Source organism: Falco punctatus (assembly GCF_963210335.1).
Source record: "Falco punctatus genome assembly, chromosome: 3".
In the NCBI taxonomy this organism is placed as follows: domain Eukaryota; kingdom Metazoa; phylum Chordata; class Aves; order Falconiformes; family Falconidae; genus Falco; species Falco punctatus.
This window is the reverse complement of record NC_137582.1, coordinates 7,369,256-7,513,434: the sequence shown is the minus strand read 5'-3', so window position 1 is coordinate 7,513,434 and position 144,179 is coordinate 7,369,256. Positions and strand designations below refer to the sequence as shown.

The 144,179-nt window shown below is 36.1% G+C and overlaps 1 protein-coding gene across 5 annotated transcripts; it reads right to left on the bottom strand.

Moving 5' to 3' along the window:
• Window positions 1–25,679: 25,679 nt before the first annotated feature.
• On the bottom strand, window positions 25,680–134,722 carry LOC308059842 (cadherin-10). Of its 5 annotated transcripts, none has more exons than XM_080377776.1 (13): window positions 128,385–134,722; window positions 117,731–117,802; window positions 90,319–90,697; window positions 65,219–65,513; window positions 54,490–54,609; window positions 53,701–53,868; window positions 49,177–49,364; window positions 46,058–46,311; window positions 42,668–42,804; window positions 40,219–40,340; window positions 29,773–29,881; window positions 27,592–27,843; window positions 25,680–26,751 (listed from the first exon to the last, which is right to left on the bottom strand). In XM_080377776.1, exons 3-13 carry the CDS (start codon window positions 90,547–90,549, stop codon window positions 26,258–26,260), a joined length of 2,370 nt encoding a protein of 789 aa, XP_080233902.1. In that variant the 5' UTR covers window positions 90,550–90,697; window positions 117,731–117,802; window positions 128,385–134,722; the 3' UTR covers window positions 25,680–26,257. The 5 variants fall into 5 exon arrangements, with proteins under 5 accessions (XP_080233902.1, XP_080233901.1, XP_080233900.1 ...); XM_080377775.1 differs by lacking the exon at window positions 117,731–117,802 and adding an exon at window positions 98,695–98,767; XM_080377774.1 differs by lacking the exon at window positions 117,731–117,802 and having other exon boundaries at window positions 127,296–134,722.
• Window positions 134,723–144,179: the final 9,457 nt, after the last annotated feature.

Below are 144,179 nucleotides of genomic sequence, written 5' to 3'. Positions count from 1 at the left end.
CTGTGCCTTACAGTGTGCATTGTAACAGCTTAGTCTATAGTCAGCAAGGTATTTAATACTCTTCCATCTTATAAACTTCTTCTATATATCTTATTGAAATGCAGTAACCTTTACAAAAATGTTGTATATATCCTATTTATACTACAATAAACATTAAAAATATGAACTATATATCTTCTTAATATAGCAATAATCATTAAACTATTTGAATATTAATAAAAAATGCATAAAAATGTCATTTTAATATACAACCCTGGTATCTTACATACACAGTACAATTATTGTAATGTTAGCATAAAAAGAAAATATTGGTCAATAAATACAGCAGACATACATTTTTATGTAATGTGAAGAATAGTTTGGAAGAATTCCTACTATCCAAAAAAAATTAAAACCAGTCTAATGATGCATCCTATGCTAAGGTCAGTGAGAGCAGTTCATAGAATCATAGAATGATAGAATTGTTTAGGTTGGAAAAGACCTTTGAGATCATCAAGTCCCACCATTAATCCAGGACTGCCAAGTCTACCACTAAATCATGTCCTGAAGTGCCACATCTATGCATCTTTTAAATACCTCCAGGGATGATGACCCAACCACTTCCCTGGGCAGCCTGTTCCAGTGCTTGACCACCCTTTCAGTGAAGACGTTTTTGCTAATATCTGATGTAAATCTTCCCTGGTGCGACTTGAGGCCATTTCCCCTTGTCCTATCACTTGTTACTTGTGAGAAGAGATTGACACCCACCTCTCTACAACCTCCTTTCAGGTAGTTGTAGCTGTAGAGAGTTATAAGGTCTCCCCTGAGCCTCCTTTCCTCCAGGCTAAACCACCCCATTTCCTTCAGCTCCTCCTCATAAGACTTCTGCTCTAGACCTTTCACTAGATTCATTGCCCTTCTCTGGACCCGCACCAGCACCTCAATGTCTTTCTTGTAGTGTGGGGCCAAAAACTGGTCACAGTATTCAATGTGTGGTCTCACCAGTGCCAGGTATAGGAGGACAATCACTGCCCTTGTCCTGCTGGCCACACTTTTTTGGATACAAGCTCAGATGCTACTGTCTGCCTTGGCCACCTGGGCACGCTGCTGGCTCTTGTTTAGCCAGCTGTCAACCAGCACCTCAAGGTCCTTTTCTGCCTGGCAGCTTTCCAGCCACTCTTCCCAGAGCCTGTAGAGTTGCGTGCGGTTGTTGTTACCCAAGTGAAGGACTTATCACTTCTTGTTGAACCTCATACAATTGGCCTCAGCCCATTGAACCAGCCTGTCCAGATCCCTCTGTAAAGCCTTCATACCCTCAAGCAGATCTACACTCTGACTTAGTGTCATCTCCAAACTTACTGAAGGTGCACTCGATCCCCTCATCCAAATCATTGATAATGATATTAAACAGAACTGGCCCCAGTACTGAGCCCTGGGGAACACCACTTGTGACTAGCTGCCAGATGGATTTAAGTCCATTCACCATAACTCATTTGCATACCAATTTAATAGACTACAGTTGTTATTGCCAGGCTGTATAATTTTTCCCATTCATTCCTCTTAACTGAAACATATATTAACTCTCAGCATTTTTGAGCAGCTACAAATAAATATCTTTTGAAAATAAAGGGAGTGGGAAGAAAGTCCTATAGGAAAATGTCACCCATTCCCAGCAAATTGTGATTGTCTTTAATAATATTGTGCTAATGAAAATTTTACAATTTTATGTATGCTTTCTACCAAGTGCATAAAAATTTTTTACTTTTTAACTTGGAAAGTAAAACAGGAAGTTTCTGCAAACAGTAGAATTACTTAAACCATTTTTGTGGTGGATTTGAGTGTTCAAAGTATAAAGCTCTCTGGATTCACCGATGTCTTCTTTTTAGATTAGAGAATAAATATATATGTATTTTTCTTTTCTACCTGGGTGTTTATTTTCCTGAAGGTTGTAGAAACAGTATCTTTTTAAACAATTTGCATACTGCAGACTTGGTAGAAATTGGGCAAGTTCATTTGCAAGTCATTAGTGCAGGATTTACATACAACAGCACTGCTTGTGTGTGTGTACATACACAAACACCTTCTTTTCTTAAAAAATCAGGCTATAGGCAGTAATAACAAATGAAATGCTGATTAATGCATTCTTAGGACCTTGCAAACTATATTCTGTTTTTCCCAGTTTCATGTAGTGTCATGCACTTGGACCTAAAATATAAGAAGATCCTTATTATTTGAAGTAGATATATTTAAAAAACAATTATCTGATGTATGAAATCCTGAAAAAATATATTCGTGTTTATGTTCATTGTCACTAAATAGACAATGGACCCAAATCTGATTCTTCAAGCATACAATTTCTGCATACATACACCCTAGCCATACTAACCTAAATAATGTCATTGTTTTCAAGTGACTCTTAGTACCTTCATAGTTAAGCATTTTCCAAAGTTTCTGAAACATGAGAGGTTGCAGCCTACATAAATGTTTCATTGGAATTGTTTGCTTGCCAGTTTTCAGTACACACCGTACCTTATTAATGAGCAGACTGGAACATTTTGTAAACATTAAGCTATAAATTATATGGTAATATTAAAAATTAAAGTTTTTTTGCATATATCAAAAATATTATGGCTTAAAACCTATATTTAAAAGCATTAAGAGAAAATTCTTAGTTCATAAGATGTCTTTTAAATACTTGCAAATGATCTCCAGAAAGGATTTTAGATCTCAAAAAATTCTGCAAGAACAATATTCTTAATTTTTCCTGCTACACTTCTTAATTTCCCTTAACTGGAGTTTTGCATATCCTTGAAATTTAAATTAAAATCTTAAGCAATTATATGCATAGGAATGTTAGCTTGCTGATCATGTTCTTATTTTTTTTATCCTACATTACCCTTTCAATAGCTTTGTCTATTCTGTTCTTTAAAATGAAAAGCAAAAAGCCACTCCCCAAAACAAACTTCTTTTACTATTTCTTGAAACATTCTATTCCTGTTATTTATTTAATTTGGTAACCTATCTTCAGTAATAAGATAATTTTTTGCTCAATGATAATGAAAAAAATCAGAACCGTAATAATTTATATAACTGACCAGGAATAAATAATCCACTTTGAATTCACTTTTTGTGGATTACAGTGCAGAATCATATTTACAAAAAATTGTTTTGTTTGAGTAACATGTATCATATTTCTTTCTAGACAATGAAGGCTATATATTAGTATGAGAACCGTTGAATACTGATCTTTGGCAAAGATACTGCATTTTGTTTCATTGCTGTTCTCTCCAAAATGCTCATTTAATTTATAGATAAATTACAAAGGAAATTATGCATCTGTGATAAAAAGGCAGATAATTTGCAATGAACAGTGAGTCAGTAATTGTATGAAAAATTCCAACAGTGTTCTATGTGGTTTAACAACTTACCATATTATAGATATTAATAGTTGGAAATGAGGTAATTTTCAGTAGGATGAAGCCATCACCAGAGGTAATTACTGCATGATTATAAATAGGTCACTACCAATTTGCTTCATTAAGTACACAAACTCCTGGAGTCTGTGATGAGATGTGCTTACTTATATGGTCCCTCAAAATATCATTTTTGCATGAACTTTTGATAGCACATGGTTATACACCTATAACAATGAAGTAATATTCATTGTGGATGTCAAATATATGCAAGTCTAAGCAGAGAACTATTACAAGTAATATTTCAGTATAAGAAAACTGCATAGCATGTATTCCTCTTTCAAGTATTTAAAACAACTTCATAATGTAATAATCCATTTTAATACTTTTAACTTCTAACTTACGTGCAATGACTTCATAGAATCATAGAATCATAGAATAGTTTGGATTGAAGGGACCTTTTAAGGTCATCTAGTTCAATTCTCCTGCCATGAACAGGGACATTCTGAACTAAAGCTGGTTGCTCAGAGCCCACTTCAACCTGACCTTGACTGTTTCTAGGGATGGGGCATCTACCACCTCTTTGGGCAACTCGTTTCAGTGTTTCACAACCTTCACAATAAAAAATTTCTTCCTTATATCTAGTCTGAATCTACCCTCTTTTTGTTCAAAACCGTTACACCTTGTCATATTGCAATAGGCCTTATGAAAAAACCTGTCCCCATCTTTCTTCTAAGTCCCCTTTAAGTACTGAAAGGCTGAAATAAGGTCTCCCCAGAGCCTTCTTCAGGCTGAACAACCTCCAGTGTGCCTTAGCATAGCTTCTAGAAGGATCTGCTCCATGAAATCTTCCCAGGCACAGAGGCAAGGCTGACAGCCTGGTAGTTCCCAGGGTCCTCTTTTCTACCCTTTTTAAAAATGGGTGCAATGTTTCCCCTTCTCCAGTTAGCAGCAGCTGACTGCCATGACTTTCCAAATATCGTGGAGAGTGACCTGGCAACTACATCAGCCAGTTCCCTCAAGACTCTGGGATGCATCTGAGGCAAAAAAGGTGTTGAGTACCTCAGCCTTCTCTTCATCCATTGTTACCAGTTTGCTGGTCATTTTCATCAGGTGGGTACACTTTTTTTGGCCTTCCTTTTTGGCAGATGTACCTGTAGAAGTCCTTATAATTCCTTGTGTCCCTTGCCAAGCTCAGCTCCAGCCATGCCTTGGCCTTCCTGACTACATCATTACACAACCAGGCAGTGTCCTTATACTCTTCCCAGGATATCTGTCCCTGCCTGTTCTTTGCCTTCTTGCCCTTCAATTTGATCAGCAGGTCTTGACTCATCCATGCTGGTTTCTTGACTTCCTTTCCTGATTCCTTACACTTGGGGATCAAGAGCTCTTGTGCTCTACAGAAAGCATCCTTAAAGATCGGCCAGCTCTGTCCTGCTACCTTGTCCCTGAGGGAAGTTTCCCAGGGAGTCCTGTTGACTAACTCCTTGAACAGCTGGACATTTGATCTCCTAAAATTCAGGGTCCTGACTTTACTCTTTTCCTGACCCATGTGACCCAGGACCATGAACTCCGCCAGGGCATGGTCACTGCAGCCCAGGCTGCCTTGTCTCGATGTCACCAGTTAGCTCACTTGTATTGGTGAACAAGAGGCCCAGTATCACATATCCTCTGGTAGGGCTGTCTGTTATTTCGTGGCTTAAGAAGTTATTAATGCACTCCAGTAGTCTTTGGGATTACCTACAGCTCTCCATGTTACTTTTTCAGCAGATGTCAGGGTAGTTAAAAGCCCCCAGAAGGATAATAGCCTGTGAGCATGATGCCTCCTGTAGCTGAAAGAAGTCTTCATCAGTTGGGTCCCCTTGATCAGATGGCCTCTGGTATCAACCACAAGGTTCCCTTTGTTGCCTCAGTCTTTAACTCTCACCCATAAGCTTTCAACCTGCTCATGGCTATTAGTCAGAGACAGCTCTTCACAATCTATCTTTTTTTTTTTTTTTTTTTTATAGAGAGAGGGCAACCCCTCTTCCCCTCCTCCCCCACCTGGCCCTTCTGAACAGCCTGCAGCCATCGATAGCCACACTGTAGTCAAGAGATTTGTCCCACCAAGTTCCAGCATTGGCAATGGCAAGTAGGCCATAGTTTTCTAGCAGCACGGTGCCTTCCAGTTCTTCCTGTTTGTTGCCGATGCTGCGTGCATTGGTGACAGGGCATTTCAGCTGGGCTGTTGGCCATGCCATCTTTTCAGAAGAGCACACCTTAATTCCTTTGGAGTGTTTCACCAGTATTTAACTGTTGGCTTTTATTACCTCAGGAGCCCGTGACTCATCTCCTTCAGGTATGCTTCACTGTAGCTAACAGATCTCAGAGCAATCAGCTGAGAGCTCTCACTAGCACCCTGTCCCTCTAACCTTGATGTGTTGGCCTGCAGCTTGTCATAGGCAAGCCTGATACCTCTCTCTGTTCAAGTTTAGTTTAAAGCTCTGTCAATGAGCCCTGCTAGCTCATGAGCAAAGATCCTCTTCCCCCTTTGAGAAAGGTGAATCCCATTATTGGACATGCAGTACCTAAAAACGTTGCACAGACAAACTGCCTGAGCAAGATTTAAAGCATGTCATTAAGGGCAGTGTCCAAATGCCTCTTCAACACTGAAAGACTTGGGGCATCAATTACCTCTCCAGAAAGCCTGTTCCAGTGTTTGACCACTGTCTTGGTAAAGAAATGCTTCTTAATGTCCAAATGAAACCTCCCCTGGTGCAGCTTTGAGCCATTACCATGCATCCTATCAGAGAGGAGAGCTCAGCACCTCCCTCTCCCCTTCCCCACCCCAGGAAGCTGTAGAGAGCAATGAGGTTGCCCCTCAGCCTCCCTTTCTCCAAACCAGACAAATCCAAAGTCTCTAATAGGGAGAGGCACTTTCATTGGCCACAAATGTTGTTGATTGGTGGCAATTTTTATGGATAATGTGCCATAATTTACCAGTTTGGGAGGCTTTGGGTAGCCTCCCAGTACTGCTTAGCCCAGAGCCAAGATAAAGGGTAACCTCGTTTAAGCAATAACTTTGGTCTTGGACAGCCTTTCCTCTAGAAAATGGCTGCTGAGAAGTCTTTGGCACTTGTTCAGTTATCACATAATCAGCATCACTTTAGTAGCCACTGTAAATCAAAAACCTGCTGTACAGGCAATGTCAGATAACTTTGCACATAGACATCTAATTCAAAGAATCTTTTCTGTGTAAAATTTTGGAACATATATGTGGAAGAGATAAAAACTGTAGAAGTATATCTCACACAGAGGAAGAAGTAATATTTTGGCCTGACTTCACATTTCATACATCTACAGGTTGACAGAATATAAAATATATTGAAAAGTGCTTACAGGTAATTCAGAGCTACTGAGTAGTACTGGGTTGACCGAGTTAGTGAATGTTTGATTTTTGATCTAAAATATTAATTTTGTAATAATACCAAGGAGACTGTAATCTTCTCACTCATATGTACTAATATTCTGACATTTGCAAACTACATGAAATATATTTTTGGCAGACAAGGGTTACTGGGGATTCTATGAATAGATAGTTGCAGAAACTGCCCTAGAAGATAATAAATGAATCTAATTTTGAAGACATGCTGAGGTGATCCTAAGTAAGGTACAAGCTTAGCCTACTTTTTCTCTCACATTTTACTTAGAATGCTTTGTGCTAGCTAATCAACTGATATTAATCATTCAGGTACCATGAAATACGTACAAGCCCTAGGGGCAGTAGTGTTAAATTTATCGTATTGTGACAGAACTGGTGCAGAACTGCCTTAAGATATGTATATTCCTACAGTGTGTATAATGTCACCTGGAGCTACTCCACAAGCATGAGGCACATAACCAATTCTGCGAGCTTGCTACTTCTCTGTTAGCTGATGTAGGGAGTGTGGAATGGAGGAAGGAGGAGAGGAAAAATTATGACCTTAAGACTAAAGCAAATGCTTCTGGAAGGGTGGGAAAACATGGAGAACTCTTCCATTTGTGTTAAAACTGTCATATTAGACTAAAGCAAATGCTTCTGGAAGGGTGGGAAAACATGGAGAACTCTTCCATTTGTGTTGAAACTGTCATATTTATACCCAATCTCATAAATGAAAAACTAATAGCTTTTCCTTTCCTTTTTTTTTTTTTTTTTTTTTTTTTTTTAATGTGAATTACAGTTATCATCTATCTGTCCTGCAACTGTTACCTTTTACTTTCCCCACTTGATGTCTTTTTGTGAAGAACATGCATTTAAGAGGAATTGTATTTGTTCAGCAGAAGGTTTTCCCTACCTGGATAATCCATTTAGTACTTTAATGTATTTTATTTTGATAGTCTTTTCCTCCCTATATATTACATTTGTCAAAATGTATGGAATCCACTCTCGAACTACAGTGTGTCAAAATGGACAACGTAGCTTGAAATAATGCACATGAAAACTCAATTTTTAGTGGTATTTAGGTATGTGGCTTGCTTGTCTGATTGCTTCATTTAATTATTATTCACAACTACAACATGCAAGTATGTGGCATTTTCTAGGCCTTTGCCAGAGTAAAAACTGCGGCCTTGTTCATATAAATTCTAGGTTAATTTTATTCTGCTTAGACCCTGTCAAAATATTATGTGATGTGATCTTCATGGGGTAGAACAGTGTTCTGACCCCTTGTGAGGGTTGTATGTATGTATTCTATTCTTCTGGTACAATACGTTGTTCCTAAATGTGTTTTTTCATAGACATACATGTATTTGAATGAATTTGCCATCTTTTTTGATTTTCAATACCATTGGTAAATGGAAGAGAGGTTAATCTGGATCTTGGTTTTAACATTATTTGTCCTTCCTTAATGGTGCTGAAAAATCAGATGTCAAGTACTTACTTTAAGTACTTCATTCTGTAACACTCCTTCTTTTATTTATTTGTTTTGTTGGTTAGAATAGTGCACATATATTGCAGTGAATTATGAGTCAACAGAGATCTTCAGACTGCCACTGACTGCTAAGTCAAACCTCTGAGTCTTCTATTTTTTCTGAAGTTTTAGAATGGCTTTGTACAGTGATAGAAAAACTTTGATGAAGTGTCACGACGGAGGGAAGACACAGTCACTCAATATGAGTGATCAGCAGACTTCGTTTATTGTCCCTTTCAGTCACCTTTTATGCCTTCTTATAATTAGCTCATACATATTACAAAAGTTAAGCTCATTATTGGTTAGTTGCCTAAATACCAAGCCCGCCCCTAGTTTCTCTTCTGTAGTTTTCTGTTCCCACCTGCAACATTCTTTTCCCACCAAAATCTTCCTGTTATTGTGTAACAAAAACAGCCAAAGACAGTGTATTTTGCTTTACTTCAGATAAGCTGAGAGCGATGTGCATTTTTGTCCAGCCAGCTGGACTATGTCTATGAACTTTTTCAGCTAGCCAGTTATCCACAATGAAGAAAATTCAGGACCTAGTTCACAAGAAGTAAACTCAAGTAGAAAAAATTCAAAGGAATTGACTTGCCTCACAACAGGTTTATACTACTGTCTTTTATTAGCTTAAGCAGAATTAATCCTAATATACAGTAAGCAAAATCACATCCTAAGTTTTTAGATATCATTTCAAAGAACAGCCTGATAAAGTTATAATTTAGCAGTCTTAGTATGAAGCAATTAAAGTTTTGGAAACTAAAGTCTCAAATTGCTAAAAAGATTGCATGTTTTTAAAAGGGAAATTAAAATTAATACTCGCTCAACTAATGTGTATCAATCAGACAAAAATTCAAAGCTATTTTTACTGTTCTAATTAGATATATTTTTCTGTCACGGTTTAACCCCAGACAGCAACAAAGTACCATGCAGCCTCTTGTTCACTGCACCCCCACACGCCCCTTCCCCGTGCCTCCCCCTCCCCCCCCCGCCCCACAGTGGGATGTGCAGGAGAATCAGAAAGTAGGTAACACTCAAGGGTTGAGAAAAAATCAGCTTAATAAAGTAAAGTAATAATAATAATTACAACAAAGCCAAAACCAGTAACAAACAATTGTAATGAAGAGGAGAAGGAGAGAGAGGAATAAATCATGAGGGAAAACAAAGAAGTGATGCACAATACAACTGCTCACCACCGCTGACCCCCAGCAATGACTGGCAGCTCCCAGGCAACTGCCCCCAGTTTATATACTGAGCGTGACGTCCTGTGGTGTGGAGTATTCCTTTGGCTAGTTTGGGTCAGCTGTTCTGGCTCTGCTCCCTTGTGGCTTCTTGTGCAACTGCTCACTTGCAGACCATGGGAAACTTCAAAAGTCTTTGATTTAGAGTGAGTACTACTTAGCAACAGCTAAAACCATCAGCTTATTATCATCATTACTCTCATACTAAATCCAAAACCAGCTACTAAGAAGAAGACTAACTTTATCCTAGCCAAATCCAGGACACGTTCCTACTAAGATTAATGCTTTAAGGAAATGTTTAGATGCTGCTAATTTTAAACTCCTGTATTTAGGTGAAAAACTGAAGGTTCTTTGCCACGTAATAATCTCATGGCTGTTCTTGGATGTACACTGTACAGAAAGGAGTGCTGTGGCTCAGTGAAGACCTACAGTCAGTGAAGCAGAAAAGGTATTAGACCAGGAAAAGTAGTCTCTCAAAGAATTGTGCCATCAACACAGGAGGCATAAATATTCTGTATAGAAGAGTATTTTAATTTCCCTCATACATGTATATATAGAAACGTCTATAAAAATATATATTATGCATGCATACATATAAGCCCAAAGGTTAAATATAAAGCTGTTCATTATGCAATAATTAAAATAAATTGTGTCCCAAGTTAATGTGCTACTTTTCTACATATCAAAAGGAGAGTTGTCCCTACCAGACTTACAAGGGGTAATCACTGTTTTCTAACGCTTGATGCAGACACATTTATCATTCAAAAACTTCTCCAACCTCTTCTGGTAGGCCTTGGGCTAAGTCAAAGCATCCTGATAATTTCTGCTGCCTTCTTTTCTGTCATTCCCAGTCACTTGGTTTCTTTGTGCTTAAACTTTTTCTGCAAATTTTTGTCATATCTACATTTGGAGAAAAATGAAATAAAATGAGGAAAAACATACATCAGGCTCATAAGTAATGTTAAGACTCTTCTTCCTGAGAAGTCAGCTTCTCCAAGTGAGTCACATTCTATTACGCATATCTCAAACATTTACTAGATATTTGTGCATTTCGTGACATCTTATGCTGAGTTACTAGGTCAGATCCTGAGTTCATCTGAGCAATCTTAATATGACTGTTTTCAGATAAAAGCTTGCTGCTAGCAAAGATTTGTTGTTGGTTTGTTTGGTTTTTTTTCCTTTGCAATTCCTCTATTAATTTTCTGATCTGTTTCTGATCCTACTAAAAAAAAAAAAAACCAACCAAAAAAAACCCAAAAAACCCAAACAAACTGAAAAAACCACCCAAGTTTTCCATGTTTTGCTGAGTTGTTTACTTGCCTTTTGGTCAATTCCTCAACAGCCAGCTTAAGAAGTGCCAAAGTTGGCACCTAGGATGTGGCAGAATGTTTCAGAAATTCAGGTGATGCAGAGGAGAACCTTATGAAGAATAAAATCTCTAGTTTTGGTGTCAGCAAGCTACTAGATTAACTCATCTGTACTGTTTAACTATGTCCCTGTTTGGTAGGCTGCAATTTCAATACCCTTATATAAATAACCATTTGTAGTGTAGTTCAGGCTTCTTGTTTGTCCTACCTGTGACTTTAAAAGGCTATCATAAATACACCTCTGCCTTCATCAGAGGAAAGAAATGCCCCCATCAAATAACTCAGTACTTTGCCTTTCTCTCTTGATAACATATGAAGACATTTAAATTGCCATCTTGCAGAAGTTCATTATCACTGTCATTCTCCTGAAAGGTTAATGTCTCCACAAACTCGTTTGGACTCATTTAGTATAAAAACAGCATTTTCACCTCCAGCTGCGCAATGATATTGCACTTTAATGTACTTCAAATTATGGGGTCTATGTTAAAAAAAGACACAAAACAACCCACCAACAAACCAAAACTCATTTTCATTGTTTTCTAGAGTTCTGATTTCCATTTGTGTCTAGCCATCTTATCCAGTGCACTAAAAGCAGAAGTGCTGAGGGAGATGGCTGCAGCGAAGGAGAAAAAGTAGCAGAAGCTAGTCCTATTCAAAACCCAAAAAAGAGTACACTCACATGGTTCCAGATCTTGGGTAATTTTGGGAAGCAATAGTGTTTAAATAAAAGCTGTGGTAAAGTGTTTAAGAGAATACTTTGATTGCATGTGGGACCTGGAGCTGTGTGCTCTAACCCACTGACTTAAGGAGCAAAGACACTCTTGGTCCAGTTGTTCATTTGTAGCTCCATCTCTCTGCATTCAAACAGATAAGACAAAGAATGTATCAAAACAATTGTGTTCATCACCACTCATGTACAACTGTCTGATGCGGTTGTTTAGTGCAAAAATCAATTATATTTGCTAGCTTCTATTTACCTAATTGTGCTGTTAACAGACAGATAATTAAATCCAAGTTGTGATTTTTTTAGACAGAGGTGACTCTATATGGGGCAAAAATGGAAAAGGTATCTAATTGTAGGGCAATGAAGACAGTGGGTTGATTGACATTGATAATATGCAGCTGTGGCCTTGCTTTGATGATGTGCAGCTGTGATCCTACAGCAAAGTGGTTAAATAGCTCTGAGGAGTGTAGGAGAGGAGGCTCTGGGTGAAGCAGAGGCAGGGAGGAGTGTGATCTGGCCTCTGGAGCATGGAGAAACAGCATGGACAGTAGAGTATGCCTGATGGTAAAACTGTTTGCTGGTTTATTTGTGTTGAATTCTTTTCTGATGGCTGTAACTCAATTGTAACCTCTAATAAAGGTTTAGGCAGTCTCAGAATTCAATCAAACATCATTACTTATCATCCACACAGCTTTGGTTTAGTACTTTATTGCCAAGTTTAAAATGGCTATTATTGCTTTATTTCATACTTTCCAGAGATGTTTTTGAGGTTGTTAAGTTGGCATTTGGTCAATTTTAAAGAGGCTGCTTGCATGCCTGGTCAAATTAAGAGGTAGGCATTTTCCAAAGATAAGCAGGAAAGCTAAAAAAGTTTAAAACCAATCAATGTATTATAAGCTGAGAAAATTCATAGGGCATGACTGGTCAGGATTGTCTCTAGAAGAGTAACATGCTGTTGTCAAATGAAAATAAGCAAAGACAATTTTGAGACCTGATCCTTGAAGAGATACTAAAGAAGGTTGCAAGTTATCATCATACTTTTTTCAATCTATGCAAAATGCATGCATGAACTGGCACATGCACATTAAGTCACTACATCTAAAAGGAACACCATTACCATATGGCAATTATCCATTACTTCTCGCCTTAAACAGGTAAGTATAGTTCTATCCCTCTCCACTGAAAGATTGCTCATACTTGAAAAACTAGAATCATGCAAAAACAAGGGCTGGTGAGATAGGACTCAAAGCTGGAACCTGAACAGTTTGAAGACAATGTTTGGCTTGGTCAGTTTAATTATTGTTGCCTATGTTTCATAGTTGTATAAAGTGTGTTTGTATCAAGAGTGATCAATGACTGTTTATTCAGTAAAAAACCAAGACCAGTGCAGAAAGATGGAACATCTTCAGTTGTGAACAAAACTTAAGTTTTAACTAGAGTACAAAGACTTCCATTTATCTGTTCCAAACATTGGCAACTGACATTGTTGTAACATGTATTTGGTTTGGTTTACATTAAAAAACAAACTTTCTACAGTTTAGTGTCTTAGAGCATATATTTTATGCATAAATAGTAATGACCCAGCTTTTACATTTCTGGCTGGAAATGCTGTTCTGGTCTCCCTGCATCCCCAGTGCACACCCCACCCCCAAAAAATCAGCAACAAAAACCCTTGAACCCCATCCAATGACAGATGTCCATGTGTGGCCACTGGTGATCAATACTGCTGGCCCATCTGTTTAGGTGACATTGTCTTTAATCACAAGTTAAACAAAACCTTCCACAAGAGTATTGTGGTTTTCAAAAATAAGCTTGGGAAAAACATTTCATATTAACATTTTGTATTTTTCTCTATGCTAGTATTCTATGTTAGTAGATTCCTCCTGTATTTGATCACACCTGTTCAGTTCTTAGCCAAAATCTATTAAATGACCAAGAGAAAAGGAAAATGGCTTATAAACAGTCAAGCCTTGTACAACAGCATGCATAGCAGTGGGTGTTTGAGAAAGTAAGACATTGAGTTTTGACTTTAATAGAGAACTCCCCTCTCTCAGGATGATACTATTCACTTTGTACTGCAAACCCTCACAAACTGCCAGAAAAAACAGAACTGCAAAGAATATGTGAGATAACTAACTACCATGAAAGTAAAAGGAGTTCACAGGGTATAACATCTGCAGAAATAAGGTGTGAAACACCTTTTCAAAAGGGTTAAAGGAAATAAGGCTAGGTTATTTTCAAAGAAAACTCCTGGCTATTCTTCCTCTACTGCTTAGAATTTTGCCAGTAAAGGATATTTGAGAAAAAATCTCAAGTGTTTATCTGGAAAAAGGATACCAAGTTGTCGTTCTTTCCTGATAAAACCTAAAATAACTTCATGAAATATACTTACTCTCCTTCAAAATTTGGATGAAGGAAAATGAGAACAGTTTCACTGCCAGAAATGTTATGATGGTAGAAGCTGAATTGGCTAAATCAGGTATTCTATTGCCATGTTTTACAAAGCATTTTATGAAAGATGAGATGCTATATAAAATTACATTTTGTCTCAGCCTGAAAATGTGTTCCATAACCTTCTGCAACAGCTGATCTAGCTGCCTTGGAGAAATTATATGCCCTTCCTTTAAGACTGTGAATGCCATAAAGAAGAATGTCTCACATTTAATGAGAAAAGGGGTAAAGCTTCAGGAAAGCTGAACACCATTGTATTTTCATATCTTGGTATTTGAAAAAACAATACAGATCCTTTATACATGAAGTGAACCTCCCCAACAGATTTCCATGGAAAGAATGAATAGTCATAGCCTCAGGCATCAGACATAGGATTTGACTGGCCAAGAATGACTCTCAAAGTCTTGAGCAGGATGCCATTAGAAGCTGGAGAAAAGCAATTTTGAGACTTTAACCCAGAAGAGATGCTAAAGGGAGTGGCAATCTTTTGCTATATTTATGGTTTATGTAAAATGTATTGAGAAGTTTGTGTAAGAATCTCACTGAGAAATGCAGCATGGGGGTGCGACATGAGACCTTTTGTTATGAGGATCATGTTATTTTAATATGAACTTCAAAAAAATTTTTTTAAAAGAGCATTTTTACAGATGTTACATTTGTACTCAAAATCTCTTAACAAACATCTAAAGTTTGTTCCTTTTTCTAACCCTTCCTAGTATTTTATGAATTGTATTGATAATGTCTAATAAAGAACATAAGGTACTTGAGGATACCTTAAATAAAATACAGTTGAAAGAAAAATTATTCCAGTAATCTAATCTTTCATGTGGAATCAATTAATATCATTATGCGACTGAGCCCAAAACATTAAGGTGAAAGCAGTTTTGAAGCATTTTTGCATAATATATCTCTGCTTAAAATGCCAATCTGATTGCAAAAAAAAAATGTTCAGAGTGGGTAAGGGGGATGAAAGACCCACAAATCAAAATAGAAGGATTTGAGGTCCATTAAAAAAGTCTGTTGATTTCCAAATATAGCATTAGATTATGTTGTGATTTTATTTATTTCTTTGCTTTGTTTCATCAATTCACACATCAATTATACTGAAAAAATCTAGAAATGTTTCACTCTGTCCTGATTCGTTATCCTAAAGCAAAAGCTCACTAAGCTAATAAAAGTATAATAAGGGTACTTGTATAAGCTAATATAAACTTTTTTTTTTCCCCCTTGCTGTAACTCATTCTTTTCCTACTTGAAACAGTGCTGAAGTAAAATGTTATGAATGAGAGGTTGCTTACTTGGGAATAAGAATTAATTTTCAGTGGTTAATTTTGTATTTGTAAAATGGCTTTGTCTAGAGAAGAGATTTCAAGAGTTCTAATTCAAAGTTCCTGAGCCATTTCCTATATGCTTCTTAGTGGTATAATATTATGTATGCCTTGTGTAGTCACAAAACTGTATGACATATTTCTTGAGCTACTCCACCTTTGTGTAATTGATAGCTTTAATGATATACTGAAATGTGAACCAGATATGTTTTAATAGAGGGAGCTGATCAGAGCTCTCCATCAGAGGAAGCTGATATACCCATATTGTGTAAATGTTATGACATATAGTAGTACTACTGAAATAATTTTTTAGATTCCTGTACAATTCTAAAATGTGTTTTGCTAGAATGTCATATGCAGTTAACATAGCAGTCAGGAGTTCAGTTTGATACAAGTTCTTGGCAATATCATAATACCTAACATTTAAGCAACTAAGCAACTCGCTTCCCCCCCCCCTCCCCCCATGTAAAAACATCATTGTTGCTTGCTGAGTATTTGGCTTTCTATTTAAGTATACTCAAGAAAATATAACTGAAATATCTTGATCTTTGCATAATCAGCAAAACATATGATATCTTACACAGCCATTAGAAATATAGAGTTTCTCACTGAAAAGCAGAAATATTTGGGCATACAGAATGTACTGTAGAAAGTTGTATGTTGAATCTCTCCTTAGCAGCCTAGGTGATATTTTTGAAATGTATACATTTTAGGAAGAGCACTAGCAAAGAAGATCACAAAATGGACCATGTTTGTATAATTCTTGCCATCCTTCATAAGTGTTCAGGTTAAGATAACAAGTACCTGTAACCAAATATATTAAAATCAATTAGTAAACGAGTATGTTATTAACATACACATCTGATTCTCAAAGAAATTACGAAATACAGCAACTTTTCCCTGAAATATAGTAGTGCTTGGCAGAAATACAGGTCATCCTCAGTTTTAGTTTTCTGAAAGTCATGAGTAAAACCTTGCTATACTACTTCTAGTTGTTTTTATGAATCAGAGCAGTATCACAGATTTTGGAGTTGTGTTTTCCATAATCTTGTTTTTCTTCTTATCCATGTGGGATAGATGCCATTAAAATAATGGTGCTTCTTTGCAGAATTACACCAGAATATATTACTAGAATCTACTAAAACTTTTGCATGCTCAATCTCCCTCATGTCCGGATGTAGGAGACCAACTGGAAAAACAATCTAACAAAAAAGCTAGGTGGGAATAACAACTTGCTTGTTATTCCTTGGTGGAATAGGGGGTGGAGATCCCCTGAGCCTGTCTGAGGCAGGTTTCAAACACTCCCAAGATCAAACAAAAGGTTCCTTTGTATGAACTAAAGACTGGTAAGAGGGAACAGCCTCCCAAATGGTGAATAACGGCCCCAGAAGCAGCAGAGTCAGCAGGAATCTGCAGCAACTGGGGAAAGGCAAATGTGGCAGGGGAAGATCGTGACCACTGACCCAATTTGAGACCAAAAAGACCTGCCTGCCGCCTGCCCCTGCTCCCCGCCCCTCCCAGCTGTAAGGAGCACGGTTGCTAATTTACATGGCAAGCAAGGCTGATTTTAATAAGAGATGGTCCACACTGAAGGATAAGAATAAAAGAGGAAAGCAAGCACCATTTTAGGAGGCAATAAGAATAGAAGAAGGGACTTCTGGACAAGTGCTCCTACAAGCAACACACCTCATTGGCAAGTCTGATGCTGGATCCAAAACTGGTGATCTCTCTGTCTTTCTCCCTTCCCCCCTCTTCTTTTTCTCATATTCTTTTACCTTTTTTTCTAGTAAGTAATGCAAGACATAAACCTTTATATTCACGGCAAGTGATAAGCATTTCTGCTTCCCGATTATTTATCAGTGAGCCTGACTATGGAATAAAAGTCTTTGTTTACCTACAGACCTCTGTGTATACCCTATTGCAAACAGGGTAATCAGCGAAACAGTCACTCTTCCCTTCTTGGTGGGATGTGACACCAAAACACAGATTAAGTTATGACTCTGCTGAAGAAGAGGAAGAAAAGAGTGAAAAAATCCACAGTATGCCGCTTTGTTTATTATAGCTCTGTGACTGTTCTTCTATAGTGAAGAATAAATGAGGGAACAGTAAACTTTCAGTTTCTCAGAAACAAAATATTTTAATTGAAGGTTTTTGTTATTGTCTCATAATGTATCAAACTATTTTACTAGACTTAGGGCTTTACTTTAGTTAGCATCAGCAGAGGAAGATCAAGGCACCAGGAGGGACAAGGGCCTAAAAATATTAAATTAGACTGTGAATGACTCTTTTGTACTGGACTTCTTAACTGTTTGAGGTACATACACTGTTAACATGGAAGAAATAGGACCAAAACAATGGTAGAAGGAAACATCTCCCATCTCTGCAAGTAATAGAGCATTTTATTGTTACAGTATTTTAATACTTTGTCCTGTAGCAACACTGCACAAAAATCAATGAAACTAATTGTTCAGCTTGCACTGTTTTATAAATAAGAATGAATTTATATTTAAACTCCAGCTGCAGTATGAATTCATGTTCATTCACAGTATTTGGGTGCGAGGCAAAAACTAGTCAAAAAAAAAAAAAAAAAAAAAAAAAGACTGCTCCTCTCTCCTGTTTGACATTTTCCTTTTGAACATGAACTGCTTTTCTCTTAATACCTTATGTAAGGTAATTGTTTGTGCATTTAATGGCTTAGAAATTTATAAATAGTTGACAGTGACCAGGACATTTTCAGTGGGCTTACACAGACTCTATCTGCACATATAAATGTTGATTACTATTGCTTTTACTTATTGTAATTAAATTAATGGATGTAATCATAGAAATGTTTTGTTTTCATCAAAATGGACAGAGACGAAAAATAGCTACAAAGTTGAAACTTAACTATTTAGACAATGTATTTCCTTGTTAGCTCTGTGAGTTGTTCTGGTTTTTCATACAAACAATTTTGAGGAAGGTTTCCTCTGATCTTCCTGTTACAGGTCTTCAAAGTTACTCTCAAATCTGGTTTTAGGCATCTCCAATAAATCTTACTCCCATTCATGTTAATAGTGTTAAAGCATACTTAAGAAATAGATGGGCCTTGCTTCTTTTGTAACACATGCTGTACTTGATGGTGGAAGAACTAGCATCCTTCTGTAATGATGAATAATCAATCAGGTTTGTAGCTCTGGAACTACAGATTTGGAAGAACAGATTTGAACTTTGAAAGCAGATATTTGAGGACTGTTTGCTTGCTGTCTTAGCTAAAACACACAGTTTCAGTTTGCAAGCATGTTTTATATCTGCAAGAATGTTATGCCCTGAACCAAATGAAGAAGGCTGAGCAATGCACATTCAATATTTGATGTTGTTCTGACATTTCTTAAGGGTCAAGAAAAGGCCTACAGTATTAGTCAGGGACATGCCTGTGAGTAAAATGACAACAATAACTTATAGTCTTAATTGGGTGTTTCTTGATGTGCTACCATAAAGGAATAAATTAAAAAAAAAAAAAAATCTACTTTAACAATATTTACAACTCATCATTCAATCATGGTTTTACCCTATGAGCTAGAGTTTTAGGGAAATACAGAATCTGATCTTATGTCTGCTGATATCAAGGCTTTCCTTTTTAATTGTTTTATTATTTGAAGGTTTGGGATATATTTTTTATCCTGCTATATGACATAAAAGCATTCTGAAGTTTTATTGGGCAGTTTAATAGAAGATTCTGGTTTTTTAGTAAACAATCTGGTAGACCCTCATTTAAAGGAAAGAGAGAAACAAATGTATTTTCCTTGCATTTGCAATAAACTCCAATTTTTATGAATGCTAAAGCTACAAAGGAATCTTAGACTAGTTACATTTAAAACCTGTACCTATGAAATCGTTTATCACACATTACAAAACAGGAAAATTTGAACTTCTAAGGAAAATTTGATTACATTTATGGCATAGTAATTAACATCATACTTTAAAATCATATTAGTTGACATTAGTAAGGTTTCAAAGGCAACTCAGGAAATGCCATTATTGTGATTGCCTGTCATTATTTCTTCATTTTATGTGTGTTATGAGCTAGTTTTAATCATGTGGTGTTTTTTCCAGGTTTCTTCTTTACTGAATGAAAACTGGCATCCAGTTTGTAAGTAACTATTGTCCTTGTCCAACATGTGGCCATACATTCCATTTGCACTGCTCTGCTCAGAAGGAGCTATCAAGTAATATGTTTCTTTCTGGAATTCCTATGGTGCTCACCAGTATAGAAGATGAGTTTTCACAATTAATTTAGAAAAATTCTCATGGTGTAAAAGTTTCATTTGTCTGTATTTTACAAATAAGAAGCTGAGGAATAACTACTAAAGAAAGAAAATACTTTCTAGCTGAGATACGTAGCTGTGAATTCTTGGTCTTAAGGTCTGATAGTTTTGCATACCAGGAACATTTTTCATAAGGTTGGAGCTCAGAAATTCAAAACTATATAGGTTATGATTACCAATAATTATTTTAAGACTGTAGTAGAACTAGAAATAGAAAACTGCTTCCCTGGAAAAGCGTAGGTTTTGTTGGAATATTTGTAATGCAAATCCCGATCTCTGTAACTAATCAGGCAAATGTCTAAACAGAATAGTCATACAGTAGCCTTGAACCATTCCCAAAACAAGTTACATAGTGTGTAACTGAGGAAAATAGAGCAATATGAACTAAGAGAGCAGACAATGTAGGAGTTTCTGTAACACTTGGGGTATATGGAAAATTGCAATAAGGAAGAAGGTTTCTTCTCTCTCCCTCAACAGTGCAGTAGTATGGAAGAATGCCAGACTGAGCCCTTAGCTGCAAAGGACTGTTGTGTTGTTTTTTTTTTTTTGTTTGTTTTGTTTTGTTTTGTTTTGTTTTTTAACAAAACGTGTTTTTCAGATGATATAATTAAAGGTCAGAAATAATTTTCATGCTTTTCTTTTTTTCTGTCTTCCAGCCTCATTTATAGCAAGGGTGCTTAGGTCACGGTTTTGAGATGATGATGCAGGAAGGTTTATATATCTTTCGGATAATTGTGCATAGTAGTTGTCTAAGGTTTCTCTGCTGGAAGTGTCACCTGGAAAGGTGACATTTCCAAAATTGTCTCTTGTTAATATGAATGAAACATGACTGTTTTCCATGTCATGCATATATATTGTGTAAATATATATGTATATTTATCTAGAACACACATACATACACATACATGTATATGGAATATTGACATTAGAAATAATATTTTCTCAAACAATAATTTGGAGGAAGGAGAGAATATGGACAACAGTTTCCTTCCAATATTAAAATTTTCATCAGCCTTTGAGTTGCAAACAGGTTTCACCAACTTCTGTTACTAAAGAAAGTGTTGCTTATGACAGCTAAATTAACTATAATATCCTTTACTGTGTCTGATGGACTTTCATACAGAGTGAAATATTTTAAATGTTGATTTAAGTGTAGGTACATTAAACCTAATGATCGTTAGCTATTATGCCAGCAATGTTTTGAAAATGTAGCCCCTAAATTTTCTCTAAATAACTTCATATTTTGGGCCCACTTACATTAAAAGGGCAACTGTCTTGAAGGCAAGGTAAGTTTAGCTGAGTACAGGTAAAATAAAGTTTTTCTATCAATACCATCTATCGTTTTCCTGGTCTACTTTTCTGGATACTGTTAAAGAATTTTCTGTAAAATTATCCCATGATGATTCAGTAGCCGTTGCAGATATAAAGAAAGAATGTCCAGGATTGCTGATTCATTTACATTCAGAATTATAGGTGGGGTTTGGTTTTGGGTGCAGGCGGAATGTCGTAAAAATTAAGACATACAAATCATTATACTAGAAATCCAAAGGTCTTTGATGGTAGCCAACTGTGGATGGTTGGGAAGAATGGAAGTATAAAGTAAACATGTAGTGACACTTCCATGTAGAAGTTACTTCTATGATCACTGACAATCCATTTATAATCCATTTAAGCAATTAGCATCTACAAAACCTTGCAGCAAGTAACTCCACAGCTTTATGTGTGTTTTCTCTCTGAAAAAGAACCTCTTTTTCCTCCTTTTGAACTTGATATTTGTTGTACTTATTAATGATTAGTGTTTATTTTATTAAAAAACAAAGTGAATAGTAGATCCTTTATATCATTTATGTTTTCACAGACATGACATATCTCTTATCAGCTGAAGAATCCTAACCTGCCTCATTGTTCCTCCCAAAGAAACCATTTTCTACCTTTGATCATCCCTTAACCTCTTCTTTATCTTTTCTAGTTTAGAATATTCTGTCTGGGGGAGAATGTGATAAAGACTGTGATAAAACCTTCAATATAAGGACATGACAGATAGCAGCAAAACAATTTTTTTGTTCTTTTCCTCATTTCCTTTATTTATTTAATGCTGAGCTAAAGTTTTCCCATAATTAGATAATAGAACTACAAGATTTCATTTGTGAATAACCATGCCCATCACTGCATCACTTCACATTAATCTATAGTGATTTTATCTGCTAGATTATTGTCCAGTCACTTACAGTTGCAATGTGTCCATTTCTTATGACAGGCCATTTTATTTACTCATCTTAAACTTAGTAACAAACACAAATAAGCTTTCTAACTCCATTATTCATGTCCTTTTCCACATCAAAAGATCAGCTCCTGAAGGATTCCACTTCTGGCCTTCCTCTACTAAGATTATTGAATATTTACTATCATTGATTTTCTGTCTTTTGCCCACATAAGGACTTTCCATGTTATTATATGGAAGCTTAATTTCTTATGAGTTTTGATGAGAGACCTTGTCAAATGCCTTTTGGGTATCTAAGCAGACTATGAAATCTGGAGTTCCCTCCTCTACATGTAAAGATTGTGACTGTTGATTCATAGCAAGTAAATGAAGTTCCTGAAGGTGACTAAAACTTCTGACATGAACATGTCCTCATGAAGAAGCAGATTACCAAACTATGTGGAAACCCATGAAAATTACAAATGTTCATTATTTCTGTAATTCTTTATAATGATGAAATTCATGAGGGTACACGCATACTAGAGATGTGCATTATGATGAAGACACTTTTTAAGCATCATTGTTAAATATATCAAAGTTTCTCTGTAAAATAAAGTTTGTCAATACTGTCATGACTTCCTAAGATTTTCAGGAGTTAACAATTATTTTTTTGGATTTGCTGTACTTCTAATTGTACAGCTGCAAGTCACTACTTTGTCATCCTATAGCCTGTTTGGAACACAAAAGATAGTTTCTAGATTAAACTGTTGGCTTTCCTCTTGCATTTTAATGAATATTATACAATTAGAATTTGTTGTTTCCCTCTAAAGGACGGATATAAGAGAAGCTTGCTAAAAGTTTCCACACACAGTACCTAAACATGGGTGCAAGTATATTTAGAAAATGTTTTCCTTCTTATGCTTAATCAATAATCAAAATATTGTTTTTCAAATGTTAGTGGAAATGTTCAGTAGTATTTTGCCAAGTATATGTTAAAAATATATCTGATCTCTGGTTTGTAGCCAAAAATTAAAGAAAGAGTATTTTTCATATTTCTTTTCAAAGAGTTTTTTTATTTTTCATCGTTTACTGAGGCTGACATCAACATAAAGACAATGAAGCTTTGAGAAATGTTAAATGTTTGGTTTGAAAAATTATTTTTTGAAAAAAGAGCAACTTGCATTCAGAAAAAAGTTAGTTTAAAAACTGACACTTTGATTTCACAGTTGACTATATTACTTTAAAATGAAAACAAAAATAGATATAAAGAAGAGAACATAAAATAAAAAAAAATAAATATTTCTATATCTGGCTTATACATTTATCAGTTCCCATGTTCTTATTACTATATTTTAGATCTTCAGTTATGTGGAAAGTGACTTTTCAGCCAGTTCAACCATATTAGAATAGAGTTTGAATAAGCCTCTGAAAATTTGGAGAGACAATAGAGAAGCCATAACATTTCTTGAAAAAAAAAAAAAAATTGTATTCACATGTCTCCTTATATTTGCTATTATCTCCTTATGGTTGCTATTTACTTAATGATTTTGGACATAATAAATAACACTGTTATGAATAAGTGAAATTGTTTTAGCTTGAACATCTATCTGCTCATCTTGCTATGAACAGATTACTGTTGAGTGATTTCTGTGCTGTTCATGTGCATCTGATAACGATAATACAGGGCTTGAAGGCTTCTGGGAACTTTTACAGTCAGATCTCTAGTTCACTCACTTGACAAAAATGGAAGCCTAAACTCTTTTGTTGATATGCTTATATCAGATATATGTTTTCTTTGGAGTAGTTAGTGGTGGGCCAAAAGGAAGCATTTACTTTTTCCCAAATGTTGGAAAAACCTAAAGAGACATTGTAAAACAATTGTCTTCTGTTAGAATAAAGGCAAACCAGACTAAAACAACCTGGAGAAATATTTATCTCCATCATTCATGATTAGCATAGTTAGCAGCTCTGCAGCCCTTAATAGGTATTTTTGTAGTTACTCCAGCAGAAGGAAATTGTAAAAACAGGTTTAAATGAGTATAACGTAGCAAATTTCGTTCTTTTTCTTCCACTTTCTGTGGTAGGTAGCACAAGCAGAATTGGAAAAAAACCCCACTATGAGAACATCTGATTCAAGGGCAATAGAGTCACACTGGACAATGAATGAGACAAATGAAGGTTAGCTTCTTGACAGACAGTAATACAATTGATAAATACTTTGTGCTTGGAATAGTATTAAATGGAGCTAAAGGACAAATGGAAATGTGACACCTTGTAACAGTGAACAAGTGAAAAAACTTCTACATATACAGTGCTGGCAGCTGATGGATATTGACCTGATCACGTGCAATGTGAGGATTTTGTTGATGTAGGTGCTTGTTTTATTCCCTGGGTTTTTTTTTTTCAGTCTGCTTAGACAGTTCTTACCACCACCTCTTCCCTGAAGGCCTCATGAAATATTACTATTTATGCTGTTGTTAATGTAAGATCTTGTACACGCCTTCTTTCACATAATTTCTTTACAAAACCCCAAATACCAGTTTTTTGCAACAGACTCTAAGAACTCACTGTCTCCTGCAGGTCCAGTGACTGCAATAGTTATGATATATTTCTGAATATTGAAACATCTATAAGGTCACTCTTGCAAGTCATTTGTAAGTTCCACCCGAAATGCAATATTAACATATTTTGTCTTTGTTTTGTGTGGTCCTCGGCATTTTTTTTGTAAGAATGTACAGAAAATTCATTCAGACTGAACAATACCAGGGTCTTGTTTACCACATAATGTTACATTTTGTTACGTTTCATACAAATTCATGTGACTAGGCTTAGCAGGTACTACTGGGGAAACAGGTATCCTATTTTACACCTTTTCTACCTTGAATTGTCTGGGAGTTTCATTTTCCAGTTCCTCACTATTATATAAGAGTGTAAGAAAGATGCTGCGATAGTCCCATGAGTCCTGTCTTCTCCCTTTCCATGACACCTGATACTCATAGCTTTAACCTTTTACTATATGGCTTTGCATTTGACTAAGATGTTATGACTTTATCTGTGGCATATAAGAGCATGGAGAACATAGTATACTATTCTGTGACCGGGTGTAATATTAAAGACTGGACTCAGTTGCTTAAATGATCCAGTTCCTAAAATAAATTAGATAAGGTAATGAATTATGACTTCCTGAATGCTTTTTTATGATTTGTCTGCAAGGTGGCTGTATGTGCCTATGCCCACTTTCATTAGGCTGAGGTATTTTTACAGTAAAATGGTATATATTTATACAGAAAATGCTATTTGCACAGTAACGTCTATAGTGCTGAAATGGATTTTATTTTTGCTTTTCCTAAATTTTACTGGGAAATAAAACTCCAAGGGTATGGCAAGGGGTAAAATTAATTGTCATTTATACTATTTACACTTTACCTAGTTTTTAGGTTAAGGTAATTCAAGTTGAGACAAAATAGCAGTTCATCTTTCTAGAATACATCCTCATTAGTTCAGCTCAAAAATGAAATTCTTTTTAAACACGACAAATGTAGGAAGTAGCACTTTTGAGCAAGCAAATAGGTCTATAAATTTATCCTCGCCATGTGAACAGAAGTACTTCAGATTGTGTTAAATGTATGGACAACACTGCAGCATAGAAGTACTAGCAGTTGGTGGTGCTGTCAACATAGAAATTTCATGTTCTCTTCAGTCCTGGAATTCATGGCCAGAACAGGGAGGCAAGCATCAACGTAGTTGTAAAAACTGGTTTATTTCTTAAAAATAAATACAAAAATATAAATATAAAACATTGGCAGATAGAATTTGATGAAATGAAGTTGCACAAACTTTTTTTTTAAACCAGCTGCATATTACACTTATTAACACCACGTGTACATTTTGTTTTAATTTTAATGTACAGAACAGGACATATTGGATTTTTTCTTCTTTGCCATCTTAAAAGCTGTACTTGCAAGGATAGGACATGTACCTAACAGAAGCGGCTTGTACATGAGGTTGCTTAAGGGATTATCACCCTGTTCAAATTTTTGAAGGTAAGATATTGTTTATTTTACTTACTAAAATGGACAACACTGAATTTCCATAGCTTTGGCTCTTGGAAGGTGATTAAATAAAATGCTGTATATATTCCAAGTGACATCCTACTAGAAAGAATGATTGACATTAATGGACAAATTTTAAACAAATTTTAAAAAGAAACAATTGTGTTGAGTGGCAGGAAAATTTTCCTGAATGTTAAATACTGTTGAGTGCAGAAGGTGTCTGTAAAATTACTTCCAGTCAAAGGAAACAAAAATGTAGCCTACTGTAGGTTAAGAAGTGTCTTTGTCACTTTCTCCTCCACCATACATTTCAGCTAGCTTATTAAACCGAGGGCCCCATTCTCGGAGGTAATCATAGTTTTGATCTCCTTCAGTAGTACCCGACTCTAAGGAGCTCAAGGATTCAGCTATTGAATCATTTCCTTCATAGGCGTAGGTTGCAAGCGAGTCATACGGTGGTGCAGAAGGATCAGTATCATGCTCTTTTAGCCTTTGGTTAATGAAATCTCGGACATCTGTGTTATCTGGTGCTGAAGGAGTCCTCCGTGGTACAAATAAAGTTTCAGGCATAATGTCCCGTCGAAGCTTCTTATCTTCGATAGCTGCAGGATTCCTCAGTGTGCCAATATCAAAGGCTTGGGTGTCTTCCTCTCCACCGCCTTCATCATTATAACTCACAATGTTGTCTCTGATGTCCTCTTTAGAGAGGATCAAAGGCTCCTTCTTTCGTTGCCTCTTCAGAGCAGCAAACAGCACCACTATAACTTAAAGTGAGAAACAAAGAATGGCTACAGATCTCTATTTAGCAATTGCTTAGTAGCAAATCCACCAGGTACAAGAGCGACATTTCAACAATTCATGTATGTCTGATAAATGGATAAATACCTGTATCTGTATTATGGTACCACAGTAAGGTCTATATCAAAATGTGCTGCTTTGAATACACATTGTGTGCTCTGCTGCCATGAGCCTGACTATGCGCTCCTTCTGTAACTTTAATGAGTTTCAAAATAGCCAGGTCTATTCTGAAGATATTTTTCCTTTTTTAAGCTCAAAGTATGCTGTTAAAAACTAGTTTTGAGGTGAATTGTAGGTCATTAAGTGATATTCTGAAAACCACAAAATGGCAGTTTTACAAAATTTACATATATTTTTTTATGACAGCACAGAAACCTCTGGTTAGACAGTGCTTCAATATAGTAAAAGTACTATTTACTAGCATATTCTGTGTCAAATATACTGCATGTTGACTTCAGATAGTTATTTAAATAAAAAACCAACCAAAAAATTAAAATGAAAGACATTAAAGTGATTTTTGATTATGCTATTCCTCTTTGATCTTTTTTGGACAACTTGATGAAAGAACAAAAATGAGCTTCTGGTTGCACATTGATAGTTTTAACAGTCTCTGACTTGGAATTCTTATTTATAATGGCCAATTCCCAGAGAAACAGGTTTTGCCTTTTTTGTATTGTTTTAAATTGCAGTGAACTACTTCTTGCAAAATCCATTATCATTAATTTTACCAACTTGCATAGTTTTGTAAAAAGATTCAGGCCCAAAGCATTCGTTTATGGGAAGGAATATGATTTTTTTTTTCTTACCTAGCAGGATAATGATGCAGAGGAGAATGGCAACCAGTGCCCCCGTGCTGAGGCCAGCCGGGAGGAGCAAGGCCTCAGCGCTGCAGGACTGCATGTTCCCCCGGCTGTCGCAGGCGCACACCCGGATGGTCAGCGTGCCCGTGCTGCTCTGGATCGGGTAGTCATTATCCGATATCACCACTGGTAGAAGGTAGGTACTTATTTCATGTCGACTAAAGCCATTCCTTCTTGTCAAAATTCTGGCAGTGTTATCTGAATTGATTAAAATACAGTGTTGTAGAGTATATGGATATGAAGTGTATAATTTATAGTACATGTAAACCATCATATTTTACATCACTGGTAGCATTTTGAAACTGTTCCTGATATCACAGTGACATGTCTCTCTTTCTATTGACATTCCCATTTGATCAGAAAGCTAGTTATAATTTTTTCTGTACATCTGGTCTGCTCCTCTGTGCTCCTGCACCACCTCTGAGTGTGATTTGAAAAGAGGATTTCTCAAAGCTTAAAATGTTTTATAGATTAATGCATGCAGTGCATGACACAGTTCCAGTTCAGGGCTGAAGCCCTGAAATGAAGTGGCCAACTGAGAAAAAATAACCTTCCACTTATCTGTTCAACAAAGATTATGTTCTGAAAGATTCTCCCTATGGATCTTCTGTGACAACACCCATGGGAATGCTATCTGTAAACTCAGTATGAGATTTTCCACATCAAAACACTTCCAACATCCTGTAGAACAATGAGTTCTGTACCTTAGCACACGGAGTAGATTTTTTTGAGGTAAAAATTGTCTTAGGAATTCAGAAGATGTGAAAGACAGGAGGTATTACCGCACATTTTGAGAAGTGAACTTACTAAACTGTATTTGCAGCAGACAGATATTAGTTGTATGCAGTATACTTCAGCATCAAAAGCTGCTCACTGAGCAGCCAGAAGGAAGGAAAGAAAGAGAAGACATGAGTAACAGCGAGAGACTATTTCTTCTGTTGTTAGTGCCACAACACTACAAGTGTGAGCCAACACCAGAGCTGCTAACTTTTTGGTTCAAAAGGGAAAAAATACAGTTTTAGTTTCCTTTAGAAGGAAAAAAGTTCATCATACTTGTGGATCTCTTAAGGTAAGTAGTTAGCTATCTTGCCAGCCAACTTCAGGCGAAATTAAAATAACCCATGTTGAAAAAGAAAGAAAGTAATTACAGATACAAAAGAAATAGCAAGATCTCTACCTCTATACACTCAGGACCTCCTCACCAGAATATAATCTTTATTTACAATATTAAATTACATATTTTTTCATAGCCTCCATGATGTGAAATGCAGTTTTCCTTTATTACATTTCTTTATTGCTTTTGGGTATTTGTATGCTATTTGTTTTCACTCGACATCAGAAACTGTGTCTGATGGATCTTTAAATACCGCTGCTGCTGGGGATTTTATGAATTACGCAAACTATTTGATTTCAGTTCATAACTTTACCTACTGTTATAATTTTTTTCTGCAGTTTTCAGCCTATTACTTTCTGAAATCTTCATCAGGAAACGAGGGTTATGCCCATTGCTTGTATGCCTTTAATGCATTTGAAGGCTGCTACCATTGTCCCTCCTCATTTATTTCTTCTGTAATCTAGAGCTCTCTCAGTTAGTCAATACTGATGATGAAGGCTACAATGGGTGCATAGTCCCCCTTCCCCAATAGAATCTTCTGATAATTTTCTCTCATAAAAAGACTGACAAAGGATGAAAAGTTAAAGCCGCTACACGCTCAGAACCATTATTTTCATTAATGGTCAGAAAGAAGCAAAAGAGAACAGAGGAATCAGAACTATGTGATGAAAGGCTAAAAAAATCTGAACTTGTCAGTTTAAGTCATGTTTGAAACCTTTTTTTCTCCTTCAGTCAAGCATTTAATCTGGCTATTTACCCCAAACCAACACTTCTACTGATTTGCTTTATAATTTGTTTTATCACATTTTTAACATGTAAATTTGTACCTCTCTTACACAGATAAAATGTAGATGTCCTAAACCACAAACATGGAGGTAAAATTATTACTCTTGCTAGCATCAGCCTTAAAAATTTCTCTACATATTGATAGACATCAAAAGCAAACACATTTCATGAATGTATGCCAGACAGCAAAGATAAAACACTTTCCCTGGAACAGGCATGGATTTTACCTTCATTATCCTGAACAGTGAAGTTAGGGTTAACAGCAGCTAAACTGAAGAAAAATTTTTGTCCACCAAGAGGGTCGTCTTTGTCTACTGCACTTATGGTTTGAATAAGCTGCAGGAAAAAAAGAAAGCAAACAACAAATACACCAAATACACCTAGGTTTTTGATATAGCCGTCTGACTACTTTAAGAAGACTAGAAGTGTTAAGACGACATCATATTCAAACTATACACATATTGACTTAATCTGTAGAACATATTAACTGAAAAAATGTTAAACAAGTGTATCATAGAAGTTTTTCTAACAAGAGCATCCATATCTTTTGTGTGGTAGTACATGTACATGTATAAAATGGCCAACTTCTGCCTTAGTCCTCCTTGATATCCTTTTCCAATATGTATTTATGTAACTTTGTAATAACATAGCGGACAAAACTTGCCGGAAATGTTTTAATCTGTACCCTAGTTTGTTTTTATTCTTCATCACTGATTCATCATTCTAAATTCAAGTCAACACCTAAGACAGGAATTCAGAGGATATTTTATATTTTTGTGATTAAAATGGTATTTTGTGAAATAGATGTTTAGCATAGGGAAGGTACAGTTTCAAATTAAATTTCAAAATAAAAATATTTATTTCTAAAACTGTATTTTTTCTATTTATTAGTATAGCACAATACACCAATAAGATTCCTGAGATTAAAAATGTCAGTTAGATGATATATTTTTAGATTATATAATTTAAAATTATTTTTTTAGATTATGTAATTTTTTTATTATATATTTTTTTAGATGGTATATTTCAACTCTTGTAAAACATTGTAGCATATTCTACAGATGCACCACCTCAGAGTGGGATGAGAATGTGGTGTCACAATGCTCAGAGTAAACTGCATCAGGTTAGTTTAACACTCAGCTTGAGTGCTTTCTGCAATGCTTACAAAAAAGTCTGGGTATTTTTGGGACAATTAATGGCAAACCTTTATCAGTATTTGTTTATGTCAGGTAAATGAATGCGTGGCTTTTTTTCATTGAACTTTCTATACCTAAGGGTGGCAAAATGTCATTTACCAAACAAAATATATTTTTGACATATTTATTGCTTTATGTAAGAGTGCTTTTTTTTTTTATACCACAGCAATAAAAACTGTACCTACGGCTGAAGTTTTGTGCATGTATGCATAAATGTTCTGTTCAGTTACGTTCTTAAGTTTAACTTCCAAAAATAGGTTAATCTTCAGCCTACGTAATTTTTATTCTTAATTTCTAATCCATCGTTTTAAATTGCAGTGTTTTTTCAAGCATGGAATTGCATCTAATTTTTGACACTACTCGTTCCCTGTGGCATACTTGTTAAACCTTGTTTGTTTTTCCTCTTCCAGTTCTTTCAGATACAGCCATTTCTCTTCATATCACAGCTTTTGTCAGGATTGAACATCTTTAGCATCAACAATTGCAACGTGCTCCCGTCTGCCTTCACAAATGCCTGATTAACTCCCAGCTTCTATCTTATCCATCCAGAAAACAGCAACAAATTTCTTCAGGAGGGAAGGATTAGATTTCTTTTAATACAGTAGCTTGCTTGCTTTCTCAACCGGAGTTTTGTCTTTCTCTAAATTTGTTTTCTCAATTTCTCAAACCTCCAATAATTTGCTAGATGAACAAAACAGATAATACAAGCACGTACTATTTGGTTTTGAAGAACCTTTTAATTATTTAGTGAATAACTAGCAGATAAATCTTTATAGAGATTTTTGCAAAATTAAGTCAAGAAAATAGCAGTCCATTTTACTTCAAAACTGGAGACCATGAATGCAGTCCAGTTGTTGCTGTTAAGCTGATGAAAATCAACTCCTATACTTTTGAGTGTCTGTAGTTCAAAAGGAGTATGTAGAATTTTTTTATAGCCTAAAATCTTTTATGGTTTACCAGGATTATTGAGCTACTGCCAACCAGTGTCTCTTAGCAGAACAACAGACAGCAAGAAAAGATCTCCTGTTAATTCTCCCATCCATCATTTCTTGTAACAACTGAAGTTCTCTAGGAACTTCCCTGTTCAAATACTGATCATGTTTAACCTTATGAACATTTTGCAAGCAAATTCAGCTAATTGGCTTACATTAGGGATTAAAAAATTGCCTGTGTTTTTTTGTTGCAAGTATCATTTAGATATTAAAATGTAAGGATCATTCAAAAAAGACAGTAAACATTTGGCTGGCTAAATATTATGCAGTTTCAAGTTACTTGATGATACGTTTCTTTAAAAGGCAAAGTTTTAAGGATGATCTTAGTGAAATTGTGTTTAGATACATTATCACATTTACAGTACCTCTAAATTAAATTGTAAAATACATTACAAAGAAAAGCGTTATTTGCTTTGCTATTCTTAGTTAGAGCCTAAACTTTTTTTTTTTTTTTTCAAATGAGGTTATTACTGGAAATTAACATTGGAAGTGCATTACTATCTCCTTTTCAAATGAGGCCATCTACACATTCCAACAGAGCAAGTACTCATCATCTCCTGTGTGAGCCTCAAAAATTCCTCTCACACTGGTGTTCTGAAGTTCTTCCTGTATGTCACCACAACGAATATGCTATTCACCAGACTGGGAACTCAGTGTGGGTGAAGTTTATTTGGCCTTTGATCTTTGGAGGGACCAGCATCTTCCCGTTAACCTGGTGCTCTTTCAAGGCCTGTACATGAAGCAAGCTTCATACAACACATGGAAATTACATACAATCAAGCAAGAGAGAAAGCAGATTCTTCCTGCATTGCTGGAAAGCAACAAAAGTACAGATGTAGTCCATAGCCAATGATATAGGTTGTTTTGGTTATTTCTTTGCTTGCCTATTCCATTTATCTTGCAGGCAATTGTAGCAACATCACAGGCTTGGATGTCATAAATAGGACATATTTGACTTCCTGACTGTTGAGCAAAATGTTATCACAACTTCTGTTTGAGAATGGTTTGAGGTCTGGAATCCCTCTCTGCTGCATTCCTCCCCACACCCCCGCTCCCCCAAAAAACCCCAAAACAAAACAAAAAACTAAGCTCTGTTTTACTTATTTCTTCCACTCTCCTCTATTTCACTGGTTGTGATCAAAATGAAGGTGAGGAGACACTGAAAATCCAAGTGTGTCATAGAGGATTTTGCTTTCACATGTTTTTCAGACTATCCATTCAGACTCTTAACAGTTCTGCCTCTTCTCCAAGACTTGTCTAAGCAAGAACTGGGTTGCAGTCAGACCTTTTCATCACATAGTATTAGTATTTGTCCTGGTTTCAGCTGGGATAGAGTTAATTTTCTTCTTAGTAGCTGGTGTAGTGCTGTGTTTTGGATTTGGTGTGAAAATAATGTTGATAGTACACTGATGGTTTTAGTTGTTGCTGGGTGATGCTTATACTAAATCAAGGACTTTCAGTTTGTCAGGCCCTGATAGCAAGAAGGCTGGAGGGGCACAAGAAATTGGAAGGGGATACAGCCAGGACAGGTGACCCAAACTAGCCAAAGGGATATTCCATATCACTGAATACCATGTTGAGTTTATAAGCTGGAGGAATAAGAAGGAAGTGGGGGACGTTTGGCATTATGGTGTTTGTCTTTCCGAGTAACTGTTATATGTGATGACTGCTTTCCTGGGCATGGCTGATACTTGCCTGCTGATGGGAAGCAGTGAATAAATTTTTTGTTTTGCTTGCTTGCGTGCACAGCTTTTGCTTTCCCTATTCAACTGTCTTTATCTCAACCCAGGAGTTTTCTTACTTTTCCTCTTCTGATCCTCTCCCCTATCCTGCTGGGGGCGGGGGGGCAGGGGGCGAATGAACAGCTGTGTGGTGCTTAGTGGCCAGTTGTCATTAAAACACAACAGTATCGGACAGTTCTTTGTGTTTGACTCTTCCTTTTGTTCCCCTGTGCAACCAATTGCAAGATGTGACAATAAGTGTTTCCTATGACTGACGCACTATATTATCTTCCAGACTTTCGGTGTATTGTGTATGCTGCTTCATCTCTTGTTCCTCTAGTGCCTTGGGGTAAACTTATGGATATCATGAAAGTGAGTCTTTGCTCAAGTTTTTAATTATTTTCAGAAATCAAACGACTTTAAGCAGAGTGTATTGCTGTTTGATAAGCAAATCCAATGACTCTACAATTTTTATCCAGTTACTGTCCAGTTGTTTGTGGGCACAGAACTGATAGGAATAATTCAGATTGTAATTAACCACAGGAGCTGTGGTGCATGAGCTTTCCCTTTTGTGCAGTTGCTAGGCAGCCACTCGCAATACTATCTGTAGTTTCTAGCCATTGCTTACTTGACTCTGAACCTCTAGGAAGTAATCCATGGCAGGGTAACTACTATAAAGTCTCTGAAATATATGCAAATCTAACCAAAGAAAAAAGATTTCGTAGTGAGTACACCTCTTTATTTGTCATCATATATATCAACATATACGTTAGTAGCCTTTTTCCTATCTTAGTGGAATATACACCTATAATTGTGAGGAATTGAAATGGCAGAGAGTAAACTCTGCCTTATAGGTCATCTAGTAACCAGTTTTACATAGTAAATATACACAATGAGTATAGCAGAATAACTGTTGATTTTAATGTACATTTTTGTTATTTCTTAGTAAAACTGATTAATACTAAATCTTTAAAAGTTTTAGTCCCAAATTTCTTAACTTGTCTATACCGGTTTGTACTATGTTTTTTAAAAAATGTAATTAAACAGCAGTAACTATCCCTGAAAGAAGTACTTAAGTCTTATTAGAAAATCCTATTTAGTTATAAGGGACCCTTTGAAGGAGGAAATAGATGCGTTTAACTTCTGCTATCCCCCTGCCTTTACATAAGAAACTGATTTAACAAACTAGACTTTTAAAAAGTGACAGGCTACCAGGAAACAGCTATTTGTCTGAAACATTTGTCTGAAGTTTACAAGTTATCAGTACTATTCCAAAAACGAAAATCTGGGAAGTCTTTTGTTTCCTTGGAATTGTCATAAAATTATTCCCCACAGCCTTTGTAGCTAGAGTAGCTATACTGGTAATCGTACTAACACAAAAGTAATTATAATTAATGGGGTCTTACATGACATAACATATACCAGTATGCACATGATACTTGCACAACCTTATTTGATGTTGGGAGTTTTGATGAGAGGCAAGCCTAGTTAGTATTCCCTTGTTCCAGGCAATGTGTTCAAATACAGAAGTTAGTGTAAGTCCTACATTAATTCTGTTTGACTCCCATGGAACAGGGCAGGGGGAATGATTTTGGTTTACATTAAAAAAACAAACCCCCCAAAAAACCCCAGTAGTTGAAAGCATTATGTTACATTGTTTGCAAACAAATTCCTGATGCTATTGCTAACTATATTAATGTGATATATCCTGGTTTACACATGGTTTCATAGACTGGTGTTTTCCCCTTAGACCAATCAACCATGGGATACCCCCATTACACTCACAGTAAGTTGCTTCTCCTTGCTAGCCACAAATCAGTAACTTCAGGGAAGCCAAGGATGTTCCTCTGTCTGAAAACAGCCAGGAAATTAAGGGCCCAAAAACAGTCAAAGAGGGTTGTTAGCCACTAAAAGCTGATAAAACAATGGAAATAAGTTTGCTGTGTAGGCTGTTTATTCCAACACAATTCACCTTTGTGCTTGGTAGGTCCTCTGAGCATCAGTTCTATCCACTGTTCAAATAAATGGTTATTTTTTCTAAAACCACTATATATTTGCTTTCAAATTCTGTACAAAGAACAGAAAATATAATGTACTATTAAGAAAAAAACCCACAACTATTTAGAAACCCTACACTGATTTGCATTACAAAAACTTTCTCCTGCCAGAGTAAAACAAAACTTTGAGAGTTTTTAAAATAAGTAAGGCAAGAAGAAAATTCTGACACTACTAAAACCACTGGAACACGTAAGATCTACGGAAATACACTGAAGGAACTAAAATAAGAATAAATCAGAAAAGATGGAAAAGGAACAGAAAAAAATAAGTAAGTTGACCACAAATTTTAGTATGACAAAAGAAATGAGGGAGAAGCAATAAATAAAGATAAAATAACATGGCAGGATCAAGTTATAAAAAATCTAAAAAGAGGAAAGGAAAATTGAATGCTAGAAAATGAAACTTCAAGGTATTCAGTTTTTCAATAGACAAAATTTTGGTTATTTTTTTCAATAAAAGGAGTAATGATTAGAAAGACACCTGGTGACTAAAATAATGCAATTGCTGGAAACATAAAGATATCAAAAGCCATGTTTAAGCCAGGTTATGGTGAGAAAAGTATCCCTGCTAAGTTTTGTGTATGGGTCAAATGACATGGTAAGAAAAGGAGCAACATAAAAAGAATTGGTTCAAGAAACTTAGTGTGTTTATATAACCTATGCTGAATTAAGGTACAGGAAAAAGAAAATAAAACAAAAAAGTCATAATATTTTAAAATGTCATTGAAAGAGATGAGCTAGACTGATTTCTATAACACTGGGACAAGAGAAGAAGTGCATAGACCTAGTAAAATGAAGGCTAACAGCAAGACTGCAGCAAGCACGCTTGGAGATCCAGACGGAAATACAACTTTTCTTGTTGCTTTTGGGGCTTTGAAAGCTGCAGAGAACCGCGCTGTTTGCCTGCTTCCTGCACCTGGTTCAGGCAGGTAGCTCTTCAGGGAAAGGACACGATCTTTGAAACGACCAAAATGCCACTGGGCACCCGTAACAGTACAGGTCGGTTAATGCAAGGCCTTTGTGATTTGGCATATGTTTGTTATTCAATATTTTTTAATTTTATGTATATAGCCTCCCAGACACAGGTGTGTATATATATGTATTACAATGACCAGAGTAGAAGATGATGAACGGCCAAAGTGAAATAAAAGAAAAATAAGCAGATTCTCATTTAAACATCACAATATACTTGTGTCAGGTGCAGGGTGCCCAGTGCTGACAGCTGCAGTGGGGAGCTGCAGGGGTGGGGGCTGCCCTGTGCCAGTTCCAGGCAGTTCCAGGCGGCTCCACCAGCCCCAGCGCAGGGCACAGCTGAGCCCCGCAGCCACGGGCGGGCGCCTCGGGGAAAGCCGGGCTGAGAAAGGGCAAAACGGTGCCCGGCAGCCAGGGCTGAGGGCAACGGGGTGAGAAACAGCCCGGCCAGCCCCGAGGGGGGAGCGGGAGGGGGCAGGGGGCTCCGGGCGCCCCCGCACAGACGCCCCCGCGGGCCCGGGGCAGACCCCGGCGGGCGGGTGGTTCCCTGCGGCCCCTGGGAAGGGCCCGGCCGGAGCTGGGCACAGCTGAGGAGGGAGAAGAGGCAGAGAGGAGGAGGTAGACAGGCCAAGAATGAAGGGTTGAAGGTGAACCTGAGAAGAAAAAGGGATGGAGGGAAGGTGTTTTAGTTCTCTTGTCTTTGTTTCTCACCATCCTACCCTATTTTTAACTGGCAGTAAATTAAATTAATTTTCCCCAAGTCAAGACTGTTTTGCCAGTGATGTTAACTGGGAAGTGATCTCCCTGTCTTTATCTCAACCCATTCTCTTTTTCATCTTATTTTCTGTACTCTTGAGGACAGAGGGCGTGGCTGGGTGGGCACCTGGCTGCTGTCCAAGGTCTGCTCACTCTGCCTTTTCTTTTGTCAGGTCACTTAGAAAGGGAGAAGGGCTGCTCTTCTGATCATTACTATAGGGAAAATGAATATGTAAAAAAAATATACTCAGCTCCCATGTAAAATCTCTCCAAATTAGGAGTGACTTCTGCTTTGTACATTGATTCCTGTCTCCTACATTAGAGGATCTTTGGAGGCTGGTTTCTGAGCTGCCAGATGTGTGGCAGCTGGGAGCTGATAAAACCAGTGGGAATGCATCTGCACAGATGTCCATCTCCTGGCTCTTCTCACCTGGGGGTGGAGGACAGCTGAACTTTGTGTACAGGGCTGCAGCAGTCCAAGCATTTTGTTCCTTTCTTCCCCTCAACTCAGGCTGAGTCAGCCTTGTATAGCTCATATGAATGCCTGTGCCCCCTTTATGCCATCAACACCCAGTTCGTCCTCATTTTTGGGGGGCTGAAAGAACAACCATCAAAATGGCATTCTGCCACAGGTGCTGCTTTTTTGTAGCTTTTGGAACAGGACATTGCCATCATTTGGAAGGTCATGGTATGATCTGACATCAACAATAATAACATGCAGGAAAACAATCACAGACCTGAGAATTACTCAGACTCCAAAAATCACATTTCTTTAAAAGTATTCTCCCTCTCTCTTTTGCTATACATATGCATATATGTGTATCTGTGGATATATGTATATACACACTTCCATATATATTATATACAGTGTGTGTGCCTATATATGTAAGCGTATATATATGTTTATATATATTTTATATGTGCTTCAATATAAATTAAGTAAATGGAAATTTTAAGGAAAAATAAATGGGAAAACAATATTCATTAAAATGTTTGTCAAAAGGAGATAGGAAATATTGAAACGTATACCACAAAATTTGTGATTGATGACGTATCATAATAGTTTAAGGGATCTAATAGAAGGTTTATATTTGATCATGGATCACATGTAATTATGAAAACCTGAAAGGAAAGAAAAGTAGCATAAATGTGAGAGGAATAAAACTAAGGGAACCATGTTCTGTATGGATTTATTACATTCAATCTCTCAGGACAGACTGAATTCCAAAATAACAAGTCTTATTTACTATCTACCCATAAGAAGGATATAATTACATTCAATTAGATTACTCATGTTATCCTGCATTGCATTTCCAGCAAATTATTTAAACAATCATTTGCAACTCAGATTTTTTTTAAATAATATATTGATAGCCCTTCTTAGTAAACTTGGCACTTTTTTTCTGATAAAAGAGACAATATTGAGCTCTATAACAATTTAAATAAATATTCATGGATACGAACACTTATTTATCTTCTCATTTATTAGTCATAAACAATTCAAGTGTTTTTTTCAACTTTTAACTGATGGCATTTTCTGAATGTGAACAGAAAACCAGTGCAATGCAGAAATGACTTATGTTTAGTTTTAAATTATACTGACATCAATACTGTAGATACCTCAAAAAAATATAGTTCCTCAAAATATGTTTATATGAAAACATAACTGTTCTATTAAGAAATTCTTCATCCTCTATAGTAGTAACTTGGACAGAACAGATTCTAAGACCTCAAATGAGTAAACTTTGTGAATTAGTGCATATAGACTTTTTTAACCCAGGGGGGGTTTTTGGTTGTGGTTTTTGTTTTTTTTTTTTTTTTTTTTTTTTTTGTTTTGTTTGTTTGTTTGTTTTTTGTTTTTTTAACTGGAAGAGGAAAATTCAGTGCTCTACTTTTCCAATTCCTAATCCATATCCCATACTGAAAATGCTTAAATTATTATTTTTAGCATTTATGGAAGACACTACAACTGTCAAAAATTCTAGATGTTTAGCCAGTGATTTCTATCTATTTAACAGTTCGAATTCTTTTATAAACCTTGAGGCAGATAAATGCCCTTGCTCAGTAACTTTAGATATTTTATGCATTATAAATTTGCTCCTTAAATCCTCTGTTCTAATTTCCAGCTGATGTTACTTCTAGAAAGAAGGATGGCAATCTGAATGTGAAATTTGTAATACAACCCAAATGCCATACCTGTAGGACTGAAAGAGTTAAGATAAACTGATACTTCTCCCATGTTCATTTCAAAGGTGCTAAAATGATTGCACTGAGATACTACTGCTACCATTTTAAAGGATTTATTATTGGCTGACTGTGCCCTGGGACATGCTGTGCTGTAATAGGAAACCAGTTTTTTAACAGTTCTAATAAGCAGCTGACTGTTAGGAACTAGATATTAAGGAGTGCAGTCCTTTCACTTAAATTGAAGTAGACATTATGTAGCCTCTAGGAGGCAAAACAAAATATTATGTCACCAGTTAAAAAAATGTATGTTTTGTATGTTCTTTTCCAAAGTTTTTGGTGTGATAATAAAGATAAGGCTAACAATGGGGAAAAAACAAAAGTATGAGAGATGTAGCTGTCTGTAACCACCATCAGCGTGGGTTGAAATATATCTGTATTTTGCTATTTGAGAGTTATTGAAAATATAGATTGAAATTCTTAGTAGTTACATATAACGTTTTACTTTGTGAAGATAATAGCAAAACTAATTATGACCATGTGTCTTGGACATATCTACTCAGGATTTAACAGTGTTACAGGGTTAGGTAAAGAAAAGTGGTAATTCACACACTAATGCTGTTGTAATGTATTGATATTTCACTCCACGCCTCAACTGCAGAGTTACTTTGTTTTCATTTTCAACATTTCAGAAGCTGTTTCGGACATGATTTCTCCCAAGAAAGAGGCAAGAATAATCTACAGTTGAATGCCATAGCAAAACTGGATACTAGGAAGTGTTTATCAAAGGCATACCTGTCCAGCTCTTGCATTTTCACAGACAAAAGTATCGTAGAATACAGCAAACTGTGGGGCATTGTCATTAACATCCAAAATTCTTACGTAGACTGGAACACGAGTAGTATCTTTGGGGTTGTCTGACAGGAGAAGAGAGAAGAATAATGAATTTATTTTCCTACTAAAAGTTTTCTGTTTTCTTTCAAATTTCATGAGCAATAAACAAAAAAGGTTAGGTATGAAACTGGTCAAAATGTAACATACAAACTTACATCAGGTAAGAATCAGGCCCCCTGAAAAATAAGATGTTTTGCTTTAAGTAAAAATTAAATTATTGTTATCTAGTGAGTAATGAAGATTTCACATGTAAATAGGGTCTGCAACTGTTAATTATCTATGCAATATAGTATATAAAAAGTATGCCCAGTACTATAATGACAAATTTGATTATTTTGTGGGAAGAAGAGTATTATTCTGCTGTAAGGTTTTGATTTTTAATTTTAAAAGTACTCATAATTTGTTTTGTTTTACACAGAAAATACATTATTGACTTTGTGAATTATGCTGGTTTTGGCTGGGATAGAGTTAATTTCAATCACAACATGCATGCATATTTGGAAAATTTTTCAAGCCTGACTTTCCTCTTGTGCCTTAATAAGTAGGGAGAAAATCCACAAAAACAGTGAAAGTATCCCCCGCCAAATCTGGTAAAGAATTTATTAGATTCAGAGATTTTATGTTTAAATTGCCTTAAAAAATATGAACGTAGATTTTTAGACCTTAGGTTAAGAACAAGAATAGTAACCTCCCCTTTGCCAAATGACAAAACCCTAGTATTATTTAGAGTGTCCTTTCATAAGTATCAGCTAATTCAGGAATACAAGTGTCCCTGTTCTCACTTGCTGATCTATTTGCCATACCAAGAATCTGAAATAATACCTGGGAGTAAAGAAGTGCAGCCATTTTTTGGAATTCTGCATATGATTTTGCAATTTTAATTTGTTTATTGTTAATTAATGGGATAAGTAACACTAGAGATGATTCAAAATTACTGTGGTTTTGTTTTTTTTTTTCCTTTTTCTTTTTCTTTTAAGCAGCTTCAAATAAAAGAGTAAACATTTAGGATTAGCTGTCATTAAATTCATTTGTTATTAATAACATCTTTGCTAAAGAGTGAGATGTAGATGTTTTTGACTATTGGAATTGTTTAAAATGGCAGGTTTTTCACAGTCTGGCAGTTTTTCATAGTCTTTTGCATTTTTATACTGACTTTCCAAATAAATCTTAACACTGCTTTCCCATTGTGTCATGCTTCACAGGTAATATTTTTAAAGATTTAAATACCTAAATCTCCCCCTTTACTTCTTCCTCCAAAACTATCATACCTCTGGAGAATGCTAGCTACTCCAACTAGGTCCAGAATGTAAATTTGCTCAAAGTATCCTGACCAGGAAATAAGTTTAGCATTGTGATATAATCATTCAAAAATACTAAGTTTTTTCATTATATAAATACTTCTGAAAACTATTCTTGCAACACTGGACCACACTATGAAGGATTGTAAGCTCAGGACAATGCATTACAAGAGAAAATGAAAGGTTTTTGAAAAAAAGTACAGCTACCAGGTGTGCTCAATACAACCAGTTTATTAATCTGGACTACAAAAATGGGGATAGGCAGACTAGGAGTGGTTAATAGGCTCTGCAGTGTTGTTCTGGCCAGCCATGTTTCACTGCTGATAAGCTTTTTCTAATTTTCCTTTTCTTTTTTTATTGATGTAAAATTACACACACACACCCCCCCCCCCCCCCCAAAACCAGTAACTTTGAAATCAAGTGATCCTCACTAGCTTATTTCAAAGATCAGATGTATGTCTCTTTAGAAAATTTTCTGTTGGGTGGTTAGAGTTAATCTCAATAATGTAACAGGTTTAGAAAGATCTCTGCTTTCTTTGTACTTTTAACGTGAAAATATCTACTGAAAGCTGATTTAAATGCTCCCAAGAAACGCTACAGCTTAGGAATCAAATTGAACCTAACTTGTACGATGTATTGATTCCAAGAGCTGTAGATGTAGATACCATAGGAAGAGATAATGAAATTGTTTCTAAGGAAATGAGGAAAATTATAAGAGACGAAACCATAGATTTTTATCCAGAGCTCTTCTACTTTAAATGTAAAATCATGTCATTATCATCAAAGAAAAAGAAAAAAACAGAGTTACTGCAGTGTTATTATTTAATTGGCTAACAGTTCAGAAGTAACTTGAACACTAAAGGTCAGTGGTGGAAGTAGTTAAGAAAAAAAAGCAATGAGGAGACTGTTGTTAGATACCCCCAGTTTATTTTCCCAGAATATCTAATAGAAAGGGGCAGGGGGAGAAGGCAGGGAGGTTTTTTTGCCTCAAAGTCAAGCTGTAATTTTGCAGACTAAGGAAAAACGGAAAGAGTGAGTCTAAATTGGCTTACTGATCTCAGCTGCTATAACACTAAGATTGTGCCACTGTGATATCTCACGGTCAAGTGTCTTTGAAGTATAGATGGACCCATTTCCAGAATGAATATTGAATATCCTGTCAAGGTCGGTGTGACGATCCAGAGAAAACCTAAATATAATAAAAAAAGGAAAAGTATTATAAAAATAATAGAAAATGGAAGAAAACATACATTTCACAAGTTAATATAGCTTTTAATGTTACATTACAAAGGTTAGTTTTGAGAAGACATGCATTTAGTTTCTGTAAACACTTAGGAAAATTCTGTTAGCTCCATAGAATGAAGAATAAAAATTGCAAGAATTTCATAAATATGATACAATAGTAGTATTTGTGATGTAATATTTGATCATCTGAACTTTTATAGACATAGATGAGAATCATAGAAAATAAGTCAGAATTTCAATCTAATAATTAAATAATTGTTTTAATCCTGAAAGGAAAATTTTCTTTGATGTACTGTTCCTTCAGACTATGACTGACAGCTCATTTACGAGCTTTTCAGAAGTATCGTTACAAGCTCAGCTTCTACACTTCAGGATATATTGATTTACTAGTGATTGAGTTAAAAAAACCTCAGTAAAAGTAAGTTCATATGCAGAAATTTCACGTTCATGACTACTGATGTTAAAGGACCTCATATGCTACTATAGTTGCCATACTTCTACAGGCAAAACTAAGACAATATGGCAGAATGTCAAACTAGAATCATAAAAATTTCTCTTTCCTCGATTTTTTCTAATGTTTAACACTGCCTTCAAAGTTAGGATTGAACCTTTGATGTTGAATTAAATGTAGGATTTTGTGAAGTACAGAACATTTATGTAACTAATTGGCAGAAGTGAGCCAAATTAAAAAAAAAAAAAAAGTCTGCTAGTACACTTGTACAGTGCAATAGAAAGAATTGTTCATTTTTTTATTAACGTTTATGAGTGATCTAAACAGTTCATCATGTGTATCTGTTTTTATATACAGTACTTAATTAAATTGAGCAAAATGAAAAAATATGGTCATATGAAAATACAGTCTATAATGTTTTGGTGTGTTATGTTTGGTCACTCCACTTTACATGGTAGCACAAATATGTAAAACAAACAAAGCCCCAACAAAAAAGCCAACAACAAAATGAATACAGAAACAAAACAGAAGGAAATTAGAACAGCCCAAAAGACTTCTAAAGTGCAGGAAAGATTTGCTTAAATTATTATTTTTTTTTATTACTAGCTGACTATAATAACTGTTAGGATTAAACAAAAACCTGATATTTTTCAGAGGAATTATATTATATATTAAGACTATTTGGCTTATGTGATAAGCATTTGATTTTACTTCATCCATGGAAGTAGTTTTAATGAGGAAAAGAACTTATTTTGACAGCACTCTAGCTAACGTTTTTTCAATAGGCAATAACAATTTCTCTAGCTAATGAGATGTATTCCACATTGTTCGATTAAAAATTCAATACCATTTGATCATAGCCATGAGATAAGCACATATTTTTACCCCATCATATTGCCTCTAATAACCTGCAAATGCACAAGAATTATTATCTTTTGGAAATAGCTCCTTATTCATTGAACAAAATGGAAATTAGTAAAACAGGAAGCTATTGGCACTGAATTTATAGGAAGCCTAACTTATATGGAGTCTTAATAAACAGAAACTAATAAATAAAATAAACAGGCAAACAAAAAAAAACCAACCAAAAACCTGAATCAATTCTACAGTCTGAAGCTTGTAATATTTTTTAACTAACTATTTGAGTACTGTACAAACTTCCCTAATTCCGAAATATACCAACTTCAAAATACTTTAGTTAAAGTGTTAGTTGTTCACTTCTGGGGCAAATACATAGCGCTTTGTATTTAGTGTAGATAATTTAAGAAGTGAAAGCATGTAAAAACTTATCCTAGCTAATTCTTGTTTGAATGTATATTCAAGGTTGCTTTGGAAGTTGAAGAACAGAGCAAATACTAAAGATAATTTGATCTACGCTATGGAAGTTGTGTTAATGTTCTTGTCTTCAACTAAATAACATTAAATGAAAGCTGAAAGAAATGACTGTACTATGAAGAGCATTATCACATATATCTTCAATTTTGTTCTCCAAGTGAACTAAATCTGGGTTCAATCGTCCCTTGTAAAAAATTTTGAAATTTCTTTGCTCTTATTAATACTGGTCTGCTCCACCTGCCTCTTCAAAATAATTTTCTACGGGAGAATGAGCAAAACATCAATAGGACATAGAAATGTTATATAAAATAATATTTAAGTCGCTACTCTGCAAATAATAGTGATGAGGAAAATACATGCTACAGTTGTTCAATTGATTAAGTTGCATCAGAAACAAAATGAGTGAAAGCTCAAAGTTTGTTCTTTTTACAGTCATGATTAAGAAAATATAAATACTGAAATTGTCGGTGGTCTCATGCAATTAGAGTGGATAAAGATGCAATGCTAAGTTATTTATATATTCTTAAATTTTAGAGGCTTGGTGTTATATCCTATCTTTTCCATACACACGAATTACTGTAGGAGAAAATTAGATTCAGTTTCATTTCCTAATTCAGTTTTACCACCTGGGCCTCATTAAGAAATATGCAGAAATTGACTTTGAAGTCATTAAACAAGGTTCTTTTGCCAGAATATAGTTTTTGTGCTTTGTTCGGTATTTCAGACAACAGACGTTCAACTTGGACTGAATTGCCTTATCTGTTTCTTAAATCTTATGCATTATAGAAAAACAAACAAAAAAACCCATACCAAAATATAGTTTACTACACTCAGCTAGATGCGACGTAGCATGTAGTATCTAGTGGTATATGTAGAAAAGATTTTTAGAGTTATTAATTTTTCAAGGTCTAATTCCTTGGCGTATTTCAGCACACACAGATAATTTTATCTTGTATAGCAATTACTCTGGCAAGCCTGCAGAACAGGAGGCACCAACCAGAGCAGGTGAGATCAGCATTGCATACTTTCCAGGACCAACCTGAGGAAGCATTAAAGCTCTGTCCCCTTCCTGGGCCATAAAATGGTTTGGCACTTTTTCAGTGTGAAGCAAGAAATTGTCCTGAAAGGCCTATTTGAAATCAATATGTAATTGTATACATTTTCTGAGATCTGAAGTACTAGAAAACATTTCCTGAGTCTCCTGTATGTCAAGTGAATGGCTGTTCCCCAAGGTGTTTGGACGCTTATAGATAACATCATTCTCAATTGTGTCTATCTCTGGGACACTAGTAAATAACACAAAAAAATTAACATCTTCCTGTGCACAATGTGTACATGAATATTCATGTTGTATTACTATTTCTGTTAATTTTGTTAGCAAACGCTGTGTTTACAGAGACTGGAGTATTACCTTATTGGACTAGAGGCCGAATCAGGATCCCGTGCCATTACTGTTCCTATTATTGTCCCCAACTCAATATCTTCATGCACCTCAAAAAGGTATGAAGATCTGCTGAAGACAGGAGGTTCATCTACATCTTCTACAGAGATTTTCACAATAGTTGTATCTTTAAAAGGCCCAAGATAATAGAAGCGTGGATCCACATGTGTATTCTCAGCCTCTACTTTCAAGGTATAAAGTCGTCTTGTCTCGTAGTCCAGTGGCTAAAAATGAAGATGATGATAAAGTTTATTATATTACATTATATATTGAAAGATATTGCCCTACATACATAATGGAAACTGAAGAGGACTCAAGCCTTCTCAGATCTTGCTCTCAGTCGGGGGAACCCAAATACAGTTCAGATTTTCCACAGCATTGTGATCACTTTCTTTAGTGATAAATTCCCATTGTTTTTAGAGGAAGTTTCTCTTCCTAAATATTATTTGTATTATTATAGCAACAATGACAAAAATTTTCAGTGCAAATTTACCAATTATTTTTATGAATTTTGCAGCTGTTTCACAGCTGAACATGGATATGAAGAAATCATACAGGCATTTAAAATACTTCAAAATACAGACTTGAAATAATGACATTTCAGAACAAGGTACTTAATACTAATATTTCTCAGGAAATGCTATAAACTCTTGGATACTCAAAATAGTCTGAGTATCCTTATTGTCAAAAACATGTATCTGGCCTTAAGCATTAGGAATGGTTTAGGTTTCTTTTAAGGAAGGAGGGATGTGTCAAAGTACTCTGTATCTAGAGAAACAGTAAGAGCTTAATCTTGTTAGTTTTCATTTAACTTAATTAATCCAGCATCAGAGATTTTGTTGGGTTTGTTTGAGTTTGTTTGTTTGTTTTTTTCAAAATAGAACTGACGTCAGAAGTTCATTTTTAAAATGGAAGGAGGAAAGGTTCAGGTTTGTAATTAGAAACTATTTTGGATAGAGAAGAACCTTTATTCATTCAAATTTTTCTAACTGTCATAGATTAAAAGTGTTAGACAGTTAATGATACAGAGGAAATGAGCAAGTTCAGAATTTACCCTACTGACACAGAGAAGACACTATTAACTCCCCCAAAATCTCAGGGAGGTATCAAGCTGGTGGTTTTCATTCATCAAAGTGAGTGGTAGAAGACTTGTTTTTTTCTGCCTAACTGCTTTTAAATACAAATTAATGTTCATGAAAGATGCTAGAGGGACACCCTAGAAATTTAAATATTCTATTTAAAAGCAGAAAGATGAAGTCTAGTGAAAGAATGATTTTCCCCACTGCCCGATACTTGATTTAAAAAGGTAGTTAGAACAGAAGGGAGAATATCTATGAATAGAATTGAGAAACGCAACAAAGAGCTGCTATGTAACCTAGATATGAGACCATTGGTGTGTCTACAAAGTGCAATATGCTGCTATTAAGGGGTGCTGGCTTCAAGCCTAGAAGCAAAGAAGCCATGTTGATCCTGCTTTATTCTAATTAGCTGGCTTAATTGGCCAGAAGTTGTGCCGTGAAGATGTAGTTAACATGCTACTAGTACATTCACATCCAGTTTGGACATCTCTTCAGGCTATTCTACAAAACATGGATATGAAACGCATGGATTACAGAGGTATTCCAATGTATCACCAGTAATGAAGAAAACTGTTGCCCAAATGTATGACATTGTGGCAAGGCAATTATTTAATCTGTGAGAATTTGTCTAGAAAAAGTTCTTTTGTGGCAGGTATTAAATTCAGACTTACTAGTTTAGGGGATCAGTAAAGGAACTCCAGCTATTCATAGTTACTCATCATTGAAAACAGAAACAACAATCAACATGGCTAAATAAAAAACAAATTAAAAAAAGAATATTTTTATAAATTAACAAACTAAGCATATCTTCTTCCTTGCTAGTTACTGCTGTTGTCTGTGCTATCCGAATAAACAACTTATTTATCGGTATGGAAAAGCATCCTGGAAATTGCAAAATGTGCCAGATTGCTAATGACAGAATGAGATCTTGTTCGTTAGTATTTATTGGTGACATTTTCAGAGCTTCTGTGTTATAAATTATGAGAGTTTTATGCTTGGTGGAGTTATTAGACTGTTTTCTTCAAGACTCTATTGATTTAATATAATAGCACTTTGTGCCAAAAATATGAAGCAAGCAAGAAGAACACCTCAAGAGAAGCCTTTGCAAAGTTCTAGGAAAAGGAAAAATAATGATGACTATGCTTATAGAATAACATAGAGGTTAAAAAGGAACATACTCTGATCTTTGCAGAACTTATCTTTTCCTTGGTTGCCATTATCAAGAAATATGGAGATATATTTCATAGTAGTGTTTAATTTGTTACTTTATGCTTAAGGAGATTTGTTTTAAAAGCTAATATAAACAGTGTTTTATATTAGAAATGCTGCCTGAACTATTTAGAAACACATCTCAAAATCCCAAAGAAAAGGACTGAGGGACTTCTGGAAGGGAAATTTTTGAGGAACAGGAGGATGGCATTTCTAAGTGTGAGATCTTACACCTCTGAAAGTGCTCTGACACACAAGACAGCTAGCTCTGAAACAGGGACACCATCATTATTTACTGCTCATGTGTTAACCAGCTTTACATGTTGGAAACAGAAATAAAACAACATAGCTTGTGACTCAGTTCCCATGCGTATGATTGTATTCTGCCATACACCGGTCACCTAAGTTGATGAGAATCTCCTAGGATAAGGAAAACCTACCTCTCTCAGTAGTGAATGAACTACTGCTTGCTGAAGAAAATAGGTTACAGGAATACTAAATAAATCTGTATTTGGAACCGCAGAGATAATTAGTACAAACGCATCGGGGGTGGTCCATTTCTTAACATACTTTGCTGGCAATAATGCTTTAAACCCATGCTGCACCTCAGATATTGGAACCACCTGTTATTTCCATTTCATCTTAAAAAGAAATCGTACCTTTCAGACACTGATGGGGGATGCTTGCAAATGTTAAGCAGTTAGAACATGCGTTCATATGAGCCAAGCACTTTTTTTGCAATGAACATTTGTGGCATGAAATTGACACCAAAATCATTTAGTGAATGTTTTTAATAATCACCTTTCGCACAGTTATGATGCCTTCTTGTGTGTCCTTCTGTGTTGCAATATCAAACATATCTGTCCCATCACCATCTATAATTCTGTATTCTACTTCAGCATTTTTTCCAGTGTCTGCATCTGTGGCTTTGATGCTACCGATGGCTGTCCCAACTGGGGAGGACTCAGGAATGCGGAGGTGGATGGTACCTGTCAAAGTGACAAAGAGCCGCTCAGGAGCCCCACAAGCCACTACACAGGCATTAAGTAACACAGTGTCACACAATAGCTAATTACATATTTTTGTGTATGTTTTATCCTAGAAAAGGTGTCCTTTAATACCAAGAGGATGGGCAAAATGTGAGGCAGAGAACTAAGAAGAGGAAAACTTTTAGGTGGTAGGCTGAAAACAAAATTGTAGAAAAACAAATTCACAGAAAAGTAGTGTTGAAAAGGACCTCTATTCCCCTGTCTCAAAGAAGAATCAATCCATACTTTTCTTGTCTATGTCATTTATGAAACATCATCTAGAAAGACTGCTCTGTGTTCTTTTCAGGCTTCACTCTGCTTTTTCCCCCTTAATATCTAAGGCGAATCTTTGGGATACGTTTTACACCTATTCTGTCATGGAAGCCATACAAAGAACTGAATCCCCTCACTTCTGAGCAGCAGCCTGACATTTCAGCTTTCAAAATTAGATAGTCAGATACAATATTAAATAAATTTGAATTACATCCTAATGCAGGGATAGGGTTTTGAAAATCCACAAGCAGAAGGTGTGCCTATATTTGTTAAAGCAATTAATTCATACTTTAATAAGGCTTATGAACACTGCAATACAGGAAGGCCACTGGCAACATGATCTTATCATATCTTCAGGAAAGCACAGGTGAGTCATGAGGATTATCAGTGTCTCAAACTATATTACAAGCCAGCTAGAGTGACAAAGGAACTGTTTTTGTTTCCAGCAACATTCACTGAAAAAAACCCCACTACTATTCATTAGGATGTTTGAGACTTTCTCTCATTCCACACAACTAGTTTGTTCTGTTCTGTTCTGTTATACTTTGCCAAATCTAAAAAGTGATTAAAAAAAAAGCAAAATTTCAAAAAAATTAACACAATCACATATAGTTTGTAAGTAAATATTGACTGACAAATAATAAAATTAAATATCTTCATGTAATTTTATTTAGGCAGCTTTAGATATGAAACATATAGAGCATCAGAATCAATACTTTATAGCCGTACTTCACATTCTTTTTATATGAATTTATTTTTATTCAGTTACAGTTTAGTGTCTCAGTCATGCATTTTATCTTGCATTTGCTCTGACATTTTCATTACCTTTCTCTAATACCTAAATCTGTGTACTTTGCTATGTTAGTATATAATCTCTCTGTAATCGGGTAATGATTAAAAAAAAACAGAAGAAAAAATAGCCTCTCCTCCCATTTAGTATTTATTTGGTACTATGTGAGACTATGGTGGAAAAAACACTTTCCACTTTTTTTCCAAATTAGTTTTTATATGTTATAATTAGTTTTATGTTGTTACAACTATTCTCCACCACATTTTTGGGGGGAGTGCTTAAAACTACATCCCCAAGCCATGCCTTGTGGACACAACTTTTGACTCCCACCACAATCCCAAACTCATTAATTTAGTTCACCAAGTGGTTAGAATATATATCTTGAATTGCTAAGGTAGCAGAAACAGAGAGTGAAAATAACTAGAAACCTATCATCTGAAAGATAATATTATGTCTAACCTATCCATTTATAGAAATCTCCACCACAGTATGAGACATTTTATTATTTTTGTCACTGAAGAAATTTAGTGCATTGCTTAAGTATGGGATGAAGTGCAGCTTTAGACACTGTATCAGAACACAAACTACACTGAACTAGAATTATTCTTGCAAAACTCTGCTGTCAGTCCTTTTTCTCTTATTTCTCTTCTTCCTCAGGGAAAATAATTTACTGTTTGCATTTACTCCAGTGAGTGATAGTCTTTCATTTGTCCGTCAGGAATGAAAACGGGACGATCGAGGCAAGGAGAAGCTTTTCCATATACTAAGGAGAGTGGAAATCAGCTTGAATATTAAAGTCTATTGGTGTCTGGAAATACTTCAGACAGCCATAAAAAATGAAAAAGCACTCTTATTCATGTTTACCTTTCTTCCAATTTACTCTTGAATAGGCATATAATGTAAAGGTAAATATTCTTACAGAATAATAGAGGCTATAGTCTCACAGGAGACATAGGCTGCCATAACTCAAATGCACTGAGTTTCAGTCAAACTCAGGCTCCTAAGTCCATAAACCACTTTTTTCCAATTTACCATTGGTCAGCACAATCTCCTTCCTTCTAAAAACACTTGGAAAGGTTACAGTCAAAACAGATACAATATCTGAGGTATTTAAGTCTTTCTGTGTAGAATCTTGATACATTTTAAATGTTATCATGTTGCCTCAGAAGAGCAGCCGCTGCTACTGATATGCTTTTCAGGAGTTCTTTAAGAGGAGAAAAATGTTCTGAAGAGTCCTTGCTCTGTGATCTAAACAACAGATGAATTAATTGCTCTTCTGTCTTTTTTTGAGGAAGTATGATAAAACATAATATGTAGAATTTTCCACAATTCTAATATGAGTTTGAGTTTCTTGTGGAAGAAGTTTAACAAGTTATGAAATATTTTATTGAAACGTGTAGCTGTAATTTGCTGGGTCCTGTGAAAACATAATAGATATTTTAGTATTTTTCCTGGTAACTTATAAATCTGATATGAATATGATTGTCTCATGAACCTAATACACAACTGTTTTTTATTAATGGAACGGAATAAGAATAATTTAACTTAATCAGTTTCAATTCCAGTAGTCTAATTGAACTCTATTAAAATTGGAAATCATTATAAGGTCTATTTGCATTTTGAGATTAAATATAAAGATATTCTAAAAAGTCAATAGCTATTTTTACTTTCATATATCTAGTAAAATGAATCATCTTTCTAAATGTTTTAGTTTTCATTTCCAGTGAAACATACATTTATATCTAGCAGAGCTATTGTCAGAGAGAAAGTAGAGAGAAAAACAAAACCACAATAAAAACCAAACATCAGAGTGTTACTAGAAGTTTCTTTAAAGCAAAGGTCACATCTGATTTAAACTGACATTAACAGAAAATGCAGAGATATTTCTAGGATAATACATGAGATTCTCATCTGACTCAAATACGATATTGGACTGCCAGAGAAGTCATGTAAAAGTGGTCTATAAAGTTGATTCTATCATTCTATGTATTAAACTAACAGGGTATTTAAGAAAGAAAGAAACAAAAGAATAGCATAACTGTGCATGTCTGATGCTTATATGCTCTCTTAAATTTAACTCCTGAAATTAACTTTCTGTATAGTTTTGAACATGACCTCTTTTTAAATAGTCTTCCTCAATGAGACCAGAAAGGAATATAGCATTCCTCACCTACACAGCACTGGAATTACCATAATCCTCTATATACAAATGAAAACAAGAAAAATAATAAATAAAAAAAGTGTAGAAATACAAAGAACATAAAATGTCATTAACAATAAATTCTGTCCAGAATAGGACCTGTGTGGAAATGCACAAACTGTAAGTACTCAGTTGTTTGTGATCTTTCTATTTTGAGTGTGTATATGAAATCACACATTGACAAACATCTTAAAAGACACGTATCTATTATCTGCAATACTAAATTGAACAAAATTAGGTACTCCATTTGTGCTATAAAGAACATGTTAAAATCAGAAAAAAATTGAAGCTGATTCTGCCAGATTCAGTAGTTATACAGCAGAAAAAATGAGCAGTGAGGATACTCTAAATCTTTTAGCTATTAAATATGTCCAAACCATTTTCCAAATATTACAGATTCAGTATATGCAAAAGGCTTCAAATATATTTTAAATGTATAAACTTTAACGTTTGATGTTACTTAATTTAATATTTTTATGTTACAAAACCAAACCAAAACAAAAAAGTAAGTTAAATTGCATTTTGTTCATTTACTGTATCTTGGGAAATTTTCTTTTAGGTTTTGTAGCATTGTAACTGAAAAAGTACAAATCTGCTTGATTCAAGTGGGTTATTTTTCCATATTCTTCATGACTAAATTGTAAGCAGATACTACAGTTCAAATATTTCTGCATATCTAGAATTACTACATGTTTTATTTTCAAATAAGGAGTATGTAGAACTTAAGCAATACGTAGGGGAAAATAAAAACATTGCTGTAATGTTCTTAAGAGTCCACCTACCACCCCCTCCCATAGTACTGGAAAGTATTCCAGGTGTGCTGCAGTTATATTTGACTGTGCAACTGTTTTCTAACAAACAAATGCTGTAACATTTCATATACTGCTTTAATAACAGTGAATAAATCAGTACATAAGCCTTTTGTTCATGTGTGCACATAATCTAGACTTACTCTAAATTAAACCAAATGGCGATTGCTTAACTCTTTAGTTTGAAGCTCTTACAGTTCAAGGCAACTATTAAATGCAGCTTACTCTGGGGGAATCGAGGCGGATTGTCGTTGACATCAGTCAAAGTGATGTTCACGGTGGTGGTCCCTGATAATCCACCCATCTGGCCTCCCATGTCCTTTGCCTGGATAACTACTTGGTACTGCTCCCTGTTCTCTCTGTTCATGTTTGGCAAAGCAGTCCTGATGATGCCTAATATAAATAATAATTGTAAAAAAATTGTTAATAAACACTTTATTTTTTATGTGCAGCAATCTCCTGCATCTTTTTTGTATTAGTCTGTAAAATATATTTCTTAAATATTCATTTCATGGTTTAAAGTACGAATTTCTGTTCATAAGCTTTACAAATAGTCTTCAGTAGAAGCTACTTTGTTGAACAAACCTTCGTTCTACTTCACAGCTCCCTTTCCAGTTTACATTACATACTAAAATTGATTCAAGCTATTTATACATAAGGTTTATGAGTAGAAAGAAGAACATCTTTATTAGTCCAAGTTAGAACCATTAAGGAAAAAGAACAACATTTTCTAGGACACAAACCTTCTTTCCTGCCTTTACTAGAAATGTTTACTAGATACTTAAGCTATCAATAGTACAACTGTAAAATTACTTATACTTCATAATGCCAGCTGTAATAACCCTGAAGTTTTTATATTTCTTAAAATAATTATAAATTAGGAGGAAAAAAGCAAAAAATATTATTTCATTTCAGTAAGTTTTTAGAATTAATTTTGTAGGTGATCTAGATTTTTTAAAATTAAAGAAAAGTCTACAGCTTATGGGAAATGGAAATAATGACAATTTTCCTGACCTGTTTCTGGTTCCACGGAGAAATAGGGCTGTCCCTGAAGTATGCTGTAAATTACTCGGGCACTGTTTCCATATGAAGGGTCATCGGCATCAGTAGCTGTAACTTGCACCACAGAAGTACCTGAAATGTCCAAAGTCAACTTAGTTTCACATGGTATGAGGTGAAGTTCCAAGAACATCAATTTCCGTTTGAGCAGACCCCAAAGAAAATTTCACCTGATGTCCATTGGACTTTTCAAATATATGATCTTAGAGTCAATGTCAGGTACATGCTTACCCATTTCAGGATCTCATTCTACATAAATTGAATCTAAACTTTCCTAATACCACAAGCGTAATTAAGATCTAATCTTAATTAATTAATTAATTAATTAATTAATGTCAAATTATAATATTCTCATAAAAATAGCTATGGTTGAGCTGAATTTTTATCCTCACCCAATTACAATTGTTCATACTTACGTACTCACTTCCTGTTTTCAGAAGACTTACTTGTTTTTATTACAATAAATATCTGTTTTCCATTACCTACAACAGATATTTTGGGTTTTTTTGTCCAACACTGTCAACATAATATGAAATTACACAAGTAGAAACATGACAAAAAAAGATTATTTAATAGGTCTTTGGAATTTGGGAAAAATTAGTTATCTGTTCTCCCTGCTTTCTAAATTTTAATATAGATAGCTACTACCAGAAGAAATATTGCCATACGGACTTTGAAATCTGCTAGTTATTTAGACTCTATAAAATCTTCTAATCTTAAAGACCATCTCTAAATTTTAGTGGAATATACCAGTCCTTCAAAACAAGAAATGCTTGCCATTGCCTCTGTCATTTCTTGCTGAATCAAAATAGTTTCTATATCCTGTTAAACTTTTCCCCCAGAGAAAGAAAGTATCAATCTCTCCTACTGTACTTCCATAAAGTGCAGATATGATTTTAAGCATATAGGAAAGAAGTGAAAAAAACATGCAAAAGAAAATAAATCATCATATGCATGTGATTGTTTAGATATGGGCTATTCCTGAGGATCAGAGGACTTTCAGATTTTATCCCAATTATTTTCCTCCATCAAATACTACCAGGTATTGTGCAATAAAGAACCTGTAAATATAAGGCACTCTGCACAATTATTTATTCCCTTTCATAGTTTGACTACATTACACATTTATTCTTACATAAAAAGGCAAATAAGAGTAAATGTTAAGCTTCCTCGGGTTTTGTTGTTTGGGGTTTTTTTATTTCAAAAGATGATACTTTTGACAAGTCAGTTGTTAATCACATGAACAATAATGCCAATATCAATGGGATAAGCATGTGCATAACTGTTGAATCAGAGATGAGTTCTCAGAAGTGTTCAGTTTTCAACTTTTTAGAACAGAAACACTTATTTCAGTGAGTCCCTAAAAGTACTTGTGTCTCATAAAGAAGGCACAATAGACAGATTCATGGTTTATATCACTACAGTTATTAAAATGGAATGAATCACTGATTTAACAGAACAAAGTCTCAAACATGAAATTAAATTTAGGAAAGATAAAACATTACTATACAAATACAATGGAAAAACAAGATGAAAATTATAAATACTTTACACTGTACTAATGATTGCTTTAGTGATCATCTAGACTAGGGCTGAAAGTGAAAATCTGAACATCTTTAAAATATAAGAATGTAGGGGTGATAGAGCTGTCCTAAAAACTCCATCGGTTTCCAATTCACAAATGTCTCGTAACTCCAGCCAGACTGAACTCCATTTGTAGATGTAGGTCTGTGTAAATTCTGCTAGAAGATACAGAGGCTTTTTTGTTGAATATATCTAAGTTCTGAGCAGTGTTGCCTTGACTGGGAAATACACTTTTTGAATCATCTTAGTATGTAGCAAATTGCAGTTCTAGAATGTATAATTGCTCCTAAAGCACGTTTGCTCTGAAATAGCAATGAGGTATGTAAAAGAAAGATACAGAATAAACCATGTCCAGTAACTTCAGTGCTACAAGTCAAAAAAAAAAAAAAAGAAAAAAAAAAAAAAGGCAATAGGGAAAAAATCAAACCACCAAGTATAGCAATCAACATGGCATTGTCCAAATAAAGCTTACAAATCTGCCATGTTATATCTGTAAAAACAGAGGACAGTCATCATAGAGGCACCTATCACAACAACACAATATATTAATGAGAAACTGGTCTACTTTACAAACAAATGAAAGGTGGTAATTTTTCTCTATTACATGTAACTGAATTATTTCTTGTTTCTGATTTTCACATTTCCTTTGTAAGTTCAAACTAGCAGTATTTATTACTAGGTCAATTGTATAAGGTTTTTATTATTTTATTTTTTAAAAAAAGCATGTAGAATCAGCTTTGAAGGATAATTAGAAGAAAACCGAAGAATGTGTTCAATACCTTTAAAATTAACTAAAAAAAAATATCAATTTGCAGCGTAGTAATATGTGTCTAATAGTTACTGCTTCCTTAGTTATGAATGTCATAATGTACATGTAATATATTAATTAATGCTATTTTAATACACATACACAGGAAATAGAGTAAATCATATCAGCTATCCTTCCCTTCAGCTGCAGTGAGTATGGCTGCTTATAGACCCAATAAAATCCATCAGGCACTTCTGAAAAATGTAGATTTGATCTTCCCTTCAAAGTCTGTGGGAAGAGACTTGGTCTCCTTAATTTCATCACTATCACAAAGTGAGGTTTACTCAGTGGGTTTTGCTCAGGATGATGTACACCCCATTACCCAAAACCAGTAAGGATAACCTATAATTTTTAATGTTACCTTAGCTCTTCAGCTTTTGCTGGCCAGTCACCGGTGAGGTACCTGGCAGGAAAAGCACAAGGGCATTGCTACTGCGTGCCATTCAGGATGCAGAAGTCACCACATTGATCCCTTGCTCATGAGGAAGAGAGACATGCTTTCTAGACTTCTGCTGATTCCTATGAAAAACCTGACAGAAACCATTGAAAGAAGTGAGCAGGAGGAGTACACCAGTATATCAGTTACGCTGTGCATATCAACTGTCAAACCATCAGCTTGTTTTGCTTTGCTTCAGTTCTCTGAAATCACTGAAGACCACTGATGCTCAATATTACAATTATATTGCTTGCTCTGATCTGAAATCTGGACCAGAAATCCAAAGGCATTGAAGATTATCAGTCATGTCAGGGTTTAAAAAACATTCAGTGTGGGTGTGACTTAGTACTACTTGCTCTGAGTCTTGCTTTGTCCTTTACATAGGTGCAGATTGCTTCTGATGAATTTGGTAGGAGTCTTTGACTTTCAGGATCTAAAGCCTAATCTGAACTCTATAGAAGTGCATAAAGGAGACAGTGATAATATACTGGAGAATATGGCACCAGCTGTATTATTAATAAGACCTGTGAATTCTGTAATTTTCTCCTTGTTTACTTGCAAATTTTATTATACGTTAAACTAGAATTATAAAGTAGTGAGCTAGGCCCAGAAATAAACAGTCATTTGTCAGATTACTGTAGTTCTCAGAAGATGTATTTTAACATAATTTTAATATTCTAATCCCCCCAGGCTCTGGTACTATAATAGTAATTAATATATTTGTCCCTTTTTAATGTGTTCCTTGCAAGCATCTTCAAACACCATACAAGTACTAATGACTTTGACCTCACAACGCATTTATGATGTAGTTGTATTATATAAGAATCACTGAAGGTAATTAACTAGGAAAAAGAATCCACAGAATATTCATTATAGAGGTGATTTTGAAACTTGCATTTCCTTTTCCTTCCTCCCAATTGAATTATGTGATATTTAAGTACAACAAGTACCCTCCAAGGTAAATTATCCATACAAATAACAATTCAAATTAATATAATTTTTCTGCTCTTTCTAGCAGAAAAGAGAGGAAATGATGACACGTTTGCCCTTGAAATAAACCATTTAATTCAGTAGAATAACAGAGAAGAAGTGGAAAGGGCTGCATATTCACAGAAACTCATGTCAGAAAGGTCTTTGGCTACATTGTACTCCTGTAACTTGGAAAACAGTAAGCTGGAAACAAACACGTCAGTAGATATTTCCAATTTTTTAAGATGCCCTTTATAAAGAAAAATAATGTTTAATCTTGGTGTGTGTGTGTGTTTTAGTTTTCATTTTCTTTCATTTTTTGTCCCCTCTCTTTATGACAGGATTTGTGCGCAAAGTGAAATCAGGGTTTGTAAAAAATATAAAAAAATTAATATAATAATTCAGGCTTTCAAAATCTGTCTTTACTGATGTTATGAAATTGTCAGTCAGAAGATGCAAAAGGGTTTGGTGAGAGAGATATAAAAAAAGATTTTTAAAAACCTTTGTTAATAAGAAACAAGAAGGAAGTGTTACAAGTGCTATGGCAGAGAGGACTGAGCATTGGGAATTGATGGAACAGCACTAATAAGGAAGTGTACAAAAAGCCTAGGGAGAAAGCCAAGCAACAGTAGCTCTAAAAGCTGTCCGAAGAGAAAGAGAAAAAGATAATCACAGGCAGAGATGACAGGCTAACTGTGGGATGGGACACCCAACCTGTAGTTCACAGGTAAATGTGAAACATACGAAGAATGTATTGATATCCTTAATTCAGAAGTATAAAAGACCAGCTAAAGAGCATACCAGATAGCAGAAAAAGCACTGAAGATGGAATAAGGTTAAGTAATGATTAGAAAGTATGCAAACTACAACAGATGAATAGAGAAACATCAAGAAATAAAAGAAAGGATGTGATAATAATAATAAAAAAAAAAAGTCTAAAGAGCAGGAAGTTCCGAAAGCTTCTTAAAAATATACCAATAGGCAAAATCCAAAGGAAAAGCTGTATAGAGGAAAATAAGACTCATCTGCAGTTCTGAAAAGAAACCTTCAAATGAGGAGAAAGAGATAGATAGGTGAAGAATATGGTGGACAGAACAGAAGATTGTCATCAAACCCATAAGAATATTCTGACTCACGAACTCTGAAAGTAAGGAAAGGAAAAAAGTAAAAGAAAAGAAAACATCCAGTCAGTGCAAAGACTTCAGGAAAAGAAGACATCTGTCAGGATATTGACCCAACTGCAAGAACCTGAAGCTGGCCAATTTATCTCTGCCTTTACTATGATTAATGAGCAGCAGAAGAAAGATGAAAAAGAAAACAAAATTTATGGACCTTTGTCAAGTCACTCTATTTGATAATAGAAATAGCTAATATCTCAGGTATCCATCTGGCTAATACCACAGCCTGAGGAAGAAATCATAACTGCTGTTTCTGGTCTAAAAGAGGCTGGTATATGGATACATAATGATTTCATACCTTAGAGGTGGTGGCAGATAGAGTAGATAAAGACTTAAGAGACAATTTTTTTTTTTTTCTTTTTTTTTAACCTCCTGGCCCAGTTTGCAATACCTTATAGTACAGGGCATTTTAGGATGGAGGAAATCTTTCATTCCAAGGGGTGTAAAGATTTAAATTATTTCAAGATGATGCTTCTTGCATGTTTTTGGTACTTCTGCACTTCTTTTCATGGTTTTGGTGAAGAAAGCAGGACATTAGGTTATAACAGCCTTCATTTATGAATCGATAAAGAAATACTGGTGATTTTAAAATTACCAGTTTACTTACTTATTAAGTAACAGAGATACGGTGGTATACTGATGAAATGAATGATACATGTAATCTTACTGAAAACTTAAACTATATATGAGGAGAAACCCAACAGCTCTGAACTCTAGCTGCTATCTACATTATACAGTGTAGCTCTAAAAGCAATGAGTAAATTTACATAGTAATATATGCTACCATGTCTGTCTTCTTTCTGGTATTCAGATGAATGCATATATAGAGTTAATATGAACATCTCATTACTGTGGTTGCAGTACAGATGTGTATAAATAGACATCACAGTTGCAAAACTGCAGAATAGTTGACTATTTTTTTGACACTTCTTAAAATAGAGATAAGATTAGGCCCATCCATTTGAAACAGTGATATTCAATACTGAGATTGAGAGTGTAGGCACCAGATGATAGCAGATGTCTTGAGAATACAGTCCTAGAATAACATACCAGAGACCCCAAAGGCATAAATAAAAATCGCAAGTTACCAGGCATATTACAGACTGACCGGAATTTAAATTATAAAAAGGAAAAAAAAAAAAAAAGAACAAATATCTAGCATCTGTAAAACATCAGTTGCATGGTGAAAATACAGAGAAGATAACTAGAGGATATAACAGATGATGACAATCTCTACAAGAACTGGAACAAATACACAAAAAGGATTGTTCCAGTGTTATCTCCCTCAATAAAAGGTGTGACATCTGATCAATACTACCATCTATCTGTAGCAGATCCTTTTTCATATTTGGTAGTGAGAGAGTCATGCCTTTTAATTTGCTATTCACCCCATTTTGCTATTATCACTCACCAATCATACTTATATATAAAAAAACCTTCATATCTCTGTAAATAAATTGTAATTTTAAAAAGCAGTGTTTATATATGTGTATGTGCGTGTCTAGTGGTCCAGCCTTCCCACATGATAAAATGATTTATAGTGAACTATCAAACTTGGATGTACAGAAAGTAGCAGGAGTGCAAGGTATTCTATAAATGTACAGATACATTTTTAGTGAATAATTCTATCATAGCATCATAGCATCATAGAATATCTCAATTAGAAAGAACCCATAAGGATTATCAAGTCTAACCCCCTGCCTCTTCCAAGACTACCTAAAACTAAACCATAGGGCTAATAGCATCATCCAGATGCTCCTTAAACTCTGACAGGCTTGGTGCCATGACTCACCATCCTTTCAGTGAAGAACCTTTTCCTATGTCCAGTCTGAACTTCCCCTGATGCAGCTTCATTACATTTCCTCTCATCCTATCACTGGTCACCAGAGAGAGGAGATCAGCACCACCTCCTCTGCCGCTTCCCTTCAGAAAGTTGTAGACTGAGATAAGGTCACCCCTCAGCCTTCTATTCTCCAAGCCAAACAAGCCAAGTGATGCCAGCCACTCCTTGTAAGTCTTGCCCTTGAGACCTTTCACCATCTTGCTTGCTCTCCTCTGAACACACTCATAGTTTGATGCCTTTTTTGTATTGAGGTGCTGAAAACTGCACACAGTACTTGAGGTGGGACTGCAGCACCTAGCTATGCTGTGCTTGATGCACCCCAGGACACAGTTGGCCATTTTGGCTGTCAGGGCAAATTGTTGACTTGTATTCAACTTGCCATCAACCTAAACCCCCAGAGCTCTTTCTGCAGGGCAGCTCTCCAGCATCTTGTCCCACATTTTGTACTTACAACTAGGCTTACCCTGTCCCAGGTGAAGAATCTGACACTTGCTCTTCTTAGATTTCAAATAGTTAGTGACTGCCCAGCTCTCTAGTCTAACCAGATCTCCCTGTAAGGCCTCTTTATCCTCGAGGGAGTCCACAGCTCCTCCTAGTTCAGTGTCATTGGCAAACGTAACGTACATTTGATTCCTGCATCCAGATACGTTATAAAAAATATTAAAGAGGACTGGCCATAAAATTGAGCCCTGGGGAACCCGACTGGTGATTGGCCACCAGCCTGATGTAACCCCATTTACTATAATTCTTTGGACCCGACCCATCAGCCACTTGCTCACCCACTTACTATGGGCTTGCCTAGCTGTGTGCTGGGCAGTTTATCCAGGACACTGAGACACAGCATCAAACGCTTGGCTAAAGTCCAAAACCACCACATCTACTGGCTTCCCTTGGTCAGCTACATGGGTGACCTTGTCATAAAAGAAAATTAAGTTGGTTAAGCAGTTGGTTGGAAGTCATTAAACATCTCTGCTTTACCTACATCCCTACTTTTGAGGTGACTGACCTCATCAAGTAATAGACCAGTGTTATCTCTGATCCCCCTTTTGCTGTTACCATATTTTTAAAAGTCCTTTTAGTTGTCCTTCATAGTGCTGGCCAGCTTGAACTCCAATCAAACTTTGGCTGCACAAATTTTCTCCCTACAGTAATGAACATAGTCTTGTAGTTCTTCTGTCTCACCTGTCATTGCTTCCAATGTCCATACACTTTCCTTTTCTGCCTAAGTCCTAGAAGACCCCTGCTGATCCAAGACAGCCTTCTGCCGTGTTTGCTTAACTTCTGACACTTTGGAATTGCCTGCTCTTTCAATCTTAAGAGATGGCTCTTAAATAGTGACCAGTGTTCATGGACCCCAATACTGTCAAAAAGCAGATTCCCAAGGGACCTTACTGACTCGGTCCTTCAGCAGCCTGAAGTCCACTCTCCCCATATTGAGGGCTGAAGATTTGCTGGCAGTTTTTCTCCTGTCTCCAATGATCTGAAACTCAACTACCTCATGGTCACTGTGACCAAGACAGCCAACAATCACCACGTGGTGCATAAGTGCCTGTTTACAAACAACAAATCTAGGAGGGCACTTTTCCAAGTCAGCTCCCTTAGTACCTGCACCAAGAAGTTATCTTCAACATGCTTCAGAAATTTCCTGCAGCTGTTTGTGTCTGCTGCATGCTATTCCCAGTCAATGCCTGGGAAGTTAAAATCACCCATAAAGACAAGGGCAGCGGATCTAGAGATAGCTCTTAATTCCTTGTAGAATAATTCATTTGGGTCATTGTCCTGGCTGGGCAGTTGGTAGTAGAGTCCCACAACAACATCCACTTTATTTGCCCTCCCCTTCACCCTTACCCAGAGGCCCTCAACAGTGTCATCACCAGCTGTAAGCACCATATGATCCAACCCCTCACAAACAGCACCACCTCCCCTCCTCACCTGCCTTGTCTATACCTCCTGGAGAGCCTGTAACTGTCCATCATGCCATTCCAGCCACAGGACTGATCCCACCAGGTTTTGCTTATCCCACTGATGTATCTTCGACTGGGACAAAGGTTCTAGCTCCTCTTATTTCTTATCTGCATGCCTTAGTATAAAGACATTTCAAATGTGCTCCAGTGTACTTAGCACATCGTGGAGCGGACTGAAGAACCTTGCCAGCACACCATTCCTCAAACACTGGTGTGACATCCCCCAGGTTTATCTCTAGTGAGCCTGGTTTTATCCCTCTCCCTCTTCAAATCTAGTTTAAAGCTGGTTCAATGAGCCCTGCTAACTCCTGTGATGAGATCCTTTTCCTCTTTTGAGACAGGTGTATCCCATCTGTTGCCAGTAGGCCTGGTGTCAAGGAGACAGTCCCAAAAAACCCGAAAGTCTGCTGGTAACACCAGGCTTGGAGCAAGGTATTGATCTGCTGGCTCTTCCTGTTTCTTGCCTCATCATTCCCTGCAACTGGAAGGACAGAGGAGAGCACCACTTGTGCTCCTGATCCCTTAACCAGTTGTCCCAAGGCCACGAAGTCTCTCTTGATTGCCCTTGGACTTCTTAATGTGACTTCATTGCTGCCTACATGAAAATTCAGTAGTGGATGATAACCCAAGGGCCGTCCGTACTAGAGCAGGAGATTTTCTTGTCACATCTCTAACCCAGGCCCCAGGGAGGCAGCAGACTTCCCTAAGTAGTGGGTCAGGTTGGCATATTGGGCCTTCTGTTTCCCTCAGGAGAGTCTTTTATGACAGCGACTCATGTTTTTTTTTTTTTTTTTTTTTTTCTATATGGAAGCAGTTTTCATGCAGGGCATAGTTTGATTTAACTTCAGCAACACCTCCAAGCCAGATGAACCATCATCCTCATCATTGTTGGGTCCCACTTGCAGACCCTCATACGTATTATGGAAGACACCTGGGAAAGTGGGGTAGTCGCAAAGAAGATGCACCTTCTCTGCCAGGTAGCAACTTGTCACCATTGCCCCCTATCCCTTAAATTACTACATTCATCAAGTTGGAGATAGTATAGGGAATCCACCATATCATGCATCCTGTTTGCTTGAGTCTGTCCCAGGGAAGGTAGCATGTGGTTCCAATGATCTCACCCTGTCAGAATCACAATATAGTGCAATGCCATACTGTGTTGGCTATGCTTGACCGCACAGTGAAAATATAACAGTCATAGTAGCTCATATTCCAAAATGTCGTTTAGGAATCTGACCAGCTGGCATGATCCAGGCCACAACTTTGTTGTTAAGATAGGAAATGAAAACACACTGCAAACCGAAGAAAGATTAACCCAAACAGCCGCTTAAGATTCTTGAAGCTGCCATCCATGAGAATTAAAGGAAGAACAGAAAGCACAAGAGGATTTGTCCACACAGCAAAAATCTGAAGGCAAAGAGAATGAAGAGGGTGTCTACCTTCTGTCAGTGCATCAACAGCACATGAGTAAACATAACTCTCCTCAGCCACAGAAACAGCGAAAGTGGAGACAGCTCTCCATTCAGTGCTTATCACCACTGGGGACCTCCAGTGAAAATGAAAGAAAAAGTCATTGAACTTTCAACAGGCTAACACAGTGATCTTATTTTAACAGTTCTTAACGAGGAGGGTGATACACCATTAACTACTATTAACTACTATTTATGTTTACATTCTAAATCTCTCTAAACTATTCATTTGAATATTCCAAGTAGAAATAGATAAAAAAATCACAAAAATCAGTTTCTGGATGCAATTCCAATATTTGTACAAAACAAGCAAAATGAAAAATACTTAATCCATCAGGTAGAATTCCAAACATGACTGACTTTTCAGAGGATGGGAAAATTATTCATCAAGTAACGTATAACAGGCATTTGTGTCTCAGTTTAAAGCACTCACCCACTACTGACATTTCAGGAACACTAGCAGTATAAATTTCTTCTGGAAATGTTGGTTCATTGTCATTGATGTCATGGATTTTGATGACAAACTCAGATTCAGGTTCCACTGGTCTCAGAGTTCTTCTATTAATAGCTTGGGCACGCAGGGTGTAAAAGGCTTTCTCTTCCCTGTCAATTCTGCGAGTAGCATGAATGTCACCTGTTTTCTCATCAATTATAAAAAGAGTACCAGCCCCATCTCCTGACAAAATGTATTTGAGGGATCCATCTCCCTTGTCCTGATCAGAATGAAGCTGAAAAGGAAGGAAAAGGAAAAAAAAAATGAGTATTTTAATTTTTATTTTTAAACTAATTATTATATATTAAATCATTCTATGTGCAACAAACATGTTTAGTACCAAGAAAAAAAGTAATAATTTTCAGTTGCTGTTAACTGGCAATCATGGTGTTATACTGAGGCATTTGTTTCCTAACTTATCTCCAAGAATTTTTTAACATGACTGCTATGACAGATTTTAGTTTTGAAATGACACCTGTTCTCTGCTGAGAAACCTTTGCACCACAATTCTTAAAGAAGATTTTTATGTTAATACTGACCTTTTCCTTCCTTGAAAAGATTCTATTAAAAATTCACAACCTGCTGTGCTAGTTGTAAATTCACTAAGCAGATGAAGAACATGGCAGAATACATGACAATTAAGGAAAATAGAACAACTGGTTCCATGCCATACTAATTTATTTTTTTTTAGATTTTATTTCATATTATTTATATTTCTCCCAAATTGGAGAACATTTCATTTAAAGTCATTATCATTATCATTCCATAAATTAATGTAAATAGCCTGAAGGAAAGAAATGTACTTATTAAGTATTAGGTATTGATTTAATAAATATTATTTAAGTAATATAAAGCTTAACTTCATCTATTAATGACCTGTAGTACTGACTGGCTGTAGTACATCGATTAAAAAACCCAAACTATTAAATTATGTTGCTTTGTTCAATACAGTACTGTGGTTGGCTCATTTCACCTTTTCAGTATATTTGCCATAATTTTTCTCATCACTTTGTTGGAAAGCTCCTTCCATCTTATTGATTTCATAATTAACTGAAAGAATCTGGCATTCAGATTTATTTCTACCATGAAATGTATACTTTTTTTTTTATTTTTATGTTGAGCAGAACAATAAAATCTAAAAAAAGTCTGAAAAACTAAAAACTATAAGCTCTGATTAAAAAATGAAGTGCAAATATAAAGATTTTTTTAAAAACACATTAAAAAAATGTTAGAAAATTCCAAAAAGTTTAAGACAGACCTAGTGCATTTTTTCCTTAGCTAAAAAAAGTTGTTTAAGGACCCATTAACAACAGCAATTAGAACTGCAGTAAGATCACATTCAGTCATGTGAAGGCTTTTTGTTAATTTAAGCTCACATTCCAGACCATGAAAACATTATACACATAGCTTAGTATAAATATCCCCCTTGGCATGCAGCCATGGAAATATTTTTCTTTTTTTCTGTGCTGCCCTTATATTGTGTTTCATAGCATCCATTTTAAGTCAGTATCAGAGGTAGAATATTCAGCTCTTAGGGTTTTGAATGTGGCTTTCCTTGCCTTTTGTGCTGAAACCAAACATACACGGTGGAGTGGCAGGATATTTGAAGTCACACAGTAAACTTCACTGCTGTGAAACATTTTCAAAGACTGCATGTTTCCCACACACTTGCAATATGTGGAACAGAAGGAGTTCATGCAGAATCATGGATCAAAGCCTTTGTGATAGAAATTTAGAAAAATATTTCTATATAAATATTTTCCTATTTTATTTCAGTTCAGAAATAAGCCTTGAGAAACACTGTAAATATTTATCAAAGAATAACAAATTAAATTTTGCTTATGCTACATATGTTTATGTTTACTTTAGTAAATACAGATTTACTAAATACAAACCTCATAAATATGAGATTTGGAGCCATCAATATAAAGGCTTTTAGGGCACTGATAGTTGCACTTCAGATTAACATATATGTAAGGAATACCAATATAAATAGCTTAGAAGAACACTAAGATGTAACAATTTTCATTTTCTACAAAAATTATTAATAATTTCACTTTGGATTGGTAATCCAATTTATATCTTATGTATACACATGACAGTCTACAGTTATTGTAGAAGAACTTCAAATTCAGAATGACATTTCAGAAGGTCTTGGGTGATCAGGAAACACAAAGCTATAGATATAATGAACAAAGCTTCCAGACGTAAAGGAGTGAAAATGTGTATTATATGTAAGACAGGAAAGAAAGTATTTCTCGTTTCATTTTCTTAGCTCTTATTTCTATCCAGATGTTATTAGAGGAATCAAGATGGCTAAAGACCACCTTATGTACTTGACAGGCTTGAACACTGAATCATTACTTATCTCTGAAATGCATGAGGAGTGTGTCAATCAGAATTGCAAAGTTGAGCATTAAAAAAAGTTCTGCAAAATATTTCCCTTCTACTTTTAGTATAAAGTGTTTCCTATAGTTATTTTGGCTAATGGGCATCTGTGATTCATGTCAGCCAAGCTAAGAAATGGAGAGACATCTGTTTCATTTAGCAATTTTATTGCACAAAACGATCAGCTGTGAAGATGTGGTCTTGTTTTCATATCTGTCACTGATATTTTGTAAACTCTTGTTTCAGTGAATTTCTTGCTGTTCTTCCAAAAAAAATACTTCCCTTTTCAGCTGTCAGTGTTATACTTCATATATAATTTTTCTCACTGTATAGAAAATCAGAATGTCTGTTAGTTTATTTTATATAGGCCTGGTTCATCATACAGTAACTGCAATTACTGTAAAAAACAATTTTGCATGCTTGGACATCTACCTAAACTGGTTGAACAAAATTTTAAACTGAGGAGTATTTCACATAAGTGAAAAAGGAAGGTATTGCTAAACTGAAAACAATAGTTAGAAAGGGTAACAGAGAGAGAAAACCAGATTATAAAAGATGGATTTCTTTTTTCTTCAATTACAACAAAACCAGAGTTCATTAATATATATTACCTTGTTCTTCCAGATAAATGAAAACATACATAAAATGTGCTAATGAAAAGATGCCACAGTCTAATTCAGCTCAATATCTTTTTAGATCTGAAAATGGGCTTTGTAAAATATCTTTCAGAAAATTTTACATGAACAACATAATAATTCTGCTTTAAAAATTACTTGAAAATTACAGCACGAGAATTCTATGCTAAATGACTTCCAATGATCCAAATCAAACCCACCAATTACAGGAGTGTGAGTTTTCTCCCCCTCACTCTGCCATGAATTTCACCAGGTATGAAATCTCCTAATTGAATATAAAGGTCATGGACTGTTTTCTGATAGCATAGAAAGTGTTAATCCTATTTTCACCAAAATGCCACAATATGCTACTGTGAAAAACAGAGAGCAGATTAGGTTAGCCAGACCCATTTTATCATACAAACTACTTCTGGAATTGGAAACGATTTATAGCAATGCCAGGTAAAGACTTTAAAAGTTGTCACATCTATTTCTATTTGAATTCCAAATTCAGAACTCCCCCTGAATTTTCCGTGATTGGTATTCAAGCTAGAGACCAGAATATGACTGTATTAACAAACCAGCCTATAGTTTGAATTCTTACATACAGAAGGCTTTCCAATACAGTTTAGTTTTTTGTGGTCTTTACCAAATGACAGGCTATCCCAATATTATCTCACCAAACACATTTTTACTCTCCTACTTTATAACAGTACTTTTTATATGTGTAATCTAGAAAATATCTTTTCTCCTTTCTTCTGCAATATATTTGTCAACAGTTCAGTTTAATCCAAGTATCACAGTTGCAATGAGACCTCAGTACCTTCCCAAATTACTCTGCGTTTTAGATTTTGTTCAAATAAGTCCTGAATTTCTCTTAATTCTGGGGACAAATTTCAGGGAAATTTGTAATTACTGTTCTAAGTAATCATATTAGCCATGTTGTGCCAAAATACACCTGTGGAATCATTCACAATTTCTCTGTTTTCTAGAGCACATATAGTATTAGCACCTTTACTAGATACTTTGTAGATGAATGATAGTCTCTGCAACCATAATCACAACAGTGGGAAGACTTGGCCTGAAATCAGCAGAGAATAATTCATATAGAATTCCCATAATGGAGATATTTATTTTAAGCATCATGAACTGAAGTATTAAATGATGCTCGTTTAACATTAGCTGCACTTATTTTAAAAGATTTTCAAACTAGCTCCTATCCTGTGCAGTATTCTCTTGGTTGCCAGATTTAACTGGCATGACTTTAAGCCAGATTTTACTCACCAAAGAGATTCACTTATTTCAATTTATCCTTAAGGTAACATTTAAAGCAACTCTGTTCTTCAGTGATGCAAGAATCTGCACTAAGTTTCAATGAGACATGTCACACATTTAATTTTCTCACTCAGTTATATTGTCAGTTTTCCAGGTTTGTGCTATTGTGTGTTATTAAAGAGGACACAGTTGGAAAGGAGAAAGGCACATTTCAAAAAGAAAATTTTGTGCAACTGGGAAAGATAAAGGGAGAACAAACTAAAATGGAAGCATAACAAGTAATGCCAGATGAGGAGTGCTCTGAAATTCTTTTGCTTGCTGAGAAGCAACAAACAGAAATGAAAAACTCCAGTCTGCAGTGCATTTTCATATTGTATTAGTTTACTAACTTGATTCACTAACCAAAGAAAAGATAAAAATAATTGACACCATTTCTATTGAGAAAGATTACAGTCATTCCTTTCTGTTCAAAATTTTTGTTTGTTCCTACCAATGTTTTAAAATTATAAGAGATAAATCAAAATTAATAATATTTTTAGGATACTTCTCCACATACCTGATGAAGCAATGTCTATCATAGGTTTAGAAATATTATTGTCCCAGTTCCTTACAATCTTCACTACCAAGTGATAATCTCGAAGATTCTTAGTTTCCACAAACTAATCATACAGCAAAGGTATTTTTTCATCATTAGACTTGCATCTTTTCCCCAATATTGTATCTTATTATAAAGGGATCATTCACAGTCTGGAGAAGGTAGATGGTCCTGTCACTGACAAAATCTTCTAGGATTCCTGCTGCGAAAAGCAGTTTCTTTTTTTTGTAACACACCTATGAGCAGCAAAGAGTCTTATATAGATGCACTGAATCAACATGCCAATAACCAAACTCCCTCCTCAAGCTGATGTTCAGAGAGCTAGAACAAGAAAGTTTCACCTTCACTAGACTGTTGTAACTTACACGCCAGAAGACACAAGCATTGAGCTAAGATGAACTGGAGACTAATTGGATTTCATATACCAAAGAGCTCTTGCATGAGCCAATATGCATGTTCCTGTCCAATTTTAATGTAATAAATACAGTCCATACATCAGGTGAAGAGAGAAAATAAAGAACTGTCAGGTGCCCTTACTTTCTGACAGCTTGGCCTAATACCTCCTGTAGGTGACCGGGTATGAATAAGCAGAAAAGAATTCTTAAAGGGGGGAAAAAAATCCTGACCTATGTTTGCTGTTCAGGTTCCCATTCATTAAAAATGTAGACTAAATGAAGAAACATTGTTTGGTCCTCCTCCTATTCAGCTTGATGTGGTACAAGCCTATATTGCTACTTCCATGAGTAATCTCTGTCCACTAACCTATGGTCTCAGGATTGAAACACATCCGATAAGATTTTCATGATGACTTTTTAAAACATGTATCTTTTATGTTTTATGTTGTTTTGCTGATTCTGGACTGAAATAAAAATCTGTACTAAATATTGTATAAAGGATTAAGTAGTTTCCAGAACAATCTGTCTATTCCATCATGGAGCGGCCTAAGAAATCTAATATGCTAAAACAGCATGTCTTTTGTTTACTGAATTCAGAACAGCTTTTATGTATTTGAAAGCTTTGTGGTTTTTTTCTGTTCAGTTTTGGGGTGTTTTTTAAAGTAAAAATCAGTGCTAATCCTCATGCTCTGCATTAATGACAACAAAGAGGTAATTAAGAAGCTATTTCAGGTTTGTTTTTTTTTTTGTTAACAAGAAATTTTTATTATAGCTTATATATGTTTTCCTCAAGTAGCCTAGTTATAACAAAATAACCATTAAAACAGCATTAGTTTTTACATATCCTAATGTACAATTTGCATTATACATAAAAAGCATTGCGGTTTTTTTAAACAAATGCAGAACCCCATTAAGAATAGTGATGCTAGCTCACTTCACCTACTGCTGGAGGCCATTTAAAAATACATTAAAGATTGTCTTTGTTACCATCTGAAATCACTGCAACATGTAAATTGGTAAGAGCGGTGAAATTTTTTTACATTTATTACGTGTGTATTTTCTTCTCATGAATATTCTGAAGTATATATGTCTTTGGAAGAGGTATACTTAGAGGTAACAACAAATACACCACAGAGAACTGAATGACAATGTCAACCCAGGAGGTGGAAAATGCCAGCTAAGGTGGAGGGTATATATCAGAATTAAGAAATAAAAAAACATTAATGAGCTATTTCAATAATATCCAGAAGACTGATATCCATAATAATACAGTATAATTGTTAATTTTAATCCCAAGGAAGGGAAGAAAGGGAAAAAGAGAGAGTAGATATATTTTTCATATATGTCAGGAAACTACTGATGAATCTGAACTAATGCTATATCTAATAAGATTTCAAATAATGAGGGACGAAGATGTCTTGGGTCACTCCTGGTTTCATTTATATTACAGTGAGATCAGTGGTGTTACTCATGTAATAGATGCATAGTCCAGGAGAGATGTATTGGTATCTTATAACCAAGAAAACCCCACAGGGGTAGTCAAATTAGTAAAGGTAGGTCTGCGAGAGAAGAGAGGTGGAATATGTATAAAATCTTAAATGCGACTCACATTTTTATTTACTCATCAAATTTATTTTCCTATCAGTTCAATATGAAATCCATTATGGTAGAGAATAGTATTCTCAAGACAAATCCTATATATATATTAATTACCAATTAAAGAAGTTATAGTTTATAGTTTATATAATTGTATACAACTACATTGCAGAATACTTAAAGTTGGAAGAGACCTCTGGAGGTCATCTTGTCCAAACCACCCCTGCTCAAGCAGGGCCACCTACACCAGTTGTCCAGGACTGTGTCTAGACAGCTTTTGTATATCTTGAAGGATGGAGACTCCACAAGGTGTCTGTGCAACCTGTGCCAACGCTCAGTCACCCTCACAGGGCAAAAGTGTTTCGTGATGTTCAAAGGAACCTCCTGCATTTCAGTTTGTTCCTGTTGCCTCTTGTCCTGTCACTGGGCACCACTGAAAAGAGCCTGGCTTTGTCCTCTTTGCACCCTGCCTTCACGTATTTGTACACGTTGGTAAGATCCCCCTGAGACTGCTTTCCTCTAAGGTAAAGAGTTCCAGCTCTCTCAGCCTTTCCCCAAATGTGAGGTGCTCCAGTCCCTTAAGCATCCTTATGGCCCTTTGTGGGACTCTCTCCAGTATGTCTATGTGCCCCTTGTACTGGGGGTGCCCAGAGCAGGACACGGCACTCCAGCTGTGGCCTCACCGGTTTTGAGCAGAGGGAAGGATCTCCTCCCTTGACCCACTGCCAATACTTTGCCTAATGCAGCCGTTAGCCTCCTTTGCGACAAAGGCACATTGCTGGCTCATGTTCAGCTGGTGTCCAGCAGAACCACCAGGTCCTTTTCCGCTAAGCTGCTTTCCAGCTGGTCAGCCCCCAGCATATACTGGTGCCTGGCACTGTTCTTCCCCAGGTGCAGGTTTTTATACTTCACCTCGCTGAACTTCATGAGGTTCCCGTCAGCCCATTTCACCAGCCTGTCAAGGTCCCTTTGGATGGCAGTACAACCCTCTGGCATGCCAGCCACTCCCAGCTTTGCGTCACCTGCTGTCTTGCTGAGGGTACGCTCTGCCCCATCACGCAGATCATTAATGAAGATGTTAAACAGGAACGCACCTGCTATCGATGCCTGGGATATACCACTAGCTAGAGGTTTCCAACTAGGCTTTGCACCACTGAACAGTACCCGCCAGTAAACCAGTTTTCAGTCCACCTCACAGTCTATTCATCCACTCTGTATATCAACAGCTTCTTTATGAGAAGCTTATGGGAGGCAGTTTCAAAGACCTTACTGAAGTCCAGATAGGTGATATTTACTGCTCTCCCTTCACCTTCCCAGCCAGTTGCTTCATCACAGAAAGTTATCAATTTGGTCAAGCATGACCTGTCCTTGGTGAAGCCATGCTGACTACTCGTGATACTTTTCTCATTCCTAATGTGACTGGAAATAGTTCCAGGATTAGTTGCTCCATCACCTTCCCAGGGATCGAAGTGAGTCTGACTGGCCTGTAGTTCCTTAGGTTCTCCTTTTTGTCCTTTTTAAAGATGGGGGTGACATTTGCTTTCATTCAGTCTTTGGATATTGCTTCCAGTCACCGTGATCAGTCAAAGATTATCAATCAAGGCCTTGCAATGAATCTATCAGCTCCCTCAGCACTCATGGGTGCATCCCATCAGGGCCCATGGACTTACCGAGGTCCAGTTTGCTCAAGTATTCCCTGGGCTGATCCTCTTCCACCAAGGATACATATTATTTGCTCCAACATTTCCCCCTGGTCTCCGGAACCTGGGATTCCTGAAGGCTGGTCTTGTCAGTAAAGACTGAGGCAAAGAAGGCATTCAAGTACTTCCATCTTTTCCCTGTCCTGTGTAGCTGGGTCCTCTGTCTCATTAAGCAATGGGCTCACATTTCCCCTAGTTTCTCTCTTGCCTCTGATGTACCTATAAAAGCCCTTAAAGTCTTTGATGTCCCTGGATGGATTCAGTTCCACTGGGGCTTTAGCTTTCCTAACTTGATCCCTGGATGCTTGGACAGTGTTTCTGTGTTCCTCCCTGGCTGCCTGTCCTTGCTTCCGGCTTCTGTATGTTTCCTTTTTGTGTCTGAGTTTGGCCAAGAGCTCCTTGTTCATCTACACAGGCCTCCTGGCATTTTTGCCTGATTTCTTTGGGATGGAACTCTCCTGAGCTTGGAAAAGGTGATTCTTGAATATTAACTAGCTTTTGTGGTCTTCTTTCCCTCTAGGGCCTTATCCCATGGGACTCTTTCGAGTAGATCTTTGAAGAGGCCAAAGTCTGCTCTCCTGAAGTCCAGGGTTGTGAACTTGCTTTTCACCCAGCTCCCTCCCCTCTGGATCCTGAACTCCACCACCTCATGGTCACTGCATCTAAGGCTACCTTTGACTTTCATAGCCTTAGTAAGACCCTCCTTTTTGGTGAGTATGAGGTACAGCAGAGCACTTCTCCTTGCTGGCTCATCAGTCACTTTGAGGAAGAAGTTATTGTCAATTCACTCCAGGAACCTCCTGGATTGCTTGTGCTCTGCTGTGTATTTTCTCCAACAGATGTCAGGGTGTTTAAAATACTCCATGAGGACCAGTGACTCTGAATGTGAGGCTGTTCCTATCTGTCTTTAGAGGGCATCATCCACTTGTTCTTCCTGGTCAGACACCCACTATAATGTCACCTTTGCCTGCTCTTTCTTTAATCCTAATCCATAAACTCTCTATTGGTTCCTCTTCCATCCACAAGCAAAGCTCCATGCACTCCAGCTGCTCTCTCACATGAAGGGCAACTCCCTCTCTTTGTCTTCCCTTCCTGTTCTTCCTAAAAGAGCTTGTATCCCTCCATTGCAACACTCCAACCATGGGAGCTATCTCACCATATCTCTATAATCCCCAAAAGATCACAGCCCTGCAACTGCATGCAGATTTCTAATTCATTGCATTTATTCCCCATATCTACAGGAGCTTAAGAGGGGAATCCCAGCACGTTGATTTCCCACAGAGAGTTTGGGGGATTTATCCACAATGGTGCCTTGTAGACAACTTGTGGGCACCTCAATGACATAGAGAATTACAATTACATACCGAAATTTAACTGAATTTCATTGTGTTTGTATTAAGACTGGTTAGGTAGCTATAATTAAAATTTAGATTAAAACTTCTCCTACCAAAGCAGCATATTTATTCCTCTATTAGACTTTAAAATACCAAAAAAACCCAGCTCTGGATGTAAATATTGACACAAATCATACAGAGCATTACACATTATATTTGTATACATTCAAGACAGTGTCATCAGTGTAGTGAACTGTATTCCTCAACTTTTACTGGAGATAGAATACCCATCCTGATCTTTGCTACTACAGATTAAGAACTGTACTCCATACTAATTTCTTTCCCTTGCAGTGTTCATTGCTGTTTTCCAAAATTTGGTCTGTGTACTACATCACTGATGAAAATTATTTCAAACTTTTGTAAACTCTGGTAATCAGCTGATGGGCCCAGTCAATACATCCATAAAAGCTTCTATGACATTCGCTGGCATTTGTAAGACATCAGAAGCAGTCTTTACTTAATCTCTCTTTTCCTAATTTTCAATAAAATATACTATATTGGTTATGCTGGTGGTGTTTGGGTTTGTCTTAGGGTTTGGTTTGTGGGTATTTTTAAATCTCCTTGGTTTGTCCTAAATTGCTGCTTTATCATTTATACCAAAGCCCTCTATTCATTTTGGTTTGTTCAGAGAACTACAGAGAGGTTTTGCATTCTCTTTTTCCCAGAATTAGTCTGGTTTCATGAAGCTTTAGTTCTTGTTTTGTGCACTATTAGCTCCTACTTTCTCCATTTGGCAGTAAGAATTCTACACTACTCTTAGAAAACTTCCTAACTGTCTTTTATGGTACATAGTCTTACATGGCACTTTAAACAGCTCCTTCAATTACTCTGTTTTCTCTAGCACATCATTACCCTTTCCTAGCAAATGTATCAGTATTACTGAAATCTCTACCATTATTCTTAAATGATAAGCCTTGATTTATCCCATGGAACTCTTTTCAGTGTCGCACTGCTCAGTAGTCCTCTAGTTATTACATTTATTTTACCTGGCTTTTAATAGACAAATGCCACCCTTAACACAGAGAATAGCGTCACATAACCTCACCTAACTAAAAAGATAATTGAGGAATTAGTTTCCTTATCTTCCAGCTGTATTATCTATATAGTGGACTTACCCTTTTTGATTGACCTAAGACAGCCTGCTGATTGCTAAAGGTATTTCTAAGTCCTGTGAGGAATCCTCTGTGGAGCTGGCATCCTCAGTAGTGACACTGTAAAAAGTGGCCATAATCCTGTACAGTATTTTTTATAAGTGACTGATATTTTTGAAGTACAAAAGGACAGGAGAGTTTTTGTGAAGTTTGGCAAGTAAAAAATGAAATTAATATCCATTTACAAAAGTCTTGTATCTTTCCTAGCTATGTCCCCTCACAGAGTATTTATCTGTTATTTGGCTGTACTCGCTTAGCTTCACCTGAAACTCATATAGTCTATCTGTAGCATTAATTTAGCATTTCACAAATACCTCCACTTCTTTAGTTTTCCCAAATTTTAGTCACATGTCCTGGAACACTGCATTACCCTTACCTATATTTTCTGTTTCATTCCTCAAAATTGGTTGTTTCATGATATTTCTTTAAATTACTACTCTTTAAAACATAAAATTTGTCTAGAAATCTCATTTTTTTTCTCCATTTACTTCACCACTTCCTCAACTGCATTAGTCAAGTTTTCTCACTGTCAAAATTTAAAAACTCAATATCATTTTTATCATTCAGTACTGAGCTAGATAATTTATAACCAAGCTTTCCTAGACAGTAATAGCTGTTAATTATTATATTAACTCCAAAATAGTATTTCTTAAATATTTTTACTTCCTAAAGATCCCATTTGTAGTGGAATTAGCAATCATAAACATGGAGACTCAGAAATTTTAATTTATGCATATTTTACATCAAACGCCATACCTCCAAAAAGGATATGCAAAAGTTCTCTTTGGAAGACGGGATTCTTAATACAGAAGGAAGAAATCCTTATTATGCTTCATGTCTCTCCATATCAAGCATAATTTATTCTGCTAGTCACTATATTGTAGTCTTTGTACTTCTAAATGATATATAATTGTGAAAACTATTAAAGCTTTTTAGGAAAAAAAAAACTAGAAAATATTTCTGTAACATCAAAGTTTCTAAACTAAATGGAGGAAAGAGCAGTTGCCTCTTTACTCACCTGTTTTTTGATGAAGTATTCTGCATGATCATCTCTATTATGCAGTCACTTTACAAATATACAGAATGGAAATCTTCCAAGTTCTTCTACAAAGTGGGGAGGGGGGTTGGTTTGTGGTTGTTTTTTTTTTTTTTTTTTTTTTTTCCGTTGTTTGTTTGTTTGTCGCTTATTTTTGCATCACAGTTTCACCCTAAAATATTTCAAATCATCAAGTCCAGCCTCTATTTCTTGTTTTAATACTTGAGAATTCTTAAGAATGGACAATAAAAATATTTCAGAGGTAACCAAAATTTTGGCAGTGAAGGACATTATGATTACTCCAAACTTTACATGAAGAGGAAATTTAATATGTTCATATCTTCCCACCACTGTAGGCAAGTTGAAAGGAAAGGCAGGCTTCAAGGAATAAAAGTTCAGAAGCAGACAGAGCACCTACACTATTGCGAAAATAAAAATTACCCAAGAACCATTAATTCGGTGTGACTCTGCATTGTGTATAAGAAATAATGCTAAATCCAGGTAGCATAACTGGACTGAAGATGACAGATGTAGGAAACAGAAGAAAAGCACAGAGTATCAGAGTAAGCCAGTATGAAGGAGCAAGGTTTTTCTACAACTAGGAAAAGGGGAACAGAAGAGATGAACAAAATTGCTATTGACCACTAAAGTTTTCTTCACATTTCAAACATTCTTGGGAGTATCCATAACTTTTTCCCACAGAAATTTTATGTGACCAGCCATCCGAGTCTTACAGTACAGGCAGTATCCTTTCCAACCAAGATCCTGAGTATCCCAGAACATAATATGTTCCTTCTTCCAGCATGTATTTTCCATCTAGATGCTTGCATACAATCTGTTTGGACATGCCTTTTAGCATGCCAAGCCACATAATTGTTCATAAAGGATTTTCTAAGTTTCTAGGTGTGTTCAGACATGTAAGATACCTTGCACCTGTGTTTCACGCAACTGGCTGGTCTGTCAATTGGATCTTTGAAATGAAAATAAGACAACTTGGAGTGTATGAACTCATCTATGGTACACATATAAAATTGCTACAGACCAAAATATTGTCAAATTAGAGAGCATTTTCCTCTCTCAGTTGTCCACTTCTCCTTTAACAGCCTCAATTAAACAGCTATGAAAAGACTCAGGACACAGACGTAGTTAAGTTTAAAGAGTTAACACTGGTGAGTGGGACAATGTTGTTTGTTTACTCCTGCAAACAAAGCCTACTTTGTCTGCCAAGGACTTTAGATACATTGACTGTATAGCTATTCACTGCCTCAAAACAGAAGGCATTAGAGGGTTTGAAAAAATTTGCTATTGCAGCTTTTTTGGGTTAGCTTGCATTTAACTATCGTCAAAGACTAAAACACTGTTATAAATATAAAGAAAATCTTCCAGCAGAAAAACATTTTAAAAGGGTAAACACCAACTTTTAACTTTGAACTTTCTCTCATATGGGTACTTCATTGCAAGTCACCAGTTTTCCCTCAGTATTACCCCCGGCTCTTCCTTGCTATCTATGTATATACGATATTTAAAAGGTCATCTGCATCTGATCTAAAAAAAAAGAGAGAAAAAATAAAGGAAACCCCTAAAGCATCAGTCTTTTAATTGCTGTTGAAACTATTGGCTATTTATAGATGTATAATTTCAAACAAGGTGTAGGTCAAACATTTATAAGGCTCCGTTTTCTATTATGTTTTTTAATTCCTTGACTGAATGAATGTACTGTGATGAAGTGGACTCTACTTTTTCCAAGCTATGACATTGAATATAAATAATTTCAGTTTTATCAGTTCTTCCCTTTTTGGAATATCTTTTTGTGACAAGCAGGTACAAAATTGAAAAAGAAATTGAACTGAAAGGAACTGGAGAGTTCAGGCTGAACTACTTCCCTGTTTCTTATACCATTTTGAAGCGTGATGCTATTTTAAGTGCAATGTATAATCAGGTACAATGTGTTTGGAAACCATCCAAGAGAGCTGTAACTCTTCTCCATGAAGGCAGCAAAAGCAGCGAAATGCATCTTATTATAGTGATTTTACACCTATGCCCATAACATATGGGAAGGATGCCCATAACATAGACTAGCTTCCATCTAAATCTTCCTGACAAATGATTGGCATTATTGCACTTTGTGCTTGCAAAGAACAGAACTATCGCTTTCAGAAATTAGTTTCAAAATGGCCGATCACTGCTATTGGAATTATTAGGGGGGAAAAAAAAGTCAAATAGTTTAAAATAGATTTCTCAGAAACTGAGAAAGGCAGTGGCAGGAAACCTACCCCAGTGACTAGTACTGACCACTTAGACTCATTATCACTTACTTTCTCATCAAATTGATAAATGGCTTTCATTCAAGTATCAATGTGTAAGAAAGGTAAAACGGACAAGTAAACCAATCTTCACTCTTGTACCAAAACTAGCAAGTTTTCATTAAATCCTTCATACTTTCCCAGTGGCTTTCATTTACTGTACTACCTTGTAGCACTGAACACCATTAAATACAGCTTCCAGTTACTTGACAGAAAAAGAGGAAACAAATTTCAGCTAGTGGTCCCTACTCATGTTTGCATTATTTTCTAAGTAGACTTGAAAAGTATTTGCATAAGGGGTAAGCACACAAAAACAATTACATGTATGTAGAAAATCATGAAGTGAACCCCTCCCACTGTTTTGAACGTGTTATTTGTGGAGCGCTCACAACAGATTAAAATTAAATATGAGCATAGTGTATGATTCTACAATACCAAGATCTATAGACACATGGAAAAGGAAATAATAAAAAACCTGCTTTAATATGCATGAGCTAAGTATGTCATCATATAGGATGCCAGTGCACAGATGCTGGCTGGGGGAGCTGCAGCAGCAGCCCCTGTGAGGTGGTGGCGGGGCTGCCCCGTGCCGGGCACAGCCGGTTCCAGCTGGTTCCAGCCGGCTCCACCGGCCCCAGCACAGGGCACAGCTGAGCCCCGCAGCCACGGGCGGGCGCCTCGGGGAAAGCCAGGCTGAGAAAGGGCAAAATGCTCTCATGACATATGATAACAAATAGGAAATACATTTTAGTCCTTTACATCAGAAGCTAAACATACCAGTAGTAGCATGTAAAAGCTGTGCTTAAAACAGAAAGCTTTTAAATGCTGGTGAAGGGTCATTTTGGTCAGGGAGAACTAGAAAGTTCATTTAATTTTCAACTGATTACTAACTCTGTTCAGCAGAATTTACTATTTCAAGACCTACTTCGATGAGCAGCTTCCTTTACTTTGCAAGTCCTACAAATACCTACAAATGGTACACACTTTTAGTTTGTTTTCCTTCAGGAGAAAGAAAAAATAATGATTAAATAATGATCAGGCTCCATTGCAGTTTACATGCTTTGAATTTCAATTAAAGACCATTAACAGTACTAAACTTATGTTAAACAGTGTTAAACTTATTAAATATAACACTTACGGTCCTATAGAGGCCAGGTAGAAATAAGGATAGGCTATTTAGTATTTGCTTGAAAGCTGAACAAATGTGACTTTCAGAGATGATATCCCACTTCATTCGTTAGAACTCTTCTAGTTATTATGCCTTTTAAAATTACACAATGTATGTATAAAACTGTATCCATAGAAGTGGAAAAGGTCCTGGACTAAGCTTAGTATCTAACTTCAAGCTGTTGTCTACAGGCATATTTACATGTGTCTACCTAAGATATGTCTACCTAGAGCAATTTAGTATCTTACAGTTCTTCATGTGGTTTGCCTTGCTTCTCTGTTTGGAGTCTGGTAGTTCCAAACAGTGGTTTCTGTCTCTTGGGGCCACGGTTCACTTTGTTCACCAGGGCAGCACTTGCCACATCGTTCAAGGTCCTGTGGCAGTATGGATACATAGCATATGTATGGATATGTTATGGGAGCCTGCAACTGGCACAGACTTCATTGCCACTGAAGATGTGATGCAGATACAAACCTGGAACCACAGTGCTTCCCCTTTTCTCACCATACCAGTTGGTAAAGAAGATGTATCCATTTGATTACACTTGATTAGCCCTGTTAGCTAGATAACTTCTTTTCCCCAGAAGCACCCATGCAGGCATTGGCATGCTCTGAGCTCTTTCCCTTGTGTCCAGCTCATACAGTAATAATATAGGACATACTGCCTTTCAGTTCTGTCAAACCAGATCTTCTCTGCTATGCTAAATGACACTTGTTAGCCTACTCCTTCATCTTTTTAGTTTTCTGGTTTCATTCTGCTATCTTTGTCTATATCCTTCCTTCCTTCCTTCCACCCTTCCTTCTTTTCTTCCTTCTTCCCCCTTTCCTTCCTTCCTCCCTTTCCAATGTGTGCTGTATCTCCTCTAATACCTCATAATCTTTTGAGCTATGAGTAACTCATGAGGCCTCACTGGTTTTATGAGACAGGTTTCTTGCAGTGCTAGGTGGTTCTGGTGGGATGAACAGTCCTGTCGACTTTACCATTTCAGAGAAAAAGTACAATCCCAAACCAGTCTGACTGTTTGGTCTTTAAGGGAAGATTTAAAGCAGAGAGGCATTCAACACATCCAGCGTTTCTCCTTAACAGAACAAATACTGACACTGAACTCTCTGAGAAGGGCAACACTGGCTTGGAACATCTACACTCAGCTCTGGTATATGTGGCTTACACCCCTAAGTAAAAGTGAAACAGAGCAAGGTCTTAAAGGATTAGTTAGGATGAGTTTGGTACCATGCTCTGGGTGTTCCTCTGTTTACGGTGAGATACAACAGAAGCAGCAGGGCCTGTTCTGTTCCGCTGGCGGTACTAAAGTAAGAGATAGGTGGAATGTACTCTGAGCAACCTAGCAGTCATAAATAAAGATAAGGTGGGCATTTGGAGGAGATAAGAAGGACATGAGTCAGGAGGTTTTGCAAGCTCCAGAAACTAGGCTGTTGAACAAAGAAAGTTGAAAAGTTCAAGCGAGGAAGAAGATTGAGCAACCCCCAAAAGTGAGGCCGAAGAATGGAACGACCACCCAAAAGTCTCCCCAAAAGTCAATTCTAGCGGACTCCGCCTCAAGCTCTGCCTAAACCCTGCCTGTTATGAATATGATGATTAGATGTCGAAATTAAATGAGTATGTATGTAAAGATGTAACCTCACATGAAAACTGTATAAATTACCTGACTTTCACTGAAGACTTTGGAGCTAGTTTGTCCAGCGTGAACTGGCTAGATCCCCAACATTGCACAAAATAAATACGTTTGCTGCTTAAAGACAAAAATTCATCTCTGAGCAGTTACTCTGTGGCGTTTTGGCATCAGAAGTCTAAAAGGACAGTAATCCATTCCAATTCCAGTACTATTTCACTGTGAAGCACTGGAGTTTCACTGTTGGTCTCTGTTCTTCTCCCTCTGCAAGATTTGCCAGACTAAAGCAGCAAATGGGAATGCTCACTTTTGGTCTTTCATTTCCAGTGCCTGGCACATCTGAGCAAAATTACCGTCAGATAATTTGAGCACTGGGAATCACCTCCTTAAGCAATTGGGTATGCCCTCAGTATGCCCTACTCATATGATTTAACCCCTCTTCCCTTGTACCAGACAACACTCTGAAGAAACTCATATGCACAGACATCTGTCTAGGTCTGGGAATCCACAGTTTTTGAGCAAATTTATCTGGCTTTGGATTCAGGCACACAACAACTGTGACTTCTTTGGTCTTCACTAAAATAATGGCGGATATTACAAAGCCTTCCTATTCCTCAACAACCACCTGTTAATTCTGTACTGTGTCACCCAGCAAAATTCAGTGTCTTGTAGAGATACGTCCAGTACAGCAGCTAACAAATAATTCATTCTTTATGGGAATAAAAACTTACTATTCAGCTAGGTCAGCTCTTTGCCGCCAGTACCTTCTGCTGCTGTTTAATGAAGCAAGAAGTCAGAGACTCCAACATTCACTGAGGTTTCATAAGGAACAGTCCTTTTTGCAAACAGAAAATATAAACCCTTTGCACACTTCAATTTAGAGTAAATTATGAATCTAACCAGTCATAGTCATAAACTCCATACTAAGATGGATCCCAGCAGAATCTGAGAAAGAATTTAATCTCAGCACTCACTGAGATGAGTTAGCCTCCAGGACATTCTTACAGGAAGATTTTGATGCCTCTGTTATGGAAAAACAATGGCTGTACCATGTGTTTTGAGAAGGCATCATAGCTCCTGTGTTCTGGACTACAAGAAGAGGTAGAAAAAACCCCAAAACCAACAGTCCTTCAAAAAGAGAAGAAATTGATACATATTTCACTCTGACACTCTTGACCTGCCCTGAAATATCTAGGGCCCCACACATGTACCCTCAAAAGCAAGCTTTCATATTCTTGCCATAAATTGGTGCCTTATGTAATGTTCTTCACAGCTTACGTGTTAAGTTTGTCTGAGAAAGAAATAAACTGCTAAATGTTGTTGTCCCTCAAGTGTCCATTCCACCACACTACATTATCTTCAATGAGGTAAGATTTTTGAAGATACACAACTGTGAAAAACTTGCTTTTTGCATCCAGTAGTTACACCAAAACATTATCAAGTGGAAACTGTTAAAGGACAAGCTGCCCTCTCTCACTCTGGAACCTGAGTCCCAGACACAGCAAATCACAATTAATTTATTCAGTTTTCAGGATATCTTTCCTCCCTTTCTATTCTTTTTTATTGATCCCTGTCACAAGAATCTGCTCTAGCTGAAAATTCAACCCCTACAGAACTTCAGTGCCACAGAGCTGATTCCTTTCACCTGGAAGAGAAGGCATTTTTTGCTCAACCACATCTTCACACCAAATATTAAGCCTCCATATGAGTGCTTTCGATTCAAAATCCTACTCTTCAGTCGGTTGTAGCACCAAAGGTCTTTACCAAAAAACCCAACTATGATAGAAACACTCTTCAGGAATCAAAATACAGAAGTTTTTGAAAGGGTTTGATAAGTCTTCATCTTACCACTACAACAGCAAAACTTCACTGGGACCTTTTTTTTTTTTTTTTTTTTGACAGCAAACCCCTTCAAATCAAGGCAACACATTTTTTTGTATTACTCTCTCCAAAATCAGTACATTTAGTAGCCACTTTATCAAAAAGAAAAGTAAATTCAAGATTCCTGCCCAGGATGGTTTCCGGCTTTCACTTCTCTCAGGAAATTACTTTGTTTACTCTTTCCTTAAATCTGACTGTTTCTCCAACAGCAACAATTCTATGCACATTTGATCTTGGCATTCTTTATCCTTTTTATGTTGACAGAATCTGGACTTTAGGAAAATACATCTTTTTATCTCCGGTGTTACCGAATTTTATGTATAATATTTCTCATTGGATTATGGACTATACTAAGCAATATTAACAATACTAAGCAGTATGAAGGAATGCTAGCAGTACTAACTTAAACCAGTATATTTAATTCTAATACATATACATTTAACTAGAGTACAAGCAACACCTGAGGCTTCCCTACTTTTACATCTTTATGACTGGGTGGTAAGCTGTCCTGGGCTCCGTTGACACTTCTGTTACACATTTCACTCTTGCTGAGGTGTCTAAAATCAATGCCACTTTTGGGATTTCTGTCTTTCGGGCTTTATCAAGTTAAGGATGTGGGACCCTCCTTCAGGTACCAGTTCCGTGGTATATCATCTACAGTGTCAACAGACACAGATAAATGCTAAAAGGAAAAGACAGGCGATGAACTAGCAATTGTCGTTCTTGAAACTGTGTGATGTGTGCACATGTTGCTAATACTCCAGGTCCTTTCCTCAGAATCCTGTCTATGTTGGGGCTCTTGAACTGAGAGGAACTAAGTGAGGTTGACATGTCCTGCTCTTTACACCATCAAAGATAATGAGTGCACTAAGAAGCATGCAATTATGAATACTGCCAGGACAATCCTTTCTGGTAACAGTTCTAATATGGCAAACACAAAATTATAGATAAATTTTGTGCAAGTATACAGGGTAAACTACCTCTGAGATACTAAAAATCACTGCAGTATAACTAAGAACTTCAGTCTCTCTGTCATGATTTAATCCCAGCAACTAAGCACCACAGTCACTCGCTTACTTCTTTGCAGTGGAAGAGCAGGGAAAATCCAGAGAGTAAAAGAGAAAACTCGTGGGTTGAGATAAAGAAAATTAATAAGCTACACAAAAGCCACACGCGCAATTAAAGCAAAACAAGGAATTAATTCACCACTTCCCATGGGCAGGCAGATGTTCAGCCATCCCCAGGAAAGCAGGGCTCCATCACACGTGGTGGTTACTTGGGAAGACAAATGCCATAACTCTGAATGTTCCCCCTCCTTATTGTTCCCCCAGCTTTGTATACTGAGCATGATGTTATATGGTATGGAATATCCCTCTGGGGTCAGTTGGAGTCAGTTCTCCCAGCTGTGTCCCCTTCCGACTTCTTGTGCCCACCCCCAGCCTACTTGTTGGTGAGGTGGGGTGAGAAGCAGAAAAGGCCTTGACTCTGTGTAAGCCCTGCTCAGCAATAATTGAAATATACCTTTATTATCAACACTGTTTCCAGCAGAAAACCAGAACATAGCCCAATACTAGCTACTCTGAAGAAAATTAACTCTATCTAGTCAAAACCAGCACACTCAAAGCACTGGAAAATTCATGTCAGTTGATCCTTTATGCTATAAAACTACTGTGATGAAAATTGCTGGAAAAAGCCAGTACCTATCTTAGAAAGTAAAGTGGTAAAAATATCTGCAAGAATGAAGCAAATGGCAAGATCTGGCAAAATAGTAAGTAAGGAAAAAAAACCAAAACCAACCAACTTTAATGTGGATGAAGAATGTATTTGTAAATTTATTTTTGGATAACTATGGATTAAGACACTGTTGGTACACAGCAGTGCTTCTTTTAGGTGACAACTATTAGAGTATGATTTTGGGATTGAAAAGAAAAATGTTTCTTCTGGATAGGCTCAAAATAAATTAAAGATTGTAAGAGTAAGTTTGAAAATGCATAATACTTTATAATTGCACCACTTTGTCTGGAGAAAAAAAAGGGCCTTAAAATTACATAGTAACAAAAAGAAATCAAAGTTATGTATCAACTTTCCATATGTTAAGAAAGAATAACAGCACATACATAGACTTTCTGCACAGAGAAAGACATAAAGGACGTATTCACCAGAACTCTAACCCCAAATACAAATAAAATGGCTGTTTTGGTATGAGGTTTAAGCTTCCTTGAGAATATCCTTGCAGTGTTTCTCTGAGACTAGGAAAAGCACTTTATCTCAGAATTACTTTCTTATAGCATATTTTGCAAAGATAGGCCAAAGATAAGTTGTGTAATGCATACATAGGCTTCTCATATGCTCTTTTCTTCTGGCTTCAGCCTTCACTAGAAAATATAGCTGTACTTATTATTTGAGATTCTGCACATACAAAATTCACTTAGATCATTTTGATTTCTAGCCTCAGGATACTGTGTATTACATGAAGGAAAGGGTGACCAACCTCCCTTCTTATAATAATAATAAATACCACCCTGAAGACACCAGTGAATGTCCATAATCAGTCAACACGTACTTTGTCACCATTTCACAAGCATGGTTGACTTAAACAAGGAACTCTTCAGCTGTTACTGGATTACACATCCCATTCGTCTATTGAACCTAATTTCCATCATGTTACTCTAGTAGAACATTCTAAAGCTGACTTAAATAGTGAATAAATAAATGCATAAATTGCATTTTGAATTGTAGACACTGGTTTCAAGAGTAATGTGATATTCAACAGTTTTCAAGCTCCCTTGACAGATATATAGATGCAGGATTAGAAGCAAGAAAAAATGCATCAATCATGAGTGCAGAAAGCAAGCAGATGTAAATCACAAATCCAGGTGAATTTGGTAGCCTCAGTTTTAGAATTTATGTTGATTATTTTACTGGCATGTTTGTCATCTACTATGGTCAGTTTTAAAAATCACACTTAGTACTTATTTTTGACCGAAACGCCTCCAAGACAAACATTCTCTTTAGTCATTGACCATGATTCATTGAGTTCTAACTTGTGCTCTTACTGTCTATCGTAATTTCCAAACACCATCTCCAAACATGTTTCAATGAAATTAACAGGTAGATGGCCTTTTATGTCACCCACCTATACCAGTAACTTTGGCTTTGTATAAAATCAGATAAAAGGAAACATCCAAAAAATTTTTGACTATACAATTCAGACATCCTTTGGAGAGTGCGACACCAGGGAAAATATATAGTTATTATAAAGTTTATGTACTAAGACTTGAATCATTAATTATCTTGTTCCCTAATAATTTATGAATTTAGACTATCAGACATTTAAAACATTATTTAGTGTAACAGTTTATTGTTAGTTCCACATATAATCTCTGTCCTTTTGCTTCCTTTGTGTAAAACTCTCCCCTGTGCAAATACAATGCTATGATACTCTTCGTTTTAGATGTGTTTTCTACACTTTTCCCCAAACTTGTCAGAAAATGACTATAGGGCAATTTCATATGCTTATATGCTTGCTCACATTAACAACTTTTTTGCTCTAAGCAGAGCAAAAAGGGTGAAAGCCCAGTCTTAACTGATCTTCAAGATTCTTCTTAGTTCTGTACTCTTTTGTCTGCCATTTTACTTATCTTTACTTATTACTTCCATTTGCAAACACTTACTTCCTCTCAGTCAAAGTAGTTCTGTGTTTATCAACACCTCTCTTTTTAAAATGCAGGTGATTTAGCCTATAAAAATGTTAACCTTTTTCCCTCTAAAGACCCTTCCTTCACTCATCATGACTGAAAGAAAGTAAGTAACACCACTCACACTTTATGATTTGGGATCATAAATATTCAAAAATGATGCAATAAAGAAAAGTTATCACTAGGTTTCTGAAGGAGACTAAATAATTTTAAATTCAGGCTGCCCTGCAAAGCTATTTATTTCCTGCAGCTTCTGGGAGCAAGACACTTCCAAATACAATAGCATAGTGTTTCCATACAGTGACAGCTTATTTTGTGGGCAAAGTCAATTTTCATAAGCTGTCAGTCTGGCCTGGACTGAGGAACGGGCCTAGATACTTTGGAACACTTGGGAGGCATGATTTTACACTTGATAAATGTATGAAATAAACATAGGGACTATTTACAGGGCTTTTAACATGCTTTGGAAATGGCTGTTATCATTCAAATGCTAGTGATAAAATTACAAAAGATTCAAACCAACATGTAAGAAGTAGAAACAAAAAGGCAGTTTACTCATTCATAAGCTTGCACTCTTAAATTCTTACTTAGTATTTAAATTTTGTTAAATTTTAATAGGCATTTCCTTTCTCACCCGCGCCCCCCCCCCCCCCAAGCATTCTTAATCCTTTCAAGAAACATTTTATAATGTAATAGTCCCATGCACAGCATATGCTTTGGACAAAATGGCTGGTTAAAGCAGTTTAGCAGAGGGACTTTGGGGCTCTCATGGACAGCAAGCTTACCGTGAGCCAGCAATGTGCTTTTGCAACAAAAAAGGTCAACAGCACCCTCGGCTCCATTAGGAAAAGCATCAGGAGGAGATCAAGAGAGGCAACCGTTCCTTTCTGGTCTGCCCTAGTGAGACACATGTGGAGTGCTGTGTCCAGGTCTGGGCTCCCCAGAAGAAGAGAGATGGGGAGCTACTGGAGAGTATCCATCAAAAGGCTGGTAAGTTGATTAAGGGACTGGAGCATTTTTCATATGAAGGGAAGCTGAGAGAGCTGAGACTGTTCAGCATGGAGGAGGCTCAGCAGGCACCTTATTAATGTGTATAAATACCTGATGGGAAAGACTGAGGGAGGCAGATCCAGTCTCTTTTCAGTGGTGCCCAGTGACAGGACAAGAGGCAATTAGGTACAAACTGCAACAGAGGAAATTCCCTTTAAATATAGGAACCAACTCTTTACTGAGTGGGTGGCCAAACAGTTGAACAGGCTGCCCAAGAAATTTTGAAGTCTCCACCTTTGAGATATTTAAAATCTAGCTGACTTTGCTTTGAGCAGGGGGGTTAGACTAGATAATCTCCAGAGGTACCTTACAGTGTCATCTATTCTGTGATTCTTTGATTTTCAACAAGTCAGTATCTCTCTGTAGTATTTTACACATTCAAAATCATGTAAAAAATTAAAATCTGGATTATAGAAAATTAGATTTCTATGTTTATCAGCAACCACTGGTGCTATCTGGTACCCATTACTGTTGACACCGACTTCCATTTTCATGCAAATTACCATTTTTAATTAATTCCTTGAAGCTCATATTTTTCAATCAATCACATGGCCAAACCTAAGTGTCAACTGAAAATACTTTAAAGGACACTTCCAGTGTCCTTTATGTATGCATCTAGTATGCTGTGCAGTTGTATGTGCAGTTCTGCTGACTCGTATTGTAGCTCAATTCCTAACCATCTCATTTCTATCACACAGTAGTTAATGAATCTTACTCACTCCAGTTCATTGAAATTCAGGGAGAGTTAAAAGAGGAAGAATATTTTTTCTTCAACATAGGTTGCATTCTTCAAACATAAGCAGAGAAAAGGAATGCATTATTTTGTATGAAACACAAAATATTCAAAGAGAATGAGTTGAAAAATAGTTTTATAATGAATTATAAAATATTATATTTTGATACAGATGAGATACTAAATGGACTGATGGTAAGAACAATGTCCTAAAGCAAACAAATCTGTCAAAGATTTCTTCATTTGTTTCATTCAAATATTTCTGAATACCTTCAACTAGCAAAATTAAATTTAGCAATTCTAGCAGGACAAACAATGTATATATATTGCCTGGAAATCTGCTTCTTATGCATTAGAATAAACCACAGAAACTAGGGCTCTACAAAGATAAGTAAACTTGACAATTACATAGAGATCTTAATAAGAAACCTACCTTGCCTACATACTGATAATCAGATCCTGTGTATTCCTCTAAAAGAAAAAACTGGTTCCACATCCAGCCTCGCTTCTGGCGGTGAATTGCTTTTCCATCATTCCCTGATGTACGTCCCCCAAAGGTTTTGGGTCTGAGATCAGGAGTCCTTCTGAAAAGCATTTCTGTATGGCAGGGATGCGGCAGCCACATCCAGAGCAGCAGAAGTAACAGGACTTGCTGTGTTTTCATAGCTCTCCACTGCTGATGCTCTTCAAGCTGGTCAGCAATGGAATCTACAGTTTTGTTTTTTCTTGACTTGATTTTTATGTCTCTAGTTACTGATGCAGCCAAGCAGCTTCCAGCAGCTCATCTCTGAACTGTACATAGTAACCAAATCCTGAAAATAAACAGAGGAGAGACAACGTAAGTTGAAATGCATTCACTCCCTAGTGTCCAACATCCCTGCTACTGTATCCTGCAAATCCAAAACATTATGACATATAAAGCAACCTGGTTAGGAATATAGAGGTTATCCAGATAGGGAGAACACTGTGAATATGTTAGGCAGCTGCTTTCAAAACACTTCCTAAGTAAGAGTGCTCTGAGATGGACAACTATTTTGCCATTAAAAAATTTCAATTTAGAAACTTCTAAGTGTTCTTTATATAGAATAGGGGATTAATATTGCTGAAACTTATACATTAAACACTGTTGCCTTTGCTTCTAACGTTTTCCACCTGATTTGATTTACAAGAATTTCAGGGTTTCATTAATCTTACTATCAGGAGAACTGAAAAGCCAAAACAAAGTAGGTTTAGAAATAAGGAAATCATAAAACACCAGTTCTCCAGGGTATTTTAAATGGCAAAAGAGAACATCATATGCATCAGAAGAAATATAACATGACAAGAAGAAAACTTTCAAATAGAAAAAGTTCTTGAGATGATCTTGCACTATGGAGTGGTGCAAATTTAGCCTTACATGTAGGAGGTATGTGAAAAATGTTTTGTCTGTTTTGCAAGTATCCTGAATATATAATTTTGGAAAGTACTAAAATTAATTTTATTGTGGGAAGTGATATTGCAGAGAGAAGACAAGCCCCTCTGTTTAACTCATCCTTGTCTTGCCTCTACTTCTTTGCTTTGTTTTGTTTTCTTTTGCTTTGTTTTGTTTTGTTTTCTTTTGCTTTGTTTTCGTTTAGTTTTTCCTTCTTCTGACAGAACCATGAGATGTTATTTCAGAAGGAAAAAATTAGCTATGTTTTCTTCACTTTACCTCCATCCTAGCATTTAGAGTAATGCTTTTTGCTAGTGAGATCATTCGGTAAGGTCTTCCTTCAGTAAATCGTGAAAACCTATGACTTGTCATCTTAATAAGGTGTGGTTTCTGCAAATTTTAATCAAGGTGATTTGAGCTATGGTTTGTGGTTGTGTTTTTTTTTTTTTTAAACATGCCCACAGGAAACAGAATGCATGCATGCTGGTTGCAATTCCTTGTATATTCTTCCACATGCAGCAGAAAACCCAAGCAGTAAAAATCTTGATAGTTTTTTTTGTCCTTTTTTCTGATTTTCATAAATAAGTAATGTTGCACACAGCAATACCACGTGTCTTCTGGTTTCAATAAAACTACACTATAGCTCATTATCATCTCAAATATTTTTTATTTTTCAAAGCAGAGCTATGTAAAAATCCTTTCTGTGTTTCAGTTTGGTAGTGATATGCTACTTAAGATATTTTCAGTAAGCTTGTGTTGATTAAAAGAGTTTGCAATAAAACATCAGGGGTTAGAGTAGCAAGCCTATGAAATGTAGTGATTTCTTGCAGCTAAAAGACTCTATGTGCATGCGTGCATGTGTGTGTGTGTCAATAACTGAACAGATTCAGTCCAAGAGCCAGCTTTTGTTTTTAGAGCTAAATTATCTCAGCAGAATGTTTTCCATTCTCTAACATCTGAAAGACTAAAGAACTTCTCAAAGCCACTGTTTTCAAGGACTTCAACTCCATGATTGTTCACAGTAGCTCACAGGCATTCATTTCCATTTGTTTAAATAAATACTAGATTATGTATTGTTTCATTTACCTCTTCTTCCTTTCTCCTAAAACCTTGACATTTACCTGAACTATGAATACTACCCAGATCAATCTGTTCTAATATAAACCACTAATCACATACGCTTAATTATATCATCACGTAAAAACTGGAGATGAGATCCTCCACCTTGGAAATTATTTGTCACAACCCATATTCATGTTCTTTTGAAACAAAGGTACACTGAGTGAGAGAGGAGGGCTGCAATTTATTCTTAGATACTTAGAAATGTTTATTCTCAAAGACTATAGGAATTTCAAACTTGAAATTAGCTCTCCATAAAAACTGCAAAGCTAATGGGTTTTTTTTTTGAAAAGGTGATACAAAATTTTCTTCTGTGTGTGTCTCTGGTGGGGGATGTTTCTTTTTTCACTTTCTTGTTGCCAGCCGTACGTATATTCCATTATTCACACATTATTATTTGATGTGGAAGTGTTGTTAAACTCCTCTTGGGAAATAATGCTTCAATATTAGGGGTTGTTACTGAATTTCCTCCTTGTTAAATTAGGTCAGCAGAATGAAAGCTCAGATGAAATTTGGTGAAGTTATAAAAGTGGCTAATGCAGATGGACTTGGCAAGCATGGCTGCTTAATGGATGTACTATCAATAAGGCCTTTTCCTTCCTTTGAGACTCCTGTTGTTCAGCTTCCTGCTTTAAATTTAATGAGTTTGATAGTAATCTACACTAAACCAATAACATTTACCTTTAAACATAAGCTAACAAACAAGAAAAAAATCAGACTGTACTAATAACAATTAAATAAAAAGCACCGGAATAAAGGAACTGCTTGAAGACAATTAGATGAAGGAAACGTTTTAATATATAACTACAGAAAACAGTCAGAAGTCCTAGTTCTGTAACAGAGTGCGTATTTAGGTTCTGTGTTACCCTACCAGTGCTGGAGTAATCAATGGAGGAAGATAAATTTATCATCTATTTTTTTAATTCTTTGGAAACCTAATTGGAAAAATGTCCAAATTTTGATAAAAATCTTATCTTAGAAGAGGATCTGAGAACTCAGCAGAATTGTAATAGTTTTGCCGGCTTCAAAGAAGTATTTTTTTTAAAAGAACTGAAATAATTTTAAATAGCATTAAATAGTTTTAAATGAAACTATTTTACCAGTCTTTCTTCTCAAATCTCTACCTCTTTTTCCAGAAGATCTCTTCTCAACATTTTCCCACAACAGAAAAGAAACAATGAAAAAAAAATATTAGTCTTCTAAAAACTATCAAATATGTGCAAGGTTCCATATTTCTGTGTAATATTATTCTAAATTACATTAAACTCACTACAGAGGAACATTTTGCCTAACTCTACTCTTGTTTATTATACAGGTTTCTGTTTTGGAATTATTTTTAGCAGGTTTTCTTGGAACAATTTCTAGTATTGAGGAGATGGATCAATCATCACTGAAGCTATTAAAAATTTCACCATTAGCTTTCAGCTAACAATTTAAAAACAATTAGGCAGTTATCTCTTGCCACAGGTTAATCACATCTAAATCTCTGAGAAGAAAATATTTTACTGCAACTACAACTGTATTCATGTGTTTTCAAATGCAGGTTTTGCAAAATTTGGAAAATATTATATTTTGTTTGCTCAGACAGACAACCCTCCCTAATAATACTACAACATACCTCATACAATTTGAAACTCATGAGATTTAACGGACATATAAGATGAGCCATGGATACCTTTCACTGACACACTTCTCAGACTTCCATTTACTGGTTGCTCCAGGAGGCTAATCTTTCACAGTTGAGATGTTATTCCTTTAATAAATTACTTCCTCTTTTTGTCTACATTAATGTATAGGTGCTTTTAGAAGGCAGAATAATTAAATTTAAAGTAAGAACTGTAATAGAGGTAAAAACCTTGTATGGTTTTCTTTAATTAAGAAGTTTTAGTAAACCTTTCTTCCTTGTGAAGAACAAATTCAAACAGCAAACAATTTTACTAGGGATAGCTGCCATTTATGATTTTTGTTCCATATTTAACCTTGGTCAAACTTGAACTGAATTTTAATTGTGTAACATTTCAAAAAGCTCATCTAAAGAAAGAAATTTATGCAATGACATTTCTGTTTTCTCCCTTTCTGTTTCAGTGGGGAGCCACTATCTAGTCACATCTCTAATCTTCCCTTCCAGTCCTTTTTAGCTGTGTTTGTACAAAAGAAAGATATTTTGGGGACCAAAGATGCTTCACGATAAATTAGGTTAAACTGCGTTGGAATTTTAACGAGAACAATATTTTATTTTATTACAATAGAAGACACTGGAGCATATTTTGTTGAGATACAATTGCTACCGTTTGGATTCCTCCTTGAAGTGGTAACTTGGTAAGGTGCCTCTCTATTTCATTAAAACTCTGCCTTGTGGCTTATGATATCATAAATGAAATTCAAAACTCTGGCTAGGTTTTGAAATAATAGGGACTATTTAACAAGCTAGTAAAAATGCAATTAGGAAGGCAGCTAAGTGCAGGGAAAGCAGCATTGTCAAGGAACCTTAGAAAGGCCCGCAGCTCAGCCAATTTAGTTGTTTTAACTTATTTGCAATCTCTTTATCAAAGCCAGGAATAACGTTCTAATGCTTTAATGCACAGTATTATGATGAAAGTACTTTAGACAGACACCTTTGTAAGAGACTTACTCAAAACGCAGTATTTCCCTCTGTAAGTGTAACTTAGAGGTGTAAGTTATCACTTCAGGGAAAACGGCAACAATACTTTTTATAAAGGTTTTTAAAAGTACTTGAAGAAAAAAACCCAGCTCTTTCAAATGATCAATTCTTAATGGATTCTAATCTCATCACCCCTTATATTATAGATTTATGGTCCTTGCTTTATCTATTATATCCCAATGAAGCTGTCTAATTCTTCTCAGAATTTAATTGCCTAGTTCTGAACTAAGGAGATAATTGGTAAACTGTCAAAAAGCTGCTTATTTCATTTTGCTCCAGTGGAATGCTTCCACACTGCAGTGACCACAATTCAAGTTATTAAATTAGAACATGAATTTGCAAAAATAGTCAGCTATACCTTTGAACTTTAGAACTCAGTCATCTTTATGAAGTCCTTAGAAATTTAAATTGAGTATGCGTAGTTTGATGCTAAACTAAAAAATTAAACCAACATTTCAGGAATACTGTATTTTAATTAGTGATACTAATCGTATTTCCCAATCATGAAAACTAGTTCACTCAGATCAGAGTTTTTCACGTTATTTTCATAGTTAATGGGGAGAAAAACGGCAAACCAAACCGTGAAAAAAAAAAAAAAAAAAAGGAAAAGAAAATACTAAGCATTTTAACTTTTGTTACAAGAGTTAATATTTTCGGCAACAGAGAGGTCACATAGGAACATACCTCGTGTCTTATTTTTAAGCGTATTTATATGGTACAAATCCTAATTGTTATTAAAAATACAAGTTAACAGGCATTATACTGATTTCAGAGTAGAAGGTTAAAGATTCAGTCTGCCTTCCACTGGTAGTTCAGTAAATCTGATATCAAAAAAATGTATAAAATAACCCCAAGCAGACATTAAACTGAGGAGGAAGAAACCATTAATACCTTACTCCTCCCAGTTCCCCTGCTGTGGGCAACACGGTCCTCTGTGTAAGGATCTCTGGTGACTCACCACAACCCTTCTCTGTTCATCTTAGGGAAGACTGAAACCCTCAGCCTTAAGACATAGCAGGACATGGAAAGGGTGAGCAGACCGCCAGAGAAAAGGCAGAATGTATTAGCACGTTATCTTGCATAACAGTTTTGACTGTTTAGTAATGAGGCTTTTCTGTATTAATTAGACTACTTGGATACCTAACAGTAGTTCTTAACTGTCTATATGGTGAATTCACATTTCCTCACAGCAAGCCATTAAGAGTAGCACACCATTATGGTAATTCTCTCCTTAGACACTTAAATTTACCTTTGTACCTAACGTTTTGAGGGAGAAGTTAAGCATGCAGCATTGACAAAGTGGTAGGTGACTTGCGGACATTCAAAAATTGCTTGCATCTTTTTCATTCCTGTACCCTTTGAAGTCCCCATAGCATTTCATTCCTCGCTGGATCCTGTTCTCCCTTCCAGATGTTTCTTTTCTATCTGGTTATATATACTGAGTTAACTTTCAAAGGTCTTGGTAGCTACCCAGTATTTTTCTGCGCAACTTGAATGAACAGAGTTAATTTATTAAATTTATGGAATGCATTAACACACACCCTTAACTAACAAAACTCAAACACCAGAATAAAAATTCAAAGTACTAAAATAAAATTAAAGAAATTATCTAAAAGTGCAGGATATGATTTAAAAAAAGGAAGTGGCAAGATCGTAATAGGCTGTACAATACAGGAATAAACTACCTAGGCACAGTTCTGGAGAAAATCATCAAGGAATTGAAGTATAATAGTTTTGAACAATCTCAATATAGTTGACTTTCCTATCACCCATCTTTAAAAAAAAGAAAGAAAAAAAAAGAAAAAAAAAAGGGAAGGAAGGGGAAGGAGATACGTGAACAAGAGTATTATTCTTAAGAAATACGAAATAATCCTTCCTCTCCAGTCAACCTCATTTCAAATGCTGTGTCTGGATTTGAACATGACAGTACCAACATGTAAATAATCAGAAATCAGGCTAGCCTCAAAATGTTTTAGAAAAAAAACTTATTTTTGAGGAAAGAACAACTACACCTCTCTGCCTAGTCTACAGGAAGGAAAAAAGATAAAAAAGGTCGTAAGACTGTAGTTTTCAGAAACACTATTGAAAATAAGAAATTATTCTCAATGCATGGCACAGATAGTATAAGCAATTTACTTGAATCACAACAATGATTAGGTTAAGCATTAAGAAAAACCTCTCTGTATTTGCAGGGTTAGTCAGTAGCAGATATGAGATGTGACTGAAGGTTTGGAAGAACAGTCTGAGTGAACTGCTTTCAGAAATGGACTGCCTGCAGCTGGTGCAACCAGAGAATTTCTCAAGATCTTTTCAAGCTCCATCCTATAGAAGTCTACCTCATCTTTTTCCATGCCATTGTCCTATGCCTTCCTATGTCTGGTGCCACTGTTACCAGTGGCCACCGTATTCTCTTATATATGAACAGGTATTATTTGTTCCAGCTCACCCCCATCCTTTCCCATTCATCTGGTTTAATCTCAAAAGCAGCTGCAAATTTACTCTTGTGGGTTGAAAATAACTTAAATTCTCTTGCTTGCCAGCCAGCATAGCATGCTTTTCCACATCAAAAGGTACAGTCCTAGCCACATGGCTCCCCTGCATTTAGGTAAGATCTGTGCCAGTTCTGAGTCTCCCTCCATAAGACTTTGGAGCTGCATTTATCCCTTCAGTTGTCTGCTATGTTCTCCCAGATAAGAGAGTGAATTTAGCTTTCTTTCCTACTCCACCCAGAATTCACCTGATGTACTCCTTCCTAAGTTGTTATCCCCTTTGTGTTTAACTCATGGCCATGCTACCTTCTAAAACTTTCAGATTTCATTATTGGCAGATTTTTTTCTGTTATAAAGGCGGCAGTCCTGTCTTTCATCCATTAAACCAAACCAACCCCCAAACCAGTTAATAGCTTTTAGGATTTGATTATTTTTATTTTTTATTTTTTTTAATTTAAATGGGGAGAGGGGGGCAGGACACAGATGACCCAAAAAAACCCCCACCCCTCACAATTTAAAAAGCCCACAAACCTGTTCTGATATTTAGCATGCATGCTACAGGAAGGAGAGAAGAGAGTCAGAGTGGAGAGGAGGAAAATGACCCCTTCTGGTGGGAAGGAGCAAACAAGTTCCAGAATGTCGTTTTCTTCTCTTAAGAAGCATGGAGTGGGAGGAAAGTAGTGATTTATCAGAGAAAGTAAATCTATTTGTGTCACTGTAACACTGAAGTGTAGACACAAGAGAATACGCTAAAGCGATTTGTTAACACCCCATTGTCTTTTCATTATTCATTACATTCTGTCTTTGACAGACCATGATTTTTCTGGAAATGAAAAGATCAGAAAATTCAGTCTGGATTTTGCCAAGAACCAAAACTGAGAGATCACTGAATATCTAGACCTAGGGACTGAATATTCTTTCTCCCTGTGTTGAAAGGTTTTCTTGAATAGGGTGAATTGTAATGAATAACGCTGAACAGTTACAAAATGACATTCTTGTCCTTCAGGGCAGGTGGAACTTTAAATCTCCTAGGTTTTGCTATCCAATGCTTTCACCTGCCAGCTAACTCTAAGCATTATTAGAGAAACAGAATAAGCACAGAAGCGTGCCAAATATCTAAAAACTCACCATAATCTCATCAGGAGTTTATATCTTCAGTTGAGGCTGAAATCTTACAGCTTCAGAGAGCAGAGGCAGTTCACTAAAGCGTAAAGAATTGGAGCATTGAGAGACTGTGCCTGCTTAGAAAACTGTGTAATTTAATAAAGTGTTCATTGATGTCTACACAGTGGCTCCTCAAGCTTGTGTTAGTGTCTGTGCCTGCAGCATGGACAGTCCCATTCCTGCTAATTAGGTGATAGCAGAAGGATTACATTCCTAGCAAACAAGAATAAATGGAAACAAGCATTTCTCATGGAAGCTCAGAGTTGAAATGTAAGAGAGGATCACATTTTAAGAAAGGTTGGTAAAGAATATGATTTTATCTCTCACATTTATTAGGATAAAAGTATTGAAGTGCACTTTATTATTCACAGAGCCCATCAATGTCATATTTGGCATTAAAAAAATATCTTGAATGACCAGAAGGTATATTTGCAATGCATTTGAAAAATTTTACTACACATATTTATTAACGTACTTAATGTTTCACCTTGTGTTCAATTCCTTTATAATTATTTCAGCACATTTAAAAGTCCTGCTATGGCTTTTTTTATTGTTCTCAGCTTATACAGCAAAGTAAAAGTCCCTTCATGTGGTGACTGCAGTTTCTTGGGCCAGGATAAAATTACTAAAAAAATGTATACACTTGTAATTACCCCCCTCAATAATGTGAGGCAGAACTCTTTCCAACAAGAACACTCCTCTGAAGAAACAGATCACTAAATTCTACATGTGTTTTTTCCCGTAATGTATCACATTTTACACACTGTACTCTATGCTTTTCTGATAAATAAATGGATGCAAATCTGCAACTGTAATGAGCTTGCACAGGTAATTGGTGAAGGGCTACACCCAGCTGCCACGGGAAACACATTTTTTTCAAAACAATCATTCCATCTCTGATCTTTCACTCTCAATTTTCAGGGGAAACCAAAAAATACCTTTCAAAGATAAATGGAGAGCACAACTTCAAAACTCAGCTAGAAGCCAAAAACAATGGACTCAAATGATTTTCTGGTTTTACTGAACTTCATAGTCTTTCTCCCTTCCCTTCTAACCTCCATATGTCTGCAGGTTATAAACTACCCAAATCTCTCTTTCCTTTGAGAGCTAAATATCTCTTCTTTAAAATCCTCTTCAGCACCCTTCTCATGCTAGTCTATTTCATTGCTGGTAACTATATAAATGTATATATACTTTTCTTTACAGAGTTCATGTAATTTATAACTATCTAATTAAAATTAGAGAAATTATCCTCATCTTTAGTTTAGTCTTTAAGTCTACTTTTTGTATGTCAGATCTAAGAAAGGGTCTGTATGCTTGAAAGAATGTATTTTTTTTTCCCCAAATACACCCAGACAGGCTAGTAAAATATTTTAACTTTATTAAAAAAATCTGTACCTCATCTGTAAGTCCTTGGATCATTACAGTTACAGCAACACTAGCAGTCTTTAAGGCATTCATTACTGCTTCATCCAAGATGCAGAAAAGGAATACACAGAACACAATAAGAAAATATTAGTCTATTATTCTAGTCTGTTATTCTAGGCTGTACGAATAAGAAGCTCAGGCAAAGACAAAGTGATCACCTGAGATTGCGGAACAAGTATGTGACAGGCAAGGAGGCAAACTACATCTTTTGAAGTCTCAAGGTACAATACTGTATGGTCTTTCATTCCTCTTCTAACACGCTACTGTTCTGTATCCTGTACTTACATACCCTGTTTCAAGCCTGTTTGATGAGGTCATCAAATTTATTAATATTAATAGATTTACTATTAGTCAAGTGAAAACATTCAGCTGCTCAGTGTGGGGTGGGGTGTGGGGGTGTAGTAGACAAAAAGAAATAATAAGCTTCTAAATGTAGGTTAAAGCTATGCTCTGAAGAGCTATAAATACACTGAAATTATTATAGCTGTGTAACTCAAGTAACAGAGCATTGATATAATTGAGTGTGGACTGATGAGCAACTAGAAAATGGAGTAACAAGCAGAATCTCCTTAGCATGTAGGAAGGCTAACTATTTTACAGCAGTTATTAGGCTATTATAGGAGAAATGGTGTGCAGTCAAGAAGTGTGCGTATGTAATTTTCAAACATGAATAAAATTAGTTTAAAACTCGGTGCTGGCTGTCATTAAAGTTTGTAAGACTACATATGAAAAGACTAAGCTGGTAACCTATTAAAACATAAATGTCAAGGACTGTTAAATAGTAGAAGAATAAATCATACAATGTCTAAGGAGCTGTTGAAAAGATACACAGGAGAGACATTGTTCTCCAGAAAGAAGTTGCTGAAAAATAAAACTACTGAAATACTAAATACTTCCTATATACAGGTCACCAAAACCAATCTCCTTTGCTGCCCCAAATGAAGAAAACTGTGTGTCAGATGAAATACTCGGTGAAATGGTGTGGGTAAGCATGAGCAGGCCTTGTTTTCAAAAGATGTGATATATGAGGCAAATTCAGGAAGCCATTTGTAATTAGTGCATGAGCGGTTGTATCCTGAAGGTCTAAGCGTCGTTCACTGTGTCTGCAGAATGAATAGTTCAGCAATGCACATCTTGGCAAACAGGACAAAGAGGAGAGTAAGAGGAAAAAAAGACTGTAGGGGATCAGCACTCTCCATTTCTTAATCTCCTCTCCCACCCCCAGACCTTGCTTAGCAGCAAGTAATGAAGTAGCAACATCTGTGGCGTACAGCATGAAGATATGCCAGAGTAATGACATTTGCCAGGAGAGCGATCAGGTAGCAAGCAAGAAAGCAGCTCTGACTCATAGTACAATTTAAAAGGAATTACTACCCGATATTGGTATGTGTACATATATATTTATTTCAGCTTGGAAAGTAAAGATCTTCCAGTAAAAGTGAAAGTCAACTGGCACAATGATTTGGCTTAAATACCATGTAAACATAGTTAAGCTTGTTCTTAAAAAGCTGTGAAAGAAAGAAAACAACAGAACATCTGGGAAATTCCCCAGACCTTGCCATTCATCTGAGATGTTTTCTGTTTGGTACAGGCTGCTTGAAGGAAGAAAGATGACAGACAGGTCTCTAAAAAAATTCTACTGGATCTGAGGTTTTCAATTTAAGTTTTGAATTTATTGGTGTAGCAAAGAGTGCATTAAAAAAAAAAAAAAAAAGCTTCACCCACAGTTACAGTATTAAATTTTATTTTCCCTCAGATTGACCTGTATCATGGCATTAAGCTTATTAGGCGCTATGTGTAGGTTCAACATTGTAAAGTACAAACTTTAAAAATTGTTAAAAAAAGAAAGGATGATTTGTTTAAAAGGTAGGGTGTGTTGTTTTTTTCTTTTCTTTATCTGGTGTCCTGTCCCCACCCAGCCAGCATATTTTCTCTCCAAAGTGTAACTTCATTAACTCCAAAATCATTCACAAATTCAGTACAGATGGGAGCTAATCAGGCAGGGATGTTAACCGAGGCCATTCCTCTTCTGAAGACTGTTCTGATCACCAGGTCTTAGGATCTCTCAACAGCCTCTCTCACGGAAATTATTCAACACTTTAGACTTTTTCATAGTTGATGAAAGAGAAAAAAAGGTAAGAGAGAATGACAGCTGCCCAGTAGTCATACCTTTCAAGAAGGCCTCAGAGGAGGAAAAATCAAAGCTAGGCAGCATATTATAGCTGTTGCTAATCTGCATTCTGGCAATTTCTCACTGCTCTTACCTTCTGCTTGCAACATCAATTAGTATCTCTAGGAGCCACACAAAAATCCTGGATAAAACAGCACTTTCGTCAATCATTTCCAAGGTGCTAACCCAATTTGAAAACATATTTTAAGACTTACAAGACCTAATTTTTCATTTAACAATCACAAAAAGCTCTAATTACACATGAATTTTAGGTTAATCTTGTTCTATTTAGAGACTTTGAAAACTGAAGTGCTCTAAACTTGTGGACACCTGAACAGGTTGGTTGTGATCCTTCTCACAGAAAAGATTGTCCTTCTTTCCCCCCTCCCCAATGACCACTAGCATTGCTCTGAAGCAATTATCCAACAGACCGTATTAAACCATTAGACAGTACCTAACAGAATAAAGATAGCATTGAGTACCAGATTTAAGGGTTTTTTTGTTGGTGGTTTTTTTGTTGGTTTGGGTTTGGTTGGTTGGTTTTGGTTTTTGTTGTGGCAGAATGGCATAGAGTAACATCTGCACAGTAAATTAACTTTATTTTGTAATAATCTTCAGTAAAAAGAATGAGGTCACAATATAATTTGCAAATAACTCAGATTTCCTATACAATATCTTTACTAGAAACAATTCAGACAATAAAAGGAATGTTCCACTTTTGTGGGTTTTCAGAATTTATAAAATAATGATTGGAAGGTGAGAACTTCATTAAGGATTGCTTTGGGGACAGATGTTACTTTTCTACACTTACAACCACTTTTGGCGAACCAGACTTCTAAGTTGGAACACCGGAATATGGTGAATTGGCAACTGGCAGGTAATATATATAGCAGCTACAGTGCCTACCAGTGCATTGTTTAAAACTAGCATCTGCTGAGAGTTTTCATCTTTTTCACTCAAAAGGAGACATCCTCCTTTTGGACAAAAACTAAGAATGAAAGAAAGGAAGAAAATAGTCATATAAGCAAAGCAATGATCTGTAAATTTTTTGGTAAAATTGTCAGGAACTAGGAATAATGTAAAATGTCAAGATGAAAAAAAGCGGGAGGAGTACAGATACAATTAGTTTTTTGGATAGATTTTAGTGTTACAGTGGTTTCTTTCCCAGCTTAATTCTGTGAGATGATTTTGTGAAGAGCTTTGAACCCAGGATTACAAAACTGGAGCTCTTCAGACAGTAATGGTTTTATTGCAAGTGCTATCTGAGAGGTGGCTGGGCAGCTGACACAGTTTTAAGTTATCTAGCTCTGAGTACAGTTACTTGTTTGCTTTGTTTCTATATATATGTGTGTGTATATATAAACTCTGCAGACATGGGGATACTTACTCACCAAAATTATTTAGTAGTAAGGATATTATATGAAGATGGAAAAATATCTGTTCTGAAGGGAAAGTAAGAGAAAACTAAAAACATTCAAGTCTTTTCTTTCTTTTTTCTTTTTAATTTGTATTTTATTATTAATTCTGTTCCATATTCTCTTTCAAGTAAATGCACTTCTGTTTCTCTGAGAAGTCCCCTCTGATCAATCGTGCTTCATTTGTTCTTCTGGTTGCTTTTTTATTTTTATTATTTTATTCTGTATTACTATAGTCACAGATGCCTTTTACATGGCTACTGGACATTCATAAAGTAGCAACCAATATTAACTATTCAACCAATAATGACCAGCCCTCCATGATGTCGTGTCACACCCAGTGGGGTTATTTTTTGCCTAACAGCTCTCTTTAGTCAAATTGAAAATGCAAATCTGCATGGGCCTCTACTAGGTAGAGTATTTGACTATCCACACCATATCCAAAGTGACAATGAGTCTTGATGTTTTGCTCAAATGATTCTCCAACTGCACCCACAACAGCCAGAAAGCATAATGCAAACAATGTATATGGTGTAACATTTAGCTAGCAAGCAAACTAAAACCAGCTACAAGACAACTGAAGAATACCATATTTACAATAGCAAGGTAATTGTCATGGTTAAGTGAAAATGGATTAGTATGTTGCAGGTTTATCCGATTCCTTCTTTTGTTAAACAATGAATAGTAATTAACATGATATATTTCCACAAATAGAGTTAGTTAGAATACCAGTAATTTTCCTGACAGATCCAGTGTAGGATTACATTTATCCCAGTAAAACTAAATTATTTATATCAATATACCTGGTCTACTGTGTTTTCTGTGGTTTTACGTAAGTCAAAAAAATATTTTATGTGTTCAGTATTTATAAACTTTTCCAATTACCTGCCTCCTTTTTTATGTCTGTATTTTGAATCTAGGGTGAATAAATTACTATTACAATTGGAAACCAAATGTTTATAGTTTAGTTTTTACTGGAAGTCAATTAGGAGTCAAAAACACACTTCTGTATGAAAACTGCTGTTTATTTGTATTTAATGTGAATGAATAATAATTGTGCAAGAGAAATACAGTCATTTAGATTATCGGAATTCTTTATGTCTGTCAATTATTAGCTAGTCTCTGGGTTTTGTTTCTTTTTAGAATTAGGGACTGTTTCATCACAATATGCACAGCTAATAATTTAACTTAAGGGTTTTTTTAAACAACAGTCTTTTTTCAAACTGAAAACAAATTATCGGTGATTAATGGTGTATTGATCTTTGAAGCTTACAGACTACACAGCAATTTTTTCACACCAAAAGTTTTAAATTGAATTTACAGCAGCTTATTCCCTACCTTGTGCTGTATTATATGCAACATCTTAATATTAATTCTGAACGACTGATGCTGTCTTAGGTTATATGTACACATTTTTCTCTACAGAATATTCTTCTGTAAATTTATCAAAAGTCTAGAACAGCAAGTAAAAGAACTCTTGCTTGTAAAGTTCACAAATAAGTATGAAGAGACTGCAGAAAAATAATTCTTTAATTCCAAGAGTCAACAGTGTATTCAAACAGTGTCTGCTCAGTGATAAAGACTTCCATCTCATCTTATCCTCGTAAGTGAAAAAATAATGATGTAAATACCACCTAGTTCCCTGAGAAAACTGCCTTGAACAAAATTCTTAGGACAACTGGAATGTGATAGCTCTCCCATATTTAAAGGCAAACCCCTTCAAATCTGCATATGTGAAATTATATAGAGAAATACGTGGCATATAACTGAGATATTTTACATAGTTTATAGTGTCGAGCAATTCTAATAGCTTGGACAGACACAACATATTTCTGTAAAACAATTAATAATTTAAAAGACTGAAAAGATTTACTCAGCTATGGCAGAAAACAACGAGATGCATTAACCCCACTAGATGCATAAAACCCTATAATGCCTCAATTCATTTCCCCATTGTGCTGATTTGGGCTGGGATTGAGTTAACTTTTTTTTCATAGTAGCTTGTATGGTGCTGCGTTGGATTTATGACGGAAACAGTGTTGATAACACAGGGATGTTTTAGTCATTGCAGAGCAGAGCTTACACAGAGTCAAGATCTTTTCTGCTTGTCATGCTGCCCCACCAGCAAGTAAGCTGGGGGTGCACAAGAAGCTAGGAGGGGACACAGCTGGGACAGCTGACCAAAGGGATACTCCAGACTGTATGACATCATGCTAAGCCTATAAAGCTGGGGGGAGAAGAACAAAGGTGGGGATGTTCAGAGTGATGTCATTTCGTCTTCCCAAACTGTTAATGTGTGATGGAGCCCTGCATCCCTGGGGATGGCTGAACACCTGCTTGCCGATAGGAAGTAGTGAATGAATTCCTTGTTTTGCTTTGCTTGTGAGGACAGCTTTTGCTTTCCCTATTAAACTGTCTTTATGAGTTTTCTCACTTTCATCCTAACCTTTCTCTCCCCAGTCCCACTGCAGAGGGAGGGAGTGAGAGGATGTGTTTTGCTTAGCTGCCTACCAGGGTTAACTCACAACATACATCCATTTTTTTTCTCACAGAAAGCTACCTTAAATAAATGTAATCTTTCAAGTTAACAAGAACCAGATGACCTGTATGTTTTTACCAACAAATTCCTTCAAGTCACTCAAACAGAGGAAATCACTATAGAACACCACAGAACGATTTGTAATAGACTCTTCTTAACATTCTTGGGTTGCAAAATCATCAGGAAAACCAGAATCTTGTTTCTTCTACTAACCCTATCATCTAAAAGCTGGCTAGGAAATAAATTCACAAAGATACAGATACAAGAGTACAAATACAGCTACAATATACTCAGACACTTTCTGCACAAAAAGGTTCTGGGAAATGTCAATGAAGGAGATGTTGACCATCTGTGATCAAAATCGCTCCTGGGGAAGCAAATCCATTGCCATCTAAAGCGTACCACGACTTAACTAGTAGCTAAAGAATTACTCTTTTCTCCAATCTGCCTTGATATTTTTACAGAATGGCATCCAGCCTCTCACTTCTGGAAGGCTTATATCAAGCTGAATCTCCGTCATACTACTACAAACACTGTTTGTTGCACCTGCCAAGAAAAATGCATGGACAGAATGCCAGTGTCAGCAATGCTAAACATTTAAAGCTTTCTGTTCTTATTTATAGCTTGCTTTATGTTAAAGCAAGCAATTACAATAAGTTAGGACGGTAGACAAACATAGGAGGAAGGTTATTTGAGGTCCTAGAGAACAATAGTTCCAAACTGGAAGTAAAAGTGATTCTCAACAGGCTTTAAAGGTCACACAAAATAAATGGTAAGACATCCCATTGACTGTTTTTTTTTTTACGATTCCTTCTGTTAATTTTTGCAGTTTCCATGCAGTGCCATTCATTACTTACTTGCTCTAGCCTACATGTTTAACATGGATCTTCACTGGTATGTTGACAGCTTTCCCTTCTTTTCCTAACATTTTCATTTTATCCCCAGTGTTTCCTTCAGTCCTCTTCCAAACACTTGTCTGAGAAAGGCAGGCTAGCTTAAGAGTCTAATGTCAATGAAAGTGTTATATTTCTGCTACTAGAAGAATGTCAAGGATCTGTTCTCAGTTTCAGCAACAAAAAGACAGCTACTTTAGTGACTGAAGTGTACTTGCTGAAGATGTTCACTGGTGTCACTCAGAGCTCAATGTGATGTATATTTAAAGTGTATATTACCATATTTAAAGAAATGCTAGGGATTTCTTCCCAAGTGAAGAGAAGCACAGAACTACAATGCTACATTATATACATACACATCAGCAAAACAGAAAATGTCAACCAATGATTTTCTACCTCTGCTTTAAGCACTATTATAAAGTAAAATAGATATTTCTCTAATAACTCTTACATAAGTGAAGATCAAAAGAACTTGAGTGTATTTTTTCCTGTACCTATAAACAAATAAATTTGTCCAATTTGCAATGTCTTCAACACATTACTCAGTGCAACTCTTTTAAGACAGCTGTACGATACAGAAGAAAAAAACCCTCCAAAACCACAATTAATACACCAGCTCTAGGAGACGGACAGATGTTTAAAAATGCCATACACTGAATATGATATGTCACTTTCATACGGTTGAAAGTTTTGCACCTTCCTGGCAACTTGTGAGGTAAGATGTCAAACACCACCTGACAAACAACGAGGTCAGCAAGAAGTCATGTCGCAGAGTAACTAGATCACAGCTGCAGCACTGCTGCTGTCATTTCTACTCTCAGTCCTGACAGATGCTGCATGTGTGTCCTTTCTTCCGGTCTGCAGCAGGATGGCAGCCTCTCCAAAGCATCTGTGCCTCAGTGTTTTTCCAAATCCTGTTCACAACCTTTTTGATTAATTTGGAAAAATTGTCCCCCCAAAGCTCTGTTTATGCAAGCTGCTGAGGTCTGCTACAAATGCTCATTGACGCCAAGGTATGCAAGTTTTGTCCACAGTATCAACTTCTGCAGCCACGTCTTACTCTTTTCATTAGCAGGCTCCTTTTATTCATTACCTTTTAGAGAACCTTCCTATTAGGAAGGAAACATCTATAAAATAATATTCTGGAAATAAATTCATAACTGATGGTGTCATCTGGACTGCTTTGGCTTCCTCACTTAGGGCACATTTTTCATTGAGCTATTAGATAAAGATGAATTCTTTGTTACGGGACACGTGGAGGGAAATAGAGAAGGAATATTCAGTTACTAACAGTAAAAATGATTTTGAAGTAAGATGAAACATGGGTATGCTAACATAAACATGTAATTTAGGTATAAACAGGAAATACCTGGAAACCAGTCTAAGGGCAAGGAGGATAAAAAGAACAGGTGACAGCAAGTCAGAAAGGATGAAGAAAGTACTGCATTAGTCATCTATCAAATGTCTTTGACATCTGTACGTTAATACAAAAAGCATAATGAGCAAACCTAGTAAATCTTGAAGTCTTGATTTAAAAGTTGAAAATCATATCATAAGCATAATAGAGAGCTGGTGAAGCATCCCATAGGACTGGAAGTTTATCATAATATTATGTGCAGGAAAGACAGGAAGACCAGAGGAGGAGGTAGTTTTTGAAAGAAGCTATATGGCACAAACAAAAGCTTTCCTAATACAAAAGTGGGATAGGAAATGTACTAAAGAACAGACTTTGGCTAAGCCACTGTCATTTCATCCAAAACACAGGGGAACGAGCATGTAAAAAATATAAAATACATTGTATTGCTGAATATTGAGTATAAAGGAATAGCAGGAAAAGAAAGAGGTAAAATGGATGAAGCCAAGGCATAAAATGAGAAGTCAGAGGTATCTAGGATGAAATAATTCTGTAACAGCATTAGCAACAGGGCAAGATTAAAAACTTTGGTTCAAAAATCAGTGGAGAAATAGTGATTTTATGGATAGAATGAAGGAAATTGGAGAATGCAATGTCTTTTTCTTAGCAGTATTGTCTCTAAATGTAAATTAAAAATTAAAAATGTACTTTCCACTCCAATTCCACTCCAAATTCTTTCTGTGATTGAATAATTATCATGCCTTGCGGACAAAGAAATATCAGTAAATGTCAACCATCTTATAATGCTACTGAGGCAAACAGATCACTGAAGATGATTTAACAGTAACATCTGGATCCAAAAAAGAAACTGATCTATAAGGAGGATTACTACCTATAAGGAAAATAAATTACAACTTCTTTACTCAGGCAACACTTGGAAAGGGCTCAAAGCTTTGAAACAATAAATCCATTTTTGAACACACACCTTAAGTGAGGTGTGCAGAAGTCAGGTTAGACTACTTGTCGTCATGACTATCCTGGCAGAAGGGAACAAACCGGTGCTACTAGGTTGTAACAGAAAAGCGTGTGAGAGGGGAGAACAAGTTACAACTTTTAAATATATGACTTATGTAAAAGAGACAGGGGATAATCTGTTATCCTTATCTGCTGAACATGACATGAAGTAATGGCTGAGATGATTTGTAGCTGGGGAAAACCCATGAAACTCAGCCCAGCAAATGATTTTTTTTTTTTTTTTTTTTTTTTTTTGGGGGGGGGGGGGTAACTTTAATGATAATCACTTCTACAGACAGAACTAGCACACATTTACATAGTACAATTCGTCTCTTAAGACTGTCTTAGAGATTAACTTCCCTTTCCACCTCTATCCATCCTTAATCTTGTAAATGCCATACTCAGAAGACCAACCATGAACTTTATCTTATTTACATGGAAAAAAGTAACAAAAGGCTATCATATAATATATGTTTTCAGATATCTTTCAATTCTACACAGTAACTGAACAAAGTAGGAGAAACATATTTTTTGAGCCAATCTTAATCACATAGACCCTGTTTTGTGAAATAAAAAAATAATAAAAGTGTTTGCTAACCTAGATTCAACATAAAATAAGTAATATCTGCAGGCTGGCTTCCACAGTCCTCTAGGGTTTAAACATAATTTGATAAACTAAATGCCTACTCATATTTTGTGTAGTAGTAGCTCACCCTACATTTGCTTTTCTAGTGCTGTCACTTTAGACTACTGGATTTTCAGAAGTACCTTTTAACATGACTGCAAACAGGAAACATAGCCCAAGGGCCTGAACACACAATGGTTATAGCTTATATACCCGCTGCATCTTCAAGGAAAGGAAGATGGAATGCTTCCAAGTATGCAGAAAAAATGCTGTCAAGAGGAAAAAGAGTATGAAAACTGTAATCACATTTCTCTGAAGGATGACCTGTCTCCAATGTAATGTCTGATTCTTCTAGATATTTCAGTCATTTCAAATCACACTTAGATCTAATGTGATTCATCTAATCTTATTTATCATCAAACACAAACCATTATGTTTCTAAAGAGATTGTGGTGGGAAGAAGCAGAAGAAACATATCAATATTTTTTTAATCTAGAAAAAAACTTAAAGCAAAACCCCAAAAACCATGTTCTTAAATTGGTAAACTACTTCTTCATAAGCCTCAAAAGGTCCCAGGAAATTATCTTCCTTTTCCCACATTTATTTTATTATATATTTTCATGGGGTTTTTACTTAAGCATACTAATAAAATACATAGCCACTGGACAGGGATGAACCTCAGAGAAAGAGTTTCTATTCAAAAATCTTAAAGTGATGCAAAGTGTGAGTTAGGGCAAGTTATTTCAAACCTCTGCGAACTATTCCCTGCCTCCTAGCTTTTTCCAATCTTGTTTACTTAGTTTGTAAGTATCTCATATTTGTGACAGTCTCTTAACAGGCCACATTTCCATACAATGTCCCATAGAAATACTTCCAAAAGAGCAAGAAAATTCAAGCAGCTAGATCAAACAGTTTACACGGTCTTACTAAATGCTGGAAGCCCCAACATGCTACAGTAAGATGCTTTTGTTTGCTTTTCATTCATGCATAGTGTTAAATGTCTAAAGCTGCACATCTTTAGGGAACCATATGTCCCTGTACACATAATGTGTACCCTCAGTTACATGTTTCATCTCCTAGTAAGTAGCTCAGACTTCCTGGTTGTTCTCTCCCCCATAAACACTATTTTCTCTATCCTTCCACAAACAAGTATCATGCAACAGGACTCCAAGGCAGATGGAAGGCTTTTGAACAGTCCCAATTCCCACCAGGGTGTCTTTACAAAGAAAAGACCCCTGTGATTATATGTAAAGCAGCCCAATGAGTGGGACAAATTACCAAGATGAGACTGAGATAGAATGCCATTCTCAACATCTATACACTCATAACTGTATTAGATATTATTTGATAATCCCAAATAATCAGGCAGACTGGATTTTAAGTTTGTTTTGTATACAGTGGTAACTGATTGTTAGTTCAGTTTGGATTAAAAGCAAATAAGATCAGTTACGGAATTATGAATGATTTTATATTTCACTAAATAATATTTGTATGTTGTCCCTCCAACTGTCCAATTGTCTGTACAATAAAAAAAAATTCTAGGAGTTAATAGGACTACAGACTAAGTAAAGTAGATGGGGGGGGAGGGGGGCGCAGTGATTAGGTTCGTTAATTATAATGTATTATAATAGGTATAAATATAAGTATTATACGGAGAAAAAGAAGGCTTGAAGCTCTTCAGTGACACTGAATGCCTTGCTATTCTGCAAACCACCACAGTGACCAAATAGACAATAGGACAGTGCCTAAGCACAAACACTGTTGCAACTCAAAAAAACCCCAGTACTTCACATACCTACTAATAGGTAACAAATGATGAAAACTGCCTTTTCTTGATAATTAATTAAATCTTCATAAGTAATATCCATTATATACTAAAAATTATCCAGGAACTACAGCTGTACAGCATGAACACTGTTGATAGCATTAAATATTCTTAAAAGCTCCAAAGCATACAATAAAATTCATGTTTAAAAATGAGTAAAAGACTGCAAAACCACAAGAAAAAACCCCAACAATTATTTGTAAGGATATGCAACACACCATAGAGTATCAAAGTAGTATCTGGATGTGTGGACTAATACCTAGAGACAGTCTATTTTTTATGAACAGATGTAAAGGGACTTATGAGAGTTTATGTGTGAATGATTTTTTAATGTTTCTTGTTCCTAGCTTGACACATTGTCTCTTACATGGCATGCTTCTTCAGGGCATTGTTACTCAATTTACGTCTATCGGAAGTTTAACCAGTTTTTGATGGTCCTGGTGATACAGCCCAGGACGGGCATACCGGGAAGAGGCATGAGAGTATTTGGCAACCCACTGGAGCAGAAATTTTATATGCCTAGCCAGAATTAATCTATTTTGTTTCCTTTTTATTTTATTTATTTTTTTTTTTTTTTTTAAAGAGTTCTATTTTCTATGCTATATAATAAAAATTTCTCACAGGCTCCTTTTAGCGTGTCACAGTGAACGCCAGTCTTATTCACAAGAACTGGGATTTGCAAGTATTCAACATTTATTTTGCTATATTACATCATACAGACAAAAGTCAAACATTTGTGGTTGGCACGAAACATGAAGTGAGAAGCGAATGAACGTAAGAAGCATGTCCTAAGCAAAGAACTTATCACATAAAAACACCAAAATACCAGCACCTGTACAATGCAGAAAGAAAGCAGGTCATCAAGCTCTGAGTAAAGCTGGGCAACATTAGGATGTAAGAAACATTACAAAAACATCACCTATAATCTTGGAAAGTATAGGAACAGAAACATACAAAGGATAACACAAAAAATCATTAAAATCTTAGAAGTAAATTATGTGTATAAAAAAAACCAGAAGTGAAACCTTGTAATTTGATTTCCCTTATATTTTTATGTCATAGTCTTATGCTGAAGATTTAACAATTCTATAGTATTTGGCAGTGTTTGACTTTAGCTTTTATAAGGAGATAGCATGTTGGTATTTTATTAAACATATAATTCTGTATATTGCTTTGGATGTGAAAACTTCTGCTTAATGCACCCTGAAGCAAAAGTGCAGTTAAGTGCTTCCTAGCTCAGTTATCATTTTGCACTTCTCTTCCAGGATGAACTCTGATCACATGTATTCTATCTATAATTCATTCATTCCAACTGTCCTCTGCATTTCATTACTAAAGCAGAATGCTCATCTTGGTCTTTAAATCAATTAAATCAACTACCTGACAAATGCTTATTGGATATCATTAAAAGGTTATGGAAAAAAAAAATACTGTGTTTTTAGAATTACATAAGGGGTGAGAATTACTGTTTTATAAAAATCTAGGTGGAAACCGATTAAATGTCTGAAAAACTTAGAAGTCCTGAACACAGTACTAAGCGCAAACTGAGACAAACACAGATGAGGTTGATGGTCAGCATCCAACTAACCTCAGAAATACAGGGCCATTTTAGTCTTACTTTCTGCTAGGAAATTAAAGTCTCAGAACATGGCACAGCTTTAAGGACTACGTTGGCTGAAGCGTGTGAGTGTGTATGTATCTGCACAGCATTAAAAAAATAAAAATAAGAAGTGCTAAAATTTATATATATGATCAAATTTTGTCAACGGTATTGGAAACTAAACCCAGGCTTAAGTCATTTGCAAAATGCTGTGGTCTCCCATGCACAAAAGCCCATTAGTTTAACAACAAACCGTGACCCTCAAACTTCTGCAGTTTAGTGCATCCTCCAAGACTGCAATACATAGTAGGAGGTGGCTTTCAGTGCTCCCTGCTGGCAAACCTTTTCCCCTTAATTAGGAAGAAGGCACCAGAAATTCACTGACAATGAGGAGCTTCTGCAGTGCTGTCCAGCCCTGCATCTTCAGGTTCTTGAATGCATGGCTCTTACATGTGAACAAGTGCACAGCATTTCAAGCGTAACATAATTGACAAAAGCATCTGACTGCTGCTGTTAACCAAAATGCCTTACAAAGAAAGTACGAAAACACACAGAAAGAGGCACTGTAAAACTTTTATTTACTCTCCTTCATATTTATTTTTTTCTTTAAATGAGGAGCAAGAAAAACCCTAATATAGTCAAAGTGCAAAAAAATATAGAATTCTTGTGGATAGCAATGTGGACTAACAAAGAGAAAACAGGAGAGCTGATCCTTGTTACCATTCCTTTCTCATGTAAATCAGTTGTGACAAACTGGAGCAGCTAGAAAAGAGTTGTAGCCTGGTCTAAGACTACCATAAAACTACTGGAGTATCTGGATTATATTTTTTTTGTTTGTTTGTTTGTTTGCTTTGGCTGAGGAGAACTTGATTGAAGGCTGCTGGAGAGAGATCGTTCTAGAAACACAAGGGTTTAGTTTATCTGATTTTTTTTTTTTCCCTGCACAAGACATTGCAAAGCTATTGCCAAATTATAGTTAAATTGGGGTGTGTGTGTGTCTGTTGTTTTAAAATCTGTTAAGGCAGGATTTTTTGCTTACATTTTAAAGGATTTACAATTTATTTTGTCATTCATTTCCTGAATTCTCTTTATAATACTCAAAAGTGACAGCTTTCTCCATGTCAGGATGTCACAATATGCTCTGCATCAAGAGAGACAAATATAAATCCATTGCTGGAAATTACAGTTTTATTACTGAAGCACACCGACTTCATTACATTAGTCCACTAAAATATAATTTTAATTGTTGTCTTATTTGTACATTCATACTTTAAAGACAGTTTAAAATATTTATACACTGGAAAAGGTAGGAATAGTGCTTCATTTGCAGCTAATGTACATGTAAGCTTCTCCATTCATCTTCAGAAGAAAACAATCAAGTTCGCTTCGGCAAAGGAAAGATCTTTCAATCTAATGCCAAAAACCACATAACCTGAAATGTCCGTGTCGCTACTCTTACTTTAGCAGTTCTCTTTTAAACTTAAATAGCACTTCCTGGGTTGCCCTAAATACTGCAATCTCTGAAGGACAAAGTTATAGCAACAAACTAATTCAGACTGTTGCTGCAAGTGTCTGAAAAGATGGTACACCTATGTTTTTCATGTAAGAACAGCACCCATGGTTGCTGGGATCCTGTGCTTTTGTGACCTTTATATCTTGTTTAGAATTTCTCTAGACATTCAGGCCCTGAACATGTCAGTTATACATTACTGCAGTTGTACAGCAGGATGAATTTTCTTCTTTCACTGCCACAGCCTAGGTGCATGTTGCTTAGACTAGCTGGTAGTCACACTAGACATAAATAATTTTGACAGTAAGAACACACTAAATATACAAGTTCCACAGATCAGCAGTCAACCTTATCTGATGGATTAACCCCAGAAACAGTTTTAAAAAACATTTTTTCCTTTTGATCATTTAGACAAGTTCTGTGACAGAAACTTTTCACTCTCCCTTTTATATACAGGATCTAACAGTTCCCAGCATAAATAATGTATTTACTTACCTACCTAAAATTCTAACTAAATTATGCACACTGGGGTTGAAAGAGAAAAATCTACTATTCAACAGGTGCAGTTTGCAGAGGGGGTATACAAGGGATTTGGAACCTGAGATGAAGAAATTCTAGCAATTCCACTTCTTTCAAAAACATATTCTGAAATGGTACTACACAGATTTCCCAATGTTCCTGACTATAATCACAAAATCATTGCCTTATTCTGCTTTCTTTTCCCCTCTGGAACTCCATAAATAGGACTAATCACTTTACTTGATCATGTTTTCTCTTCCCTCTCTAACTTCACGGAGACATTGATACTTTGCATTATTTATCTTTCCAGGGCACTTTCCTAACTATCTACATTTTCTTGTTATTCCTTAAATTTATTTTACATCCCTCTTCACATAACAGTGTCTCTAAATTCTCTTAATCTCATGTCAACGCTATTTCTGCTCAAATCCTTGGCTACATCATTATTTCTTCTATCACTGAATATCATGCTTCTTTTGCAAATGGGCTCCTCCTCCATTTTTTGACAGCCAGTGCAGCGCATTCTCATGTGAATTAAGAGATGCAACCTTTTCAACACTCTCTCTCCAAATTTCAAAACTCTTCTGTTCATATAAGCATTCACTTCATCTCTTGAAGTGCTACAGGTATGTATATCAATCAAAGAAACTCTCTGTATGTTCCTCTACAACATCCATTGACTTACCACAGTTACCTTTCTGCTTTTTACACTGCATAAACACAACCACGTCTTATTGAAGACTTTCCCTTTGGTAACTTACGATGTGCTACATCATATTTCTGTATCTCTGCTTGATCTGTTGCCTGTCCCGTTCCATGTTTCAGGTAAAGCATGCTGACTGCCTTACATGCATCTTTTATAACTTAATATATTTTAAATCCCCATAAAAAAATTAAACTACCACTTTCATATTATAAAACAAAATTCTACTTTCCCCCTCTTGAATATTCTTTAAAATATTCTGTACTCAATTTGATTTAAATGTAACCACATTATTATTACAGTGCCATGCATATTCAGACTAAGATAAGATGCAGTTTTGCTAAATAACTTTCTATAAAGCTTTATACAATTCCAGACTATAAAAAGACAGACCATTCACAGATTACCCTGAAATGACAGAATTTAATGTTTAATGACTAAATACTGACTATTTTTTAATGTAAGAAATTATAAACTCTAACAGGCCCAGAAACTGTAGTTCTATAAAATGTCTCTATTGGGCCTAGAAAACAAATCATAGAAGGATATAGAAACTGGTTTTATATGGATCGCAAAGGTGTAAATTAGATTTTGGATTTCAGTGTAATTATTATTAACATATTATATATGTCATCATATAACTTTATTTATACAAATACTGTTTAGAGTCCCATCTTAAGCTTCACACCTTTCCATAAAGAGACTGACACATAGTTAGGTTTGTCTTCCTTGTAAGAGAATTGACACCATGTGAATTCACAGGAATGAGCAATTGCAATTCTTTTAGTTAATTCACCTACCACTTCAAACTTGTAGGCAAAGTACGCTATAGAAGGCACCAAAAGATACAGAAAAAAAGAGAATGTGTTAGTTGTCAAGAGTATTTTACTCTTGATCAGAAGGAAAAATTCTAACAAATACACCATCATATATATGTACAAAGCTGTTGAAATTCTGTATGTTATTACATTAACGTTGTGATTCTTCTCCCTATTCCTGCTGATAGGCAATGGATTTTTATCACTGGCTAACTCAGCTAACCCTAACCAGAGAAATCACACAATCTCTTAACCATTCAAAAAAAACCACTTCAGGTGTTGACTGATTGATCACAGTCATGAGCTGGTACAGCATACAACTGTACCTCAGCCAGTGATTGCCTATTAAAAAACACATTCTAGTGACTATCATTTTAATATATACCATCTAATTGCTAGAAAACACGTCTTGTATTATCTTGTCCTTATCATGTGTTTATTTTCTTGTATTATCTTGTCCTTATATGTTTATTTTCTGTGTAAGTTTAGAAAGCATACAATACATAACAAGGCAGTATTGGTCATCCTTACAGAAGGTGATGGAAGTATTTGACATTGCAAGAATAGCCAATTGGAATACTACTTACATTTCAGAGGTGAGATCTTAAACAGTGTTTTCATTTGGTGTTCATTTTGATTGATAGTAGTTCTTTCTTCAGCTGGGAGAATATACTGTTACTTTTTTTTTTTTTTTTTTTTTTCTTTTCTGGCTATAGTACTGGACTGAAGTTCAAAATTTGTCTGCTTTCTAGCCCTGAGGTACAAGAGCTTAATCTTTATGTGCTTTCATACTCCTTGTCTGTAAAAAGGTATTATAACAACACACAAAGTCCTAATTCGCTGTCAATCTTCAATGATTACAAGATATTAGGATGTTATTTGGACCAGACTATAACAAATGTCTTTAAAAAAAAACACGAAAAAAAAAACCCACCAAAAAACCACAACAAACCCCCCCTCATCCTTACTTTTGGAAGAATGACAACCACTGGCTTAAGTAAAAGCAGGACTGACGTCTTGATTTCTCTTTTCCAGCTATTGACAGAGAGTAATATTTTTGCATCTAAAAACTCACAGCATGACTGGAAGTCTGAGATAAATAAGAAAGCAAATATGGACTATCACATAGAAAACTCCTTAGGAAATTGAACAAGAATGTGATGTGTACTGAATGCAGACATCTACAAGCATTATGTCCAAAAAAGCAGGTATTAAACTAGTATTTATTTAGCACAGAACCAAACCACTCATCTTGCTGAATCCCAATGAAAGTATCAGGAAAATCAACAGCATTCCTGCTGTTATTGCATTTTTGGATGCAAGCTGGTATGAATTTTCCCAAGCCAAAACCAGAAAATGAAAAACAAGAATGATAGCATAGACCTTGGCTTTCTGTTACACATTACAGGATGCTGAAGTGAATATATTGCCTTGAGCTAGCTGAGAATTAATGTGTTCTACAGAGATCTAGCACAGTAACACAGAAAAAAATCTATTGACAATTGCCTTAAACTAGTTAAGTATCTAAGTATTCTACAGAGATCTAATGCATTACAGATTAAAAATCTGGGTCTATGTGTTAATTACAGTAAATTTTTTGCGAGATTTCTCTAATCCAATATTTATAGCAATGCACTTGAAAAGATTTTTTAAAAAAGAAGTGACCAAAGAGAACTTTTTCCTGTGCCTAACTTGGTTAGCTATTTTCAGTAGCTATAAAAAAATCATACATATATATCTATCACCAAAGCAGGATATTTTGCTTGTAGGCATAGAAACTGTGGGCTAGAAGAGTACCCTCTTGCCACAAGATGGCACCAAAAGATTAAAAATACCTGCATTCTAAGGTTCCCATCTGAAAAAACGAACCAACTTCAGGGAATTGCACAAGAAATTCCATCAACATTTGACTTTTTATTTGGTTAGCAAGTTGCAAACACTCTTCTTATTTTGACAAACTGCTGAAATTCAAAGACTTACTATAGAGTTAATGAATATGGAGAAAAAAATATTTACTGAAGCTAAAGTTTCCTACAAACTGCGATGAACAAGCAGTGAACATTTGGAATGATATATTTCCTTTTGATGACAGCAAAGTGAGAACATATGTAAATGTATGAATAAAAACTAAACAGATGGAAGAAAAAATAACTCCAAACTCATCAACGCTTTATAGTCTTTCCCAAAGGAAAATTTATCAAAATAAAAAGTTGATCCCAAATTTAGTGAACTCTTAAAAGTAGTGTAAGAAATATTGAAGAAACTGTATTTCTAGCTTATAGGATACCTCACTGTCAAATAAATGCTTTTCTATTCCCACAGCAAAACCTCATCCTTCACAAAGAAACAGTATTACGATAGGAACAGGTCAGACTGAACTAACGGCACAAAACCAAACCAAACCAAAACCTTAAAGCCTTGTGGGGGATGGAAAGTTTCAAATCGTAATTGCTACACATAATTATTTCATGTAACACATTTCATTTATTTATTAAAAAAAAAAAAATCCAACAAAGCAACTATTAAAAAACTGTTCATAGCCTTCAGGCAGAAAGCAACCGAACATTTCAGAACATAAAGCTAGTAATTCACTAGAAAATTTCTTTATGTCAGTATAATTGTTTCCTTTAAAGGGAAAAGACCCTGAACGATGTCAAGACTATTAAAGAATTATATTTGTGTCAGTATTATCCTGATTTTCGTTGCCAGTATTTCTGATTGTACAGAATCGTATTAAACTACCTTCAAATATTTTTTTCTGTACATCATTTTAGCTCATGTATTTTAAAGCACTAATGGATCACCCTTAAGAAGTCAGCTTGGTTACACATTAGGATCATTGAGATGTATTCTGTTTACTTAAATAAAATGGAATGCTTTAAAGTATTTTTCTTTGCAGTCACGATGCCATTATGACACCACATTTTTTCATGCTATTGTCCCAGTAACCAATAATCCAGTTTTAATCCACGATAACGATAACAAAATAACTTCCAGACTAGTCTAGAAATCATTTTTTTTAGTGCTGAGGTGTCATGGTTTTACCTGTGTGGCCTTTTTTAGTGAAAAGGATTTTAATATGCTAAAGCTAGGAATGGACTCTAACCAGCATACCCAGAGCAACAAGAAACAAGTCACATCACTAAAGCGACCCCACAGTCATGTATATCTGTAAGGAAGACTGCAGGTACTTTTCCAGAGATTGAGCTGGACCCACTTAACTAGCAGCTGGGGGACTGATCCACCTAGGTTGCTTTTATCCCATTGGACCTGACTTTCATATCAGTCCAAACAGCAATACACTTCCAGCCCTACATCATAAGAACTTATTCCTTGGGTCTTGATGGCTGAAGCCATGGAAGAAGGAAAATGTGGTTATTTCCTTTCCTGATTGTACATAACCCAAAATTCAGGAAGAAGTTACTGTCGTGTTAACACAAGTTTTCTTGGTCCTGCAGTTTACAAGGCTGAACTACTTTGAGCTTTACCATTTGTGTTTAACTACAGCTAAGCGGGTGGTGTTAGAAATGAAAACCCAAAAACCTCATTTGTAGATGGCTATTTGTAAGTTCTGTTCTAAAACACTAGCATAACAAGTAGAATTTAAACCCCGAATGTAATGAATTGTAATTATACTGTTGTTTTTTTTTTTTTAAAAAAAAAACAACTTTGCATTTCAGATCTTAAACAACTGATTTTTCCAGTTGGTCACAATACTTTTAGATATTCAGTTTAGAATAGCTCGGGCCCAGTGAACTTACTTATTCACATCATAGATTCCTAAATTCTCTTGAAGATTTTCGCTCATCAGAACTTTAATGGGATTATTACTATAACACGTTATGTCTCAGTTAATCTTTTTTTTTTTTTTTTTCTGATTCTCATTATTCTGACCTCAAATAAAAAGCTAGAGGAAACAAAGTCACAATTAGGACGTAGTCCAAAAAGCCTGTGTTTCAGAGTAGCTTCAGATGCTTTGCTAGTCAAGGATAGAAAGAAGAAATGTATGATTTTATCTTAATGTTCCATTCTGTATATATATTCCACAGACATACTTCGATTTTAGAAAAGAGATCAGCTTCTTTGATTATCAGAATGATTAAAGACTGTCTAAATAATATAAATTAATTTAAAAGTAATACATTTCTAAAGGTGAAAAGATTTTCTCCAATTAGTCAAAGCAGGGTACTACTTCATTGGAAATCACTCAAAAAAAGAAATTTGAAGGCATTGTATAAGCAAGGGAAAAAAGTATGTATTTTATAAAAGAAAAAAGTTACAGAGGAAAATACATCTGTCTGCCGTTCAGATGTAACAACCAGAAAAAAAGTAGATCCAGTAACACATAACACATATGCTTTTAAGTTCTTAATCGCAAACTGCAACAAAATGCCCCTAAGTTTTAAGTCATGGAAATAACGAAATGTACGTACTATGCCTGGAGCTTGATTCACTCATTTTAATCAACATGTTGGCTTCAGTGATATCCTGACCATGACCACCATACTTCTACTCAAAAAACTTTGTCCAACAGAGAAGAAAAGAAAAACCAAAAAAATCACACTTCACTAAAACGGTATTCTTGACAGTGTTCTGTGTCCTGCTCTTTTATGGACACTACAGATTTCTGCCAAAAGCCTGTGGAAACTATCCCAAGGGGTAAACAGAAGTAGGAGACAAAAATGCTCTTTAAAACTTGGCCTTGGGAAGTGGGAGGCAGTAGCATATTTAGGAAACCTGGGTGTAATATGCTTAAGCAGGTCTTAAACTGTCTTTCATGTCAGAATAAAATGTCTTGGTTTCCTACTCTTAGAAGTGAGCAATTTTTTTTCATATAGCTGTAAAATGACGGGCTGCACCCCAGTAACTCATTCATAAACTGAGGCCTGCACTATTACTTACAATTTAATGCAGGACATTCTCCTGCTTCAGTTCATCATGTTTGGGGATTTTTTTTTTTTTATTATTTTAAACACATTCTACTTTTTTTTTCTTCTAAACACATTCTACTTTTTTTTTTCTTCTTCTTTGTATTATTTTTATGTTTCTGGGGGTTCACATTGCAATTACTTCTAACAACTGACAGTCTGCTACTGAGAATCCAGGTCATCTGAGTAGCCTCAACAGTGAAAAAAAGCACCCCACATTGTTTTAAGAATTAAATCTTATTTATCTAATTACTACATGTATACTTCCAGTGAACGTATTACTTAGAATTTTCCCGATGTAGAGAAATCGATGATATTTAAGTCTGCTTTTCACTAATTTGTTGGCAATATGCAGATAAAAAGGATCCATAGGTCTTCAAGGAATCTCATTATGTACCAGAAAACAGAGAGGGACCCAAATAGGAAGAGTCAAGTCTTGTCTAATGTTTAAGATCAGAATGAACATGAAATTATAAGTGCATATATTTAAAAAAATAGAGAAAACAACCTGACAGTTGAAAGAATTCAATATAGTAGTCTTGACTGAAAACTGTGAATAGTATTACAAGACCATCAGGTACGTGTTTCTCCCCTTTTTCCTCTCTACTGGTGGCACAGAAAGATACACACAGAAAAGATGGCAGTCTTTCCCTCAAAAACCAGGAACTTGTAGATAAAAGACACTACAATCCCAGTTCATAATTAAAGCCCATATGCCTGTCAAGACCATATCTGATAGCATTTTAAGGTCTAGTGAGGGGCAGTAATGTTAAGATAACGTTATGTGAATGATAACCATATCAGGAAAAAAAAATAATTATGTTTATTAAACCATGTGGACCGAGTCATGAAAATCTCAGTGTCCTGAGTGAGGAACAGATGTCTTTTTTCCTCATCTTTCATCACCTATTTTCAAAATGGTGCCCAGATTCCTTTTTAGGGGTCTACGTCTGTGGTAACAGCACCGGCACAAAGACCTTTGCAGGGTTACAGAAGCCTTGGCCCTGGACATTTCACGGCCCAGGACAGGGGACAGAGGCAAGGATGTTAACACTGTACACACAGCAACATTACTGATTGAATCTTGTGTCTGAGATGTGATGTGCATTTATGGTCCCAGTTCCACTCACCACAGAAAAGGCATCAGGAAAGGGCAGGTGACTATTTGTAAGAGGAAGGAATTCATACTTTTACGGAATATTTCTTCTTAGAAATCTTAGAAGCAGGATAAACTCGACCATCCTCCTTCTGTCCTGAATATTACCACTAAATAATTACAAATACTTTGGATTCCTATCTCTTTTCTCACCTTTATTTAAAAACTCAAAAGATTTTTCCATGTAGTTTGTCTTATATGTAAAATGTGAAACATATTCAAGAAAGTCTACATACAAAATTCTCTTAATTCCATCTGTTAAACAGCTGTACATTTGTGATACCTAGAGGAACCGATTACAGAATGCACAAGCACCTAAATTTCCTAGACACGGGTATATCTCAGTTTTAATTGTGCTTACTATTAGGATAGCATAACATTTAACAAGATAATCTTTTCATCAAACAGGTGTAAGTACCACGTGAACTACTGAAGTGCAGTAGACACAAGCACACAATAGCAGTTCAGTTATATTTTAATTTGACGTTAAGTTTTTGGGAAAAAAATTAACAGTCCTGCTGGACACTGCATTTTGAGCCTTGCTTATAAGTCCTGTAAATTAAACTGGTATCTATTCTTTATGTCTTAAAAATCTGGATATTATAGCACTGCAGAGTTCATAAAGATTGCATTCATTTTTAAGGATCATGATCTGATCAGGCTAAGGGATGGTATGTCATGTTTTTTATGCTGTAATGGAAAGCACTGAAATAGGATAATGCAATAAATCCAATCCGTAATGTGGCAGGTGATGGAATAGTAACAGTAAAATCATAAAACAAACATATAGCACATGATAAACAGTTTTTTAATGAGAAAATATTTTGAAATTATTTTTATTTTTGTAAAATACAGAAGAACACAGTTCTAGCTCTTGGGCAACATAATTCTGGAAACATGTCTTCTCAATCCATTCTTTGAGTCATTACCTTCACATAAACACCATCTTCTTTACATAATTTCCTACTTGTGTGATTCAAAGTTCACTTGGAGTTGCATTTAAGAGATGCTGTAATAAAGTTACAAATAAAACCCCCAAAAAGATGTGAAGAATGATGTGCACACGGGAACAATGTTTAAAAGGACATCTGCCATGTTACTTTTCGTTATATCCCATTAATTTCCTAAGTCTTCATATTCCCCTGATGTGGCCTTTTGGTACATACACACTTCCAACTATCAGAGCTGAATTTGTATCCCAGATCAGGTGCCCTGTGACAGTACAAGTTGGGGAGTACCTCTGAGATACTGCTAGAACTTTATGCCTCCTGCTGGACACACTTAATGAAAAAGTGATAAATATTATCTATGTTGTTTAGGTTAGTAGAAGCAAGAAACCGTAGTGGGACCTTACAGAAAAAGTGAACAAATAAAAAGCCAATATAAATTAAGAGAGAATTTGTACAGTATTCTGCTTGCTGGTTTGCCTCTACTGTACATACACACACTTGAGGTAACTGATGTTTAATAATCAGGAAGACTGCATGTATGAAGAAACACGTATAAAGCTTCAACTGGCAGATTTTTGACAAATCCTCCCTGTATTAAAAATTAGACTAATAAGCCAGTAAACAGAATATATAAGCTTGTATAACCAACTTCATTTGGGTGGTGTTCTGGCTTCCCACCAGATGAGAACAGAACAAAGGAAAAAACAGTGCTCAGGTCTAGATGATTCTTTTTCTGTGTGTAGTAATACAGCCTGATAACTGTAACACACTCAGCTTTCCAGAGATGAGGATTATTTTCTATTGCTCTATTGTAGAGCTGCTAACCCACAGAAATCAGCAAGTTAGGCAAGTTGCCATGACAAGGGCTCAGAGCTGGAGAGTTCTAAGTCCAGGGAGGGAAAAACAAGCAGCATTCAACATAGGAGTTCCTCTTGGCCTGAGGAGAGGTTTAAGGAACGTTTAGTTCAGGACGGAATTCAGAATGTCATTATTTCTTTGTTGTTTCTTGCCGTCAAGTTTTTCCAGAAGTTGGACAGTAGAGGAAGTATGTTTTGGTTTTTTTCAAAAAGCAACTGTTCACATTAGTAGACCTGAGGATGTAGGATGTGCAGTGTGTGCATGTTGTATAGTCAATCAAGATTTCAGCGAACTGTTTGCATGAGCTTTCATTGATAGACGCATACTATTCAGAGCAACTGAAAATGTGCTGTGGTATGGCATCCTTACGTGCAGTCACCCTTCATAATGTTTTACTTTGGCATACTTAAGCTGCTCATAAGAAAAGAAGTTTTAAAGGAGGAAAATTGAAATTGAGAAATAAAATAAATGATACATCAATCAGTACGTTATCAAAAAGCCCACCGCAAATACAATACTAATACAAAATGTCTATTTATGTGGTTTACTTAAGGCACTCACAAAATTCTTCTTAAACCCTGATTATTTGGACAGAATGTGTTTTCCTTCCATTTCTGTCACGTAATACCAAAGAATTAACTGTACAGCAGATTTTTTTTTTTTTTTTTTAAATTTAGGAACAAGAATATATTGTGAAGCCCCAATAATAAGTCTTGGCGTTTACAGACTTGATGTCAAGTGATAATAATGAATTAAAAATAATATTATAACAGTCCGAAACTTCACCCCATTGCCACCCTTCAATGGTACTTCAGTCTTAATTTGACCCCCTGCACCAGTGCTGCAACCTAGTGGTTGTTACGAGGTATAAAACTGTACTATGACCTGCAATCTGGCTGTAAATACGGTTAACACAGTCACCTGCACTGAATTATGCAGATGAGACAGGCTGTGTTTCATTCACATGTTTTCTTGGGAAATCACACAGAGATCAGGAAATTACCCTCTCAGAATCAGAGGTATATATTATTGTCAAATTAACCTTTTGTGCCTTTTAGAGTTAATTATTTAACAAGCTGAAAACAACTTGTATTACTTAGCTGAAATTTGTATACTGGTGTGCATGTATATATATGTATCTTATGAATATCTCTTTACATTTAATTATTGTAAAAAAATTACATTTAATTAATAATGAGCTCATTTACTTTGACATAAAACATTTTTTAATGCAGTTGCAAATACAGCTAGGCACAGATCTACTGTGAGCACATTTCAGTATTTCATCAGTTTCTTCACAGATCCTATCTATTGAGAACATACAAATACAAAGTTCTAGTACATTTACACTCGTTAACTCTAATGCAAAGCCATCAAGACCATTTGAGAACATAGAAGGTCCTACATACAGTGGCTTTAAGATATATTTTGTTGGTTTTTTCCCATTAACTGTTACAAAGCATTACAAACTGTTGGCAGAGCAAGCAATCAAGACACGTTTTCCAATGTTACCCAAAGCAACAAAAAATCCGATCAGCAGCAGTAGTTTCAAGTTGAAATATAATCATCACTCCTCAGATGTTACAGAGTTCCTACTTAAGTGTACAAAATCATCTTGACAGCACATGAACAACACACAGCCATAAAGCCAAACTAAAATTAACAGAAACTGCTACAGAAATGACCTCTTCATTCATACTTTTATTTAACAAAGTATATAAAAATATAAGAAAACTCCCTCAGGCACAAACTAGATTACCAGTTTATAATTCAAGAAGTATTCCTCTCTTGCTAAGCCCATATTGACTCTAAAGAGCCGTTTTTCAACTCTTGAGAAAGGTAGCTTGTCTTTTCTACTTGCCTTTCCCAGTTCCCCAAGTTCATTCTTTCATCTCTCTAAAACAGCACAGACTACTATTACATTAAAAAAAAGTAACCAATTAATATAAAAGTTTGAATAACTGGAAAATCTCAATAAATGCTTGCACCAGACTCATAATATTCCTATAAATAGCATATTTAAAAAAGATTTAGAAATTCAGAAGTATCTTCCAGTCTCCCACTCCCTGCTTTCCCCCTCCAGTAATATCACCATGTAAATTCAAAGCCTAATATCTTGAAAAAAACCCACAAAACCCACAAACAACAAACAAAAAAACAAACCACCACAATTTTTTACAAACCTGCTTCCCCACACCGTGGGATCACACACTCATATATGCATATGCATACACAACAAGTTGTGTAAGTCAGAAAATACCTTTAAAGCAGTAAGTGTGCTGTTGAAGTAATACAGAGGCTTTTACTGAAATGAAAGATGAAAATTACAGGCAACAGCTCCATTTGTGTGGAAGCAACCGAGATGATAGGTCACTTTTAAAATGTTCGTTGCTATTTGTCGCTGATTGCACGTGCAGATGCATTCTCTTAAGCTGAAGGGCTGTTAGATTTTTACAGCTGCAGCTAATATCATGTAGAATATTAGCATATTGCAAATTTCTAATGCAGCTGACAATGCTGTCAATAGTTAGTAGTTGGGAACATGGATTTAGACTTGCATTGTGCTGCATTAATTTAACACCACATCAAGTATGGATTTTATTGCAGCAGTGGCAATAAATGCTCACACAGGTGCAGACTAAAATTTTCCTCCCTCCACCTTTTCCTTTTTCCCCCCAACCCCCTTTACTGAAATGTCAAACCTGGCAATATTTTCCCCATTTGTGTGTATATAGCTCTGCAAAGAATTTGAAATATTGCCTGAATCCACCCTGCTATTCCTCTCCACAGAGATTTCCTTCATAAGAAGCATTTGCTTTGAGTGTATATAATTATTCTGAAATTCAGTTCAGGGCAGAATAAATAGCAGTGAAAGCTGTAACAGACTTACACAGGTATACAGAAAGTGAGGGCACATACATGTGTGCTTCATGCTACGTTCATAGCAGTTACACTATGAGACATTGTGCTTTTTTCAATTCAAGTAGTATTGTTCCCACTCCCCCCCCCCCCCCCCCCCCCCCGAATTTGCAAGAACCGAATACAGATGGAAACTGCTGCTCAAAAGATAGCCTGCTTACTAGGAGGAAAAAAATGAATAAAAAAATATAAAATGCTTCGTGTTTCAATCTTGAACAAATACAACATCCGTTTACTTTGAGGAGAGAATACACAGCAGTTATTTCCTATCCCTTGTCTCATTACTCGTGAAGCATATTTATAAAATGTAAAAAGTTCTATGTAGTAGAACAATTCCATGCATTGCATTAAACACCATACTGTTTATGCTATAATACTAATAATAACAACAACTACAAAGAGCTTAAGGAAATAAAATAAAGGCTCCTACCTTTTACTCTGGTTCTGAGAAAGTGGTGTCCACCCCAACCAAACTGAAAAGCGAGCTGTTACAGTCCTTTTATTGTTTGTTTTTTTCCTGTTATTTTCTAAGACAGATCCTACTTGGCTCTAACTCAGGCTTTTTCTCCCAGCATCGCTTAACTCTGGACAGCCAGGAACCAAAGCTAAGGGGGAGCTCTCCCCCTGACTGGCTTTCATTCAGAGCTCCTGATTAAAAAAAAAAAAAAAAAAAAAGGAAAAAAAAAAAAAAAAAGACACACCACCACCAGCAGCACACATACGCAACATGCACACATGCAGAGCCACGCACACACTCACTCTCCCTCCGAGGACAAGAGCGGAGCGAGGCGCTGCTGGTGGAGCCGCAGCACTTACCCTGGGAAGGTTGAAGACTAGGGAAGCGCAGGCTTTTCCAAGCACACAGTGATTTGCAAGTGAATGCGGTGGGAGGGTACAGCAAACGGAGAGCTTTTTTGTTAAAGCCTGTCGCCCTCCCTTCGCTTACAGAATGGTTCTCTGTTTTTGAAGTCTAAGGTAATCAGTCTCATCTGCTTAGCTTGTCATATTAATAAATACTGAAAACACCACCACTTTTTGTGCCGTATTTTTCTGGATTAAATATAAGCACTTTCCGATACCATCAGTCATCTTACAGCAATGTTTATGTAATATTTATATATATATTAAAAAAAAAAAAAAAAGCCAAATTAACTTACAACCTCGGAGGGCTCAGATGAAATCACAGACAGTAGTTATTTTCTTCATTGAACTGCTTATGCTATTAGATTAGAAACATTTTTCCTCATGCTTCAGCAGTTTTATGATTAATATAAAACAAGACAGGTTCATATAGTATTAGGTATTTTCACATTTCCAGAGGTTATTAAAAAAAAAGGTCAACATCACTACTAATCCCCCATTAATATTTTTTTCCCTAGCTGCTGCTTGTGATGCCTATTTTTATTTTATTTTAGTGACTGTATTTGGACGTAACATTTTGCAATGTGTTCCTTTCATCAAGTTAATCTGTGCTGGTCTCATGTTTCGAATACAATAAATTGGACTTAGCACAATCCTCCTTGGATCATATCAAGTTCAATCCTTTCATTGTGATACTGTAGAGAGTTATATGTACATTACTTAGGAGAGATTTAACAAATAGATAAGATTAAACCAATGGATGTCAGTATTGCTCTATCTGAAAAGTGTTATGAGGGACTTTCTCTGGTTGTAAAAAACTCTTCTTATTAATAATAAAAAAAAGGGCAAATTCTCTTAAAACAGGAGCTGAAAAATGTACTTTGGAGTGAGGAATAAAGTAACAATGAAAACTATTTCATTATTAGGAGATCTAATACGGAAGTGGATAGAACACTGTTTGCAGGCTGCTTAGTAGTAAATATTTAGCTTGTTTTCAGCTGCTAACAATCAGTCAAAAAGACAGTAAAAGAAGAAAGACAAGATCCTTATCATGCCTAGTATCATTTCCTAATGTAACCATCTGCTGTCATTTCCCCAGATCTGTAACCATCAGCAGGAACAGAAATGACCCACCACCTAAGCACAACCTTTTGGCAGATAAACAGGTCAGCATTTCAGTAATGTGCTATACTCGCACGTGAACACATCATCTGCACATAGAAAGAAGTAAAACAGCAAAATGGCAGGGCCTGGGCTGGGGGGTGGGGTGGGATTTCATTTTACTACCATATATGAAATGATTTGGTTTCAAAAATGTGATAGATTTTTAATCTTTCAAAGACAGTGAAGTTCATTGGCTTTGGCTGTACTTGGGTACATAAAATACACAGTGCAATGCGTAACACATCTGTAAAAAAATTTTCCATTGCTTTCCTTTTCCCTTTTCCATTGTTGTATCAACATATAAATTTAAAAACTTAGAACTGCTGTGTGTCCATCTGCTCCTGTTTTCAAAAGACCTTCATTCTCACTCCTTTCACAGGAAAGGAGGAGGCTGCAGAATCTAACTCAAGCGTCTTAATCTCTGCCACCATTTGACGTTACATTATGTAAAGATACTTTGACAATTCCCAGCAATCCATGCAGAACTGACAGTATTGAGACATCTGCACTGTCTTCTAAGTTTACCCATTTATTTGTGCAAAACTGGAAGCATAAGATTCTCTTAGTTTGGGCAAATTCTCTCACACTGATCTGAAGGTAAAGTTCATAGAACTTTCTTTTCTGTCTGTACCAGCTCTGCTTCTGCCTCCTGAAGTATTAGATCTAGGTTTGGACCACATAGTAGAAAGCTAAAGACAGTCTTTGACTAGAAGGTGCACTTTACATTTGGTAATACAGGCAAATTAAATTATAATGAAAGCAGACACAAATATGTGGAAATGTATCTACATGGCTGGAAAGTAGCTCTTTAAAGCTGGACTAGTTTTTGGATGATCAACAAAATATTGAGTATTGAAAATTAAGTTACAAGCTTCACTTTCTTTAGACATTTTCTCTTCCATTGTCTAAGTTGCAACCATGAAGAGGGAAATAAATGTCATTTTCTATATATACAAACATTTATTCTGTGTGTGTGCACAGAAATACACACACATACACAGAGACCTATGCCAAGTCCTGAAGTCAAAGAAAATAAATGATGTAGCAAAATTATTCAGAAACAAGAACTTGAGAGTCACTGGATGTGTTTACTCCATTCTCTGCAGAGTATTTTAGTATACTTTTGCTAGAGTTTTATTCTGCTAGAATGGACCAGTCATCCTAGAGATACATTAATTTATTCAGACATAGTTACTGCAAGTCATACTTGCACCCTTAAATTGGACTAACTTTGGGAGTTAAAGTTTAACTCTAGAAAAGTCATACTTTGTCACTAACACCTTTTCCTGTTGGTATGGTCAACTATTTAAAAGCCAGTATTTGTGTATATTGATAGCATATGGATATATAAGGCAGAACAGTTATTCAACCAAATATTTATTCGTACACATGACAGTAACTTTAAAACAAGGTGGCATCATAACTTATTTTAACACTGCCTAGTATTTCACCTTAGAAGGGTCCTTCTATAGTTATACATTTATCAAACAAATAATTTAGGATTAAATTTTCTAATGCTGATTGTCTGCCTCGGGCAGAAATAATTTTAAAACATTTCAACCAAAATGATATCAATATTTCAGAGAATGAAGAAAAATTATATAGCTGGAATTTTCTCACAGGAGTAAAACAACCTTCATGCTTTGAAGGCAGAATATGAAACTCCACAGGGTACAGCTGGCCTTTGAGTCAGAGAAGCTTACCAATGGGGACAGATTAGGTCAAGGAGCATTAAAAGAAAGGAAGAGTGGTGGGAGCAGAAGGCGTGGAGGCTGGAGGACATATTATTCTTGGCCAGCAAAGAAAAAAAGACAAATTTCTGTTAAAGAAGAAAGGAGAAAGAAAGGGTGGCAGAATAGGGGTAAAGATATAAATTTACAGAGACTGAACAAAGGAAACCTCTGTGTGTGTGGGGGGGACTTCAGAAAGAGAGAGACAGACCTTACCAGGGACTGTGTGTGGGGTTGATTTTGCCACCTCTGTCTTCAAGGTAGGCAGAATTATCTTTTAAAATGATAGGACTAGTATGATACCTACTCAGACTACAGCAGAGATGCTTTCCTTGCTTTTTAGTTCTGGTTACAAACTTGGCAGAGATCCCAGAAACCAACAGTTGCTTTTCTAGGACGATGACGAGATCCAAGAAGGATAAGAAAGAAAAAGTCTAGAATTAGACTCCATTTTCCTAAGTATTGCTCTCAGCAAATGTCTGTCAAACTACTGGAATTCCCTCCGCTCAGTGCTGGCCCACATGGAGTAAGACAGCACAATAATTGCTTCATGAGCTCATGAGATCAATGTGGTGTTAGCAATGAGCTGCATGGAACCTGATGATCTCATTTCTCCTGCGTTTTATGCCATATTTAAAATATTTTTCTGTACACAGAAACCTAACAATAAACCCCATGTACTCCAAAATTAATAAAGGCTGGAATTGTTTATCTGTATAAATGCAAACTAAAAAAAATAAATAAATTATAGTGCATATATGAAAAGATCCAGTTTATAACGTCTCCTAATTACTTTCCATGTCCCTTCATACACTCCTAGAAGTACCTTTATTGCACAAAACAGACTGGTCTATGGATATGTCCCAGCATGGCAACAGTTGTCTAGAAAAGATTGTCTTTTATGGTGTAGAAGCCAGAAAATTTGTAGCGAATGAAGCTGAATAGAGGGGAAAATAGAAGTCTTCACAATCAAAACATTCTCCTTTGAGCTAGACCACGTCTAATCCTCTGCCATCTATGCCTGCGTGTCGCTAAGCATGTAACTTAAACCAGAGTTCTTTCATGGGTCTTTTCCTGTTATGTCCTATTATTTCTAAGTTTCTGACTGAAGAGCTGGGTCTGATATAAATAGATGCTGAACACTCACAGTTACAGCATATACTGTGCTTTAATAACAGATAAAACATGTAAAAATGAAGGCTGGTGCTCTGTGTCCTGTCACTAAGTCAGCTTGTAGTTTTGACCGTGGTCTCTCTATGCCTCAAACTGTATTTTGTGGAAAAGGGTACACATCACGGTCTCATGTCAGACACTAAGAGGGTAAGTTAATGTTTGGAAAACATTCAGCTGTTATAATGTTAAGGACTACAGAAGTCCTTAAGAAGGTTATAAAAAGGTAGAGTTTGAAAAATATGCCACAAACAAAGCCATAAACTATATTCAATAAAGACATTGAAGCAGAATTCTTGTTAAATAAGAAAATATGTGCCTTCAATACAATGATACAGAAAGATAATATTCTTATGTACCACAAAATGTTAGCTGCGGGATATGCAAATAATTTTAACATTTCCTAAGTTCTGTGAGTTTGAATCTGTAATTTGACTTGTATTCTTTTACAATGGTGCATGTACATCAGTATTTGAAATGTTTATTATTTATTCGTTAAGTAACGATAAATGTACTAGGTACCTACATACAAAGCCTAGTTGGAAACCTCTAGCTAGTGGTATATCCCAGGCATCGATAGCAGGTGCGTTCCTGTTTAACATCTTCATTAATGATCTGCGTGATGGGGCAGAGCGTACCCTCAGCAAGACAGCAGGTGACGCAAAGCTGGGAGTGGCTGGCATGCCAGAGGGTTGTACTGCCATCCAAAGGGACCTTGACAGGCTGGTGAAATGGGCTGACGGGAACCTCATGAAGTTCAGCGAGGTGAAGTATAAAAACCTGCACCTGGGGAAGAACAGTGCCAGGCACCAGTATATGCTGGGGGCTGACCAGCTGGAAAGCAGCTTAGCGGAAAAGGACCTGGTGGTTCTGCTGGACACCAGCTGAACATGAGCCAGCAATGTGCCTTTGTCGCAAAGGAGGCTAACGGCTGCATTAGGCAAAGTATTGGCAGTGGGTCAAGGGAGGAGATCCTTCCCTCTGCTCAAAACCGGTGAGGCCACAGCTGGAGTGCCGTGTCCTGCTCTGGGCACCCCCAGTACAAGGGGCACATAGACATACTGGAGAGAGTCCCACAAAGGGCCATAAGGATGCTTAAGGGACTGGAGCACCTCACATTTGGGGAAAGGCTGAGAGAGCTGGAACTCTTTACCTTAGAGGAAAGCAGTCTCAGGGGGATCTTACCAACGTGTACAAATACGTGAAGGCAGGGTGCAAAGAGGACAAAGCCAGGCTCTTTTCAGTGGTGCCCAGTGACAGGACAAGAGGCAACAGGAACAAACTGAAATGCAGGAGGTTCCTTTGAACATCACGAAACACTTTTGCCCTGTGAGGGTGACTGAGCGTTGGCACAGGTTGCACAGACACCTTGTAGTAGGTGACTACATGTAGGTGGCCCTGCTTGAGCAGGGGTGGTTTGGACAAGAGGACCTCCAGAGGTCTCTTACAACCATTCTGTGATTCTGTGAGACCACACAGACAAAAATATGGTAAAAACAGATCCCACACAGAGGGATTTTTTGTCCAAAAATAAGACATGAAAGGATGGACAACACAACATAAAAAGGTGGCTAAGTAAAACACAAAAAACCTCAAACAAAAGAGGGAAAGAAAAGCAATAAATCGTAGAGAGAGGCAGTGGTGATAAAAGAGGAGAGGTTCCCATGTCAAACAGCTTAAGTGCTGTGGAGGAACACATAGATAGTACTAGGAACAAAAGGCTGTTCATGAATGCAGAATAAGATATTTCAGAGTACATGCATTTAAAGAAAATAATTCACAGAGAAGTAACCGGTCCAAAGTGTTACTTTTCGAAAGGTGACATCACCATTCCATTCCATTCCATTCCATTCCATTCCATTCCATTCCATTCCATTCCATTCCGTAATGTTCATAGCAGCTGCAGCTCTGGCTTTGACAGTAACCATTTCCTCTGATTCTCCATGCAGCCTCAGCAATGCCTTCCAGTGCCTTGACTTCTGTTATAAATCTCTTTTGATCTATCATGATGGGAAAAAAACCTAAGGAAGTTGTTTGAGTTCTTTGAGTTTCTGGCATCTCATTTTAACCCAAATATATATATTTTTTCCAACTATTGAAAGCCCTAAGTACATAGCTGCTTCCAAAGAATCAACTACCCAATCTTTCATTCACATTGCAGTTATTCCAGAGTGCATACATCTTGGTATTTGCTAAAACTCTTTTGTTTATATAAATCATCTGCCCTCCTACTCCTGTATTTGAGCATTCAAATGTTCTGATGCTACAACTGAATTTTAGTCCGGTGTCATGGTTTAACATGGGCCAGCAAACAAGCACTACGCAGCTGCTCGCTCACTCTCCCCTCACCCAGGGGCATGGGGAGGAGAATTAGAAAGGAATGTAAAACTCTGAAGGTTGAGAGAAGGACAATTTCATAGGTAAAGCAGAAGCCACTCATCCAAGCAAAGACAAACAAGGAATTCATTCGCTGTCTTCCCATGGGCAGGCAGGTGTTCAGCCATGCCCAGGAAAGCAGGGCTCCATCATGCTTAACAGTTACTTGGGAAGAGAAACACCATAATGCTGAATGTTCCCTGCTTCCTTATTCTTCCCCCAATTTATATGCTCAGCACGATGTCATACGGTGTGGAATATCCCTTTGGCTGGTTCGGGTCAGCTGTCCTGGCTGTGTCCCCTCCCAGTTTCCCGTGCCCCTCCAGCCCTCTCGCTGTCAGGGCCGAAGGAACTGAAAAGTCCTTGATTTAGTATAAACATCACCCAGCAACAGCTAAAACCATCAGTGTGCCATCAACATTGTTCTCACACCAGAGCCAAAGCACAGCACTGCACCAGCTACTAAGAAGAAAACTAACTCTATCCCAGCTGAAACCAGGACATCCAGCAAACTAAAAAAGTTTATAGTTGCCTAGAAAACATCCATAAACTTGGTATAAATGGAGTATAATTCATACAAAAGTCTACACACACAAAAGATGAAATTGTAAAGAATTGTAAAAAGAAAATCTGTATTGTATACAAAATGGTCTGTGGTTTAACTAATGATTATGAAAAAAAATGTAAAACAACCATAAAGAAAAATATTTATGGATTATTGGTAACATTCTTCAGATTGCCTATAATGTTTTTAGCAGCATGAACAGACAGAGTGCCTTTTGAAAATAATGCTGTATGAATACAACCAAGCAGAAGTCTTTTGATAGAACGGATATCCCCTAATTTGGACAAAAGTTATTATTTCTGTCTAACACTATCAAAATAAATATAACAGGAAATATCTTTACTTGACTTTACTAAAATTATTCTGTTGATTTCCATTTTTCAGGTCAGTTTGTTGTTTTTCTGTCAGCGCTGGCTTAAACACTGTTAAAATTTACTTGCATGCACAAGTCATTACACTGTGTAAACACAACACTGCCTATGCAAGATGTCCTTAATACTAGTAATGTGAAAGTTACCGAATCTCTCTTTTCCTTGGTATTTGTTTCTTAATTTCCATTGAGTGACAACTGCACTGGAAATTTAAAGAACAGTTCCAACAACTTTTTTTGATTCCCATCTAACAACATGGTTCTCTGCATTCACAAGTAAATAATATTTTTATACATGCGGTTTATTCAGATGTTTGCTTTAGCTGCATTGTTCTGATTTTAGTATCTTATACCAATGTTGTTACACATTTATCTGTCTCTGCAGCTTTCTCAGGGGGTTTAGTGCCATCTCATTAGACTTAAATAAGAATGTGTATGTATATGCAATTGCAAATGAGTGAACAAATACACAAGAAATCCCTCCACCCTTGATAACGTATCTGGAAGAACACAGATTAAATGTATCAATTTTGCATTTGGAAAATGTGATGGTGATACGTTAAGAACAGCTAAACTGCTAAATAGCTTTAGATCAATTGCTCACACTTGAAAAGCTATATTTCTGCAGAGAACAAAATCAAATTAAGCATACTTTTTCTGTCTAAGTAATATCAGGAATTACATTTGTAGATGAAAGCGACAGTAAAGCATAACCCAGCTCAGGAAAAAAAAAAAAAAAAAAAAAGACAAAATACAAAGAAATGCTTCATTTCAACATGTGTACAACATTGTAGCTATATCACATTTGGATTCAGAGAGTCTCAGGGACATTTTAAGCTCCTTATTCATTGAAGTGTTCATACGCAATTAACAGGATGCACGTTGACTCTTTTTTCAGCTTTAACAGATTATGGAAAGTTCTACTCTTGTGCTACCTTCTTATTTATCGAGAGATACACCTTGAAGTTAGGACAGAGGAAGAGAAGTTAAATAGAGAAAGAACCTGTTCATTCTTATGCTGTCCCTGATATGAGTCAAGCTTCCAATGTGCAAAGAAGTGCACTTGAGAATTTTTTTTTCAATGAACGTCTCTCACAGAGAATGATATTAACAGGGTACAAGCCAGATGAAGAAAGAATAAAATAAAACAACTACAAAAACAATCCCCTCCAACCCAAATTCTTTCCTAACAGATCTTACATGTTTTGCAGTTACCAACACCAGCTGCAACCGACAGGTCTGGAAGTGCCATTAGTATCTTTTTCTATTCCTTCTAAGTTTTCAGCTATAAATTATCCTAATATGAATCATCCTTGTGCTTGTGCTCCACCTTTATTTTGAAACACCTCCTTTAGTACAGCTTAGACAAGGAACCGGATGAGAATTCATGTTCTCACTGTGAATACAAAACTATGGAACAGCAGAGGTTGCAAAATATTTTTTCTTTCCTTATTAGCACTGATTCAGGTATGTTTTTGTTTGCAAACCTAAGCATTTTCAGTCTCTTCTTTGGTATTTATAATTGAGCAAAGGTAACCTTAATGGTTAGAGAGAAGAAGGTTGTCTAACAACAGAAAAGTGATGTGGCATTTAATGTTTCACATCCTACCAAAAATAACAGTAATAAGTCCCCTGTTGAAGGGTACAAGATCAACATGGGATCTGGTTTCAATTAATTCAGAAAATATTTCTATATTCTAGATAGTCTAGGCAACAATTCAGTCTGCTTTTGACCTAGGCTAGAAGGGGGAGTTCGCTGTATAATTTCTTACTCAGTACCACAACTCAAAGAGAAAACCATGAGATTCAGATCATACACTTAAAATACATGCATTTAATTACTACAGAAGCAATAAGTCCAAACTTAGGATCTTTATCAAAAAGCAAATCAGATTAACAACATGCAAATCAAATACTTCCAGCTTCTGGTTATAGTTATCTCATGCAAGTTTTTTTAGAGGTACCACACACAAACCCACAACATACCTATGTATACAAAATACTTCATGTATACAAACCGACCAAGACATAGTCCAATATCCACATGTAAAGTCCAAGAGATTGGTAGAAAATTTGCGTACTTAACTTCACTTCTTGGCGAAGTAGAGATAGCCAAAAGTAGAAATAGATTAAAACTTTCGCTCAGCTATACTATTGGTATGAGCAGCAAATTTTATTTCTCTTGATTTTGGGAAGCAAAGGTTGAATCCTTTCAATTATTACCTTCATTATTGATTGTTCGATTTTTTTATTTCAAGATTCACACATGCTATGTTAGAAATGGTATTAGCATGAATTCCAGAACTGCCAGATTGAAAGCCCAAAATTTTTGGCAAAAATTCAAGCAACAATAATTTGCACATATATCAAGTATAAATCAAATTACGATGTTGTAGAACCTCAATTAAATTATTTTCTTAAAAAGTATTTTACTCAGGTACATGGAAATGACATGTACATCTTTTAGAGCACAATATGAAAGTAGTAATTCTGCATACGTAGTCTGTTAGTATTGAAATTCTCCTGGACCTCATGGAATCTGATCCACCGCATAAATAAAAGAGTTAAAGAGGAGGAGGTAGGACTGCTGCATGTGGAAACCGCTGGATATTTTTTCTTCAGTGTAAAATCAGTTTCTAACTGAGAAATGTGTTGTTCAGAATGTGGAAGCTGTCAGGATGCTCAGTAAGAGCTGTTTTCAACAGAATGCATAATTATTACTAGAAATGTTTTTATCTCTGTGATTAAAGCGTTCATCTGGGAGACAGAAAGCATCAGTAACAATTGATTTCCGATTGATTTTAGTTATAAGTATGTCAAAACCAAACAAGTGTATTTTAGAAGTGTGTTTCTCTTCTCCTGTTGGAAGACAAATACAGGTTTTATACATTTGACTCCATTAAAATCCAATATTCTGTCATATGGAAAAATATTTATTGGTCTGACCTTGTAGCCATCCCTTATTAAAATTATTGGAGCAGATCTTCCATCTCACCAAATGTTCCCACTTCGGCCTATTCTGTCTTAATACAATGCCATTCCCAACCAGGACAATATATTCATTGTTTACTCACTTCATCAGAAGCTTTCAAGCTGCTTACATTTTGACAGGGACCTCAAGAAGCTAGTACGCTGTTGTGAGACCCCAAATGTAATCAGATAGTCTGCCAAGAAACAAGACAGACAATGGGTAAAAAAGAAATAATGTAACGCTGGTCCATGACAGAACTGGGAATAAAATTTAAATTTTCTGTTGCCTAGGCTGGTGCACTTTGGCAATAAATGGCTTCCTCCTCATTTAAAAGGCGACAATTGACTTCTTCCTTTCTGTTTGGGCTGTCAGGTGATCTGACTTTTTCACAGGAATGGTGACTCTCTCCTCAGAAATATATCCTTAAGACCATTACTGTCCCTGCTGGCTTTCAAGAGACAGTAGCACCAAGAGATAGCAGATGCTCTGCCCTCCACCAGTTAGGTTAGAACATGACAATATCAGGCAGTTTCCTCTGCACTTGTAATAATAGGATAAATAATCCTAGAGAAGTTGTGCTTGCAATAGAGACTAGTTAATAATGTTTCTAAATCGATATTTGAAGATAATATCTCAGAATAAATAGAAATAAATAAAAGCTGTAATAAACCAAACAAATATCATAAAGGCAGAATACTTGGGAGGGTAGAGAACACTGTAAAGAGTAATATTCAGTGTTATCGATATGTTTTAGACTAAAAGTACAAGGAAAACAAAAGGGGAGGAAAAGTTAAAGTCCCATTCTAAAAGGAAAAAATGTATCTTGATTAGATGGATGTTAAAAGACACATACCAAGCAGCAGAAGGCAGTTTTAGTATTCTTGTAGCAAAGGAAACAAGGCACCACAGAAAAAAAAAAAAAAAAAAAAAAAAAAAGCACCTTTTGTTAACATTGAAAATTACCCTAAGTTCCCAATCAAAAAGCCAAATCTCTCATCTGTATGTTTTAATCTGAATTAAGGGAAAAAAAGGCCAACAACAGGCTCCCATAAAATAGAAGGATTACACATTAAAATTAAATTGCCAGATAATTCACTGAAACTCTGCATCTGTGCTAAAACAATGTAACTGCTGTTGCACATAGCATCTTCCCCCCACCCCCGCCTCATAGCAGCATGTCTTGAACTTCCTCAGGTAAGCAAACATCTTTGTTACAGTAATAGCAATACCTTTCTCTGAAGAAGGGAGAAAAAGACAAACTACCCATTATAGTTCGCAAAAGCATCACCAATATCTGCAAGCAGAACTGTTTTCTAACCTCTGTATTCATCTGTTTATATTTTTTATTTTTTTTTTATCCCCTGGAAAATTTAGTCAAATCACCAGCTCCTCTATTCCAAATACAGAACAGACACAGATCAGCTGGGGGACTTGTAGGGATTTGGATATAAACCAGCACCCCAGATTAGATTTCATAATATTAATATTTCAGTGGGATGCAAAGGGGAATCAGAACTTGAGGCTGCAGAAGAATAACTGTCCTCACCCAGCGGGAAAGACTTCAGACTGCAGATATATGCTCAACTGTAACCCCAGGGGCCAGTTACCTGAAGTCAACAAATGTTCCTACTAACGTTTTGAGATGACGCAATTGTGCCTCTTCAAGCCTTGAAATCTGATCGTTCTATATTGAGAGAAGAACCTTACCAAGTGTCATCGTCTCATTTTCAAGCCAATCTGTCCTTTAAAAAACGGTATCAAAAAACAACCTTTATCCATATAACATCATATTAAATTGCAATTCAAAATCATGTGATAGCTACAGGCAAGTCTCTTTTTAGAAAAGGACATCGTCAGAATAAGCAAAATACTGACTGAAGCCATGACTATGCAGTAACCTTATACTAAAACTTAGTCTGTAGTTAATGAGAAATCTTCATAATTCAATGTCCAGTTAGTGGTGTACAAAAAAATCATTTATTGCCTTGGAGCACTGCCCAATGAATAAGTACCCACATCATAAATATGCACACATAAAAATCACTATCAATACTAATTAGAGTAGCAACCTTGTTGGCAGACTTAACAAAAAAGGAAAGATTTGCTTAGGTGACAGCATAACATCTGATGCCAAAATAAAAATGGATGAACAAACATTGGCACAGAAAACTGCCTATGAAATCAGATGAGTTAAACATTTATAAATAAGTAAATAATTTTTATATTTGGTTATCCCTACATAGAATGAAAACTAATACACACAACGTGTTGCCTCCCTGTGGGTTTGCATGGCTTACAATAAGACAAGGCTACCGCGACAGCTTCCTAGGTTTCTTTGTAAAGAAAAGAACACTCAAATTTTTCAAAAATTGACATAAATTAGTCAAAAATGTAAAATTTAACACTAAACTATGAAAGCTAGAAGATGATGCCTGGGACCTCACTCATTATTAATTTGTTTACTACAGGAAAAAAATGTGAGTAGGAAGAAGCTGATAACAACAGAAAATTCCTTCTCTAGGTGTTATGCAATAACTTGTAAGCTGTGAAGGCTGTCTAGTCTGACAGAATCTATACGTGGCAATTTCTGGAGGTAATAATTTCTATTCCATCTCTATCATCGACACCTTTTGTGCGTTTTGGCCAATCACCTACCTGTGTTCATCACTGCGATCAAGATTTTAATTACAGAATGAATATATTTCAACTTCAAGTTGCAAATTGCTCATGCAAAGCTTACAGTTTCCTTGCATTTCTTCTGCATAATTAATCATTCAACTTAGCTGGCAATTTTTGTCCACCGAAACTCATGTACTGCTAGCTAATTTTGTCTAGAAACATATATGATACAGTGGGGTTTTTTTTTCCCTCTAATTGATAAAGTCTAGCTTTTTAACCAATTACATTTTTGTTAGCAGCCACAAACATCCACAAATTCCTAATTACCTTCCACAAACTATTGGCAGAAATATAATGGGAAGTAACGCCTCTATTGTCATTAAAGAACATGAAATAACTTCGGTAAGTACTACCAAATAATTATTTTTTTATTCATTGGCATTTCCAGTAACTGTAAGAGGTGTCATGCTAATCTTCATACCATGTTAATAGAAAGCAATTGGATATTAACCATAACAGCAATAAATAATAATAATTTACAAGTGTCCTGGTTTCAGCTGGGATAGAGTTAGTTTTCTTCTTAATAGCTAGTACAGTGCTGTGTTTCAGCTCTGATGTGAGAGCAACGTTGGTAACACACTGACGGATTTGGTTGTTGCTGGGTGATGTTTATGCTAAATCAAGGACTTTTCAGTTCCTTCGGCCCTGCCAGCCAGAGGGCTGGAGGGGCACGGGAAATGGGGAGGGGACACAGCCAGGGCAGGTGACCCCAACTGGCCAAAGGAATATTCCATACCATGTGACATCACGCTGAGTATATAAACTAGGGGAAGGGGAAGGAAGGGGGGGACATCTGTCATTATGATGTTTGTCTTCGCAAGCGATTATTACACACGATGGAGCCCTGCTTTCCTGGAGATGGCTGAATACCTGCGTGCCAATAGAAGATAGAGAATGAATTCCATGTTTGGCTTTGTTTGCCTGTGTGGGTTTTGCTTTACCTTTTAGGTTGTTCTTATCTCAACCCTTGAGTTTTACATTCCTTTCCAATTCTCCTCCCCGTGTCCCTCTGGGTGATGGGGAGTGAGCGAGCAGCTGCATGGTGCTTGGTTATCAGCCAACGTTAAAGCACGACAACAATAAGTAAAGGCTTTCTAGAGGAGGTATTAAAATAAATAATATTTTTATAAGAATCTTTTGAAGTTTTTGTTTTATCTGGAGCTCTAAGAACAATTCTAAGGTTTGCAGTAAATATGACAAAATAGAAAGGTCACCACCCCCATTGAAATGTCAAAATATTTTCCCCAGAACATGGGAATGTTTCCAGAACAATCTTTTACTTCACAGTGAGAACATATATAGAGAGACATGAAAACAGTGCCTGCAGAGAGCAGCAGTTAACTTTTCACTGTATCAAGAAACAGGTAAGTAAGAAATACTGGTCAAAAGGAAAAAAAAAAAAAATCAAACCAAAATATTTTAGCCTATGGAGTTGAGGTCACCGCAAAGTTAGGATTAGACAAACCTGCTGCGGGTTGCCAGAAAGGCAAAAAGAAATCCAAAGTAAGACAACAGTTGCGTTCATTAAAGGCATGCTGCTTTTCTCAAAATGGCATTCTTTCTGGGTCAGGCTAACAGAAAGTCAGGTTTCCCAGAGAAAGCAATAAGCCTTGTTGGTCTAACTTTCACATCATACAGGCAAGGTACAATTATGTTATTTCATAACAGCATGCTGTATTTCAAAGGCATTTTAGATTCAAATCCCTATTTCTCAGTCTTTGCAGATATAACAGGCAGAAATTAATCTTGTTAAAATACCCAGAACATCAAAAGCAACACTCTTACATTACAGTCATATTATGAAACTTCTGTCCTTTTGGAATCAGCATTTTTTACTTTCAAGGTATAAATTAGAAATGGCCCTTCAGATTCTGAGAAAATAACAACTGAGAGATGCAAGTGTTTTATTGAAAGATGACAGGTATTTCTACAGAGTTAGCCTTGTAGGTTAATCTCTGTCATATGGCAGAGATACTTGATTTAGGTCATGTACCCACTGACTTTCCTTCTGATATGCTAGAACATACACATGTGTGAAAAGCCATATCAGGATCTACTTTATTCCATTGTTTGGTTTTCTGTGCTGCTCTGATACGGTATATTTTAAAAATAAACCCCTTTGCTTTTCTTGGAAGATTTCGAAAAGGAATCTTAAACATACTGTGATAGAAAGCAAAATTCAACGGTACCTAATTTTAACAGTAATTTATGCAACATATTTTAATGGTTTTAAAACGTGTCAATCTCAGCCTCATTTTTAAACTCTGAAATTTGCATTTAACTTTATTTTCAAGCTAGGAATCGGCCTTTAACATTCTTTGAATAGGGCCTCACAAAAG

Coding starts and splice junctions, on each gene's coding strand:
- LOC308059842 (XM_080377774.1), bottom strand. CDS start 90,549: ATGAAAACACAGCAAGTCCTGTTACTTCTGCTGCTCTGGATGTGGCTG. Junction 40,341..42,667: donor TGTTATAGCAGCTGAGATCA/GTAAGCCAATTT, acceptor TTCTCCTGTCAG/ACAACCCCAAAGATACTACT. Junction 29,882..40,218: donor AAAATGCAAGAGCTGGACAG/GTATGCCTTTGA, acceptor TTTTTCCTGCAG/CTTATTCAAACCATAAGTGC.